This window comes from Dermacentor albipictus, chromosome 7 (assembly GCF_038994185.2).
Source record: "Dermacentor albipictus isolate Rhodes 1998 colony chromosome 7, USDA_Dalb.pri_finalv2, whole genome shotgun sequence".
In the NCBI taxonomy this organism is placed as follows: Eukaryota; Metazoa; Arthropoda; class Arachnida; order Ixodida; family Ixodidae; genus Dermacentor; species Dermacentor albipictus.
The window spans coordinates 92,609,533-92,753,631 of record NC_091827.1 but is presented as its reverse complement, the minus strand read 5'-3'; the positions used below and the strand labels follow the sequence as shown (position 1 = coordinate 92,753,631).

Genomic DNA, 144,099 nt, shown 5'->3' with positions numbered 1-144,099 from the left:
CTTGTGCTTTGAAGGGCCTATCTCCGAGACCGCCCCACGTTCGTAGCCGTTTTTGCTACGTAAAAACTGCAACGTTAGACTAGTTTCATGACCGCCCAAGTTCATGACGATTTATTTCTTCGCCGGTGTACAAATGCCATCGTCGTTTTAACATACACTACATGACATCGTCATTGGTACGATCTAAAATGAACACGTTGCGGGGAGCAGAACAATGCGAAATTCACTTCCAAACACGGTGACTACGCGCATGCGGAGTTCCCCAGAAGTAGACAAGGCTGCAGCGCAGCCGGCGATAAGACAGGCGCCGACACGCGACGACGCTACCATAGAGAAAGACATTATACAAGAGGGGACACTCTTCAAAAACTGGCAACAGCAAAAACGTCACGCCTAGTTTCAACAACGTCCGTTAGCTGACGCGAGCATCAGAAAAAAAGAATGTGAAATAAACTTCCACACAACGTTTTATTTTTGCGTGTAAATGAACTTATACTTTGCAACTTTTTGTTGCGTTGCCTAGCAACAAGCTAGTGGCACGCCAGACGCGCGTGCATACGTCATGCGCCGGACAAGCCGCAGGAGTGAGCGAGGGCGGTCGTACGGGCGAAGCTCGCGTGCTCGGCGACCCGTTTGTTTTGGATATAGCCCATTTTTTGGGGGCTCCCGGCCTTCTCTTGCGTGTCGTCTGCATTTCCACACGGCACCACTGCACTACTGGACTACGGCAAGGTGAGAAATTGTGTTTGACAGTGTGCGGCGCATTTTAATCACATTTAGGCTTAGTTCGAGTGGCGCAGTTAGCGAAAAACAGCACCGCCGTCCTGGCGCAGTTAACTTGAGTTAATGCCTCGACCTGGGAGATGTTTGCGACGCTTTCTATAGCCGCAACATTACTGTAACTTATTTCGGTAGTATTTGGGTACGCTTGCCGCGCCCGCTGATTGACGCAGTAAGCGAAAACCGGCTCGGCCTTGTGAGGCATTTGCGCGTGTGCATGCGTGTACTACGTCGTAGCGCCTGAGACAGACACGTTTTCGCGCATTCTGTGGCCCCCAACATTATTGTAACTAACGTCGTTATATTTAGGGTAGTTTAGAAGCACGGTTGCCGCGCCCGGCTTATTGACGCAGTTAGCGAAAAGCAGCTCGGCTGTGTGCCGCAGTTTCGCGTGTACTGAATCTTACTGGTAGAAGTTCGTGACGCATTCTCTGACCGGAAAAAAGTATTGTAAATTATTTGGTAACTTTTTGGGATACCTTGAGGCTTGCTCGCCGCGCCTGGGCTTCTGAAGCTGTTAGCGAAAAAAGCAAGCCGCGGCCGCGGCCGCAGTGAGTTAGTTTTGCGTGTACTGAATTTTAGTGGGACAAGTTTCTGACTCATTTTATAGCCCTGCAACAACATATACATTATTGCGGTACTCACGCTTCTCGAAAACGCGACGAGCGATTGCCGAGAGTGATAACACGGGAGTGTTGCATGCGCCGGCATACAGGACGCGTAAAATAACACGGAGGAGCTCAAGAACATGACATTTATGTATTCTGAGCGACTGAAAACAGTCATTGCACCGACGAGTCTGACTTGAGTGCGATTAGAAGGCATTCTGCGAGCGTGTAACATGGTCTGGCCTAGCCTGTGTTGTAGCTACCTTTGTGTACTTGGCGTACCATCGTGTCGGCCGAGGCCAAGTTGTTTTGGAAACGCGCAGTCACCCGTGTATTTGTGCACTTAAAGTGCAGGAAATAATGCCCGGGAAAGGAAGGGTGCTTGAAAATCGGATGTTCAGATTTTATGGCATTGTTTCGGAGGAGTCTTTGCTGCGAAATGTACGTAAAAGTGAATTTATCTGTAATGACGCTCATTCACCACTTACGCACGTTTCGCCTCTACACGCAATACTCCTGTTAGGTCAATATACGGAAATCATACATGCTTGTAATTTACTTTCTTTCAGCTGATGGCATCCGGTGGAGCATCGTACGCCAATTGCTGCTGCTTACCTGGTGCCACAACTTTGGATGAATGCAGAAGCCCGGAACGAGCATTTATATAGAGCAAAATAAACATTCCATCATTTCACAAGACGTCTTTCGTTTTCTTTATGAAATTGCACCTGACAGATTCGGCGCAGTCTTGTAAAGGTCAATCGCAATCGTTTCTACTTAAAACGATTCCACGCGAAGGCCACGCGAGGTTCAGCAGAAGCGAAAAAAAAAAATGAATGCCGCGCCGAGCAGCGGAGCCGGCGCGGCGTGTACCAACTGGTTTTCAAAACGCGCGCGCCCAAAACCGAAACCGGAAGGAGTCAACAACATCCGCTTGGTGTGCTACAGTCAATTCGGCCGCTGGACTCTATGGGAGTGTCCGCTCTTGTTGAAATTGTTTCTCTATGACGCTACCTTCGAGCATCGGACGCGCTGTGGGAACAGTAGGATGCAAGCGCGCACACGCTATAAACATGCACGTGTGAGGCCTTCGAATTTCTTGCGACGTACCCTCTGTCCGTAAAGCAAATATAGTTTTTTATCCAATGTCCGTGGTACTAGAGATCAAAGAATGAACGCGCTTTGAGATCGCAGCGCGCAGCCGCTATAACCATTGACTTCGAAGACCTTCGGATTCAGCAACGGCCATAACAGTATCACAGCTAATCGCTGTATCTGCGGCTGCTCCCGTCTCTCGCCTTGCAAGAAGCACGCAATTTATTTGAGCCTCGCTGAACTGTCGTCCTCTCATCCCCCAAGCCTGCGGGTCTCGTAGTTCAGTCAAGAACATGAGGAAATGAAAGTAATGCAAGTAACGGGCTCTTCTGATACTTTACTTTTCACTTCGTCATCTGCAAAGGCGCTGCAAACTATTTTAGAAGCCTTATTTTTGTAAATATAGTTAAACTAGTAGTAATCTTTATTTCTAGGTGGCGCGACGAACGTCAAGGTAGCGTTCGGGTGTGTATCTGTGCGCGCAAGGGGGTGCAACCGAGCTTCGTTTTGCGGACACTTTTTCAACAGTACGTACGGTTACCGCTGGTTTCGTAGTCGCTTTTTTTGGTCGTAGTATTTAATGTTTACGCTACAAATTAGGTTGTTCTTAAAAATGTATGAAGGTTAGCTGATGAAAAGTTATTGCTAATTAATTAGCTGTTTTAAGTGCCGTTATTTTGTGTTCGAAAGGTTTTTATAACTCAATACGATAGTCAAGCTGTGAATGGCTTTCGGACTCACTTATTGGGTTGCAGTTCTGCGGTGGTTCACCCCTCGTGCTTTTTGACGAAAGTATTTTTTTCTTTTCCGACATTATGACGCACAGTTTAGTGAGATGCTTTAACGACGATAAGTAGTACGTTTATCCGTTGAAGTGGTTGGCTCACCCAGCTACTAGTCTTCGACTGATGTGCGAGCCTGGTTGTTTTGGTGAGTTGCGCGGCAGATATCATGATGCCTGTTGGAGAGAAGGCACCCCGAAACAGTCGCAGCCGCACTTCTGAAGACAGGTAAGTAATCTCCTTTTCTTGGGCACGTAGCCTTTTTTCGGTTATGCCATTGACGAGTGTGAGATGTTAAGCACACCGTTCACTTTCTTCAAGCAAACCGCATGCCCCGGAGCAAATGCACGTGATACTAACTCTTGCTGCCGCCATCACTTCGTTTCAAACAATGGTAGGCAAAGAGGCAGCGGCGCCCCATGTGCGTAAAATTTCATTGCTTCATTTGTTCCTGTCTAATAACGTTTCCTTCATTTGTATGAGAGAGCACAATTGGAACATAAGGATCGGCTTCTCTGCGCAGTGATAATTTTGTAGAGTGGCCACGTCATCATTCATGGGGGCTCACGTGGGCCGTCTAAGCGCTTGTTATCTCGTTCCGATACGTGAGAGGCGCGCTCCCTTTCAATGTATTTAGGCAGACACTAAGAGCTTAGGAGAACCCCCACAAATAGTTGTGCAGCAGGTGTGCAGCTGTGCCACGCTTGTACCACACACGTACCGGAAGGCAGTGTTGCACTTCACGCTTACGCATTTCGTAACTATGGCGGCCGCCGTGGCAATTTGGGGCTCTAGGTCGTGGATACGATCCCTGCAGCGGCCGCATTCCAAAGGGCCGGAATGCAAAAACGCTCCTGCATTGTGCGTTGTATGCACGTAAAAATTTCCAGGAAGTCAAAATTAATACGGAGTTCCCAACTACGACGTGCCTCATAATCAGATCGTTGGTTTCGCACGTGGAACATCAGAATTATTTTTTTCCGTAGTGGCTCATGGTATACCATACGGTTAATGTGATCGCTTTTTGTGCCGTAGCGGTTAAGCGCGCCTCGATTTAGGTCGCGGCTAAGGATGCGGCGCATGGCGAAATATATTTCGCCTGTGGATTGGCGGACAACGGCCAACCGATTGGTCGCAGCTTCCGCGCGGTGACTACACGGATACACAGCGCAAATGAACAGATATGTGGTGACGACGTCGGCAAAGAAGACAGCCGCCGACGGGCTTGCCTTATCGCCTATCACCACCAAAACTACCGCAGTAAGCATCTTTATCTAGCGCGGCGCGTTTCCGCTGAAGGCGTACTGTACCATTTTAATTGGCGATAACCGAAACATGTCACCGTTCTATGCTGCCACACTGAGCTGGATCGATCCGAATGTGCGTTGTTTGCAGAAGCGAAAGGAGCGCCAATCGGCGCGTTGGCGCCTAGAGCTAAGCTTCGCATTCGAGCACCATTTGCGCGGCAAACAATGACGCGTGCATGAAGCTAGCTCACTGCGCGGACGCTTCCGCGCAAAAGGCGCAAGGGCGTGTACGCGACGTTCTGCACACAAATCGCGCAGGATGATTGGAGACACGCCGGAGCGGCTAGCTTCAAAGAAGCGGTGCATGTTCTCACTCGTACAGGCACGCTCACGCTCGCATCGCTCTCGGCGTATCTTTAGGTCATTCCTGCTGCTGGACAAATATTCGATAGCTGCTTGGTATCGGCTATGCACTGTCGCGTGGTCTTTGGTTCTGCGAGAGAGCCGGGGAATAGTTTTCCCCGCTGTGAAACATCGCTGTGCGTGATTTAGCTAACATTTACCGTAGCAACCCATTTCTTCCTTTTCTCTATGGCACTCGTAAAAATGTGGCAAATTTTAACTTGCCAGTATAGCGTGTACTTCTATTTCGTGCATAGTTATGTGCAGTGTGTAGCAGATCCTTAATCCGCGTAATCTCATTTTCTGTCCACATTCCCTTCTCACAGGTTACGCCTGCGCAAATTCCCAGGTGCTAAGGGGTTCTACGCCAAAAGCACCTTGGCGTCGTGCAAGAGACACCCGTTGATATGTGGCTGATTCACTAGCAAGCTCGCATCTCTGTTGCCACTCTCCATCAAGTGGGATTTTCAACTATGTTTTTGTGCTGCTTGTGTTGTACTAGCTGCCGCATTGACGCTGTGAAGGCTTACTTTCGATTTGCTCTGGCGTTTAGTACTAAAGGATGGGCTACCTTTTGAGGCGAGGCATTTATTTTGTTTGTGAGAATTTTTACCAGCCTAACCAAGTGATACGTGCGTACTGTAAACAGCACCTCGAACAGAGGCGGACGACGGACGACAAAATAGGTAGGAGCACACACGAGCGCAAGCTCTACTAAAAGTTTACTTTTGATGAAATAGGTATTAAACACATTGGTCAACTTGACAAAGGTAAAAATCCATGTATGCGTGGCAGGAACAGCCACGTGCGACAAGGAAAAAATATGAAAAAGCCATGTCTTGCTAAATAAACGTGCGTGAAAAACGAGAACTATCGGGCAAATTTTTCGAAAAAGCAAAAGATTTGACCGATAAGTGATACGACCTACCGAGAAATACTCTTTTGAGAACTGCAACTTTTTCCCACTAAGGGCAACAGGTAACTTGGTTGCGCATTTGTTTCGTTTGTGATCAATAAATATTGCTTCTGGAACTCCTCAGGTGTTGCGGTATAGAGCAGAAAGAACGATTGTTTCATCACAAAGACGAGAACACGAGAGGACTTGTGGAAGGATTATTTATTGATCACGAAGAAATATTCATAAGCAAGATTGCTGTGACCCTTAGTGCGAAAACGTTGCTGCAGTACTTCTCGGTAATATCACTTACAGGACAAATGTTTCAGTTTTCATGTTTTTGTTACTTTTCGACGCACATGTTTATTCTACAGGACGTATTTCGGTCTTTTTTTGTTGTTCCGGGCTGCTTCTGCTGCGCATCCATGGCTTTTTCTTTGTGAAGTTGGCGTGTGTGTTTAAAATCTTTGTCTTTGTTGTATACTTCTTTATTGTTTCAGTTTCGTTTCTTTCAGTGTACATATCGTCATCGTCATTCAGTACGATTTCCTATATAAGTGGCTTTACTTTGACGAATAAAGGGAGTTGCATACTGCGCTCGCGTGGTCCAGTGTCATGTGTGTGGTCTGAGCCAGACACCACATATTGGCGACTAGGGCCAGTATCGGAGCCATGCCGCTCGGGTGTTTCCAAGCACCGCCCCCTTTCTTGCCTACACCCGGTGACCCGGCTGTGCCATGGCAGCAGTGGAAACGCTTATTCCTGAATTTCCTGGAGGCCATTGGCGGCGATAAACTGCAGGCGAAGCGTTGCAAGGCAATTCTGCTAAACTCGCTCGGGGTTGAAGGCCAGCGAATATTCTACAGCATCCTTGCACAAGGAGCAGAATGATTTGGTGGAGCGGCGCCGGTTTCGTCAAAGACAACTGCCTGGTGAGACCTTTCAAGCATTTACAAACAGTCTTCGGGACCTTGCGTCTACTTGCAATTTTGGCAGTGCTACCGATAGCATGATTCGAGACCAATTACTGGAAGGTACTTCGTCACGAACAACCCGTGAACGCATGCTTTATGAAGGGTCTTCGCTTACACTGCAGCGTGCCGTTGACATCGGGAAGCAAATTGAGAAAACGCAACAAGAGCTCGGGGAATTCGCGCATAGCTGTGTGAACAAGATTCAAGATGTGCGAAAAAGGTCACTCTGTGCAAGGAAGTTGCTACAGGTGCGGCTCGTCATCGCATATGGCTAGCTCGACTGCATGTCCGGCGAGGAACAAGCGCTGCCACTCTTGTGGAAACATTGGTCACTTTTTAAGCGTGTGCAAATCGAAAAAAAAAGAAATATGCCGTTCGAAAGCCCCAGAAGGCCAACGCCGTCACGGTACTTCAAATCGGTGACCGCAATGCGTCGGCGAAAGATATTCGAGCCAACATTTCTATCGGGAAGATAAAATTGTCGTTGGTTGTCGACACGGGCGCTACGGTTTCTTTGCTCAGTGAAGAGCACTACCACAAATATCTAGCCAACACCTACTCATTGCGACCGCCGACTGCCAATTTGTGTAACTATATCGGAGAACAAATCAAGTTAAGCGGTTGCTTTCTTGCTGACATATCTTATAAGGGAAACAGAGCCCGTGTGCTCTTTCATGTCACAACCAAAGCCCATGTGCTCTTTCATGTCACAACCAAGGGCACTTCGCTGCTGGGGCTTGATGCCGTTCGTAGCCTGGGAATCACTATCAACGGCTCAACCTTGAATTGCTGCCAGGTGACATGCCCTGATTCACTGCCTTCAGAATCCACGCAACAGTTTGCGCACTTGTTCACGGAACAGTTGCTGCCGAACGTCTGCTGGCCGAAGATATAATTGAACCTGTCGATGCATCCGAGTGGACTTCACCGATCGTCGTCGTGAGGAAGGACGGTTCAATTAGGTTGTGTGTGGAGCTACGTGAAGTGAACAAGGCAGTAATTGCCGATGCTTTTCCTCTTCCGCATACAGAACTACTTCATGAACTAGCTGGAGGAACGTGCTTCTGAAAGCTCGACTTAGCGTCGGCATACCACCAGCTAGAACTGACTCCGGAAAGTCGGGGACTAACCACCTTTATCACACACGAATGATTGTTTCGTTTTAAGAGAGTGTGTTTTGGCCTTGCATGTGTCCCTTCAGCCTTTCAGAGAATGATGCAGCATATTTTGAAAGATTGTAAAGGCGTACTTTGTTACATTGATGATGTGATTGTGTGGCGCAAGACACGTGAGGAGCACCACAGGAATCTACACCAGGTGCTAAAACGCATCAGTGATTCAGGTTTAAAGCTCAACCAGAAATGCACATTTGCTGTTTCAGAACTATCCTTTTTAGGGCATACGGTGAGCTCAAAAGGGCTCGCACCATTGCAGTCTAAGGTTGACGCTATTGTCAAAGTGCCTGCTCCTCACGATGTTGCCACTTTGAGGTCATTTTTGGGTCTCGCTGGTTACTATGCTCGGTTTGTGCCGCGATTTGCTGATCTCGTCGAGCCGCTTAGAAGGCTCCTGCGGTCTGGTCAACAGTTCACGTGGGATGATGAGGCTGAGCGTAGCTTCCAGCTTGTTAAGACAGCTTTGTCTTCAAGCCCAGTCATACAAATGTTTAACCCAGACCTTGCTGTAGTTGTTACGACAGATGCTTCTGATAAGGGACTGGGAGCCGTTCTTCAGCAACGCGATGGTGACAGCTTACGCACGGTGGCCTTCGCATCGCGTGCCCTGACTCCTGCTGTGCGGAAGTACTCCGCTGGGGAACGTGAGCTCCTTGCTTGTCTCTTCGCGTCCGAGCGCTGTCACGTCTACTTGTGGGGTAGAAAAGTTTTGTTGTGTACGGACCATCAGGCACTGGTGACGTTACTTTCAGCTGCCGGTACAGGACGCCGACCTTTGCGTATATCCGGATGGTCAGCTCGACTTTTTATTGTAACTTCGACATAGAGTACCAAAAGGGATCGCAAAATGTCGTGGCCGATGCGCTTTCACGCCTACCTCTTGAGTGTGATTCGCTGCAGACGATGCAGGAAGAAATTGTGTCCGTTGTATCAGAGTGCATAACAAAGGAACGGCTGCAGGTGGCCACTGCTGCAGACAGCACACTGCAACAGGTTGTTGTACACGTGGTACAAGGTTGGGTGCGTAGAAAAGCTTTGCCAGTAGAAATAATGCCGTACTTTAACGTGCGGGAAGAGCTTTCTTTCGTTGATGGCCTTTCGATGCGCGGCGAGCAGGTAGTTGTTCTGAATCTGCCAGGCCGCGGACAAGTCCGCTAAACCGTCGTTTGCACCGCTGCAGCCGGCGAAGTTTACAGCGCAACCATGGCAGACGTTAGCGGTGGATATAGTGGGACCGATTGACTGGGCCCCTTCAAATTGTAGGTACATGATATTGCTGATCGATTATCATTCCAAGTGGCCTGAGGTTGCCTTTTCATCTACAGTGACGTCACAGAGTGTGGTCGATTTTTTGCAGGCTGCGTTCAGCCGAGAAGGCTATCCGGACGAAATTGTCACAGATAATGGGCCTCAGTTTAGATCGCAAATGTTCTCAACATTCTTGAGAGAGAGGGGTATTGCACATCGTTGTTCTTCTTTGTACTATCCACAAGGAAACGGGGCGATTGAACGCTTTAATCGCGTGCTGAAAGATTTCATGCAGGTTGTCCGATTGGAATAACGGCCCCTCCAGGCTGCTGTGGTTGACTATCTCGGCATATATAGGTCGACGCCGCATGCGACCACGGGTGTGTCGCCAGCCAAGTTGCTTCATGAGCGCCAGCCAAGGACAAGACTCAGTACAGTGGGTTTGCCGACAAGAGAGGGTGTCCATGCCTGTTCGAATAAAAATGTTCCTGCTAGGGTTAAGGCGAAGCAGACGTATGCAAAACAGTATACGGACAGGAGGCGAGGTGCGTAAAGACCAGCCTTTTGTGTAGGGGACTTCGTTCGTGTACGCAAGCCAGCAGGCGGTGGGAAAGCGTCGGTAAACTACATAGGACCTTCCAAGATTGTCGACAGACGAGGCCAAAATAGCTTTTTGATGAGCGGCGGTCGTTCCTGGAACGCGGCTAAACTAGTTCGGGTTCCCTATAACCAATCGCAGACAACAGAACAATGGGCATGGGAATTGCCTCGCCCTGACTACTCGGGTACCGCTGGGGCTGGAAGCCGCACAGAGTGCGCAGACGCTGAACAGCGTGAACTGTTGCGATCGCCGAAAATAAGGGCTGGAGTTGATGAAGAATTGGTCGCTCCTTTAGAGGATTCGGTGGAGCAACCTTTGCGTCGCAGCACTAGGGTACGCCGACCTGTCGAAAGATTAGGGTTTTCTTTACCTGAACAATAAGTGTTTAGTTCGAGTTATTTTGGTTGTTGCAAATTACTGCGCTGTATTTTCAAGCGCGAGGCGATGTTGTATCCTTCTTTTTTGTTTCAGTTTCGTTTCTTTCAGTGTACATATCGTCATCGTCATTCAATATGATTTCCTATATAAGTGGCTTTACTGTGACGAATAAAGAGAGTTGCACACTGCGCTTGCGTGGTCCAGTGTCATGCGTCTGGTCTGAGGCAGACGCCACAGTCTTCACGAATAAACTTCTAGTTGAGTCAGCGTTCATGTGTGTTCCTGCCGTAATTCATCCTTCTCGTCTCTGGGTGGTTGTCAAAAATAAATGTATACCAAATTGGCCAAGTGTCCGTAGAATTAATACATGAAGTTATTTGCGCTGTTTATTTGAGGAAGAACGCTATAGGGTCTTACCTTCTCTTTATTTTTTAACACTGAGTACATTTTTCAAGTTCAACTTCAAGGAGTCCCTTGAGGAAGCCAATAAAAGTGATGGTACCTTCCTTTGTGAGTAAGATTTATAAATTTTATCCATTCAAGGCATGACATGGCGCATGCCTGATTGTACGCTGCAAGCATTCGTAGTAACATCTAATTTTCGGTTCTCATGGCACTTCTTTGTACTGTGCTGCATTCTCCAGGCACATGAAACTTTTTATGCCCTAAGTGCATGCGTTCTTTTTCTATATGTTGGAGCGAAAATTATTAGCTTAATTATGCATATATATCACTTGTTATGTGTCTCAACACGTGTGCTGTAGCTCCCTCCGTTTCTCAGTTACTGCTTTGTACCAATTTTTATGCAACCTTGTGTATTTTATGCAGCAAAATTCTGGTGCTATTTTAATAACATTTTACCTGCGAAATTGAGGTAATTGGTGTTTCGTATATGCATTTATTTGCGTTTTTCACTGTCACCGATCTGGCTGTCGAGTCACTGGAACCTTTTCTCATCCTTTGACTATTTCTAGGGTACTTGATACTGAAAGGGCAGGTGACCATTTATTTGGCTGTTTGGAATTGTGTTAGCCGTGTGTTACTACCAATAATTATTTTTTCTCTTATCGTTCAAGGTATTAGCCTAGCCTTATCTCTTTATTTACTGAGGTACCACTTGGCTGCTGGGTATAGTGAAAAAGGCCCAAAAAGTGCTCTAATTTTGTGCAAGTCCAGAAAAATTAAATGAATATAAGTTCACTAAATTGAGGAAATACCACTAACAAACTCTTCTGTGCGTAAATTTAACAAAATAAAATGGTGTACTATTCTTGACTTGTGCCAGGGAGATAAGCTGCATTCAGTAGACAAAAGTTTTACAAGTTTATTTATGAAGAAAGCAAACCTGGCTCGTCAGAAACATGATTCTGGTATTCACCATGCCCGAAAACTTTCTAAATGATGTCTCGTCTCATCAATTAATACCTAAGTTGAGTGATGTTATCTTATAAAATAATTGGACAACATGAAAATATATACATCTCGAAGACAAAAAGCTCAGACAGGTCTACTTTCGTATATAATTAAATTTTAATCGCACTGAAAGACGTGCTAGAGCTTGTATATGTTTACGTAAAGTCATTTTTTTCAAGTCTGTTATTTTGCATTCTCACAGTCAGCCGTAACTGCTCCTGTGATGTGTTAGTGTGCGAAACATTTTAATCTAACGTATTCAGATGTCTTGTGTGTATTCACACGCAAGCAGCTTCAAGTGTTCAAAGTAGGTTGTTAAAAGGGTATGCTTAAGCCCTGCCTTTTGTGTCGCTTTGCCTTCTAGTCATAAACTTAAGTCGCAAGTGAAGACCACAATGATCGTTTTGATTGAATTCATATGTACAGGTTTTTTCAGATGTGTTTACACCGTTAAGAGTGCTGAAGCTACCAGCCTATGTCTCCAGGTTCGTTGTAGTGGTGCCTTATGTGCCGTAATGTTTAATGGGTATGCATCTTCAGTGTAAATAAAGGTACTTCAAACGGATCAGTCTCTCCTTTGCTTTTCTTTGTGTGTGTGAAAGCTATGAGCAGGCACCGGGGCATGCAAGTGTGAATAACAAAGCAATTTCAATATATGAATAAAAATACACTGGCCCAACGAAATGTCAATCATATTGCAATGGCGACTTCCGAAATATCAATGCCATCTCAACTGGGCCACAATGTACTTTTCAGTGCTGTGACAACAATAACTTAATAACAGGTCAACAGACCCACCACGTCAGTTCAACGCAGCATCAATGGTAACCCTACAACCATTCAAGAAAACGACACAACGAGGCGTCTAAGCGCAATGGAATTTCAATGATAACTTAACAATTATTCAACATTGAGACACCCAATGGTGTTTCAATTTCAGTGGCCAATATTCAAGACCCCTCAACACTCAACCCAACATTTCTCAAGCAAACTTTCCATAACTGCTCAATGAAAACTCAACATTGACCAATGATAATTCAATGTCTTCTCAATAAATGTTTTGTACGGGGCTGCGAAGCAACTGACCACGGCGGCGGTGAGAACTGTGATGCAGCAGAGGGTGCTAAGAATCTCTGGGTCCTGACAGGCCGCCATTGGAATCTGAACCTGGCGACGTTTAACGCTAGAACGTTATCTAGTGAGGCGAGTCTAGCAGTGCTATTGGAGGAATTACGGGCAGTAAATGGGATAGAACATGGCTCAGTCAAGTTCAGTCAAGTCAAGTCACCGGGGCTTAGCGGAAACACGACACTAGGAGTTGGATTCCTGATTAATAAGGATATACCTGATAATATACAGGAATTCTGTAGCATTACTGAGAGGGTGGTAGGTCTTGTTGTGAAACCTAATAAGAGGTACCAATTAAAGGTCGTACAGGTCTATGGCCCCAAATCCAGTCATGATTACCAGGAAGTCGAAAGCTTCTATGAAGACGTGAAATCGGCGATGGGTAAAGTAAAAACAAAATAGACTATACTGATGGGCGACTTCAATACCAGGGTAGGCAAAAAGCACGCTGCAGACAAGTCAGTGGGGGAATATGGCATAGGTTCTAGGAACAGTAGGGGACAGTTATTACTAGAGTTTGCATAACGGAATAAAATGCACATAATGAATACCTTCTTCCGCAAGCGGGATAGCCTAAAGTGGACGTGGAAGACGCCGAATGGCAAGACTAGAAATGAAATAGACTTCATAATCTGCGCTAACCCTGGCATCATACAAGATGTGGACGTGCTCGGCAAGGTGGGCTGCAGTGGCTATAGGGTGGCAAGAACTCGAATTAGCCTATACATGAGGAGGGATCGGAAGAAACTTGTACATAAGAAGCCGATCAATGAGTTAGCGGTAAGAGGGAAAATAGAGAGAATTCCGGATCAAGCTACAGAACAGGTATTCGGCTTTAACTCAGGACCTTAGTATTGAACCAGTGAACGACAATCTTATGGGTATGATTAAGGAATGCAATAGAAGTCGGTGATAACTTCGCTAGACAGGATACCAGTTAGCTATCACAATAGACGACAGATCTGATTAAGAAACGCTAATGTATGAAAGCCTCTAACCCTACAGCTAGTTTAGAACTGGCAGAACTTGCCAAGTTAATCAGCGAGCGTACGCTAGCTGACATAAGGGAGTATAATATGGATAGAATTGAACATGGATAAAATTGACCGGAGGAAGCCTAAAAGCAGTGACGAAACTAGGAATAGGCAAGAATCAGATGTATGCGTTAAGAAACAAAGCCGGCAATATCATTACTAATATGGATGAGATAGTTGAAGTGGCTGAGGCGTTCTATGAAGAAGAGAGAATAGTCCAGAGGAATTTGACATCCCACAAGCAACGCCGGAAGCAGTAAAGGAAGCCTTAGGAACTATGCAAAGGGGGAAGAAGCTGGGGAGGACCAGGTAAAAGCAGATTTGTTAAAAGATGGTGGCGGGATTTTTCTAGAAAAACTGGCCACCCTGTATACGCAATGCTGCATGACATCGAGGGTACCGGAGTCATGGGAGAACGCCAACATAATCCTAATCCACAAGAAAGGGGACGCCAACGACTCGAAAAAATATAGACCAATCAGCTTATTGTCCATCGCCTAGAAAGTATTTAGTAAGGTAATCGCAAATAAAATCAGGAACACCTTAGATTTCTCTCAACCAAAGGACCAGGCAGGATTTCTTAAAGCCTACTCAACAATAGACCATATTCACACTATCAATTAGGTGATAGAGAAGTATGGGGTGATATAACCAACCCTTATACGTAGCTTACCTTGATTACGAGAAAGTGTCTGATTCAGTCGAAATCTCAGCAGTCATGGACGCATTATGTAATCAGGGTGTAGACGAGCCGTATGTAAAAATACTGAAAAATATCTATAGCGTCTCCACAGCCACCGTAGTCCTCCATAAAGAAAGCAACAAATTCCCAATAAAGAAAGGCATCAGGCAGGAAGATACGATCTGTCCAATGCTATTCAAAGCGTGTTTACAGGACGTATTCAGACACCTGCATTGGGAAGAATTGAGGATCATAGTAAACGGGGAATACCATAGTACCTTCCTATTCGCTGATGATATTGCCTTGCTCAGTAACTCAAGGGACAAATTGCAATGCATGCTCACTGACCTGGGAAGGCAAAGCTTAAGGGGGGGATTAAGAATTGATCTGCATAAAACTAAAGTAATGTTTAACAGTCTAGGAAGAGAACATCAGTTTACGATATAGAGTGAGGCACTGGAAGTGGTAAGATAATACATCTACTTAGGGCAGGTAGTGACCGCAGATCCGTATCATGAGACTGAAATAATCAGAAGAATAAGACTGGACTGGAGTGCGTTTGGGAGGCATTCTCAGATCATGAACAGCAGGTTGCCATTATCACTCAAGAGAAAAGTAACAGCTGTGTCTTACCAGTACTCACGTACGGGGCAGAAACCTGGAGGCTTACAAAAGGGTTCTACTTAAATTGAGGACGATGCAAAGAGCTATGGAAGGAAGAACACACGTACGCTGAAGAACGTACACAACACCAGAGAAATTCCCATGTGTTGTGTACGCTGTCCCAAGCGCGGATCGCAACTACGTGTACATTGGCGAAACTAGTGTCATTGAAAGGCGTCTTAAACAGCGCAATTATGACGTCAAAAAAGAAGATGTGAAATCCAGTGCTTTGGCTGAGCATGCCGCTTCAAGCGGCCACGCAATCGATTGGGGGAAGGCACGTGTCCTTGCCAGGGAAAAAGGGCTATCTCGACGCCTTTATCTTGAGTCGCTCATGATTCAGACTACGCCACACACTCTGAACAGGAGCGATGGCAATCTGCCGTTAGTGTATGCGCGCTGCCTGCGTCACGTGTTCAAGACTATTTAAGCGAGCTGCTCGAACACCTTTGTTTATTTTACCTGTGAAAAAGCCTCCCGTGTGGGAGCCGAAACGTCTTCTTGTAAACCTTTGTTTAGTTGGTGAAGCGCCCCGGATTTTTGTTTAGCTTTTAACCATGTTTCTTCCCGACGAGACAGGCTTACGTGAAACGCTAAACTTCAAGATTAAAAAAGCTATACATTTGCTCTATGCAGTGGCGTAGCTAGGTCGTCTGGCACACGGTGGCCATAGGCCTTCTGTCACCCCCCCCCCCCCCGGGTGTAGTCGGGGAAGTCGAAGATCTCAACAATTTCCGAGTGTCTTCACACGTATATGACAACCCCCCCCCCTACTGGCCCCTTGCACCCGGGGCACACGCCCCCCCCCCCCCCCCCCTCCCGTTGCTACGCTATTGGCTCTGTAAATCTAGCCTGACAGTGTTAAGTCGGTTCGTGCTAACAGCGTAATAATTGGGCTGATGTGTACATCTTGCAAAGATCTGCTTTAAACAGTGCAACACAGGACACATCAACAGAAGCACAAGGCAAAGCACTGTTAACTGTACTCTGTTCTGCGTTTTTTATTGTGCTAGGTCACGCTTTTGACAGCTTTGTCCATGCATTTAGAACTCTGCAAGGTACTTACATTACTAATGCAGAAAAGATAATAATAATAATATTTGGGGTTTTACGCGCCAAAACCACTTTCTGATTATGAGGCACGCCGTAGTGGAGGACTCCGGAAATTTTCACCACCTGGGGTTCTTTAACGTGCACCTAAATCTAAGCACACGGGTGTTTTCGCATTTCGCCCCCATCGAAATGCGGCCGCCGTGGTCGGGATTCGATCCCGCGACCTCGTGCTCAGCAGCCCAACACCTAATGCAGAAAAGAGGCTACCTGCATAACAAATACAAATTCGCAAATTTGTGATCTAAAATAAATACCATATAATGTATTATTATATAACATATATAAATTTATGTCATACTTTTCTTTTTTTTCAGTTTTACCAAACATATAGATGTTATATTCGACCGAATTCACTCCCATCCCTCAGGGACAGCCCAGTCACCGCTGGCTTCTTTCTAATTTGTCTGTAGTAGGTGAGCGCAATTATGCCAATCTCCCAAAGTGGGTACATGCGAGTACTTCCGAAGGCTCTGGATCTACATCTACATAAGCCCTTAATCTTTTATTATCACAGGGCTGGTCTAGCGCCCTCGTTTCTGAGCCCAGTGTGTGCAGAAGATGAGACTATAAATCATTTTTTGTTATTCCGTACCTGTTTTTCTTCTTTGACCAAAAACCATTTCAGAATCAATGTTTACGCAAATTGGTCTATTGTTTTCCACTTTGAGTATTCCTTCTCTAGGAGCCTCCTGTCTTGGAAACGGGCATGGGGATATATGCTCAGCCGTAGAGCAATATATAGTTGTTTAGGGGAGATTTAGGTAAGTTTTACGCACGTAATCTTTTAATAAATTATTTTTATCTCTTAATAATTAAATTATTCTATTATTAACTTCAATAGTAACTACAGTTTTTTATTATGATCCAAATCTCGGCCCATTTTGCACTGTGGGTATGCGCCATTATAAAAGCAAAACAAAACGTAATGATTCGCATATTCATGCACTGCGGTGAACTGAAAATGTACACAAAGAAAAAACATTTTGCTGAAATGTCGTAGGTGACACTGTGTCAAATCGAGGACCGATAAACATAGCAATGGCCACATGGCGAGTGGCGTAATCATTTATTTGCACAAACACTGAATTTCAAAATCAAATGCCAGGCTGCTGAAACGTCGGGCAGCTAGGTGTCGTAGTTGGTAGGATCCACATACGTAATAAGAAACGACAACAACACTGCTGGGAAATTCTACGGTCTCAAAGCGAGGTCAGAGTGGGAAAAATCGCTGAAGTCAGCTGCATGTTTGTCCAGCCGCCAGTTATTTTGTTCGTGTAATAAAGCAGATATTACTTGCTCTGTGGCGTTATCTGACCTTCCTAATAAGACTACTCTCGCCGAATATAGTATATTTCGTGGTCGACCTACTCCTTAGTTCTCAGATATACGTATTGTTCTGCCATCTTTCTGAGCGCTTTCATCAGCTTCACCATCTCCCTTTGCATGGCACATTATGTGCCCGCACTTGCTTTGTTACTCTGATGCCGCCCCGCAAGCCAGTAATAAAATCCCACAACGAATATATGCTTCCGTAGCCGAAATTATGAGCAGGCTCAAGTCTCAAACGGTATCTATATTATAATGTCATTCAGGCGCTGATGATATTTGTGGAGAATGTATGCGATCAATTGACAACCATGGTGGCATACTTTCCGGGCACTTCCTTACCCGTTAACAACCACTCTTATCTTTCTTGTTTATTCTACAGTTTTGTGATTGTTTGCTCACTGCGCAGTATACTTTCATGTATGTCTTCTAACTTTAAGAGAAAAATATTTGTGCGCTATAGTTATCGCATATTGTCTCTGTCTACGTGTTAACAGCGCAGAATATAGACGGGACACGAGACGAGAAGACGACACCACAAGCACTGCTGGTGTCACTTTCTCGTCTCGTACCCCGCCTGCGTTTTGCGATGTAAACACAGCGATGCCAGTCACGGCCAGTTGATTCTCTATAGTTTGTAGGCGAGGAGGCCAGGAGCTGTTAAGCTGCCAGCATGACCGTTATCTCGGTCGTCCTTGCAGAATAATTGTTGATGAAAAATAAACAACGTTTGACTGATTGATGTACTGATACCACCTTTTCAGTGTTCAAGCATTAGTGTTTATTGCTACCCATTCCAAAAACATTTGGAGAGTTAGAGCGTCAAGATGATGAAACATGTTGAAATAGTACATGAGCAAGCACATGTAGGTGTCATTATTCGTGTTTGGTTGCCTCAGCATTCTACATTCAGAATGATGAAACAGCGACTAGCCACACTATCCAACCTTCGAAAATTTAGAACGACATGCGCTAGCTTCAATCGTGGAAGCGAACAACTGTTATAGCTAGTTTGGAGTACAATATACTGGTGATTGCACCAGCATCCAAATAAGCGTAGTATGCTGGCCTACGCTTGATTGAAACTTGTTGTTCTCACTTCTAACATATATCGGTGTTGCTTCCTCTGCACTACAGACACACAACCACCGTGGGGGATCGCGCAAGAATTGGTCGATTCACACAAGATGAGTAGAACAAGAATAAGCTGTTATTGTTGCTGTTACGCATTGAGATGGAGCAATCCACACTGGGGGATCCAACAGATTGAAGGCAGCGAAAACATAATTATTAAAGCGAAAACTTTACAACGTCAGCCAGCAAGCCATTGCCGCTCGTCGCGCCGTATGCTGTATGCAGGCAGCTGTATGCCGTCTGCCATATGCCATGGCCAACGGACGACCCTGAGCCGCCGTTGCCCAGCAACGCCGTAGCCGCCCTCCAAGAGATGGCGCCACCGGCGACGCCGCTGCCGTCGCCGCTCGCTCCACCAGATTTGCTCCGCTGGGGTAGAGGGAGAGGAGGTGTCGCCTCGCGGGGGAGGGTACATATATATATGCGCTTCGCCTCAGTGTATTTAGTCGTTTTGGGGAGCGCCCAAGAGGCGCCACAATGACAGAACGAAACGAGGAACAGACAACGTGCTCAAGAGACGCCAGAAGAACGCGCCATACGATTCGACAAGCGTCGTAAAAGCTTGGTTGTTACCTGAACAGTATGTATTGTCTTGTCTATGCAATAGAGCTAAACCAAACGCTTAACCACAAGCGAACACCGCAAGCGTAGACAGAAAGCTCTTGATTTCGTAATACGGCTAGGGTTAACCAGAGCTAAACCACAGGCAATTGTGTACTGCTCTTCCTCCTCTTATTCTTCTTTTACTCCTTTTGTCACCTTATTGGTCTTCAGACGTTCTTGTGCACTGTAGAACGTAGCACAGCAGCTGCCCCGTAAAGATATAATGATTTGAACGCCAACCCTTTCTCGCTCCTGTCATGGCTATCATGCTGGTCGCGACGCGTTGGTACAGATGGAGCGGCGTAAAGTCTCACTACAAAGGGTGCCTCACCTAGTCGAAGGCTGTTACAAGTATGCAGACGGCTGCACGAGAATGATGTGCTGCATTCGTATCCACGTTGAAACAGCTACCTGAATATCCTCACCGAAGACTTGCTACTTAAATGTCCTCACTGCAATATCTTCAATGTTGAATAAAGGTTCTGGTTTTTTTGCAAGTTTCGCCATGGTGGTTGAGGGACCAGTTCATCACTGAAATCTGCCATTCATCTCTTGTCGCGATTCACAAGCTAGCGATTACAACAACCCATACAAGACATGGAACCATCTTTAGTTCTGCCAAGATTTCTCAAGCCTTTTTTCTGTGTGCGTAATATGCCACAAGGCAACCCTCTTACAAAAAAAAAATATATGCAGTGGCTGAAGGAGGCACTGACCGCATTTATGAATCCTGGTGAAGAAGAAGTGTCTCACGGGCCCCTTTCGTGCATGCTTGCCATAAAGTCTGCCCGACTCTTGGCCAATCCCCGCGAGTGGGTAAGCGCCAAACTCATCCAGGACATCATCATCATCATCTTCCTGCTTGACACTGCGCACCGGCGTTTCTCGACGTTCTTCCCGGCTGTAAGCGTATTGGAGCTCTTTCTCAGGCACAATGGTTGACGGTAAGAAGACGTGTTCTGTTAGTACCGGCGCGCCGTGATTACTATGTCAAATAGCCATTGACACTGGAATCGAAGCTTTAAGTCACGTCAACTAGTCGAGATTGTAATCACGCTCACGCATTCATCTCTGCATCGCGAGTACCTCCTTGTCACTGCACTGCAGAGGCAGTGCTCACTGCTGAGCACAGTCATGAGCGCTGTCTTGAGCACTGTAATACGCCTTGTACAACTTCAGTTCCAGTCTCAATGTAATGTGCATGGCGTGTAACATGATACCACCTGTCCCGTGGAAATAACGACCAACTTTGACTGGATATTAGAATAACAAACCTTAGAATGTGGTAACTAGTAATTTCATCAACTCGGCGTGTGAAAGCGAGCCTTGCAAAACTGGGTGCACTTGCTGACCATGAATATGTCGCTGAATGGACTATCTGGGCCCACACTGGCACAGTGTCTGATAAGCAAGAGCGCTTTAACAATATGCGGCATTCAGGTGACCGCCACAGACGGCAGCGATAATAACCAGAATGATAAGGAAGCAGATTCAATAGACGGCATTGAGAGACGGCGTAAACAGAAGATAAATTTTTGTTAGGAATCCATTATTCACTTTTCAGCCTCCGGGAACTCGTTTGATGTCACAGTGAATATTCGTTTGAGGAAGTTTGTTGAATGTAAGAACATTAGTGCTCAAAGTTTTATGACGTGAGGCTAATGTATGATGAATTTTCAACGTAGTTCATCAGCCCCAATACGCGATGTGCAGTGAAATCTACATTGATCGAAATCAAGGAGACTGCATTGACTGAATCTGTCATACAATATGTTTCACTTTTGTTACATGTTTCTGTCTCTCAGCTTATGGTAAGTCCGAAATTTTCATTACAGCACCCGAGGTGCAGCGTCTTCTCTTTCAATAACTAAAGTATGAACTGCTCGCCGACAATCAAACACAAGACGTTTTGTAATGCTGGATCCTACAAACAATAAAACTTTGTCTTGGCCAACGCGTTCGGCCTTCGAATTCAAAGCTGCCGCATCTATTTTGCCCAAACCATGACCGGATTGTTTGCCTAAACTACCATGCAATTGTAAAAAACAGAATGGACGAATGTGAACACTTGAGGCCACGCGCACGTAGACAAGTTATGCATTTTAGGTTTCCTGTCACTTTGAGTGACTAATTTCGCCTTCTTTAATAAGAAAACAGCGTAATGGTTCCCATATAAATTGAGTACGGTTTTAATAATGAATACATGAGATGTATCTTTAGCGATGGGCTTATCTTTGAAAAGAATGACAACGCTGGGAAGGCCATATTCATTTGAACGTTGCGTGCACAAGGACGACCTCGACAAATCCAACGACGGACTCCTTGCGTCCCCGAAGCGTTTGAGTTTATCGTCACTGGATCGTAATCTTTCTTCCCTCCGACGCATCATTCCTGTTTCGCTAGCAGCTACACAAATTATGAATACCTGCTAGGTTTTACCTAATTGTTGCACATTATCATTGAAAACAGGTGTGGACGATAACGTTTGTGGACTGCTTCTGCAGCGCGTTCTTTCGAATGAGAAGGGCTCGCTTTTTCTCAGAGCAGCTCTCACGTGCCCGTGCCTTGGCTGGGCGCAGGCGTCCCTCGGCGTAACCACGCGAAGGCGCTCGTCGTTCCCCTGATCGCGCGTTGGTCGTCGACTTCTTCCGCTGCCGGCTCGGATGCCGTTCACCTTGCTAGCGTTCCCATACGGCCCCTCCCTCTACCTAGGCGTTGACGGCAATGGTACACTACCAGCCGGTGCGGTGAATTCAGCCTCAATTTCAATGCCTCAAGATATCGCGAAATCCAAACAGGTGTCGAGCTGCGCTCAAATTTCGCATTAAAAAGTAACCTTATAGCGGGGCACTTCTTTAAAGCAAGTCTTGCGAACGCTTGCGTCCTTTCGAGACCGTGAACAGTGGGTGCGGCTGACTGTCGCTGCTGTCCTGACAAAAGTAGTAGACGTGTGAAAAAAAAATTATGGAACGTGTCTGAAAAGGCATTGTCCAATATATGCGTAGCCTTATATATGGCTTCGGCCCACCGTCGGCCCACGTCGTCGGCCCACCTCGCACGCTTTCACTCGTACATGCAGCACACAGAGCGCTGCGACAACATTATCGCCCTTGGACTTTATACGAAAGCTCATGGCGGCGGCAGAAAGGCGCCCGGAAGGCTCTTATAGATGTTATCGCAACGAAACTGAATAACGTGTCCAATGGTGGGGTCGAACTTAGGTCCCGCCGCACGGTATGCCGATGCTCTGACCATTAGGCAACAATTGTTTTTATTGCGTGAGGCCACAATCGCGTCTACGCACACTTCTATTGCTCCAACGGCAACTGTGGCTTCTTGCGATGGTCTCCGCTGGTGTCGCATTGCGTGACACGGGTCCGCGAGAAAACATGCCCGTGCGCTAGTTTGCTTTACGCCAAAAATGCAGGAATAACGTGCGCAAACTTACAGCTTCTAATTATCCGCTTGACGAAGGCTTTGCTTCACTTAGATTGCAAGATATAAGTTCCATCTGCATAATTTGTTTTGTTTCTTAGTACGATGAGCAAAACGAGAACAAGGTACCTTGGTAAGTATATACTGTGCAAAGGAAAGCATATGTCGCCTTAAAAAAGAGAAGTCCACTTGTGTAAACGTTGGTTCCCACTTTTACCTTGTTTTAGTTTTGCTTGTCGTCTTGAATTTCCATCTCTCGCCTTTCCCGGGTGTTCCCTTCATTGGTTATTGTTATACGTATTAATTTTTCATTGTATTTCCTTTGCAGGTATTGGACAGACTGTGACATACATGGACGTCAGTTCCCTTGGTGTGTAGCAAATACTGCGACTTTCTTGCTTTGACAGTGTCGGCGCCCATAAACAGCTGTCGACCTCGTTTCGCCAAACTATTTATAATCTCAGGGTTTCATCTTCTGGGCATTGGGAAAGGGCTGGTACGAAACGCGGTCTCATGAGCTTCATAACGGCCCAGGTGGCGGATGACTGGAGCAGTGTAAGAGAACGCATGTGCGCTACCGTAATAGAAACCTAACAGCGCGGTCTTCTACACACGTTTCAAGAGGCTGAACCAAAGCAATAGCATTCTACATATGTGCACGCGTTGAAAATATGGGCATGAAGTCACAACGCGTTTCGTTCGTAAGTGCTGCTTGCTATTAGCTGGTAGTGTTCGCTAAGATATTGCGCGACGCAGCGGTTGACTCGCACCTGTCGTTAAGAACAGCTTACTATGAACACTATTAGCTCAACTCACGATGACCAAGATATGAGTTGTAAAATTGGTACATAAACACATTAACGATAACTCCTTCATTAGGGCCTGGCATCATACTCTGCGCGCGCGCTGCCTCCGGGAGCGACAATAAATGGTATGTTTTGTAGTCGACTCACTTGGTTGTTAACGAAGCGGGCAGTTTGCAGTGTATTACATTTTTGTTATGTTTCCTTAGCCAGAGTTACCGGCCGCAATATAATTAAGTTTACTTCCGTATTTCCGTTTAACGTTGCAGCTGATCTACAATCTGCAAAGTCAGAGAAAGTCCTACCTAAAAGTGTGATACGCTTTCCATTTTTTTGCAAACAATGTTTTGCTACGCGCGCATTTTCGTGCTCTATACATAAATACGCGTAATCTGTTATTTAGTATTAAAGAAATGTACTGTTGTTATGCTTGATAACATTAATTTCGCAATGGATCTTTTAGATTACTTGCTGTTTGCCGTATTCATAACTTTGTCTGCGCCGATTGGCATGTAACTCATTTTGCAACCGCTTTCACGTTGAACCTTGCAGCTCCTAAACCACCTCTTGTGCCAAGGAGCACTCCTCCAAGTATGACGCGTTTTCTTTTTCTTCATGCATATATTCTCCAGCTTTCCGCACAACTTAATGCTTTATCTATAGACACTCTTCAACAAAAAATTCGTATTTAGAAAAAATTTTGTTCTACTTTTTGAATAGAATATTACAGTGCTCCTTCCCGGGCATTCGTTGTTCCTGCTTTTTATATTTTGAAAATTTTTCTGCTTTGATTTCTTTGTTGAAATATTACTAAGTTTGCTACCGTTTTCACCATATTCCATACCATATACACTCAACTCTGTTGATCGCTGGAATTCCTAAATAAAAGCCGTTGCTACTTGTTGTTTTACACTGTTCCTTTTAAAGCATTATTTATTGTTTGTGGTTTTCATGTTTTATCTTTTTCTCAGTTTATTTATTCCTTGCCACATAACTACCGTTACTACCGTTTTCATGCCAAAGGCCCCACGTCAAGTTATTAAAATCTTTCTCCTTTATGCACGTAAATGTTTCTCCTATTTCCGCTAATCTTCCTGCTCGTCTATCGAGAGCGCTCTGCCAGATTTCTATTAAAGATACATCCGTTGTTATACTTGTTGAATAAATTACACACTTTCCCTGCTCGAATATTGTTCATTACATGCAGATGAATCTTTCTTTTTTGTTGGTTGATTTCATTGTTGCACAATAGGTTTACTAGCATTTTAATCCTGTTTGTAAACATTCAGAGGAGGTCTGTAAACAAATTTGTACTCTCCTATTCCTCCTCTATAGAATCCACTCCTTTAACTGAATTCTGGCGAGAACAAAATATTGGGTCGAATTATCCGAAATCCGCAAATATAGACCTAAACATAACGAAGGATTTCAATTATTTTTTTTTTGTAATTCGAAGTAGTCTGCGCTATCCTTTTGCTTCTAGCTCTCCATGCGTGGCTTGAACAGCATGCAGCGACCAAGAAATCCAGCCGCGTCTACATGAGCCCGTTCGGGAGCTTGACGCGACACAAAACAATAGGGAATGGATGGCTTCAATGGCAGAACAAGTGTCAGCCCATTATATATAAGAACAGTTCACCTTCAGGCCTTCACATTCATTAGCGCTGTCTGCTGAGTGTATCGATTTAGAAGCGTCAGATGGCCCATTGAGCGAGAATGCTGGCGTCTGTAGTCTGTAGCAGCGAAACGCTCATTGGCTGCGACGCCACGCCACGAACGCGTCACGACGCAGCTGAGCGGGCGAGAGGGAACACCTGCTGCCGCGAAAGCGCGCCAGGTGTTACGTGAGGAGAGAGGGCATCGCAGCGACACCACGTCACCCTCGCTCTATGAAGCCTGCGTTAAACACGCGTTCCTTGTCCGCGCAAAAACTCGCCTGCGTTGTAAATGCGCTTCGGTTTGGCCAAATAAAACGTATCAAGCCTCCCAACGTGTTCCCTTTCCCGCGTGCAGTTCATAACTCGAGGAACCGCTCAGGGGCATTCCAATGGACAATAATGCCTTCGCATTTCTTTTTTCTGCTTTCTGTGGATTTTTTTGTAGTTTCATGCTTTTAGTAACCGTTGCGTGCACGAGGGATCAGTGAGGGTGGTCGAATCAACCGAAGCTGCATAATTTCGCCTTTGAAAAAATACAAGCTTTGCTTCCACGCTAATCTGTAGTTTCTTGCCAGTACCTTTTAGTGCGTTCGAATTTCGAGATACGTAAAAATAACCCGCACGAAATCGACGGGAATCGACTGTTTCATTTACAAGTTGTTGTGTGTGATGTACCACGGCATATACATCAACTTCATTTCGGTTACGCCCCTGACGCAATCATTGGAAAGCGTTGTCGTTGAGTCTGTCCTTCACTTTGTTGCGGGCTTACTTTTTCAGCTCCTGCGCAACCTGCACAGCCAGAAGTGCCCCTGCCTCCTGGTATGACACATTTCCTATGCTTGTCGCTCACAATGCCACGCAACTACTCCGAACCAAAAAAGTGGCTGAGGTTTAACCATTGCAAACATAGTCGTCACGAGCGAAAGGTCTTCATACAGCGTTTCATTCAAGTTAAGCCACAGTCTTTACACACGCTGCCGAACGTGTTGTCCATGAAGTCGCGGTTAAAGCATGTGTGTGGTTGTTTGGATAGCCAAAGATTTCAGCCGCTTATGTGACAGTATCTCAAACTTGGCTCCTTACGCTACACGAAGAAGCTAAATTTTGCTCCTGTTCTATGTTTTTGCAGGCTATGAACGTCAGGCCGCCCCTCCTGCTTGTAAGACGATTATTGTTGGTCAATCTACAGGCGCTAACATTTGCGCTGTATCTGCAAGGCGAATTTTATATAACTACATAAACGAATAAATCTCGTTCCGCTTCTGTATACAATTTTTTTCAGATTATGGGGCTGAGGCATACGGTGCTCCTGGTAAGCTGATTATCCCTCTCCGTTACAGTGCGTCACTGCACGCTCAAACAACTGTTATTAGCAGCTTTGAAGTAACTTTTTCATTTGAGTAGCTTTGCTTTGCGATAAAGTCTTTGAAAGCGTACGCAAGTTCCAACGCGTTAACTTTACCACCGCAAGACAGTTCAGGCTATTGTGTACCCTTGCGGATATCCTCGGGTCTCGTGTGCAAGTATCTCGGCACAACGTTCGTGTACTTAGGTTGGCGTACGCATAATAAATAATTCCAAGCAAATAAATTTATTGCCGAGTCACCCACTACGACGTGCCTCGCAGACAGACCGACTTTCTTTGCACGTTTTAATTATGCTTTTGATTTAGCTTAGTCGAATAACGTATGGCTTACCGTACCAAATCCTGAACAGGGAGGAGGAAAGGCAGGCTCACACAATAATCCGAACCGCTTTCAAAGCTGCTCTGGGCCTGCCTAAATATACTTCGACGGAGCGCATGTTAGCTTTGGGGGTGCACAATTCTTTCGACGAACTGAGGCAAGCCACCCTGATGCGACAGAGGGAGCGCCTCAGCTTCACAAAAACTGGTAGGGCAATATTGGCTAGACTCAATATCCCAGCATACCCCATTTATCTCACAGAGCAGGCCGTACATCTCCCTCCATCGATGAGATCCAAAATTACAGTAGCCCCAATTCCAAAGAATATTGTCACGAAAAGACAATTGAAGATGTACCCGGCGTCGGCGAGACAGACAGTTGTCCAAGATGGCGTACACCAAAAACTCAAGCTGGCGTCCTCAGCCTCTGCTTCTTCTTCTTCAGCGCCCACCTCTTGCCGAGCGCGCGTTCAAGTCACTTCTTTTTCAGCGCTGGCGCGTGACACCTAGCGGCATTATCCCCCTGCCAAAAGAAAAGCATCGAAACTGCATGCTTACGAAACTACGATGCCTACTGAAAAAGTGGCAGTGTGGAAGTTGTATGAGATCAGGTTGGCGCCGCCTTAACGCGCGAAATACGGCTTGAGGCGAACAACATGCACTATCTCTGAGTGGTGCTGTCGACGCCGAGGCGACGCTACACCGTCGGGAATGACCTCATAGTTCACTTCACTGATGCGGCGTATCGCTTTGTAGGGTCCAAAGTATCTACTCAACAGCTTCTCAGACAACCCCTGGCGACGAGTTGGAGTCCACACCCAAACTTGGTCACCTGGCTGGTACTCGACTAGCCGATGTCGAAGGTTGTAGCGTCGCGCGTCTGCACTCTGCTGCGTCGTGATGTGTATGCGCGCGAGTTGACGAGCTTCCTCTGCGTGTTGAGCAAGTTGCTCGGCGTCGGAAGTAAGTGATGCGTCGGTGTCGTGCGGGAGCATTGCGTCTAGCGTGGTCTGGACTTCGCGCCCGTAGACAAGACGGAACGGTGTGAAGCGTGTTGTTTCCTGAATGGCGGTGTTGTACGCGAATGTAACGTACGGCAGGACTTGATCCAATGTTTTATGGTGGACGTCTACATACATAGACAGCATGTCAGCGATGGTTTTGTTTAGCCGTTCCGTCAGTCCGTTGGTCTGCGGATGATAGGCAGTGGCCTTGCGATGCTGCGTGCAGCTCAGCTCGAATATGTCCTCTATCAGTTGGGCCGTAAAGGCAGTTCCTCTGTCGGTGATGACATGTGATGGGGCACCATGTCTTAGGACTATCTGATCGATAAAGAACTGGGCAACTTCGTAGGCGGTGGCACGTTGGACAGCTTTCGTCTCGGCGTAGCGTGTTAGATAGTCTGTGGCGACTATAATCCACCTGTTTCCGCTGGCTGACAAGGGAAAGGGTCCCAGAAGACCAGAAGATCCATACCGATTTGATCAAGCGGTGCGCTAGGTGGTGCGATGGGTTGCAGTAACCCCCCGGGCTTCAAAGACGGCGATTTCCTGCGTTGACACGCACGGCAGCTTTGCACGTAACGCTTCACCGTGGTAGAAAGTCTGGGCCAGTAGTACGTCTGGCGTACTCTTGCAAGAGTGCGGGAAAATCCCAAGTGTCCAGACGTGGGCTCATCATGGCAGGCTAGGAGAATGTCATCATGGAGGGTGGCAGGTACGACCAATAGATACTCTTTGTCGCTGGCACTCGAGTTTTTCTTGTAGAGGACACCCTTTCGGAGGCAGAAGGTCGAGAGACTGCGAGAAAGGTGTCGTGGAATTGTAACATTCTTGCCTTCTAGGTGATCGATGAGAGGGCGTATATCGACGTCCTCCCGCTGTCGTGTGATCAGGTCAGGTGCTGTGAGGGCCCCAAGGAATGCGCCGTCTTCGTCCATGTCCTTATCGCAAGTTTTGACGGGAGCGCGCGACAACGCGTCGGCAGCTGCGTGTTTGCGGCCCGATTTGTAGACGATGGTAACAACGAACTCCTGCAGACGGAGACTCCATCGAGCAAGTCGCCCGGACGGGTCTCGTAGGTTGGCTAGCCAACCCAAGGAATGGTGGTCTGTCACCACCTTGAAAGGGCGACCGTAGTGATAAGGCCGAAATTTCATGATGGCCCACACAACCGCTAGACACTCTTTCTCGGAAGTGGAGTAGTTAATTTCGGCACGTGAAAGGGTGCGACTAGCGTAAGCGATCACTCGCTCGATGCCTTCCTGGTGTTGAACGAGAACAGCGCCAAGACCGATGTTGCTTGCGTCGGTATGCACCTCGGTGTCAGCGTCCTCGTCAAAGTGAGCGAGCACGGGTGATTCCTGCAGGCGCTGCCGTAACTCGGTGAAAGCTGCGTCCTGCTCGTCCGTCCAAACGAAGGGTGTGTCGTCTCGCGTGAGCCGTGTGAGTGGTTCGGCGATCCGGGAGAAATTTGCGATGAAGCGACGATAGTACGCACACAGACCGAGAAAGCGGCGTACTGCTTTCTTGTCACGAGGAGTCGGAAAAGCAGCAACAGCGGATGTTTTGTCTGGGTCAGGCTGGACACCATCGGCGTTCACGACATGACCGAGAAACTTCAACTCTTCGTAACCGAAGTGAGACTTTTCTGGCTTTAGTGTGAGATTAGCGGAGCGGAGCGCCTCAAGTACCGCCTCTAAACGCGTCAGATGTTCTTCGAAGGTAGCCGCAAACACGACGACGTCATCTAAGTATACTAAACAACTGTGCCACTTCAGACCCGTAAGAACAGTGTCCATCATTCTCTGGAATGTGGCCGGTGCAGAACACAGGCCGAATGGAAGTACTTTAAATTCGTACAGTCCATCCGGGGTAACAAAGGCAGTGTTTTCGCGATCTCGTTCGTCAACTTCGATTTGCCAATATCCACTCTTCAAATCTATTGATGAAAAATACTTGGTTCGCCGCAGCCGATCCAACGAGTCATCGATCCGCGGAAGCGGATAAACGTCTTTTTTTGTGACGTTATTCAACTTTCTATAGTCAACACAGAACCTAAGCGTTCCGTCTTTCTTTTTGACAAGGACCACCGGCGACGACCAAGGGCTTTGGGATGGTTGTATGACGTCATCGTGAAGCATTTCTTGCACTTGTGCATTAATCACGTTGCGCTCTTTCGCCGATACGCGATAAGGCAGTTGTCGTATGGAACGAGAATCGTCATACGTGATTATTCGGTGTCTCGTGATGGGCGTCTGGCGTACCTTAGAAGTAGGTGCGAAGCACTCCTTGAACCGAAATAGCAACTCGCGCAGCGCTTTTTGCTTGTCCTCCGAAAGGCCTGAATTGATGTCGATGTTGCTGAGCGTCTGAGCTGGGTTGTTCTTTGTCATAGACGCAAAGCATTCAGCAACGTCTGCTATGGGTTCAGCAAAAGCGATAGTAGTACGGCGAAACAGGTGCCGATGTTCCTGGCTGAAGTTCGTCACGAGGAGCGCAGAATGTCCACCTCGAAGCATAATGAGACTGCGGGCTGCACATACACCGTGAGTCAGGATAAGGGAGGTATTGCCCTCTGCAACAGCTTCGCCGTCCCGCAGATCATCGCATACGACCGCTACCAGGACACTTGCGCGTGGTGGTAAAGTTACACTGTCGGCGTAAACCCGAAGCGCGTTACGTCGGCAATTGTCGCGGCTGTTCGCTGCTCGCTCTGTCGAAAAAGTCACTGTGCGTGCCCGGAGGTCTATAACGGCACCATACTCGCGCAGAAAATCGACGCCCAAGATGAGGTTCCGAGAACAATCGCGGAGTATAAGGCAGCTGGCTGGAAACGTGGACCCTCGAATTTGTACTCTGACCGTGCACATGCCCAACGGTGTTACGGTATGCCCGCCAGCAGTACGAATTTGCGTTCCAGACCAAGGCGTGATAACTTTTCTAAGTTCCGTCGCTAGTTTGCCGCACAAGATCGAGTAGTCGGCACCCGTATCCAATAACGCTCTAACGTGGCGGCCGTCGAGCACAACAGGTATGTCTAGCGAGAGTCTGTCACTGAGTTCGGCTGCTGTCGTCGCTGAATCGTGCTGAATAGACTGTGCTCGCGTCGATGGGAGGTCTTCGGAAGGGCGATTATCAGCGGCCTCGCCCCCGAAGGTCGCTGCTCTCAGTTTTCCCGGCGAGGGCTTGGCGATCGTCCCTGCGCTGCCATTGGAGGGCTTCTAGGAGCTGGGGAAGATCGCCTGGGGGACGGCGAGCGCGACTGCCGCCGCGGGAACAGTGGCATACCCTGCTGGTTCAAGTACTCTTCAATCGCCCTAGGCCTTTCGCCATATCTGGGCCTTGGTGAATTCGCGGCGAAACCTTGCAGTCCAAGGCGGCGGTATGGGCATTCGCGGTATACGTGACCGGCTTCTCCACAATGATAGCACAGAGGCCTTCTGTCCGGGGTACGCCAGACGTCAGATTTTCTTTCGAGCGGGCGCCGATCCTCCATACGTTGGATCGGTTGCACTGATGGGAGCGGCGGGACGTATGACGCGGCGTAAGACGTGGCGGGGATGAAATGGGTCGGAGCGCGGACAGGGACTCGCCCCAAAACCTCCGCATACGACGGCCGTTGCAACTGTGCTGTCACAGGCGGCGCATTGTTGCTTGCGACGGGACCTTGGATCGCTTGCAGCACTTCACTTCTCACGAGGGCAGAAATGGAACCCAGCGTGGGCTGAGGTGGGCAGCTGAGCCGTTGAAGCTCCTCACGAACCACAGAGCGGATAAGGTCTCGGAGAACGTCCAGGTTTCCAAAGGCAACCGCGTCCGTCAGTGAAGCAGCATTCGCGTGTCTGTCATACGTAGCTGAGCGCTGGTCCGAAGGTGAATCAGCGTTCATTTGCCTTTCATAGAACGCTGAGCGATGGTGCAGCATCTTTTCCATCGTGGTGGCTTCGGTTAAGAATTCACCCATGGTCTTGGGCGGGCATCGAACCCGGCCAGCAAATAGCTGTTCTTTAACTCCCCGCATTAGATGGCGCAGCTTCTTTTCCTCTGACATGTTAGGGTCCACCCGACGGAAGAGGCGCGTCATATCCTCTACGTACGACGTCACGCTCTCGTTCGGCAGATGAATGCGGGATGGGAGCGCCCGTTCGGCTCCTTCGCGGCGATCAGGATTTGTGTATGTCTCCAGCAAGGCATGGCGGAACTCGAGCCACGATTTCAGGAGCCCTTCTCGGTTCTCGTACCAAGTGCGAGCACCGTCCTCCAAGCTGAAGTACACGTTTCTCAGCTTCGCCGCGTCACTCCATTGGTTTATCTCAGCAACGCGCTCAAACTGGGCTAGCCAGTCTTCAACATCCTCGAAGACATCCCCGTGGAACACTTTCGGCACTCTGAGATTGTGGAGCAGGTACTGAGTTGCCGTTGTGGCCGTCCCTTGCATAATGGTCGATGGAGACGTCGATGTTCCTTCCATACTGGTCCGTGGGGGCGTCGATGTTGTTGCGGAGATGTGATCAAGCTCCGGAGGTAATCCTCGGATTCTCCTGCTGGCGCGGTGAACAGGGGTGTCCAGTAGTATAGGGCTGGTACTCCTGCTACCAGGAGGAGTTTGTGGCATCGGATGAACCGTACCCCGCACCTCCACCAGTTTTGTCACGAAAAGAGAATTGAAGATGTACCCGGCGTCGGCGAGACAGACAGTTGTCCAAGATGGCGTACACCAAAAACTCAAGCTGGCGTCCTCAGCCTCTGCTTCTTCTTCTTCAGCGCCCACCTCTTGCCGAGCGCGCATTCAAGTCACTTCTTTTTCAGCGCTGGCGCGTGACACCTAGCGGCAATATGCATCCAGAGTACAACAAAGAAAGGCGCAAAGCACGTGCACAACACATTCAATCAGCCTACTCTAATAACCATAGGTGCAACACGTACTACGCGGACGCAGCTCTGTATGCAGAGGCGACCGGGCAGCGCTACCAAAGGAGGTACGCCCTGGCAGTCGTGAACGCTATCAGCCAACAGCATATTACCGCGTCAGCCACGGCGGGATCCCCTACCTCGGCTGAAATATTAGCAGTGGCGATTGCACTCGCTCACGCGGAGCGTTCGCAAAGGGACTCGGTCGTGGTCACGGACTCCCAGGAGACATGTCGCATGTTTCTCAAGGGGCACGTGACTGGGGCTAGCCTCACAATAATCCCCAAATCCTTCACCCACCATCATCGCCTACTCTGGTGCCCGGGCCACGCGGGGGTACAGGGGAACGAAAAGGCTAACGCGTTAGCTCGAGGTTTCACTAACCGAGCGACGGCGTCCTCTTCTAACCCCAACCACCAGCACTACCCCTCACAAAATTCCACCAATTTAGATGCCAAAGACATCCTTGCACATCAGCGTGGAGTCCGAAGAAAATACCCGCCGCCTCACCCACAACTTAACGGGGAAGAGGCCGCCGATTGGCGTAAAATACAGACCGGGGTGTTCCCCCATTTAAAATTGCTAAACGCCATGTATCCCACTCGTTATAGGGCCAACTGTCCTTGGTGCGGTGGCATACCTACCCTAATGCACATAACCTGGAAGTGCACTAAGCACCCCCATAGGCCAAACACCAGTAGGACAATGGAGCAGTGGGAGGCACAGCTCGCCCGCTCCGACCTTGCAGGACAAAAGTCCTTAATTAGCCAGGTCAGGCAGGCGGCAGAGGCCAGTGGGGCCCTGGACTGAGAGGCTCCGACCACCCCTCCTTCAAATTTTTACAAGCACAATAAAGTTTTTCTCTCTCTCTCTCTCTCTCAGCTCCTGCGCAACCTGCACAGCCAGAAGTGCCCCTGCCTCCTGGTATGGCACATTTACTATGCTTGTCGCTCACAATGCCACGCAACTACTCCGAACCAAAAAAGTGGCTGAGGTTTAACCATTGCAAACATAGTCATCACGAGCGAAAGGTCTTCATACAGTGTTTCATTAAAGTTAAGCCACAGTCTTTACACACGCTGCCGAACGTGTTGTCCATGAAGTCGCGGTTAAAGCATGTGTGTGGTTGTTTGGATAGCCAAAGATTTCAGCCGCTTATGTGACAGTATCTCAAACTTGGCTCCTTACACTACCCGAAGAAGCAAAATTTTGCTCCTGTTCTATGTTTTTGCAGGCTATGAACGTCAGGCCGCCCCTCCTGCTTGTAAGACGATCATTGTTGGTCAATCTACAGGCGCTAACATTTGCGCTGTATCTGCAAGGCGAATTTTATATAACTACATAAACGAATAAATCTCGTTCCGCTTCTCTATACAATTTTTTTCAGATTATGGGGTTGAGGCATACGGTGCTCCTGGTAAGCTGATTATCCTTCTCCGTTACAGTGCGTCACTTCACGCTCAAACAACTGTTATTAGCAGCTTTGAAATAACTTTTTCATTTGAGTAGCTTTGCTTTGCGATAAAGTCTTTGAAAGCGTACGCAAGTTCCAACGCGTTAACTTTACCATCGCAAGACAGTTCAGGCTATTGTGTACCCTTGCGGATATCCTCCGGTCTCGTGTGCAAGTATCTCGGCACAACGTTCGTGTACTTAGGTTGGCGTACGCATAATAAATAATTCCAAGCAAATAAATTTATTGCCGAGTCACCCACTACGACGTGCCTCGCAGACAGGCCGACTTTCTTTGAACGTTTTAATTATGGTTTTGATTTAGCTTTGATTTATTTAACCCCAAATGTCTTCGCGTAATCTCCACTCTTTTATGGTGATTATTAAACGGATTGAAAAGGAAAAGTAGGCGTAATATTTAGCAGGGCGCGAAATGAATACAAGATGTCTCACCGAAAAGTCCACACGCAGCCGTGAACCTCGTAAACCGTGCGTAAACGTTATTGACAGGACTTGCCGAATTTTCCCGTCCTTTCGTGAGCAGCTACTTTAGACACACAGGTGCTATGAGTACGAGGTGACATGTCATCTCATGATCAAACACTTAACACAGAATACCTGCGAAGTGCTTGTCAAGCGTTGTCAGATTTTTGGTTGAGGCGAGTAGTTTTAGCTTACCACAACATCGCGAAGCGCGGTGAGACCTTTTTGTTCCCGTTGCTGTTCCCTCTTTGCATGTGACCGGAGATAGGGAACGTTGGCTTCGCAAAGTGACACCAGTATGCGATCAGATGACAATCCTTGGTTACCAGAAAATAAGGTAATTGCATAGAGTTACGACTCCCACGCGAATTCTGCAGCGCACTCTTTGTGCACGCGTGACGTTCTCTCTGTATGTGTGTTGAGGGGACGGTACGGTTCATGATTAATAATTCTCGCTAAAATTAAACTACGCACGAACAAGTGGCCTGCTGCACTTTAATACGTGCACTCTAATGTTTGAGAAACTCTAAGAACTAAAAATATCCTTGTAAACATCCTTGAAGTTACATGGGGACCTACGTGTTTATATTTCTTGTATTTGAATAACATGTTGGGCCAGTGCTATACTCGGTGAATGGGAAAGTGTAGGTCCCTTTCCTGCAACCAATATGTACACGACTGCACAAGAATTACAAGCGTGAGCAGATTGAAGGCATTTTTTTTTCGTTAAGGAATGATGACAGCATCAGCCGTTGTAGTAAGCTAAGAATTCCAAATAATAACTGTGCGCTGTCGGTTAACCTATCCTTTTCCACTGGCACTATACTCAGAAAGTGATGCATATAAACAACCAGTAGAAACTTGTTTTAGCGCATGGAATGATTGTAAATCAAACATAAATAATAAGCACCCCATGTTTTCATTCTTCACTTCGTTTTGCAGGATACGAGGCATACGGACCCGCAGGTACGCTCACTCGTTCGAACACGTCTTTTGTCCTGATAGCTAAAATCATTGCTGCGAATGCGCGCCGTGCTGTTGCCATGTTACCGTGTGATTGGCATTTCTTGTGCAGCCTGGAAAGAATCATTCTCAGTAATATATCTCATGAATTGTTTCGCAGTGTATGACTATTATGCGAACCAGGAGGCGCCCCTCTGCACAGGTAAGGCATGGCCGCATTGCCTTCCAATTTTAACAGCCTCTTGTGGCTAACTCGCAGATAAAGGTTTCATCCAATATAAACGCGCTGTGACAAATTAGACAAGACTAAGAATGAAGCATTTGTTTCCAAAGAAGAGACCCTGTTCCCCATGTTTTCTTCATAAAAACTCCATCAGTTGCTATTTCTAACTTTCGTATACGAAATAATATCAGGACACGCTTCAAAAGAGCCACTCGTATTGCCTAGGCTCAACCCTCAACGCCAATGTCTTTCGACATCTCGTATTCATCTCACTAGCTTTCTTTTCCGTCTCTTCACTAGCACGAACCAAAGCCATTGCTTTATTTTGTGGTGAACACTAGATTGGATGAGAACGCAGGTGTTTTGAATGCCCTCCGCTTCCTGCACGAAATTGCGCCAGAATATTCAGCCATACTATGCCATGGCTTGCTTTATGTCCTTTCTTGCTTGTACGTTCAATGACAATGGAGTGGGAAGTAATGCCTTCCAAGAATGGAAGGGTTACCACGCCTGCCTGGTTAAGGTTCAGCTGCACCATGTGCCCCATTCCCCATATAAACCTGTACAAAATGTCACTGTAGTTGGCGAGAGGCAGGTCATTTATGAAAAAAAATTATTCAGTCAGTAAAATTTTGTGTAGTACGAATAAATGCTTCACAGTATAGTAAAAGGATATTATGTTGTGGAAGCGTCGTTGCCTTTTGTAAAGAGGTTTTTGAATACTAGACATTTTCACGCTGACGTAAGGTGGCGTGTTAAGATAAATACAAGCAGCATGTCTTAGTGCGTGCCATTGTCTAGCTTTAGTAAAAAGCGACTGAGTAGCCGCTGAGAATTTTATTGATCGGTACACAATGCGCAATAAAAGAGAGCAACTTTTCTTGCTTGCCATATGTATCATATCATGTTATCTTTCTTGTTGCAGATGGCGGGAATGCGCCCACATCAAGACAAATTTGTGAGTACTGTTTGCTTTAAAACGGTTGGCGGTTTGTAATTCTTGCTATAAGAAAACGCTAGTGAATATTTCGCCCGTTTGATTGTGGCATGCTGCTTTTATGGTTACTGTAACTTCGAAATATAGATGTCAAATAAGTTCTCAAACATCAGTTTCATAGTCGCGTGAAAGTGCTCTATTGCGGACAAAAAATTTGCATCGTTTGAATAAAACGCTGTTTCCGCGAAACCATGAGGCACCTTTTTTTTCTGAACAGGTGAAATGTGTCACGGCTCTGTCGCGCCGTATCCAGTGTATGCGATATAATTGTCTGTGGTGAAACTTTTCTCGTACTGACACATGCGCAAGCAGACACCCGTACACTTTCTCTCGATTATTTGCCGGCAGCCATTCGATTGTGTTTCGATTTCTAATGTTCTAGTAGATATCTTCCATAGAGTTCGTCTCTTTCAATATGGAATTTGTTGCCAGCATAGTAACTAACATTGGCGGTGGGAGTGAAGTTTCAACGAAAAAAACGGAAGCGGAGATCTTGGGAACCTCCACACCTAAATATGTAATGAACCATCGAACCATTTCCTATTTTCTTTGTTTAGTCCAAACGAAAATATTTGAGCGTAATTAGTGTTCCACTATCCCCACATCACCCCACTTAGCGCAGAGGAAAGCCCATATCAGCAGATTGATCTTGCTTCAGTTGCTGATAATGATATACATGCCAATGCAATTTCAAACATTGAATTGAGTGGGACACATTTTTTTTAAACACGCGAAAGCTCCCTAGGTGATAGGTAACGTTTTTAAAAATTTTTGTAAATAAGTATTTTTTTTTCCAAAAGTAAGGAAATGATGGTTCAACCCGTGCAGTGATTCACTTCCTAAAATAAAAATTTAAAGTCGTGACAGGCTCTTTCAGCGAGAGCATCGGCATTCATGCATGTCTCTATTTTGTCTATTCTTATCCACTTGCATTTTACTTTCTCTTCTTATTTGTGCCCAATGGCTTTAATGAATATATTTGGAGCATTATCTAACTTTTTATTTAATTACAAATGCATTAGAGGCTTCTGGGAAAGCATTGCAGTAAGCGTAATGATAAGTTTACGTCAGCGTAAAGCAGGGGAAACCAAAAAAGCAAGAAAGCATCAACGGAACTAAATCCTTATTTGCACAACCCGTAAGGGCACAACATCAAAACAGTAAATTCAAAAAGTACAACTAGATCTTAAACTTAGCGAGCCAATATGTGTACAGGAAGAGAATATTAAAACATTAAAATCAATATGCTCTAAGATAGCCTGGAAAAAGCAGCATGAACCATATCAATTTATGAATAACCTCAAGACAAAGTGCAGAAAAATTAACGCAGACGATGACTAAACTGTGTCACATACGGCAAGCTATAGGTTCACCAATTAAGAACGAAATGTGTGCCCGCGCAAGACGTATATAAAAAATATGTGAATGTAGAGAACATGCAAAGTGACTAAATACGACAAAACGAATGAAGTAGCCTAGCAAGAATATCGAAACCTGCAAAAAGAAATCTAAGGCATGAGAAGGTTAGATGGTTGATACGGCAAAACATTCGACCAGACGCAGTCCACTGCGGAAAATGTCCTGGTTGGACTCAAACGCCATGTTACCCGGGCGAGGGTTCAAGACACGATCCACAAAAGGAAGAGCTAGAAATTGAGAGGCAGTGCCATACGTGCTGGTGTAGCTCATCCGAGACCTCATCCTGCTCTTCAGATTGAAGGCAATTTGACGGTGTAGTTTCTGGTTATGTGAAATTGTGCAGGAGGCATTATTGCATTTAACTTTATTATTAACGCCACAGCTCTCCCACTTGCCTCTCTCACAAGCAATTGAAGCGATGCAACCTGTGTAAAAGAAAATGATCGGAAATTTCTCAATACATATGTATTCTACCCTGTTCTCTTTCCTCATTAACAATAAGGTGCATGTTACAGTTACGTGCAGTACGATGTCACGGCGGACAATGACGAGTTCTTTTTTGCAGTTGTTCTTACGCAGGAATATGGAAAACAGGGTTAACCTGTCGCCAACCACTTTGAATGCTTTCATTAACACCGTGTACTTTCTTTCCTTATAGCCCATCAAGCGTAAGTTTACCACTGCAGAGGATCACCACCTCAATATGGCCACACTATGTCGCCAGCCTGGGGCTAATTCTTGAGCCTAGAGTGTCTAGTACGAAGCTTTGCTTTCATTAAATACATAAATGTGCCTGGTTTGGGAATCTACACGGTGGCCACCACCTTGCTGCGGCTGTAATTCTATCATAGAGGCTAATAAACACGGTGCTCGAAGGTAACTGAAAGCGGGAGCATTTATTTACAGTTTGCGGCAATAAGCTCTGAAACAGAGTCAACATGGGAAATTGGAAAATTTCGTCGCTACACTGCCAGTTTTTTTATAGGGAACAGCATTCTTAGCCAACCACAGCCCCTGTGAGTGTATCCATCGGGCCACATTACGCCAGTCTTCAAAAAAATGAAATGCTTTGACATTACCCCGTTGCTAGGTGGTATTAAAGCTGTGACACGCGAGATCCTTAAGCACAAAGGTCTGATGTCCACTGTGCAGTAATTGGTGCAGTAAAGGTGCAGTAATTCCAAAGGGAATTTAGAGATTAGTTCTCAGCATGGGCTTCGGAGATCATGCAACAGCAGCGACCTTTCGCGGGGCACCGCTAGATGGCTTAGCGGGAATAAGGTGGTGGTGGTGGTGAAAACTTTATTGAAAATGCCCGGCGATTTGGGTGGGGTGGGGCCATAAGCACCCCAGCCTAGGTGACGGCCTCGAGGGCAAAAACAAAACAGGATCCAGGCTGCGATTCCCCGCTCATACATTACAGGTTTCTGTGGTGGCAATACGGCGTGTCGCTACATTGATTGAGTACTGATCGTAGTGCCGTCGGCAATCATCTTGAGATGGGTTCTGCCGGAAATTATTTTTGAGCGAAACCGACGGAACGTTGCCCCTCGAGGCGACCAACCGCGGGGGTAACACGCGCTGGAGTTGAGTAGAGACCACCCGCTGAGAAGACGTCAGGGCCCGCGTCACGGCGCCATTTAGTCATGGTGTCGTTCTGCAGGCGACTACATGAAGTTGTTTCTCTCTGTCTCTGGGTATATGATGATTTTTGAATATATTAGCCCGCTTATGCACTCTTATTCACTCCGCTGCTTCAGCGCCCACAAGTTCACGTTGCTCGCAATGCTGGCTACATGCTTGATCGTCTTCATCACGCTCATCGCAATCCTGTTGGCCTTCACCCTCGGTGAGTCTACAAGCAGAAAAGAGTTGTTGATTCCATTACGCAGAATACCCTCCTTAATTTACATAAACGGGTACATTTTTAAATTAGGACACCCTGAATGTTTTTGTGCGAGAGTTCGTCAGTCCAATACATGTCAACAGGAAATGTCTTACCCTTCTGTATGATTCAATGATTATATATAACAGTGCAGGAAGTAGGTAAGCTACCAAATGTAATTTAATATCAAATTCTGTAAAGTATAGTACGTACAAATAACAGTCTACATATAGCAATCTAGCGATAGGGGCAAGGTAACCCGAGTGAGATTATTACTTCCGGCTTTGTCCCTGAAGTGTACAGCACATAAATTTTATTGAGCACAATGATGTGTGTTGGGAATAATTTGATTCGTCAACACTTAGGATTCATCATCTACAGCTGAGTACGTTATACCGCGCGATAGCAGTAAAATGCACTACGCTTACATGAACATTGTGTCACTAAAGCAGAGCAATATTCCCCTAAAGTTCATTGCTAGGAATTGTGCGAATTATGCTTCTTTATCTGCAACATTCGTATATATGTATACATTTTTCCTTTCAGTTGATGCCGAAAGCTTCACCGACGGTAAGCGAATTTTATGTGTAATGTGAGCTTGTTTAAGCAGCCATTCTATTTGGCAAAGCGACAACTGCACACAACGTTTCAACCAAAAGCTTAAGGAAGTTTCGTAAGTTAAAAAAATCACGCATAATTACGTTCGTCCCTAGAGCGCAATTCGAGCACAGTTGTAGGCGTGTTTTCATTTCTCAATACACTGGCGTGGGCAATCTGTCTCGCGCGGCACGTTGCAAACGGAGCTAAGAGTGGCGCAACTGCCTCGCTAATCGGGAGATCACTAGATATGCACGTGGGTGAAGTATGGCCGCGATTAAGAGTACCGCCGCAGACAGACCTCCACTCATGCAGAGCTTCGGTTCCATACAGACAACGCCCGATACACTGGCGCCATCTCGTAGCCATCGTCTCCATAAAGCGCGTCGTGCACGGCACTACGCTTTTCTTCTGGCCCTTTCGCCATACCCTTCTCCTCCAATTTCCGCCTCGTGGTTCTGCTTCACCCTTCTCCGCTTTGCTCCTCGCGCTCGCTTCGATGTCGCCGCGTTTCATCCCCCGTTGCGCTCCGCATTCGCTTTCATCCTTCGCTGTATACGTTCGCTCGGTTACGACTTACAACGCCGACGCCAACGCTCTCCCCAGGACTGGGCACCCAAGAGCTGCGGTCTAAATGTCTCCGCAAACTTTTGTTATTTGCGGCAAAATATGCCCACCTACTCTGCAACTGCTCTGTACAAACGACATGTGTGCGATGTGATTTGCCGTTCTACAAGGCTCTTGAACAGTCTTTAAAAAGGCAGCCTTTATATGTAGAGATGAAGTTTTTATATTGATAAATTGAAAGAACGTACCACACAATGGCGTTTTTCGCCGTGGTTATTAACTTCAACATATTTTCTGTGCTAAAGCAGCTTATATGCGGTGTACATAAGTTCACGTGAGCAAACCTGAAAGAATTTAAAACTGCAAGGTTCGGAATGTATTTATTTTTGCTTTTCTTTTTACATTAGGCGACTCAGATAAGAAACATAGTCGCATATTTTCACCCGGACGGGCATACTCGCTACAAACAATAGAACAGTAATGGGCCGTGGCAATTTAGAACCTGAATTCGTGTTTATCAAGCAACTCGCAAGCAGGAGTAGCTGATAAGAGAAGTTAACTAATAATAGGAAAATCAAACATCAACCCGTTCGTAGCAATTGCTGCAAACTCAAGAGACGGGGCAGGTAATCATGTTAGTGAACTAGTTAGAGGGTAAAGCGACTCCGCAGATACTAGTCCTCATCAACTAAAGTTTTTGTGAATTCGGCCACATGCGAGCTTCCGCGGGCGTCTGGCTCACAATCGCAGGGCCCCGTGACCTCTTTAAACATTTTGTTGAAACCACTGCACCTAACATTCCATGTGTGATCCAACATTTTTGATGACCTTTTTTTCTAAGCAAGTGACGAATAGGGACATTTACCTTGTCAGCAAACGCAGTGAATAAACTTGTTCTGGAAAACATGGGCCTCTAGAAGATTTATTGTTAATGTTTAACTTACTGAAAGTTTCGCCTGCCGCGTATTATCAATTAAATGTGTCCTTCAAAACAAATGTCAGTTACATCATTTCAGTTTGCGCGTGAACGCATTGCCCATTGAGGAATGCCAGATAACCGAAGACGGGGAGGGCGGTGGCAACGCTGGAAGCCCTATCTTGGGGTGAACAGTTTCACTAGAACGGAGACACAGTTGTAATTGTAGAGACCGACCGAATTCTGCTAAAGTGTTTCTTTAAAGTGTCGGCAATGACACAATCATTAACATACAGTCAATTCTAAAGTAGTTTTTTTTTTTGGACGCAACACCCTCGCAGCACTACAACTTCTGTAATGAGTTGTGGTAAAGCGTCAAAAAATGGGAGTAACAAGCATTGCTAATGTCACCCACGTCTCCAGAAACGTGGTATCCCGCAAAGGGTAATACGTTAGCGGACAAGTATCTAACTGCTCACTGGTTCTTAAGGACACCATGAAGGAATGATACGCCGCAGGCGCAACTTCGAGCAAGTTACCTTAACATGAAATCATTAGAGACGAACGTCTTTGGACCAAGCTTTTTTTTAAACCAAAGGTTTCTTTTTAAAACGTACTTTCTATCTTAAACGTAAATTAACAGTTCATCTCTGTTAAAATTGAGTTAAAATAATTTTCTGCGGCAAAATAAACATAGATAACCACGCAAGCGATGACTGCTACGATAGAAGTGTCATTCAGAGACAAGAAATTCCAATTTCTGTTTTGGTCAGGAAACTCCGAACTCAAAATAACAGGAAAGCAGCTAACGGATATTATGTTCAATGTGTTTCAACGATACACGTTCAAGGGCATGACTGCATGTGACTGTCAACGTATTCTGGCGCTTTAAATCATCCACCATGTTCGAAGAACAATTTACGTCGTTATCCAGAAACAAGTGGCTCATCAACATACCGAGACTGTTTTTAGTATTTACTTTGCGCCTTCTGTGACATCGCACCCACAAGCTTGAGCTGCATGCCTCACTTGAGATCCATTGCACTCTTCACTTAAGCACTTCACTAACACTGTATTGATGTCACATCAAATTCTTTACCATGACCTTCGTCAAGGTAATGATGGAAACAGCAGTACCGAAGGTGCTGGCAGTACTACAAGAGGCAGCGGCGATCCTGCTACAACACTGAGCGTGCCTCCAGAGCTTGTGATCCCAACGATAGCGCAGATGCCTGCCACGGCTGCGACTTCTCCCACGGCTCCAACTTCGCGTAAGCCTACTATAATGTGCAATCTGTCTGCTCACCTGCAGATTGACAGTCAATATGGATGGCCTCTGGTCACTTTGCTGAGAGAAATATATGTTTTTTTCATAGGCTCAGCTGACTACGAAAGACTGACGGCATCGTTTTTTGCGATTTGAAATTTTTGCTCCATGACCCATCAGGAGAATTGGCGCCCCTTCTACGTTAAAAAAGTCACTGAAAACATATTTCATAACTTTACAAGATATGCATTAGCCTAAAGCAGATATTTTGTTTTTATAAGCTAAGAGTCTTTTGTAGTCGTTTTAAGGGGACAATGGTGGCCAACCGTGTTTTGGATATATGCACTAATACATTTTCACTGCTAGCCTGCAATTTTGTATACTTCCACGGTCACTTTGGCGTCCTGCATGTCGTTTTTCAATTTTTGTGTTTTTTTCTGCTTGCTCCTAATTTGCTTTCGTTATTTATGCATAGAGAAGTCTCACATTGGGGCTCTCCTTTATTTATATTGTTCTTGTATTCAGTGTTTCTTTAATTTAAGCAAACGCGAAAACTGAAATGCCAAAGTCATGCCGGTGCACTGACAAATCTGGACTTACAGCACATGGAGCGTCATAGCCGGCACAGCTCATCAGGGTCGTGAACGTGGTGAAAACTACTGAGCCAATCGAAAGCCGGTTGTTCTCAATATTTCTTTAGTCAGACATCATCATATATAATTACAGCCATTTTTTCTTGCAGTAATGTAGTGATGTATCAGTATGAAAAAAATGATCAAGCGTTACGGTTTCAGTTGTTACTAGTGCTCCTGACAAGCGGAATTCTTAAGTGAAATTAGTATGACTATTTGAGCAATATTACTTGAAATCTCTAATCGAATAAGCATACTTCTTCCTTTATAGAAGTGGCTAGTAAAATAACGTATGTGCGCACTTGCTAGGAAGAACTTATTCGTACCCTTCAATTATTACCTCACCTAAAGTCGTTCATCTCTGAAAGGGCCGACAAATCGGGAGCTACTGAATCCGAAGAAGGAAATATGTCCTGGAAAATAATGACAACGTCAATAAAAGAACGAAGAAACAAGCGAAACAATTGTAAGGATCCCAGAAAAACGCCGTGTGATCACCGCCCGTATTCAGAAAGAAATGTCACATTTTGTGCGAAAGGAGAAGCACAGAGCTAGCAAATTGTTAGACTCATACACGAAGTAAGGATAGTAGATGTATCAACACTTATAAATTCGTGAACGTTCCCTTACTGACTAAACTAACAAGCATGGTGCCACGCGCGAAATCGTAAATAATCGCTGAACTGACTCTGTGACCACAGACAGTCGCTGTCTAAACGCTGACGTGAGGAAGAGCGGTCGCAGTGATCCAGCGGAGCAAGCGCGAACTAAGCGTCGAGAACACAGCGCACACGAAGCCATCAGCCCTCGGCACACTTAGGCTCTGTACTGACCGCAGATCGATTTTTAAGATGTGATCCACATGGCTGTGCTCAGCCACGCCATTCGCAGCCGCCGCCGGAGTAAAACACCCTCACCCCCTTCTGCCGCTTTGCGCGCCATGGGAGACTGCGTGCTTCCTCCCCGCCTTCCTACTTTGTACGCGGAAGATCGAGACACCACCCTTTCTGAACACGTTTGCACGCTTTCACTCGCACCCACAGCGTCCACCTCACTGCCGCGGTGCTATCGCACATGGACTTTCACGGTACATCACGGCGATGTCGACACCGTTATTCCGACGTCCACGCCGTCTTGTCCATCTCTATCAATCTCGATCGAAAATGTGCCGCGTAAGACCAGTAATACTCGAATAGATAACTTCCGCCGAATCCATGACTAGACGCACTCATATATTTTTTGGGGCTTACAGTAGCACTTTCTGGTATTTACATACATTGCGAGTCAAACACCCAGACTTGGACTCATTGTTACACCATTTCGCGATAGCATCTTTGCATTCGCGGTCACCATTCGCAGCGGTCACCACCCGACGAAGCGGCTTGATCTTCTGCGTAGTCGGCGATTCCCTCACTACCCCGGAGTTGTTTCATCGGCAGCTCTGTGACTACATTGTCTACGCTGACATGGTGGCTACATCCCCCTACGCAGACGGATTCGCACCCCTTCACGGACCCAGCTCCTGGGATGTCTTCACACGAGTCAGTAAAATCTTCAGTTTCGTTATTAACGTCTGATATCAATAAGGGTATCCCAATGCGCAGCTTCGTTTACAAGGAAAACACTAGACGCGGTACATTATGACACGCTCTTTAAATTTCATTCAGTATATTTCGTCAGTTCCAACTGCAAAATACAAGAAAGCCATATTTGAAAGTAACCTTTTTAGACAACCTCGTTTAAGACAGGCGTTAGAAAGAAAAGCAGGGAAAGAGGGAATTCTATTGAGGCTATTCTTTACGCCTTTCTCAGTGCTGCACTCCGTGAAGGACTTCGACGTCAACATCTGCAAATGCACTGAATGGATCTCGCGGTTGTCTAGTGGCAGTAAAGTTAACGAGCCACTGAAGTTTTGCTATAGGAAAGGGAATAAACAAGGTGTCTGGCAGCTTGTCTTTCGAGGGAAATGCTTGCTTAACGTATACGGAGCCGTGATGCTTATACGTAGTTCAGCCTTAACGGTGTGCTCTAGTGCGCTCTCAATCGCATAAGTGCTGCAGGACCGCATTTATTTGCTTAAAATTCCGTCATGGGCAATCTATTACTACGTTTAAACTAACGTAAAATGTGCGGATATGGTTTTCTTGCCCGAACAGGCCGCACTTCTGTTAAACAGGTTCTTTGCCACTTTGATGACGCGAAAGGGCAGAGTCCCTGCTACACATTTACGCTTACCTACGTAGGGGCATGTATGCAGCACGAAAACCATTTTTGGGAGATGTCTTTAGCTAGGAAAAGTGATTGGCAGCTAATGACGAACATCGGCCCTAAAGTTCGCGCTAACTTACTGCACTCTAGTGAGTAGTATACTAGTGTCGCGAAGCACGCACGCCGCAGGTCTCTCCTTTTCTTTTTGTGACTGTCGAGTCTGCCTTGATGCGGGGTATCCGGATAGAGAGTGGTGTCCGAGACGTGGAACGACGGAAGCGAACAGCGCGAGCGACTAGAGCCTTTCCGTGGGATTGACCACGACGATGCCTAGGAAATGGGCCCTTGTCCGGCCAACGCAGTCGTACCGAACGGACACTTCGTGTGCGCGCTGTCCGAGCAATTGTTCAGCACACGGCCGACCTTGAGGGGACCCAAAAATGGGTGGGGATGAGTGTGTGTACGTGTCGCGGTCGGTACACGTTCGGATCTACTGTCCATCACTCGCGATTAGTTTTGAAAACACCTCTTCCCCCCCCCCCCCCCCCAAATGGTGTTTTCTAGGCTATGTCTCGTCGCTTAAACACTGGCCACTGTTCAATTCGAGTCGGCTTGCCTGATTGCTCTGAGTAGACGATTGGGAGAAAGGCCCGTGTCTCTCATTGGTCTGCGTGTCACTTGGATGCTACGAAAACTAAGTTAAGCAGGTTTGAGTAGGTTTGCGGTAAGCAGGGAGACAGCACCCCACGGCGCCACTTCACCACGGATGATGTGGCCACTCTGGCAGGCCGCCTACGAATGGTATCCCATCCTTTTGTGTGTAAGATGCCGTACAGTGTGACTTTAAATTAATATTGAATTAAAAATTCGGCAGTGACACGTAAGACTGCTTACGTGAGAAAATGCGAAAGCACCACACAGTTTGTAGACCTCAGAGCGTCATGAACGCGCTCATTCTATACACTTATGATGGGGCGCCATCTCCTCCCCTTTCGCTGTGCCATCACGTGCCCCCTGGCGCACCCAGCAGGCCACACTTTTTGTACGGTAAACGAGAAGTCTCGAACCGACGCGCTCCGTTATTGTTCCGCAGAGGGCTTACGCTCAACGTCCGCTATAGCAAAATTGTATGTGTTCATTTATTCTATATTTTTGGGAGTGGTACTGCCGATAATTTTAGGCCACTTTACAGCCACGTTACACATAGCATGTTTCAAAACATCGCAAAGCTTTTAAATCACTTTTCCTTAGCCATTTGATCACACCTGGCCCTTGGGCCACCAAAAACAATGCCCGAATCAATCTTCTGCTTACACATTCTCGCACGCAGGGTGCTTTGGCAAGCACGGTAGCGACCGCTGGCGTTAGCTTCTCGGTCAACGGTCTGGGACAGCCGGAGAGCACGTTGAGCGCCCTCCCAAACATGGACAGACATCTAGCGGATCTTGTGCGCAGCGCCAACCTGTCAGCCATGGGCGTGCTCAACTTTCCGCGTTACACACGCATCAACACCTACAGCCTTGTGCCGGCGTATAAGGCAACTGTTTTCAATATAGTTTGTTCTTACGGTGTGTAACTATAACGCAACCACTAATATTTGCAACAGTCTAACCACTAAAATTAAAGGACATTTATATAAAACCCATCAAACTTACGCTTATGATGTTCGTCAGATCAAGCAGGGGCTTCAAATAGATAAATAAAGCCGTATTATTAAAGAACATTAGATTCTGTCATTAGATGCTGATGTTAAACGCGGATGCACCTATGGTAAGGACATAAACCCCCAGAAACAGCTATGCTCCGGCATACTTCAGATCAGAAGCATTCAAATCATTCAAGAGATATAATTATCAATGCTCGCACGTCATAACTCAACAATCACAAAATGTACTACCTACGGTGGTAATCTAATTTCTGACTTTAAAGACAGCAGGCACACAGCCACAACTTTCTGGCGCATTCACCACACCTCCGGAAACAACTTCGAAACACTCCACATATCCTCCCGAGATTCATTCTGCATCTCTCTGAACACAGGCAACGTTCGAAGTTTCCGCCCAAAGAACATGCGTCTCTTCAGAAGAAATTCTTTTCGTGGTTGTACTGAAGGTAGCGTCCTTATCTTGGTTAATGATCCCGTGCTTTCTGGTAGTTAGAATGCATAGGCACCACATTTACGAGCGCTGAAATAAATTAATAGCACTTTTAAGGAAAAGTCAATGCTATAATGCTGTTAGTGTAATTTTATTGGAATAGCATTTCTTTTTTTGCATTTGCCTACGCTATGCGCCATTAAAAGGGAACTCACTGCTATTATTAGTGCCTCGTGTACTTAAATAAGAAATTTGTATTGCAAGGCTGGCGACATTTTTTACCGGCACAGGCTATGACGGATGTATTGAGAGCAGAGCGTCGCGTCAAGCCCATGACATTCATAGGTGCGTGGCTGTACGAACCGGTGGCGTCAGCGCATTTCGCAGTTGAGGTGGAATCGATACCGTGAGTACATTTACTTATAAAACGGTTTGGCAGCTTCTTCTTTAAGTGATCCTTCCGTCGATATAACGGGGCACTAAATCTACGAACTTAACCTATCTTTCGGATAGCATGACATAGTACGGCGCAAAGCGTTAACTTCTACAAAGTACCTTTGAGCTATATATCGCGATTCGAGGAGCACTTTCAGGGAGTTACAGGGGTCGCAGTTAGGCATACACGTAGCTAATGCTATGTTAGATGTGGTCACGTAAAGTTTACTTCACAAAGGAAAATTTATCTTTGGAAGCACAGCATCCAAATAGTAGATCGACGCATTATATCATTGTGAACTGCAGCCATCACTGTCCTTCGATGACGAAACTAGCCATAGAGGCCGACTGCCACTAGAAACCGTACTGGACCTCTGCTAAGTAAACAACACTTCGCCACAGTGATATTACCTGTGCTCAATTCACCATGCTGAAGCTACGTCTACGTTATGGGAGAGGGACACAGCACATGGTTCCACGTAAATTTGGACGAACTGGGGTTAATATGGATAAGCTGTAGATAGAAGCACAGAAGTATTTTAGCACTCGACCCTCATTTCGATACTGCCTAAGTAACCGGCAGTTACTTTGTGGCTTCACGCTCAACAAAAACACTGTATTCAATGATGCACCGTAGAGGTATTAGAGACTTTTAGCTTGTACGCTATTCCGGTAAACGGGAGCGGTTTGGGCGGATTACTGGATGGTCGGGGCGTAAACGTGAGCGGTGAAGCCGCCTGGTGTTGTAGAGCTCAACCAGACAAACGCACAGCTAAAACTGCAGTAACTCACCATATCCTGCTTCGCCACTCGTGGAAATTTTTGGCAGCGGCGTAATTGTGAACACGATTACGCCACTGTCAAAAATTTTCGCCAGCAGCTAAGCAGATTATAGTAATTAGCTCTGTGTTTGTGTAGTTGAGCTTTGCGCCACCAGCTGGCGCCACCCATCTGGCCGCTCACCTTGACGCCCCCGCTAAACCGGAAAACCGCCCGCGCTTGCCCGAATACCGGACACGCTAAAGGTCTCTATTAACTCACAGTGCTGAGCGTCAACCGTAAGGCCTCACACAACAAAATATTTGTTGCTCATTGCAAGCGAATCTATTCTATACAAATAAATGTGCTTTCAAGCGCAAAATAGAAGTCAGAACAATATCCATAGCAGTAAATTGCGTCCGGACGTTCTCTCGATAAGGGGAGAAGCAGCTGTGCAGCACCTGTGGAGGCCTGTCAGGTGGAAACTGTTGCCTTTCATTTCTGCAGCTCCTGCCGAGATGCCTCCAAATTTCAGCGCGATGAAATCTGCTTCGGCGAATATCACAGTAGCAGTTGAGCCACATGTTTTAAGCGGACGAAAAGCCATAGAATATACACTATGGCAAGGCCCCCTACACAACGCCGAGGCCAAAATTGCCTCGTAGCTTAGTTCTGAGGCCGTAATTAAAAGAAATTCAGGGGCACGAAGATACTTGGTTCCTACGTGATAAGGATTGTTCTTGCGCCGGCTTTTTTTTTAATTTCTGCTCAGTATTTGACAATTTCCTCATCAATAGCCAAACTTGACGGTTTCTCGAAGTGGTGCTGCAGTAAAACCATGTAGTGCCCCACTTTTATTACCCTGTATCTTTACTAAAGGTGCTAGTACAGCGACAAGCAGGTTCTGCCCACAAGTTTGACGAAATATCATCTCTGTGTCAATGGCACGGTTAATCAAATGCATACGTATGAGAAAAATATACATGTATTTGCATTTGCGCTTAGTGTGCGACGCCATTAAGACCACCCGGTCGCTGCGTAACAGTTGTCCATTAAGAATGCTACGAAGCCTTTTATGGCATAAATATTAATGAATGTACACTTTCCTAGTAATATGCTAGTTGCTGGAAAAATAATATGTTAAGATAACAGTTCCACTCTTTCAGAGCACCAATTTCTTGGATTTTCTTCCTTCTTACGCAGACATCTGAATGTCATCATCCTGCAGACCCACATATCCAAGCTATACTATGCGGGTGACCTATGCTCTACTCGACCGATATGCAGGAAGGGTCAAACTTACCTACTTCCAAGCTTCGTGAGTAGATGATCCAAATAATTTTTTATCTCTATCTAATCGGTGGCATTCGGTTTCTGATAAGACTCAAGTTCCCATAAAATTATGGATAGCTAAAATATGATCAGAACTATTTTTAGGAACAGCTCATGCCATGATCACTAGTACCTACATTTGACTTTAGCAGTGCATTACAGTGCTGCCACTGGAAGAGTGATAACATCGCATATTCTCGCGAGTATCGTCCAAAATGGCGTTTATCAAATGTGTCTAATAAACGGGGCCAAGCGGGGCTTTGCGATTGTTGTGTTCTATAATCTTGAACACTCCGCGATCGCGCCCTTTCTCAACAGTACCACCCAGGAGACAGCGCTGGAAGTGGCAATGATTATTGCAATCATGCCTATTGTCTGTGGGTATATGAACTGAGCTCGAGTCGACTGAACTGTGGAGATGCTGTACATAGATTAGCGCATCTAGCGGCAAATACAGCATCGAAAATACAAACTGACTCGACGCTTAGAGCAGCACGCAGGCGAAAGTACCCTGCGAAGTGTCTCAAATAAAATCGAAGAGACAGGTATATTGAAAGCAAATTTATATTCATGGATCAATTCCTTCATTTATGACTGATTCTACACAACTTCCTGTTTGCAGCATTTACCTTCCATATTTATATGCATTTTGTAGTGCGACTTAGTAAACATGGATTTTTCATTCTATCCTTTGAACCTTGGACGATTTTCTCTTGCACAACGCTACATACCATCTTTTCCAGTGAGAAAACACTACAGGCACCAACAAAAGAGTAACATAAGCGGGGGAAAGAATTGTCGTCTCGCGACACTCTGGGACCACAGTTTGTAGCGATCCACTTCCTAAAGCGCCTCCATTATTTCTGAAATTCGATGCCGCTGCCGCGTAGCTCCCATTTCCACTATTTGTAGTGGTCACAAATAAAGCACAATGTACAATGAAGTGCTGCCTCCCCCCTCCCCGCACTCTTTTTGCTGTTACAAAATGCAGTCCATGGTTCCCACACACTGGCTCCCTCCATGAGCGTGCCGTTACTAATATAGATATTGTTGATTTTGCTGCACTTTCTGAACCAGTTCTCGAGAGAACCGTACGCAGTGCCAGACGAGTTCACGTCGTGAAAGTTTAGCGCGGCAGCTGCACGCCACGTGTCTCTGGCGTTGAACTTACGTGAACGTAAGGATATCCATACATCAATGCGTCGCGCGCGCCCATACCCACACACTGGGCTTCTTCGATTTTCCACTTCTGGCTACCCGCGTGCTGCCAGAGCCAGCCAGAGCGTCTTCGTTTTTCTCGGGTTGCTCCGCCCACCGCGCTACGCACTGCCGCCGGGCGTTCGTTTTGCTCGCGCTGGACGGTTCTGGCTACCCCCGGGCTGCCAGAACCTGCCAGGACGATTTTGGTCTGGCTGCTCTCTGGAAGTTCTCTGGCTAGCAGACGACTTAAAGAGGCGATGGGCGCTCGCCGCCATCTTTACGGGGACTTCACGGATTGCAACGCGGGCGCTTGAGGACATCAATTTCCCTCGCTCAGCCAACTGCCTGCGGTCATCTTCGGATTTGCTTACTTCTAGCGTTGTCTTTTAGGTGCCAACGCTCCGTTCCGTATGGTGAAGCGGTGTGATACGAGCCGTGGTGAACCGTTTGAAACTTTTGTGTGTGTGTATATATGTGTGTGTCCCCCGATTGCTTCTTCGCGGTGGTGAACAGCGCGCCGCGCTCTCATGCGTGCATGTTATCTGCATCGTGTTCCACGCAAGCTGTAGACGCTCATTCACACATTGCGGTACATCTTGATTTCGTCTTTCTCTCGTGGCATTCCTTTTCACATATTACGCGTATGTATATCTCTCCTTTCTCTGCAGTTTTCGAAGCCTTTGCAGTTAGCCCGTGTTCGCTCCGTCACTCCGTCGTATGCTTAGGTGGCAGCTCGAAACCGATATGTGTTCGAACTGCAGGCCGTTGATCTAAGAATACACTGATTGCACTCGGTACATTTAGACACACGTACATTGGCTTATTGCTCTCATGATTGCGGCCAATGTTGTTTTTCGTGTGAAACGTTTCGCTGGTCACAGGCGACGTGCATTTTCACGCGCCAGCCGCGTTCCCAGCTCCTTAAATGAGAAGCACCACCAGCCACAACAAACTTTCTGAAATCGAAGCCCACGCAGGTCGGCACGAAATTTTATGCGTATGAAACGTACCCGATATCCTGCTTTTTCATGCCTTGTGATGATACAGCGCCAACTCAGCAATGTCGCCGGTGGGCGACGTGATCGCTGCGAACAGGGATCTTCCAGCTATCGCTTTCGAGTATACAATCACGATTTCGCGTTTTGTCATCCGCTGCGTCGGAGGCCATCTGTTGCGCAGCGCAAGGCGAGGTTGGCCCAGTACGCGTCCTGCGACGAGTCGCGCGAAATCGCGCGAAAGTTATCGTGTTCCTGGGTGCAACTATATATGTTCAAGCTGGCATCGCATAAATGGGCCGACTACGCCGAGCGCACGTCGGCCTCGACGGGCGCTGCCATGCTGGTAGCATGATTACATGGCCAGCTGTACCGGCGTTGGATTTTGCAAACTTCGGGCAGGTTCGGGTTGTCTTGGGATCCCAGCCCACGTGACATCCTGTCAGGACCGGAACTAGCTGGCTGCTGTCTGGCTCCCAGCGGACTGCCAGAACTGCGAAAATCGAAGAGGCCCCCTTTTGTGAACAACCTGCTTAGCGCTACCTGGAGAGGCTTCAAATTACTAAACCGTACAGTTAATGCGCGGCCCGAGTTACTGCGTGGCGCTAGAAGCTGACGAAAAAAATAGAACGCAACGTTTAATTTTCCATTTTCTATACGGCAAGGTCACGATACTGGTCGCGATAGATCAACATGCAACACTTTCAAGCAGATACTGTCCCCTACAGAACAACACGCAGCAGTTTCCCACATGCTATAACTCAAAAGAGCAACCACAACACAGCAATGCACAGCACATACACAAACACTTCTTGGGCTGCGTACTATCGTGAGCAATATGAGCAGGAACACGCGAGCGCGTGGGAAATAGCCTCGAAACCGACGTGGGGCGATGCGTTGCGGCCGCTGTAGGAAACAAAGTGGAAAGGGCGCCGCGGTTCCGCCAACTGTCGGCACTCCCGCCTCACTAGCGTTACTGCGTAATGGCAGCTGATTGCGTGTCACCGGGCGCTAGCGATGATAAGGCGGTTATGTCATGCAGAGCGTGGACCGTGCTGTCTGTAGTTGAGCGCAAAATATCTCTAGCTCTCTTTTTATCATACTTGCGGAACGTATCGCAATGATACCGGCGTGATACTGTGACGCCTGTAATAGCGCTCGCACGCAGGAAAAAGCAGGGTTGTTTTGTTATGCGTGTTTTTCTATGTCTCGGTTATTGTGAACAAAGAAAAGTTGTACGCAGCAGTGAATTTAAAGGTTTTATTAGACGATTGCTTAATGGTAACAAAATTTTCATCCACACAAAAAGTATCCCAATACATCAGTGTTACAGCTTGACTTTTCCTTGCAGGCTTCATGCGTTAATAACGGGTCATGGCTCCGCCTGCTTGAATGACGGCCTCCATTCTTTTTGGCAGAGACACGTAGAGAGCCTCGATGAAGGCTTTGTCATCTTGAAGATGTTTCCACTCGCGCTTTATGGCTTCCCATAGTTCATCACTGGTCGTCGAGTCCAAGGAGAGTCTTGAAAGGTTAGCCTTCATACGTGCCCAAACATGTTCTATGATGTTCATGTCTGCAGCCTTCGCACACCACTCCAAGCTCCTTACCCCTAGTTCGCCTAAAAGACGTGCCACGACCTTTGCTGTGTGAACGGGAGACAAGTCCTGCTGGAGTAGATAATACCCATCCGGGTGTGGACCATTCAGTGCATAGGGGATCATCTCGTGCTCCAGCAATGTGCAATATGCAGAACTTGTAAATCTCCCAGGGATTCTTACAATGGGACTTAGGCCATCCCGCGAAATAGCCGCCCACACGTTTACTGACGTGCGTCCACTTGCGGCCACCTGCTTGACGTTCTGCGGAGAGAAGCGCGTATTCGCCATGCGCCATACTCTTCTCTGCTGGTCCCAGCGGCTTGAGAACGTAGATTCATCAGAGAAGATGACATATTTCCAATCCTCGACCTTCCAGCTGCGGTGATCGACAGCGAACTTTAGGCGAGCAAGAGTACTGCGCACCTGCTTCGCATTTAGAAATGGCTTCTCGTTGACTGCAGCAACAATTTGTAGGTCTTGATCCGCCGACGTGGCGCGAGGTCGCCTCTCGTGCGGCGCATCCTTAATGCGTCCTTCATCTCGGTACGCCTGCACTATCATGTTGACTGTGTTCAACCGGCAGCCCGTCAAGGCAGCAATGTTTCGCTGCGAGTAAGCTTTCTTCGACAACTCAACGACTTATTCCCGCTTATTCAACGGCACTCGAGACATCGCAGGACGCTGAAACGCACTTCTAACCGCAGGCAGTCGTGGTCTCCCTTATAAGCATTTGCCACGAAAAAGAAATTAAAGATGCGCGTCGGCCGTGACGTAGCGTTTTTACTTCTTTTCTTGTTCATCAAAGATTCGAACGTTTCCATGAAAGGTGCGACTGGCCTTACGATAGACCTTTTAAGAAGTCGGCCAGAAAATATTCCCTGTCGCATGCTTGCAAATATCTAAGAGTCGGGTCTGACCGCTCCACATACGCACTCAGACAAAGAAAAAAGGAACAAAAAAGGTTAACAGCGGTATTTTGCGCTGAACTACAGACAGCGCGGTCCACGCTCTGCATGCCATAACCGCCTTATCATCGCTAGCGCCCGGTGACATGCAATCCGGTGCCGTTACGCAGCAACGCTAGTGAGGTGGGAGTGCCGACAGTTGGCGGAACCGCGGCGCCCTTTCCACTTTGTTTCCTACAGTGGCCGCAACGCATAGCCCCACGTCGGTTTCGAGGCAATTTCCCGCGCGCTCGCGTGTTCCTGCTCATATTGCTCACGATAGTACATCCACGTCTTGGAACCTTCCCATATAGCCATGATGTTCCGACCTGCATTTTAGTGCCAGTGAATGACTGTCTGTTATACGTAACTCAGCAATAGGTTCCACAAAATACTTGCTTGGGTATATTTACCTGATATGCATGCCCATTTCACGCAGACCTGTTAATATAAAACCTCATTATATTTACTGGTTTTGACTAGCGGCTTTAAGATATCGACACGGTGCTGACGGCGATCTAAGCCTTTCAGCTCGAAGCCGTAGCTGGTGGCGCTTCAAGAACCACTGACGCAGTGACATTTACAAAATGCATTCTGTTGAGATGGCTTCAATGTTTTGTGGCCTAATTTCATACAGAAATGGCTAACAAACTGCAATTCGCGGCGTCTGTACGCCTATGAAAAGCGGGTACGTGCGAGCCGGCGCGCGTTGTGCGGCGGCTGCCGGACTTGAGGCCGCGCGTGTAGTGCAGGGATGAATCTGACCGGGCGCTGAAGCCGCCACTTTCGAGCAAGCCGTCGAAGTCGTGTTTTGCCTTCCTGTCCACCGACCAAAAATATTCGGCTACGTCAAGGGCGCCGTTCGCTGCTACACGCTCAGCAGCTGCGTGTGATTTGTAAGGTTATAGTGGTTGGATGAGAGCGGAATGTAAATACCAGCATAGCATCCAAGGAGGCTATGATACAAGTTACTCGCCGTGATGGTCAGGGTGCTACTTCATAGGAGAACTAAACATTACTCACCGCGATTAGCGTGACTGGCCCTGCTCATCATTGATGATATCTGAAGCTAACTGCTGGTATCTGTCGTGTTATGTCCATCTTCAGGAAAGTCATGGTAACGAAGATTGTTACGATACAGTCTGCTAGGCTACTACTACTATAACCATAGCGTAAATACAATGGCAGAAGCGTAACCGTCGCGACAAGTCACAGGGACGGATAGCTCCGACTGTGGAGTACGCCGTCTCTCACTGAGCGCATCAACTGCCAAGCCGCGTCTGCGCCATGCTAGCCGTACTTTTCTCTAGGAAGGGGATAGTTTCGCTCCGCACGGACTTTCGAGGTCGACATTGCCCTGCAGCTTTCTATAATCCCGGCACTCGAAACAATCCACAATGGTGCCGTCACCACGTGTCTCCCATTAGCTTGGTCTCCCGTTGATGTCTAGGCATATCCGTTTGTCCCGTACCCTTGTGCCTTTCATTATACTTTTCGTACTTAGTAGTTTAAATTATCAGTCTACACGTTATCTCCGACAGTGTCTTTTTTTCTTCACAGACGCCGACAGCTTTATGTGCTAAGTTTCCATGGGGAAGTCAGTGAAATGCGTTTTTTTTCAAATTTTATTTCTTGATACGTTTACTTGGTACGTTTCTTTTTTACCGCGCCTTTTAGGTAACCTTCAATTGTTGGTCGGCACTTCCGGTCTCTGTAATGTCGTGTGCGCTACACGATGCATCGCGGAGAAGCCGCCGCTGGCGGGCGGAGACGCGGTCGAACCGGCACTCAAGTGACGCAGCATATACAGCTGTATATCTGGTTGCACAGTCCAATCATGCGACTCCTTGCTCTGGCGGCAGGGTTTCTGTTGCGTCTGTGGATTGGGAGACGTAGCTTGCGGCGGTGATGCGCCAAAACTGCTCGGCTACGTGGCGATGGCGCCAGTAAATGTATTTTGCTTTCGCTTCGAAGCCGTCGAGGATGGTGCTTCAAAACGACCACAAATGCATACATTTCATATAGCTTAACCTTATCGTCATCCTAATTTCACGCATTAAAACAACAAAGCCTGCCTGATATTCGCGGCGTCTAGGACGGAATGCCTGACTACGGGCTCGTCTCGCTATGCGTCAGCAGCTGGACGCTGCTTACGAGTAGAACTATTCTCGTATCGCAGCTCCCCTTCACGCTAGATGTTTGACACTGGTGGTCCCTTCTCGTGAAAGGTTTAGACCTCAGGTTACCCTCTTTAGCATTGCTTTCCCTCGCAAAGAAGTTATCATAGTCGATGTTCGGGTCACCAGCAACGGCGACGCAAGGTACACACGCAAGGGGAAACGTTCCTCCCCTTTTGATTGCCGGGAGAGGACGTGACATGTGAAGTGCTTGTGAAGGAGCAACTCTCCGGCCTGAGAAGGAGGAGGGCGGCTGGTTCATCAGTTTTCGCTCCCTTTATTTAAGAGAGTGGTCAGTACACACAGAGGAATACGGGTAGAAACCACTCCCTGGAGTAGAGGTAAGATCACAGGACAGAGAGTAAGACTGGCACTCGTACACAATCCCGTCGCACAAACAAGACCGACAACTCCTTTCATGTTGACGAGCGAGACGATCAGGCACGTCGTTTCTCAGGTGCTTGGAATTCGGTCCATTCACTGCCGCACACTATGAACCGTAACAGTGGGTATTACGAGCACGAGAAATCGAAACACAGGCTTAACTAATTAACAGAACTCATTATATAACTACTAAATTTTTACTTTATGGCACGTATTGCAAGTTACGAATTCTAGCCAGGCTGTTTGTAAGACGTATCCACTTGCAATGAATTTCCAGGAGGAGACCAGTTTCTAAAGAATATTTACCAAAGTGAAGGAAGAAATGCATGCACGTTTCATTTAGTTTTATGCTTCAATGTACGAAATAGTGCTTTGTTAAAAAAAAGAATAAAGCAAACAGCAGTACATGTTTACGGCGACTTTGATGGCGCATATCTCAAAGCTGGCTTCATTATGGAAAATCATCTGTGGATACGCCTTGAAAACTCACGACAACCATTCGTAAAGTTGACTATGTGCTGCAATTAAATAACAAGCTTATTATCATTTTTATAATAATAATTGGCCTCTCCTAAAACTCCAGCTCAATGACTAGAATGATGATATCTGCAACAGACAATTCAAAATTCTGTAAACTTGAAATTATGAATTTTTACGTGCCGAACGGACGATTTGATTATGAGGCACGTGGAAGGGAGGAACTCCAGAATCATTTGGACCACCAGAAGTTATTTAACGTGCACCTAAATTGAAGTACACGCATGCTTCACATTTTATCGCCCATCGAAATGCGACGCCCGTGGACTGGATTCGATTACGCAGCCTCGTGCTTGGCAGCCCAATACCATTAGCCCCTATGCAACCGCGGTGGGTAACACTAAAAAATTATCACTCCGTAGAGTACAGTGGACGTCGTAAGACAGATACTTTGCGTCCCCATTTCTTCTTCCTCGGGGTTTATATTTCATGCGATGCTTTCAGGAGGTCGCCGAACGAGCCTCGTCGTATCTTCAATTACGGGGTGGCAACTTTAGCGTCATGCTGTCCTCCACTCTTGGCGTCATGGTGTACGTCGGGAAGCTGGGGGCCAAGACACCGACGGCCGCCGACCAAGAGTGCGAGTACTCCTACATGGTGGACAGCGACTTCCCCTGCAGGAGCAACATCTCCACCAGACTTCAGTCCTACAACAGTGCCGAGCAGTACGCCTATGAAGCGTACACCGACGGAAAACGGCGTTTTTATCTCACCTACGAGACAGTGCAGTCCTTGCAAGACAAGGTGACACGCTCGCAATCGCCTATCTGTACGCTGTGAACGTTGTTTAATACAAATTCTGCCAAGGTGGAGCAATGTTTGAAATAGACTGTCTTTTTTTTTTCTCTAGCGGCACAATTTTTTTTTTTGCTTGTCCGTGGTAGGTACCACATACGTAACTCTTACCTAAGTTACTCGATACAGCAGCGATTACTTCTACGAGAAATCAAAACACTTACTTGAATACTTAAAGAAGGGAATTGCGCTAAAAAAAGACACAGACGAGCATCTTGAAGGGGCAGCGCAAAAAGACGATGACAGAAGGCAGGAACACACGGGACAGCGCTGAACTCAAAACTAACTTTATTCGAAAGCATACATACACTTATGTACACAACCCATGGCGACGTGCTCTCCCATCTATGGCGTAATTATCAGTGCGCAGGCAAAAACACGCAAAACCATTTGATCTAATGCTACGTTATGAAGCGGCTTAAAAATTCATATTCACTATCATCACTATAACTATATCACTATATCACTATATCACTATCACTATCACTATTCACTAGCGGTAAGGGATACTTGGCAGCGGGTGGTCTCGGGATACTTACAAAGGCATTTGCAATCATTGGTGATCAGAGATCCGTTTGTGGTAAAAAGCTCGGATGATCTGATCAGCTTCCTCATTCAATCTAATCCTGGTAATTGTAATATTTTCAGCATAGATGTTCAAGACCTGTACTATAACATTCCACATGACGAACTAATGATAAGCGTTAAACTTTGTATCACCGAGGACAATGATGAGCTTAAATTTTCTAGCAGCTGTGGTGTATCCGTCAGCAGTTTTCTCCAGATTCTCTCTTTTTATTTTTCTTCCACTGTTGTTGAATGGAAAGGAAATTTATACCGACAAAAATCTGCCATTTGCTTTGCGTCCAAGGTTGCACCGGTACTAACTAACATTTTCCTAGGTAGCATAGACAGATACATAGAAAATAACCTAGATGACAGAACATTAAAAGTGCTAAGATATATTGATGATTTTCTGATCTTTTTGAAGAGTACTAATTTCCAACAAATGGTTCATAATGTACTTCAAGTATTTCACAAATGTGGCTCAGGGTTAGTTTTCACACATGAAGTGCCGGATAAGAACGAACTACAATTTTTAGATACTAGGCTCAAGCTAACTGATACGCATGTGTGCTGGATGGATTGCCCAAGGTCAGAAAAACCAATTTTAAATTATCACTCCGCACATTCCAAGGTGGTAAAAAACGGCATTGCGTTTTCGGTTCTATTTTCAGCATTGTCTAAATCATGTTTTCACAAGACGTCTAAGAGTTTCTTAACACAACTGGAACGTTTGAGAGCGGCAGGTTTTCGAGTGGATGCTATCCGCATGACAGTACAGAAGCTTGTCAAACGTGTAAAACTAGGAGCACCCGCAAGAATGAATAATCCAGAGCCTGCCGACAAGAAGACAAAACTGGTTGCAATTCCATATGTACATAAACTATCATATAATCTCAGGAATGTAGCAGGCAGATTTGATATCAAGGTTGTTTTTTCCGCCTCTAACAAGTTGATCAAAATTTGTGGTAAGATCGATTGGAAATTGGCCCAGGCTGCCTCCACTCATGCTGGGAAAGGCTCGACTGTTAAGCATACTTCCCCGTTTGTGCATTGTAGAATGGGAGTTGTTTACGAACTCCCATTTTCCTGCGGTCACGTATACAACGGTCAAACAGGTCGCTGCCTCAATATTAGATTGTGTGACCATAGGCGCTCACTAACGGGTAATGCCTACTCGCATGTCGCGCGGCATTGCTCTCCGTATGGGTGCACTCCAATATATAAAGACACCACAATACTTCCCACGCACAAAAAGCAGACTATGAGGGAGATTATTGAGGCCTTCTATATGAGGACAAAAGGGTCGCGTTGTGTAAGTATGCCATCAATAAACCTGCATGATAGTGAATTTGAATTTTTAAGGCGCTTCATAACGCAGCATTAGATCAAATGGTTTTGCGTGTTTTTACCTGCGCACTGATAATTACGCCATAGATGGGAGAGCACGTGGCCATGGGTTGTGTACATAAGTGTATGTATGCTTTCGAATAAAGTTAGTTCTGAGTTCAGCGCTGTGCTGTGTGTTCCTGCCTTCTGTCATCGTCTTTTTACGCTGCCCCCTCAAGATGTTCAACCAGTACCAACTCTCCCAAATGTCGATCCTTCTACACGGACGAGTAAGGACATGGACGTCCTTACTCGTCCGTGTCTTTTTTTAGCTAAATTCCCTTCTTTAAGTATGTACGACCGACTCGCCCAACAACGTGCTCTACTTATTTGAATAACTAACTTAATAACACCATTTATCTTTTTTTAAATATTTACGTTGCTAGTGAGTTCGCAAGGCATATCCACTTGGAGCGAATTTTGTGCATAACACCAGTTTCGATGGATGCGGCGCCAAACTTGCGGTAAGAAGGCGATCTTGTTTCACTTACTATTTTGAGAAGGCTGTTTTCTGCACTCAAGCACGAAAGTAAATGGAATATCATTGCATGTATTTGAACGCCTTGGAAATTAATCTCTCGCAACTGGTGAGAATTTCTGCCAACTGCGTACGCCTCACTCACCGGCTATAATTCGTATATTGATAAATGTGCCGTAAAGTGTAATTATGTTACGCATTGACTTACGCACTTTGACTTCTCCTAGAAGTAGTGACCGTCTGATTGAGTAAATTACCTGAAGGCCTGCAATTATGCAATCCGCCCCAGGCAAGTAAGAGAATAAACTTTATCTCGGAAGCCAAGCTGTTGATGCCCGAAAGTGGGCGGCCACCCTATTCCAACTTGCCGTGGCCCTGTGCTTGCTCCAGGGATCATTTAAAAATTTGGTGCAGCTGAAAATGCACTTGGTATGTTTCCCTTTCTTTGTGGAAACTATATGGGAAAATGCTATGGTGCTCCATTTCATTAGTGAAACATATGTGGGACATTGTGAAGGGTGACGTACAGTGGCAAGAAATTCTATAGACGGATGAGCCGTCGCAATAGGACGTCCGTTCCGCACGTGTTCCACTTAGTAAGCGATATCATTTTGCGAATACCTTCCATTTAGTGGAAGTGGGGTTGTGCCGGCCGTGCCTCTTGGTGTTGCGATGTGATTCGCTTGAGTACAAGTGTCATACACATAGCCTGCGCTTACGCTTCACACAAATATACAGCCGCGAGCATTAATTTGAAAACCACATGGTTACAATTGTGGTAGAACAGCTATAAGCACTGAAAACAAGTGGTACGACCGAAATGGGTTCGTATGACCAATACAACATACTGCCACAATTCTAAATTGAGTGCCTGTGCTAGAATAAATATTGAATTATTACTATTGCCGTTGTCTCTAAATCCTTGCTTTCGAAAGCAAATTCGACGTCTACTGCGGAGACCGTTCCAATATTTGTAACAATTGCAGCTTGTATTCTATGCTTATGGTGCAATGCCAGTTGTGCGAAAAAGGAAAAAGTGTGCTTGAGCACCCTTTGACGCTTCCAACTTTTCGGCTTCTACGCATTTTCTGGATAACAGTAGTGGACGAATTTCACGAGGTAATCATGGTGCTTTCTGAGGCATTGTACAAGCATCAATCACAGCATGATGTCATGTATTCCGTAGCGTATGGCCACATGGCTGGCGAAAGCACGGCCTATCGTTCACTTACTTAACATCTTTAATAAAATTTTGGTGTTAACCGTTTCCGAAATTGACGACATCGTCGCTTCGGCCAAATAGCTTAATTGATGAGTGCGGTTACACCGTACGTATTCGGCACATGGTACCAGCTAACGTCAGCCAAGACGTTTCGTGAAAAAGAATACTTAAATTTCTCCAGTGTTGTGCGTAGTCGAGCCCACGTCAAATGGATTTTTTTTAAAATCTGGTTTAATTATATATACACACACTCCACGCGAGCACTTCTCTGCGACAGCACTAGATGGCGCGGCGCATTCATGGGAAGCATGAGAGATCAGTCCGTCAACGTTTCGGTGGTTGCAGTACAGTGTGCCGATGCGCTGCTTGAACACTAATTGTACTAACATCAATATTGATCATGAGATGCGCGGCGCACTCATCCTGTGGAAACGACTAGCGATTAGCGTCCTTTCTCCTGGCCGTGTGTAATCGGTGATTATGTGGAATTAATTCTTGTCAAGATGTAATCAAGACGGACACAGTGTTGTATGATACAGTCATTTGCAGAATGTTCAATTGCTTGCTATATACATATCACAATGCATTAGTGTACATCTGAATATAAACACACGACATGTATGTTCTATGCATCCGTACAGTACCAGACAAAATCTCCATTGGTTCGGCACCACCAGTAGACAGCAATAGAATATAGACGAAAATAGAATAACGATGCATGTGTGTGAGGACTAAACTGTCTGATTCCATAGATAAAAATGTGATCGAGCACACCACCGACCGTTGCTGTGGGCGTGATGTCGAGAGACGCCCACTCGGCGCCAAAAGCCTCCCTCGTGTACTCCGGCAGTACTACATGTTTTGGTGCTTCGAGAAGTCGATGTTGAAGCCACTGCAAGTGGCGAACGGCATGCTTCGTTCGCGAGCGTTGTCGTAGCAAGGTATGAAGACAGCCTTGATGTAAACTAATAGCTGCATTGGCATGAATCGCTGCACCATATCCGCGGTGGCCCCGGGACTAACGCAGACGGCGGCAACGGTAATTTTTTTAACATTGTACGTACCTGGACCCATGCAGAGGTGTGCGACGCTGTTCTGCACTAACGTGTCGTAAACGTGAATGGTCAGCGCGAGTGACAAATGTGTGAAACATACGCTAGTAAAGCGCGCCGAAGCCCCACTACCGCTTTCGCTTTTTAACTTGTCAGCAGTAAGCACGTCTTTCGCGTGAGGCATGTACAATGGCATCGCGTGATGCCTTGCTTGCTTGCTTCTTCTTTCGTGGCGCTTACCCACTACGGAGGACTGTCCAAAAAGACGGCGATTATATGGAAGGGAGGAAACGAAAACTGGAAAGACAAAGTAAATCAAGATAAGCTAGGAAAACTAGAAAAAAGTAGGAAACAGACCTCCTTGAAAAATACTGTTCAAGCTAGCGATACCGCTTTCAGACACCACCTTGTTCTGGCTCATCTAGTTGCTCATCGCAGCCTCTTGCAGCAACGGCGCATTCGCAGTTGTGTGAAGGTGGGTTCTGAACCCACTTCCCTCAGCACAACCAGCCCGATGCTCTAGCTATTCGACTATGTAATACACATTGACAATGGTTGACGAGAAAACAGTTCGAGAGATTGATTGATTGATTGATTGATTGATTGATTGATTGATTGATTGATTCCGGAAAGCAGTGAAGTACCGCAAGAGTGCTAATCGCATTAAAACATGGTGAAAGGTACAATTATAAGGCAAACTTTGTTCTGCCTTCAGAGCTCCGGCGATCGAAAAACGTGTGTGTTAAAGTAGTATTTCGCACCGTTTTGTTTTTCGCTGAACAGCTCGACTAATGTTGGCGACATTCTATAGGTCACTCGGTTGAGTGTGAATAAATCGTGCTTCTTTGTGACGCGGTGTAAATGAAGAAAGTCTTGCTCTTTGAAAACATGGTCCATGTTGGCTAATTTCTATCCCGTAAGTACTACCCTTGGCGCCTCAGTAGCGCAGAGATCATTTCGCAAGCGCTCCGATCACCATACTAGTGGCCAGCACCTGAACGCCGGGGATTGCGGATACGCTGCTCCTTAAGATAATGCTTTTTTGATACGCACCCAGATCGTACCTATAGCGCTGCTATCTGGTTGGAGCCTTCCATGTCGAATTTCCTTCCAAATTCTGGCCGCAGATGGATACGTACGCGAATGTTTCCACCGGCTGGGCGCTGTTCGAGGCACAGCGTGACGTGTGGAAGGCCTGCGGACAGGACGACTACCTTCGGCTCAGCGCGATACAACAAAAAGCGCGGCGCCTAGGCAAACGGTGACGAAGGAGCCTGGTGTAGGTCAGGAACATTGGAAGGCCATACTTCCTGTCACAAACGGGCGTGGTCAGTGTGTGGCAACCTGCTGCTGCCACCTTTTGTGGTTACGATAATTTATATTGCATATGTTTCAGACTTGACGTTCCAGTGTAGCTATCTAGGTGCTCCTTGTAAGTCAATTTGGTTCGAATTTTTACGCGCTTAAGAACCCTCTTGCCTGCCACGACCACGGCATTTCGCAAATACATTTTGCAAATACTAAGCGTGGCATCGAAGATGTATCATACGTAGTACCAAATATACTTATCCTGTCAGTTAATTGAGCTCGTATATCCTGAATTCTAGGAAGGATGCAGTTGAATGGGCTGCCCCATAGTAAGGCAGTGTATTATCACAATGGTGAAGGATAAACACGTACGCAAATGACGCTGCCTTGTTTCTTGAGTTGAAGTGACTTTGTTGAGATGTTCATGTTTACAGTTGGAATGACATGGGCATCCTATTTACACTGGAGCACCTTATTTTCTTTTTTCTGTAAAATGTTTCTTTTCATGTGTTGTGGTACACTGGATTACCTTTACATCAGGGTTAAAAATCAGTCATAGAATTTTATTCTGGAGATTATAAAGTATGCACTGAAACTCGGCCACGACACTGCGCCGCGGTGCCTCGAAGGAAAATCAGATAACTTGTCGGGGCTGGAAGTTAAGTAAAAATCAGTCGACCCGTTGGCTTTGGCAGTTAACGGTAAAAGCACAAATGAGGCAGTGCAGGGTGACATGGTTCGAGCCTATGTTAAAGTCAGGGAAGCGCAGGGCCCAATTAGTTTCGAAGAAAGACTCGGTAACATGGATCAAAATAAATGGGCGGCTAAAGTGCGCCAGCGACTGTACCTGAAACGCGTGGACACTTAATAGAGGGAGAGGTCAACAAAGTTATCAAACAAGTAGAGGGTCATAGCAAGTGTAGACAGACAACCAGGAGTCATAAGAAAGAAAGTGAGAGAAACAGTGAATCGGATCCAAAATGTAGTCAAGAAGACCACGGAGATATACAAGAATGGGAAGACAGAAATTATACCGGAACATCTGTACAAAAAGGGCATGGCCATTATTTGAGGCTAGAGCTGGTTGCTTAAGCGCAAGAAACATGCCGGAGCAAATATTCGCAACGAGTTCAGACATGTGTATGCTGCTGCAAAAAATCGGGAGACAGAGTATTGGTGGGCAGCGAAGAAATTGATACCCCCAGATCCGTTACAGGCATAGATTACAGGCATAGACATTTTGAGGGGAAAATAAGATTATGGAGGTTGATGCAAAAAAGTACGTACGGAGCAGGAAACCTGTACTCATGTACGGGGCATCCAGGTACTCTACCCCAGTACTCACGTACGGGGCAGAAACCTGGAGGCTTACGAAAAGGGTTCTGCTTAAATTGACGACGACGCATTGAGTTATGGAAAGAAGAATGGTGGTTTAACGTTAAGGGACAAGAAATAAGCATATTGGGTGAGGGAACAAACACGAAAAAATGACATCCTAATTGAAATAAAAAAAGAAACGGGCATGGGCGGGACATGTAATGAGGAGGGAAGAGAACCGGTTGTCTTTAAGGGTTACAGACTGCATTTCAAGGGAAGCGAAGCGTAGCAGGGGGCGGAAGGAAGTTAGGTGGGCGGATGAGATTGAGAAGTTTGGAGGGACAACATGGCCACAATTAGCACATGACCGGGGTGGTTCGAGAAGTATGGGAGAGGCCTTTGCCCTGCAGTGGGCGTAACCAGACTGATGATGATGATGCTGATGGTGATGATCCAAATATGCGAGAATGAAAAACATATGCACTATACTTGAATAAATCAAGCAGGCTTGGGGACTATTTGTGACCGCACCGTTTAAACAAATATGCCAATCATCATGATGATCATCATCATGATCATCATCGAAACCGGCGCCGGTCGTCTTATTTGTGGTTGTTGCGCAGCAGAAAACAGCTTGCTTTGCGCGGTGTTGCTAGGCAAATATTTCTTGTGTTATCGCGTGCGGTTTGCACTATTGCTAGAACAACGGTGTGAAATGTTTCGCCGTATGTGTAGTGTGAACGTGCAATAGTGATCTTGGTGGAATATGTTGCAGCTTAGTCTAAATATGTCAGTCCATCTCCGAGTATGCTCTGAAGTATGAGGACGCTCTTGCAGTGGTAGGTTTACGGCTGCTGTAATAGACCGAAAAGCAAGCACTACGAAGCCTTGGCCAGTGAGTCTGCAGTCTCGCTAAATAAATTGTGACCAAACTAATAAATTAACAGAAGACATTGCAACTCAGCAAGAAAAAGAAGGATTCGGCTGTCCTAACAGGACCGCTACTAGGAGTGTGAATAGGGGATAGTGCAGGTAAATAAGCAGCAATAACTCTTTAGTACTAGACATATAGTGCTACTGCCGTGCTTGCTACTGCCGTCACTGCCACTGCCGATGACACTCTGCCGCTGCTGCCAGCATCGTGTCGAATGAATTACACACAGGACAGCACTCGTCATGAATCGGTTTACGTGTAGCCCGATTCGTACGGCACCTGCATGTGTGCCGCTTGCGGGCTCTGTTTTCTGCGGAATGACGCAACGAAACAACAAAGGGTGCGTAAATATCCTGACTTTAACAAATACACGCCTTTAAGTGCAGAATTGTTCTGACAATGTGGGTCTTCGTGCATGTTATTTCCCTTAGTTCTGCGCGTCTCGTTTGTCTCCATCTTCTCGAGTAAAGCGGGCTGACCCTGAAGATTGGTGGAACAGTAAAGTATGCTGATCTCACCACTGACGTGACGAATTGTGGGCCTATCCTGGAGACAGTCATCCGCGATTCGTGTGGGTCACATGGGTTACGTGGAGCGTGGAGGGGGGGGGGGTGCTCCGCGTTTTGTTGATATGCCGGGCAGGTGCGTAATCGCTATGCTGCAATTTTCATTGCAGAATAAGACGAATATTGTGATCGCATTTAAATAACCACTTAACAAAAGCTTCACATAGATTCCAAGATGAGCGTCGAATCAAGAAATTTTTGTCCTTTTTTCTTATTACATCAAATTTTTCTCAGTTCGGAAGGGCTTTTGCAAAGCAAAGAAAACAATAAAACATTTATTCTGCCCGTAATATTGCTTTTGCCTAACGTCGTCGCTGCTCGCATGCTGCCTGTCATTCAGCAGATCTACATATTTTAACGTGTACTATTCCGCCATCGGGTCTGTCGGTTCGCAACATATTCACTGAACGTTATTTTGATTTCCTAATGTTATACGTCACTGGTTTTAAGAGCTAAGAAAATGGATTTGTTTGAGAGATTCATATTTGAATTTCTAACGTTTCTTCTTTAATGATATTAGCTAACATACTTTAGGTGTAAGTACCACGTATGTAATTAGCTAATTCCCCTTGCAAGTATGTGCTATGTTTTAATCTAAGTTGTAAACTAAGAAGAAGTTTGAGACATGTGATGGGCAAATAAGGTTAATATGTGGATCCCACACACTGTGGCAATCGATGTCAGCGAACCTTAAGCTGTTTGCTTTGATTTACGATGATTGGCTTTGGTGTTGGCGGTGAATGTGCAATTTCTCCAGCGCTTAGTCCAATACGAGAGCGGTGAGTTGATGTTAAATGTCACCTTGCGTGCATCACTGCTTTTTTGTCTGCGTAGTCCGCAGAACACATAGGGAGACGTGTTTGCCAGAGGCGCTGCTGCACGTCATTGTTCATAATCTCTGAGACGGCGGTGCACATCGCATCATGGCAGAACCGTTAAAATTCAAGTATGGGGAGTATAGGGCTGTAGGTAATTTGGTTATGTATTTGACTGTATGTGTACATTGTACACATACATTCGCAGTCTCCACCACGTTTCGCTGCGTCGTGAAGACGTTCCTCTTCCACGCAATGCTTCTTTCAGGCCTGGGAGTCCTCGACAATGAGTGCACCCTTTGGAATCAATTTGCTGGCGCGTCCTTACGTGCTCCTTCTGCATACGTGGCCCGCACGCTGTTGAGACGCCAGCTCCAAGCGCTCCCTTCTGCACTCTACGAAAAGTTCACACCATTTGGAGTGTATATTTGCCACACAACAATAATTGTCATCTGTCTTGTCCCCATTTACTTTCTTTAATGCGGCGAGCCCGGTACTTTCCAGTAACGAACGACATGCGCGTTATCACCATGACATAGCATTCCCGACAGGAAAGTAACCAGAGCAGCGTTTTCAAAAAAGTAAGTGCGGGCAAGACAGATGCCGGTTATTGTTGTGTGGCAAATGTACACCCCAAATGGTGCAACTGTGTTTAGAGTCTGGCTATGGACGATTGTAATGTTTACACTATGAAATCCCAGCATGCGACCTGCGTAGCGGTTGTCTTGTGCTGGGTCTGTGTGATGAAGAGAACCTTATAGCAATTAACAGGGAGAATATAAGTGTCACGGACAGGTAACGCGGCAATGCGCGAACAGGCAGTTATGTGCAGACTACACCTTAGCCTCAGAAATGGTTGACGAACGAATCGACCCAATCATAACAGAGGAACTCGGGAAGAAATAGCCTGGGTAGCTATCATACATGTTTTAAACGCAAAAAAAAAATCGACACAAACATTTCAACTGATTACCTGTAGGAATACGAACGCATTACCCTCGCATTTGTTGGTAACAACTTTACTGAATTGTCCGGAAGTCTTTTGGCGTTTGACTGACTGAATAAACTTTATTGAAACCAGCAAGAGATGGTGGCTGGGACTAGGCCTCCCACGTGGGGACGTCGAGGTGTTGCCTCTTCGCCGCCTCGCAGGCCTGCTGGGTCGCCCAGAGTTGGTCGTCAAGGTTGGGGCTACGCAGGGCAGCGTGCCATCTCGACGAGAGGGTCGTGGGGTTAGTGTCAGGGTATTGGTGTGTACAGTCCCAAAGCATGTGTGGAAGTGTGGCTGGCTGTGTCTTGCAGATGTGGCACGTGGGATTGGGGTAAATGTCTGGGTAGATCTTGTTGTAAACTTGTAACGAGGCGTAAGTATTGGTTTGTAGCAGGCGGAAAGTTGTAGCCTGCGCTCGGGATAGTTTGTTGTGTGGGCCGGGGAAGGTTCTACGCTCTAAGTAGAAGGACTTCAGAAGATCATTGTAGCGTGTCAGGCGATCCCTACCGGTGGGGGCAGCCGCCCCTTCCCCCGCGCGGTTAACTAGGCCTCGTGCAAGGGAGTGGGTAACCTCGTTGAGGTTGGGGAGGTGCGGGTGGACGGTGCCTACATGAGCCAGGAACCAGACGAGTGTAACCTGATGGTCGGTTGAGCGGGGCGCTTGTTGCAAGATGCGCAAGGCTTGGTGTGAAATACGGCCGTTGATATAGTTTATAACGGCGGAGCGGGAGTCAGAGACGATGATATGGCATGTTGAGTCTAGTGTGGCTAGCGCGATGGCCGCTTCTTCAGCTTCCTCAGCGTGTGGGGCTACTAGGCTGATAGCATGGTGGAGAGAGCCTTCACGCGTGGTGACGGCTGCAAAGCGGGTACCGTGGGGATACTCGGCGGCGTCGACGAAACTCACACCGTCGCGGCGAGTAAGGGACTTGGTGAGAACCGTGGCACGTGCTGTGCGACGTGCGTGGTTGTATTCGGGGTGCATATTTCTGGGGATAGGATCGGCGTGAATCCAAGCTCGTATGGTGGACGGGATCTGGTGCTTATGGCCGTGTTGATGGTGGTAGGTGATACCGTGCGAGGTGAGGATATGGCGACTCGTCGCTGTGAGAGTGAGTCTCTCCAGCCGAGAGTGACGTTGGGCCTCGATGAGCTCATCCAGTGTGCTGTGGACGCCTAGTTGAAGGAGGATGTCAGTGCTGGTGCAACCGGGGAGGCCGAGGGCTTGTTTATAGACACCGCATATAAGTATGTTGATCTTGGTGTGTTCAGCCTTGTGCCAGTTTAGATACGCAGCAACGTAGGTGATGTGGCAAATTACGAATGACTGGATTAATCGGAGCAGATTCTCCTCTTTCATACCCCCACGGCGGTTGGAGACCCGCTTCAAAAGTCTCATGGTGAAGGCTGTATTCATCTTGATTTTGGCGAGGGCCATGCCATTCGCTCCGTTCGCCTCTATGAGCAAGCCGAGGCGTTTTGGTGAATATTTTTTTTTATTTCAGCGCGTTCCTTGTCCGCGCAAGCTCTCACCCGCGTTTTAACTGCGTCTCGGTAAGGGCAAATGAAAACGCGCCAAGCGTCTCAACGCGCAAGCTTGCCCGCGAGGAGTTCATAGCTTGTAGGACTGCTCAGCGGCATTCATAGAGTTTCTCACTATAACACCTAGAGGGTAATCTGGCGCCACCGTCTATGGGAGTTTCTTAAGGGGGCACCGTGCCCTCATGGGAATGACGGTATATGTGTCTGCGAGGCTCGTGTTGGCTGGTGTTGTAAGAGGCTTCGTCTAAAACGTGGATATGGCTACGCAAATAACGCGTTCTCAAAGTAAAATCTTCATAAAATGTTTTCATTTACGCATATTACATCTTTACTCACCCACGATGCATGACCAAGCGAAGAAAAGCAAGAACAGACGACCAACTGTTTCAAAGCGAGCGCGAACCTTGTCTTCTGTCCTCCAACTTTAGTGGCCCACTGATACTTTTTACGTAACATGTAGTCGTACACACAATAACAAGTTCTCATAGTTAAACAAAACATGTTTTCGCGTAATAATAAAGTTAAAACAGCTTTTCGCGTGCTGTTCTAGTAGAAAATGAATCATTGTGACAGACGGAACGGTACTTGCCAAGCGCGTCTTCAAGGTGTCCTGTCTCTACGAGAACGATGCCAATCCGAATCCACAATATACCGGCATTCCCATGCATACCACAGCGCAGCAGCGCCAGATTTCCCTCTAGGTAATGTAGTGAGAAACTCTATGGCGGCATTGAATTGGACATTATTGCTCTTTATTTTATACACTCAATAGGTGGCGCAGCTTGCTACCCATTGGCTGCGCCGTCATGCGCCCAATGACGCACGCTCTAGGCCACACGTTTAGTCAACCAGAACCATGGAGTCACTCTGGCGCCGGGGAAGTGGGCGCGTCTCGAATCTCGAAGTCCCAGCTTCGATTCCCACCAAGACCAAAATTTATCTAATATTCTTTTCAAAAACGTTAATTTGCTTTGTTTACAGTAACATCCATCAGAAATTTCACGTCAATTTGAGCCGCCTTCGGTGTGATTTCGCTCTTTGCCGTCGGCCATTTTCGGTACCATCTACAAACTACAAACCCGGATTTTTGCGTGATGGGGCACATGGTAATTTCGCATTAAGCTAATAACATCAGAATTTATAAAAATGAATGAAGCGCAAATAGCAGAACGCAAAAAAACATAGACGAGATAATTGAGGCTTTTCCTAGAGCAGTCTGGGGATATCAGGAACAGGTAGGCGTTATGCACTAGGAGATACCGTAGAAAAATGAGTGTTCATTAACCATTGATATATTGTAGGGCAATTGTTAAAACAATGGACTTCAACACATTTTTAAGAGCAATTGAGTTCACTCAACCTTTGCACAACAATATTACCGTTGAGTGTTCTCAATAAACAATTTATTGGGTAATTTGTGTTGATTTTTCTATTTGATTTTTCTTGTGCAGCAGTTTAGTTCAGTATACCATAATTAGGACTCGCATATGAACATATTCCAAAAATTTATTGCGAAGCGTTCCAACCTCAATCCTGTCACTTTGCGGCAGGTAGGTTCTTCTTTCGCCTCGCTTTCATTAAAAGATAATAATGTGTGACCGATGGGGTGAAATCGAACGTCGGCCGTCGAGCCCGGTACTCTAACCAATAGGCCACGAACGCGAGCATACTCCTCTCATCCGAAAGCCAGTAAACTCTGAAACGCTTGGCGCGTGCGCCGCGTGCCACTTCCTCGTGCTGTCGCTACAGCTTGCGCTTTGAAGGGCCTATCTCCGGGACCGCCCCACTTTCGTAGCCGTTTTTGCTACGTAAAAACTGCAACGTTAGACTAGCTTCATGACCGCCCAAGTTCATGACGATTTATTTCTTCGCCGGTGTACAAATGCCATCGTCGTTTTAACATACACTATATGAAATCGTCATTGGTACGATCTAAAATGAACACGTTGCGGGGAGCAGAAGAATGCGAAATTCACTTCCAAACCCGGTGACTACGCGCATGTGGAGTTCCCCAAAAGTAGACACGGCTGCAGCGCGGCCGGCGATAACACAGGCGCCGACACGCGACGACGCTACCTTCGAGCATCGGACGCGCTGTGGGAACAGTAGGATGCAAGCGCGCACACGCTATAAACATGCACGTGTGAAGCCTTCGAATTTCTTGCGACGTACCCTCTGTCCGTAAAGCAAATATAGTTTTTTATCCGATGTCCGTGGTACTAGAGATCAAAGAATGAACGCGCTTTGAGATCGCAGCGCGCAGCCGCTATAACCATTGACTTCGAAGACCTTCGGATTCAGCAACGGCCGCAACAGTATCACAGCTAATCGCTGTATCTGCGGCTGCTCCCGTCTCTCGCCTTGCAAGAATCACGCAATTTATTTGAGCCCCGCTGAACTGTCGTCCTCTCATCCCACAAGCCTGCAGGTCTCGTAGTTCAGTCAAGAACATGAGGAAATGAAAGAAATACAAGTACGGACTCTTATGATACCTTACTTTTCACTTCATCTGCAAAGGCGCTGCAAACTATTTTAGGAGCCTTATTTTTGTAAAAATACTCAAAGTAGTAGTAACCTTTATTTCTAGGTGGCGCGACGAACGTCAAGGTAGCGTTCGGGTGTGTATCTGTGCGCGCAAGGGGGTGCAACCGAGCTTCGTTTTGCGGAGACTTTTGCAACAGTACGTACGGTTACCGCTGGTTTCGTAGTCGCATTTTTTGGTCGTAGTATTTAATGTTTACGCTACAAATTAGGTTGTTCTTAAAAATTTATGATGGTTAGCTGATGAAAAATTATTGCTAATTAATTAGCGGTTTTTAAGTGCCGTTATTTTGTGTTTGAAAGGTTTTTATAATTAAATATGATAGTCAAGCTGTGAACGGCTTTCGGACTCACTTATTCGGTTGCAGTTCTGCGGTGGTTCACCCCTCGTGCTTTTTGACGAAAGTATGTTTTTTCTTTTCCGACATTATGACGAACAGTTTAGTGAGATGCTTTAACGACGATAAGTAGTACGTTTATCCGTTGAAGTGGTTGGCTCACCCAGCTACTAGTCTTCGACTGATGTGCGGGCCTGGTTGTTTTCATGAGTTGCGCGGCAGAGGTCATTATGCCTGTTGGAGAGAAGGCACCCCGAAACAGTCGCAGCCGCACTTCTAAAGATAGGTAAGTAATCCCGTTTTCTTGGGCACGTAGCCTTTTTTAACGCGATAGCGTTAAGGAGCTCGTGTCGCAGAAAAGCCGGTGTCGTCGGCGTCGGGTGTCGGCGTCCGCGGCGTTGACCGTGAGCGATAAATCACGGCAGACACTTCATAAATAAAAAGCAACTTCCAAGATGGGCTGGGTGGGAATCGAACCAGGATCTCCGGAGTGTGAGACGGAGACGCTACCACTCAGCCACGAGTTTGATGCTTCCAAGAGGTACAAACGCGCCTCTAGTGAATGCGGTGTTGCCTTCGAAACGAGCCGTGGAAAGTTATACTGCAGTGTATATCGGTAATTATGAACATGTAACTTACAGAAGTCGCAATTACACGAGTAGCGAAGTGCGTTTCCGCTGCATTTCTTCTGCGCTTTCCGCACACGCAGAGCCATCTTGCGGCAAACACAGAAGACCCCCTCCTCTCCATGTAGGGCGCTGCCTCGACAGATGGCGCGCCACGCGCGCATTGGAGCTGTGGAAGGACCGGTGTGAGGGGGTTCGTTGCCCGGACTCGCCTTGCTCCCTCCGCAGAATCAAGCGGCCTTCCTTTCTTTAGATCACTATCTGTCTATCTCTCTGCCCGTGCCGATCAGGACGTTTGGCTGGCGTGCATCATTTCCCCCTCCGAGATACCGAGTTCTTTGGTTCGCTCCGCTTGCTCAGGCGCACGTTTCGTTGCTGCGCCGAACGCCGCGTTGCTCGACCATATGGCTTGACGCTCACCGCGTCCGATGCAGGGCGCCTCGTAAGTGATGGCTGCCCTGTAGCCCATTGTCTTACACCCCTTGGCGGGTCGACGGGAACGCTGTCGCGTTCCACTCTTGAAGGCGAAGCTTAAGCGTCCTCCAATTTTTCTGTTATGTCATCGACGAGTGTGAGATGTTAAGCACACCGTTCACTTTCCTCAAGCAAACCGCATGCCCCGGAGCAAATGCACGTGATACTAACTCTTGCTGCAGCCATCACTTCGTTTCAAACAATCGTAGGCAAAGAGGCAGCGGCGCGCCATGTGCGTAAAATTGCTTTGCTTCATTTGTTCCTGTCTAATAACGTTTCCCTCACTTGTATGAGAGAGCACAATTGGAACATAAGGATCGGCTTCTCTGCGCAGTGATAATTTTGTAGAGTGGCCACGTCATCTTTCATGGGGGCTCACGTGGGCCGTCTAAGCGCTTGTTTTCTCGTTCCGATACGTGAGAGGCGCGCTGCCTTTCACTGTATTTAGGCAGACACTAAGCGCTTAGGAGAACCGCGACAAATAATTGTGCAGCAGGTGCGCAGCAGTGCTACGCTTGTACCACACACGTACCGGAAGGCAGTGTTGCACTTCACGCTTACGCATTCCGTAACTATGGCGGCCACCGTGGCAATTTGGGGCTCTAGGTCGTGGATACGATCCCTGCAGCAGCCGCATTCCAAAGGGCCGGAATGCAAAAACGCTCCTGCATTGTGCGTTGTATGCACGTTAAAATTTCCAGGAAGTCAAAATTAATACGGCGTCCCCAACTACGACGTGCCTCATAATCAGATCGTTGGTTTGGCACGTGGAACATCAGAATTATTTTTTTCCGTAGTGGCTCATGGTATACCATGCGGTTAGTGTGATCGCCTTTTGTGCCGTAGCGGTTAAGCGCGCCTCTATTTAGGTCGCGGCTAAGGATGCGGCGCATGGCGAAATATATTTCGCCTGTGGATTGGCGGACAACGGCCAACCGAGTGGTCACAGCTTCCGCGCGGTGACTGTACACGGATACACAGCGCAAATGAACAGATATGTGGTGACGACGTCGGCAAAGAACGCAGCCGCCGACGGGCTTGCCTTATCGCCTATCACCGCCAAAATTACCGCAGTAAGCATCTTTATCTAGCGCGGCGCGTTTCCGCTGAAGGCGTACTGTACCTTTTTAATTGGCGATAACCGAAACATGTCACCGTTCTATGCTGCCACATTGAGCTGGATCGATCCGAATGTGCGTTGTTTGCAGAAGCGAAAGGAGCGCCAATCGGCGCGTTGGCGCCTAGAGCTAAGCTTCGCATTCGAGCACCATTTGCGCGGCAAAGAATGACGCGTGCATGAAGCTAGCTCACTGCGCGGACGCTTCCGCGCAAAAGGCGCAAGGGCGTGTACGCGACGTTCTGCACACAAATCGCGCGGGATAATCGGAGACACGCCGGAGCGGCTAGCTTCAAAGAAGCGGTGCATGTTCTCACTCGTACAGGCACGCTCACGCTCGCATCGCTCTCGGCGTATCTTTAGGTCATTCCTCCTGCTGGACAAATATTCGATAGCTGCTTGGTATCGGCTATGCACTGTCGCGTGGTCTTTGGTTCTGCGAGAGAGCCGGGGAATATTTTTCCCCGCTGTGAAACATCGCTGTGCGTGATTTAGCTAACATTTACCGTAGCAACCCATTTCTTCCTTTTCTCGATGGCACTCGTAAAAATGTCGCAAATTTTAACTTGCCAGTATAGCGTGTACTTCTATTTCGTGCATAGTTATGTGCAGTGTATAGCAGATCCTTAATCCGCGTAATCTCATTTTCTGTCCACATTCCCTTCTCACAGGCTACGCCTGCGCAAATTCCCAGGTGCTAAGGGGTTCTACGCCAAAAGCACCTTGGCGTCGTGCAAGAGACACCCGTTGACATGTGGCTGATTCACTAGCAAGCTCGCATCTCTGTTGCCACTCTCCATCAAGTGGGATATTCAACTATGTTTTTGTGCTGCTTGTGTTGTACTAGCTGCCGCATTGACGCTGTGAAGGCTTACTTTCGATTTGCTCTGGCGTTTAGTACTAAAGGATGGGCTACCTTTTGAGGCGAGGCATTTACTTTTGTTTGTGAGAATTTTTACCAGCCTAACCAAGTGATACGTGCGTACTGTAAACAGCACCTCGAACAGAGGCGGACGACGGACGACAAAATAGGTAGGAGCACACACGAGCGCAAGCTCTACTAAAAGTTTACTTTTGATGAAAGAGGTATTAAACACATTGGTCAACTTGACAAAGGTAAAAATCCGTGTATGCGTGGCAGGAACAGCCACGTGCGACAAGGAAAAAATATGAAAAAGCCATGTCTTTCAAAATAAACGTGCGTGAAAAACGAGAACTATCGGGCAAATTTTTCGAAAAAGCAAAAGATTTCACCGATAAGTGATACGACCTACCGAGAAATACTCTTTTGAGAACTGCAACTTTTTCCCACTAAGGGCAACAGGTAACTTGGTTGCGCATTTGTTTCGTTTGTGATCAATAAATATTGCTTCTGGAACTCCTCAGGTGTTGCGGTATAGAGCAGAAAGAACGATTGTTTCATCACAAAGACGAGAACACGAGAGGACTTGTGGAAGGATTATTTATTGATCACGAAGAAATATTCATAAGCAAGATTGCTGTGACCCTTAGTGCGAAAACGTTGCTGCAGTGCTTCTCGGTAATATCACTTACAGGACAAATGTTTCAGTTTTCATGTTTTTGTTACTTTTCGACGCACATGTTTATTCTACAGGACGTATTTCTGTCTTTTTTTGTTGTTCCGGGCTGCTTCTGCTGCGCATCCATGGCTTTTTCTTTGTGAAGTTGGCGTGTGTGTTTAAAATCTTTGTCTTTGTTGTATCCTTCTTTATTGTTTCAGTTTCGTTTCTTTCAGTGTACATATCGTCATCGTCATTCAATATGATTTCCTATATAAGTGGCTTTACTTTGACGAATAAAGAGAGTTGCATACTGCGCTTGCGTGGTCCAGTGTCATGTGTCTGGTCTGAGCCAGACACCACATATTGGCGACGAGGGCCAGTATCGGAGCCTTGCCGCTCGGGTGTTTCCAAGCACCGCCCCCTTTCTTGCCTACACCCGGTGACCCGGCTGCGCCATGGCAGCAGTGGAAACGCTTATTCCTGAATTTCCTGGAGGCCATTGGCGGTGATGAACTGCAGCCGAAGCGTTGCAAGGCAATTCTGCTAAACTCGCTCGGGGTTGAAGGCCAGCGAATATTCTACAGCATCCTTGCACAAGGAGCAGAATGATTTGGTGGAGCGGCGCCGGTTTCGTCAAAGACAACTGCCTGGTGAGACCTTTCAAGCATTTACAAACAGTCTTCGGGACCTTGCGTCTACTTGCAATTTTGGCAGTGCTACCGATAGCATGATTCGAGACCAATTACTGGAAGGTACTTCGTCACGAACAACCCGTGAACGCATGCTTTATGAAGGGTCTTCGCTTACACTGCAGCGTGCTGTTGACATCGGGAAGCAAATTGAGCAAACGCAACAAGAGCTCGGGGAATTCGCGCATAGCTGTGTGAACAAGATTCAAGATGTGCGAAAAAGGTCACTCTGTGCAAGGAAGTTGCTACAGGTGCGGCTCGTCATCGCATATGGCTAGCTCGACTGCATGTCCGGCGAGGAACAAGCGCTGCCACTCTTGTGGAAACATTGGTCACTTTTTAAGCGTGTGCAAATCGAAAAAAAAAGAAATATGCCGTTCGAAAGCCCCAGAAGGCCAACGCCGTCACGGTACTTCAAATCGGTGACCGTAATGCGTCGGCGAAAGATATTCGAGCCAACATTTCTATCGGGAAGATAAAATTGTCGTTGGTTGTCGACACGGGCGCTACGGTTTCTTTGCTCAGTGAAGAGCACTACCACAAATATCTAGCCAACACCTACTCATTGCGACCGCCGACTGCCAATTTGTGTAACTATATCGGAGAACAAATCAAGTTAAGCGGTTGCTTTCTTGCTGACGTATCTTATAAGGGAAACAGAGCCCGTGTGCTCTTTCATGTCACAACCAAAGCCCATGTGCTCTTTCATGTCACAACCAAGGGCACTTCGCTGCTGGGGCTTGATGCCGTTCGTAGCCTGGGAATCACTATCAACGGCTCAACCTTGAATTGCTGCCAGGTGACATGCCCTGATTCACTGCCTTCAGAATCCACGCAACAGTTTGCGCACTTGTTCACGGAACAGTTGCTGCCGAACGTCTGCTGGCCGAAGATATAATTGAACCTGTCGACGCATCCGAGTGGATTTCACCGATCGTTGTCGTGAGGAAGGACGGTTCAATTAGGTTGTGTGTGGAGCTACGTGAAGTGAACAAGGCAGTAATTGCCGATGCTTTTCCTCTTCCGCATACAGAACTACTTCATGAACTAGCTGGAGGAACGTGCTTCTGAAAGCTCGACAAGGCGTCGGCATACCACCAGCTAGAACTGACTCCGGAAAGTCGGGAACTAACCACCTTTATCACACACGAATGATTGTTTCGTTTTAAGAGAGTGTGTTTTGGCCTTGCATCTGTCCCTTCAGCCTTTCAGAGAATGATGCAGCATATTTTGAAAGATTGTAAAGGCGTACTTTGTTACATTGATGATGTGATTGTGTGGGGCAAGACACGTGAGGAGCACCACAGGAATCTACACCAGGTGCTAAAACGCATCAGTGATTCAGGTTTAAAGCTCAACCAGAAATGCACATTTGCTGTTTGAGAACTATCCTTTTTAGGGCATACGGTGAGCTCAAAAGGGCTCGCACCATTGCAGTCTAAGGTTGACACTATTGTCAAAGTGCCTGCTCCTCACGATGTTGCTACTTTGAGGTCATTTTTGGGTCTCGCTGGTTACTATGCTCGGTTTGTGCCGCGATTTGCTGATCTCGTCGAGCCGCTTAGAAGGCTCCTGCGGTCTGGTCAACAGTTCACGTGGGATGATGAGGCTGAGCGTAGCTTCCAGCTTGTTAAGACAGCTTTGTCTTCAAGCCCAGTCATACAAATGTTTAACCCAGACCTTGCTGTAGTTGTTACGACAGATGCTTCTGATAAGGGACTGGGAGCCGTTCTTCAGCAACGCGATGGTGACAGCGTACGCACGGTGGCCTTCGCATCGCGTGCCCTGACTCCTGCTGTGCGGAAGTACTCCGCTGGGGAACGTGAGCTCCTTGCTTGTCTCTTCGCGTCCGAGCGCTGTCACGTCTACTTGTGGAGTAGAAAAGTTTTGTTGTGTACGGACCATCAGGCACTGGTGACGTTACTTTCAGCTGCCGGTACAGGACGCTGACCTTTGCGTATATCCAGATGGTCAGCTCGACTTTTGTATTGTAACTTCGACATAGAGTACCAAAAGGGATCGCAAAATGTCGTGGCCGATGCGCTTTCACGCCTACCTCTTGAGTGTGATTCGCTGCAGACGATGCAGGAAGAAATTGTGTCCGTTGTATCAGAGTGCATAACAAAGGAACGGCTGCAGGTGGCCACTGCTGCAGACAGCACACTGCAACAGGTTGTTGTACACGTGGTACAAGGTTGGGTGCGTAGAAAAGCTTTGCCAGTAGAAATAATGCCGTACTTTAACGTGCGGGAAGAGCTTTCTTTCGTTGATGGCCTTTCGATGCGCGGCGAGCAGGTAGTTGTTCCGAGTGAATTAACCTCGCTTCTTGTTGGTTTTGCGCACGAAGGTCACCCAGGAATTGTGAGGACGAAGCAGAGACTACGTGATCTTTACTGGTGGTCGCGTTTGAATAAACAGGTAGAAGAAGCAATCCATTTTTTTCATATCTGCCAGGCCGCGGACAAGTCCGCTAAACCGTCGTTTGCACCGCTGCAGCCGGCGAAGTTTACAGCGCAACCATGGCAGACGTTAGCGGTGGATATAGTGGGACCGATTGACTGGGCCCCTTCAAATTGTAGGTACATGATATTGCTGATCGATTATCATTCCAAGTGGCCTGAGGTTGCCTTTTCATCTACAGTGACGTCACAGAGTGTGGTCGATTTTTTGCAGACTGTGTTCAGCCCAGAAGGCTATCCGGCAGAAATTGTCACAGATAATGGGCCTCAGTTTAGATCGCAAATGTTCTCAACATTCTTGAGAGAGAGGGGTATTGCACATCGTTGTTCTTCTTTGTACTATCCACAAGGAAACGGGGCGATTGAACGCTTTAATCGCGTGCTGAAAGATTTCATGCAGGTTGTCCGATTGGAATAACGGCCCCTCCAGGCTGCTGTGGTTGACTATCTCGGCATATATAGGTCGACGCCGCATGCGACCACGGGTGTGTCGCCAGCCAAGTTGCTTCACGAGCGCCAGCCAAGGGCAAGACTCAATACAGTGGGTTTGCCGACAAGAGAGGGTGTCCATGCCGGTTCGAATAAAAATGTTCCTGCTAGGGTTAAGGCGAAGCAGACGTATGCAAAACAGTATACGGACAGGAAGCGAGGTGCGTAAAGACCAGCCTTTTGTGTAGGGGACTTCGTTCGTGTACGCAAGCCAGCAGGCGGTGGGAAAGCGTCGGTAAACTACATAGGACCTTCCAAGATTGTCGACAGAAGAGGCAAAAATAGCTTCTTGATGAGCGGCGGTCGTTCCTGGAACGCGGCTAAACTAGTTCGGGTTCCCTACAACCAATCGCAGACAACAAAACAATGGGCATGGGAATTGCCTCGCCCTGACTACTCGGGTACCGCTGGGGCTGGAAGCCGTACAGAGTGCGCAGACGCTGAACAGCGTGAACTGTTGCGATCGCCGGAAATAAGGGCTGGAGTTGATAAAGAATTGGTCGCTCCTTTAGAGGATTCGGTGGAGCAACCTTTGCGTCGCAGCACTAGGGTACGCCGACCTGTCGAAAGATTAGGGTTTTCTTTACCTGAACAATAAGTGTTTAGTTCGAGTTATTTTGGTTGTTGCAAATTACTGCGCTGTATTTTCAAGCGCGAGGCGATGTTGTATCCTTCTTTTTTGTTTCGGTTTCGTTTCTTTCAGTGTACATATCGTCATCGTCATTCAATATGATTTCCTATATAAGTGGCTTTACTGTGACGAATAAAGAGAGTTGCACACTGCGCTTGCGTGGTCCAGTGTCATGCGTCTGGTCTGAGCCAGACGCCACAGTCTTCACGAATAAACTTCTAGTTGAGTCAGCGTTCATGTGTGTTCCTGCCGTAATTCATCCTTCTCGTCTCTGGGTGGTTGTCAAAAATAAATGTATACCAAATTGGCCAAGTGTCCGTAGAATAATTACATGAAGTTATTTGCGCTGTTTATTTGAGGAAGAACGCTATAGGGTCTTATCTTCTCTTTATTTTTTAACACTGAGTACATTTTTCAAGTTCAACTTCAAGGAGTCCCTTGAGGAAGCCAATAAAAGTGATGGTACCTTCCTTTGTGAGTAAGATTTATAAATTTTATCCATTCAAGGCATGACATGGCGCATGCCTGATTGTACGCTGCAAGCATTCGTAGTAACATCTAATTTTCGGTTCTCATGGCGTTTCTTTGTACTGTGCTGCATTCTCCAGGCACATGAAACTTTTTATGCTCTAAGTGCATGCGTTCTTTTTCTATATGTTGGAGCGAAAATTATGAGCTTAATTATGCATATATATCACTTGTTATGTGTCTCAACACGTGTGCTGTAGCTCCCTCCGTTTCTCAGTTACTGCTTTGTCCCAATTTTTATGCAACCTTGTGTATTTTATGCAGCGAAATTCTGCTGCTATTTTAATAACATTTTACCTGCGAAATTGAGGTAATTGGTGTTTCGTATATGCATTTATTTGCGTTTTTCACTGTCACCGATCTGGCTGTCGAGTCACTGGAACCTTTTCTCATCCTTTGACTATTTCTAGGGTACTTGAAACTGAAAGGGCAGGTGACCATTTATTTGGCTGTTTGGAATTGTGTTAGCCGTGTGTTACTACCAATAATTATTTTTTCTCTTATCGTTCAAGGTATTAGCCTAGCCTTATCTCTTTATTTACTGAGGTACCACTTGGCTGCTGGGTATAGTGAAAAAGGCCCAAAAAGTGCTCTAATTTTGTGCAAGTCCAGAAAAATTAAATGAATATTAGTTCACTAAATTGAGGAAATACCACTAACAAACTCTTCCGTACGTAAATTTAACAAAATAAAATGGTGTACTATTGTTGACTTGTGCCAGGGAGATAAGCTGCATTCAGTAGACAAAAGTTTTACAAGTTTATTTATGAAGAAAGCAAACCTGGCTCGTCAGAAACATGATTCTGGTGTTCACCATGCCGGAAAACTTTCTAAATGATGTCTCGTCTCATCAATTATTACCTAAGTTGAGTGATGTTATTTTATAAAATAATTGGACAACATGAAAATATATACATCTCGAAGACAAAAAGCTCAGACAGGTCTACTTTCGTATATAATTAAATTTTAATCGCACTGAAAGACGTGCTAGAGCTTGTATATATTTACGTAAAGTCATTTGTTTCAAGTCTGTTATTTCGCCTTCTCACAGTCAGCCGTAACTGTTCCTGTGATGTGTTAGTGTGCGAAACATTTTAATGTAACGTATTCAGATGTCTTGTGTGTATTCACACGCAAGCAGCTTCAAGTGTTCAAAGCAGGTTGTTAAAAGGGTGTGCTTAAGCCCTGCCTTTTGTGTCGCTTTGCCTTCTAGTCATAAACTTAAGTCGCAAGTGAAGACCACAATGATCGTTTTGATTGAATTCATATGTACAGGTTTTTTCAGAAGTGTTTACACCGTTAAGAGTGCTGAAGCTACCAGCCTGTCTCCAGGTTCGTTGTAGTGGTGCCTTATGTGCCGTAATGTTTAATGGGTACGCATCTTCAGTGTAAATAAAGGTACTTCAAACGGATCAGTCTCTCCTTTGCTTTTCTTTGTGTGTGTGAAAGCTATGAGCAGGCACCGGGGCATGCAAGTGTGAATAACAAAGCAATTTCAATATATAAATAAAAATACACTGGCCCAACGAAATGTCAATCATATTTCAATGGCGACTTCCGAAATATCAATGCCATCTCAACTGGGCCACAATGTACTTTTCAGTGCTGTAACAACAATATCTTAATAACAGGTCAACAGACCTACCAGGTCAGTTCAACGCAGCATCAATGGTAACCCTACAACCATTCAAGAAAACGAACACAACGAGGCGTCTAAGCGCAATGGAATTTCAATGATACCTTAACAATTCAACATTGAGACACCCAATGGTGTTTCAATTTTAGTGGCCAATATTCAAGACCCCTCAACACTCAACCCAACATTTCTCAAGCAAACTTTCCATAACTGCTCAATGAAAACTCAACATTGACCAATGATAATTCAATGTCTTCTCAATAAATGTTTTGTACGGGGCTGCGAAGCAACTGACCACGGCGGCGGTGAGACCTGTGATGCAGCAGAGGGTGCTAAGAATCTCTGGGTCCTGACAGGCCGCCATTGGAATCTGAACCTGGCGACGTTTAGCGCTAGAACGTTATCTAGTGAGGCGAGTCTAGCAGTGCTATTGGAGGAATTACGGGCAGTAAATGGGATAGAACATGGCTCAGTGAAGTTAGGAGGACAAAAGAAGCATATACCGTTCTAAAAAGCGAGCATGTCCTGTCCTACCGGGGCTTAGCGGAAACACGACACTAGGAGTTGGGTTCCTGATTAATAAGGTTATACCTGATAATATACAGAAATTCTATTGCATTACTGAGAGGGTGGTAGGTCTTGTTGTGAAACCTAATAAGAGGTACCAATTAAAGGTCGTACAGGTCTATGGCCCCAAATCCAGTCATGATTACCAGGAAGTCGAAAGCTTCTATGAAGACGTGAAATCGGCGATGGGTAAAGTAAAAACAAAATAGACTATACTGATGGGCGACTTCAATACCATGGTAGGCAAAACGCACGCTGCAGACAAGTCAGTGGGGGAATATGGCATAGGTTCTAGGAACAGTAGGGGACGGTTATTACTAGAGTTTGCATAACGGAATAAAATGCACATAATGAATACCTTCTTCCGCAAGCGGGATAGCCGAAAGTGGACGTGGAAGACGCCGAATGGCAAGACTAGAAATGAAATAGACTTCATAATCTGCGCTAACCCTGGCATCATACAAGATGTGGACGTGCTCGGCAAGGTGGGCTGCAGTGGCTATAGGGTGGCAAGAACTCGAATTAGCCTATACATGAGGAGGGATCGGAAGAAAATTGTGCATAAGAAGCCGATCAATGAGTTAGCGGTAAGAGGGAAAATAGAGAGAATTCCGGATCAAGCTACAGAACAGGTATTCGGCTTTAACTCAGGACCTTAGTATTGAACCAGTGAACGACAATCTTATGGGTATGATTAAGGAATGCAATCGAAGTCGGTGATAACTTCGCTAGACAGGATACCAGTTAGCTATCACAATAGACGACAGATCTGATTAAGAAACACTAATGTATGAAAGCCTCTAACCCTACAGCTAGTTTAGAACTGGCAGAACTTGCCAAGTTAATCAGCGAGCGTACGCTAGCTGACATAAGGGAGTATAATATGGATAGAATTGAACATGGATAAAATTGACCGGAGGAAGCCTAAAAGCAGTGACGAAACTAGGAATAGGCAAGAATCAGATGTATGCGTTAAGAAACAAAGCCGGCAATATCATTACTAATATGGATGAGATAGTTGAAGTGGCTGAGGCGTTCTATGAAGAAGAGAGAATAGTCCAGAGGAATTTGACATCCCACAAGCAACGCCGGAAGCAGTAAAGGAAGCCTTAGGAACTACGCAAAGGGGGACGAAGCTGGGGAGGACCAGGTAAAAGCAGATTTGTCAAAAGATGGTGGCGGGATTTTTCTAAAAAAACTGGCCACCCTGTATACGCAATGCTGCATGACATCGAGGGTACCGGAGTCATGGGAGAACGCCAACATAATCCTAATCCACAAGAAAGGGGACGCCAACGACTCGAAAAAATATAGACCAATCAGCTTATTGTACATCGCCTAGAAAGTATTTAGTAAGGTAATCGCAAATAAAATCAGGAACACCTTAGATTTCTCTCAACCAAAGGACCAGGCAGGATTTCTTAAAGCCTACTCAACAATAGACCATATTCACACTATCAATTAGGTGATAGAGAAGTATGGGGTAATATAACCAACCCTTTTACGTAGCTTACCTTGATTACGAGAAAGTGTCTGATTCAGTCGAAACCTCAGCAGTCCTGGACGCATTATGGAATCAGGGTGTAGACGAGCAGTATGTAAAAATGCTGAAAAATATCTATAGCGTCTCCACAGCCACCGTAGTCCTCCATAAAGAAAGCAACAAAATCCCAATAAAGAAAGGCATCAGGCAAGAAGATACAATCTGTCCAATGCTATTCAAAGCGTGTTTACAGGACGTATTCAGAGACCTGCATTGGGAAGAATTGAGGATCATAGTAAACGGGGAATACCATAGTACCTTCCGATTCGCTGATGATATTGCCTTGCTCAGTAACTCAAGGGACAAATTGCAATGCATGCTCACTGACCTGGGAAGGCAAAGCTTAAGGGGGGGATTAAGATTAATCTGCATAAAACTAAAGTAATGTTTAACAGTCTAGGAAGAGAACATCAGTTTACGATATAGAGCGAGGCACTGGAAGTGGTAAGATAATACATCTACTTAGGGCAGGTAGTGACCGCAGATCCGTATCATGAGACTGAAATAATCAGAAGAATAAGAATGGACTGGAGTGCGTTTGGGAGGCATTCTCAGATCATGAACAGCAGGTTGCCATTATCACTCAAGAGAAAAGTAACAGCTGTGTCTTACCAGTACTCACGTACGGGGCAGAAACCTGGAGGCTTACAAAAGGGTTCTACTTAAATTGAGGACGATGCAAAGAGCTATGGAAAGAAGAACACACGTACGTTGAAGAACGTACACAACACCAGAGAAATTCCCAGGTGTTGTGTACGCTGTCCCAAGCGCGGATCGCAACTACGTGTACATTGGCGAAACTAGTGTCATTGAAAGGCGTCTTAAACAGCGCAATTATGACGTCAAAAAAGAAGATGTGAAATCCAGTGCTTTGGCTGAGCATGCCGCTTCAAGCGGCCACGCAATCGATTGGGGGAAGGCACGTGTCCTTGCCAGGGAAAAAGGGCTATCTCGACGCCTTTATCTTGAGTCGCTCATGATTCAGACTACGCCACACACTCTGAACAGGAGCGATGGCAATCTGCCGTTAGTGTATGCGCGCTGCCTGCGTCACGTGTTCAAGACTATTTAAGCGAGCTGCTCGAACACCTTTGTTTATTTTACCTGTGAAAAAGCCTCCCGTGTGGGAGCCGAAACGTCTTCTTGTAAATCTTTGTTTGGTTGGTGAAGCGCCCCGGATTTTTGTTTAGCTTTTAACCATGTTTCATCCCGACCAGACAGGCTTACGTGAAACGCTGAACTTCAAGATTAAAAAAGCTATACATTTGCTTTATGCAGTGGCGTAGCTAGGTCGTCTGGCACACGGTGGCCATAGGCCTTCTGTCACCCCCCCCCCCCCCCCGGGTGTAGTCGGGGAAGTCGAAGATCTCAACAATTTCCGAGTGTCTTCACACGTATATGACAACCCCCCCCCCACCTACTGGCCCCTTGCACCCGGGGCACACGCCCCCCCCCCCCCCCCTCCCGTTGCTACGCTATTGGCTCTGTAAATCTAGCCTGACAGTGTTAAGTCGGTTCGTGCTAACAGCGTAATAATTGGGCTGATGTGTACATCTTGCAAAGATCTGCTTTAAACAGTGCAACACAGGACACATCAACAGAAGCACAAGGCAAAGCACTGTTAACTGTCAATTCTCGTGCAGTACTCTGTTCTGCGTTTTTTATTGTGCTGGGCCCCGCTTTTGACAGCTTTGTCCATGCATTTAGAACTCTGCAAGGTACTTACATTACTAATGCAGAAAAGATAATAATAATAATATTTGGGGTTTTACGCGCCAAAACCACTTTCTGATTATGAGGCACGCCGTAGTGGAGGACTCCGGAAATTTTCACCACCTGGGGTTCTTTAACGTGCACCTAAATCTAAGCACACAGGTGTTTTCGCATTTCGCCCCCATCGAAATGCGGCCGCCGTGGCCGGGATTCGATCCCGCGACCTCGTGCTCAGCAGCCCAACACCTAATGCAGAAAAGAGGCTACCTGCATAACAAATACAAATTCGCAAATTTGTGATCTAAAATAAATACCATATAATGTATTATTATATAACATATATAAATTTATGTCATACTTTTCTTTTTTTTCAGTTTTACCAAACATATAGATGTTATATTCGACCGAATTCACTCCCATCCCTCAGGGACAGCCCTGTCACCGCTGGCTTCTTTCTAATTTGTCTGTAGTAGGTGAGCGCAATTATGCCAATCTCCCAAAGTGGGTACATGCGAGTACTTCCGAAGGCTCTGGATCTACATCTACATAAGCCCTTAATCTTTTATTATCACAGGGCTGGTCTAGCGCCCTCGTTTCTGAGCCCGGCGTGTGCAGAAGATGAGACTATAAATCATTTTTTGTTATTCCGTACCTGTTTTTCTTCTTTGACCAAAAACCATTTCAGAATCAATGTTTACGCAAATTGGTCTATTGTTTTCCACTTTGAGTATTCCTTCTCTAGGAGCCTCCTGTCTTGGAAACGGGCATGGGGATATATGCTCAGCCGTAGAGCAATATATAGTTGTTTAGGGGAGATTTAGGTAAGTTTTACACACGTAATCATTTAATAAATTATTTTTATCTCCTAATAATTAAATTATTCTATTATTAATTTCAATAGTAACTACAGTTTATTATTATGATCCAAATCTCGGCCCATTTTCCACTGTGGGTATGCGCCATCATAAAAGGAAAACAAAACGTAATGATTCGCATATTCATACACTGCGGTGAACTGAAGATGTACACAAAGAAAAAACATTTTGCTGAAATGTCGTAGGAGACACTGTGTCAAATCGAGGACCAATAAACATAGCAATGGCCACATGGCGAGTGGCGTAATCATTGATTTGCACAAACACTGAATTTCAAAATAAAATGCCAGGCTGCTGAAACGTCGGGCAGCTAGGTGTCGTAGTTGGTAGGATCCACATACGTAATAAGAAACGACAACAACACTGCTGGGAAATTCTACGGTCTCAAAGCGAGGTCAGAGTGGGAGAAATCGCTGAAGTCAGCTGCATGTTTGTCCAGCCGCCAGTTATTTTGTTCGTGTAATAAAGCAGATATTACTTGCTCTGTGGCGTTATCTGACCTTCCTAATAAGACTACTCTCGCCGAATATAGTATATTTCGTGGTCGACCTACTCCTTCGTTCTCAGATATACGGATTGTTCTGCCACCTTTCTGAGCGCTTTCATCAGCTTCACCATCTCCCTTTGCATGGCACATTATGTGCCCGCACTTGCTTTGTTACTCTGATGCCGCCCCGCAAGCCAGTAATAAAATCCCACAACGAATATATGCTTCCGTAGCCGAAATTATGAGCAGGCTCAAGTCTCAAACGGTATCTATATTATAATGTCATTCAGGCGCTGATGATATTTGTGGAGAATGTATGCGATGAATTGACAACCATGGTGGCATACTTTCCGGGCACTTCCTTACCCGTTAACAACCACTCTTATCTTTCTTGTTTATTCTACAGTTTTGTGATTGTTTGCTCACTGCGCAGTATACTTTCATGTATGTCTTCTAACTTTAAGAGAAAAATATTTGTGCGCTATAGTTATCGCATATTGTCTCTGTCTACGTGTTAGCAGCGCAGAATATAGACAGGACACGAGACGAGAAGACACCACAAGCACTGCTGGTGTCGCTTTCTCGTCTCGTACCCCGCCTGCGTTTTGCGATGTAAACACAGGGATGCCAGTCACGGCCAGTTGATTCTCTATAGTTTGTAGGCGAGGAGGCCAGGAGCTCTCAAGCTGCCAGCATGACCGTTATCTCGGCCGTCCTTGCAGAATAATTGTTGATGAAAAATAAACAACGTTTGACTGATTGATGTACTGATACCACCTTTTCAGTGTTTAAGCATTAGTGTTTATTGCTACCCATTCCAAAAACATTTGGAGAGTTAGAGCGTCAAGATGATGAAACATGTTGAAATAGTACATGAGCAAGCACATGTAGGTGTCATTATTCGTGTTTGGTTGCCTCAGCATTCTACATTCAGAATGATGAAACAGCGACTAGCCACACTATCCAACCTACGAAAATTTAGAACGACATGCGCTAGCTTCAATCGTGGAAGCGAACAACTGTTATAGCTAGTTTGGAGTACAATATACAGGTGATTGCACCAGCATCCAAATAAGCGTAGTATGCTGGCCTACGCTTGATTGAAACTTGTTGTTCTCACTTCTAACATATATCGGTGTTGCTTCCTCTGCACAACAGACACACAACCACCGTGGGGGATCGCGCAAGAATTGGTCGATTCACACAAGATGAGTAGAACAAGAATAAGCTGTTATTGTTGCTGTTACGCATTGAAATGGAGCAATCCACACTGGGGGATCCACCAGATTGAAGGCAGCGAAAACATAATTATTAAAGCGAAAACTTTACTACGTCAGCCAGCAAGCCATTGCCGCTCGTCGCGCCGTATGCTGTATGCAGGCAGCTGTATGCCGTCTGCCATATGCCGTGGCCAACAGACGACCTTGAGCCGCCGTTGCCCAGCAACGCCGTAGCACGTAGCCGCCCTCCAAGAGATGGCGCCACCGACGACGCCGCTGCCGTCGCCGCTCGCTCCACCAGATGTGCTCCGCTGGGGTAGAGGGAGAGGAGGTGTCGCCTCGCGGGGGAGGGTATATATATATGCGCTTCGCCTCAGTGTATTTAGTCGTTTTGGGGAGCGCCCAAGAGGCGCCACAATGACAGAACGAAACGAGGAACAGACAACGTGCTCAAGAGACGCCAGAAGAACGCGCCGTACGATTCGACAAGCGTCGTAAAAGCTTGGTTGCACCTGAACAGTATGTATTGTCTTGTCTATGCAATAGAGCTAAACCAAACGCTTAACCACAAGCGAACACCGCAAGCGTAGACAGAAAGCTCTTGATTCCGCAATTCGGCTAGGGTTAAGCAGAGCTAAACCACAGGCAATTGTGTACTGCTCTTCGTCCTCTTATTCTTCTTTTACTCCTTTTGTCACCTTATTGGTCTTCGGACGTTCTTGTGCACTGTAGAACGTAGCACAGCAGCTGCCCCGTAAAGAAATAATGATTTGAACGCCAATCCTTTCTCGCTCCTGTCATGGCTATCATGCTGGTCGCGACGCGTTGGTACAGATGGAGCGGCGTAAAGTCTCACTACAAAGGGTGCCTCAACCAGTCGAAGGCTGCTATGTAGACGGCTGCACGAGAATGATGTGCTGCATTCCCATCCACGTTAAAACAGCTACCAGAATATCCTCACCGAAGACTTGCTACTTAAATGTCCTCACTGCAATATCTTCAATGTTGAATAAAGGTTCTGGTTTTTTTGCAAGTTTCGCCATGGTGGTTGAGCGACCAGTTCATCACTGAAATCTGCAATTCATCTCTTGTCGCGATTCAAAAGCTAGCGATTACAACAACCCACACAAGACATGGCACCATCTTTAGTTCTGCCAAGATTTCTCAAGCCTTTTTTCTGTGTGCGTAATATGCCACAAGGCAACCCTCTTACAAAAAAAAATATATGCAGTGGCTGAAGGAGGAACTGCCCGCATTTATGAATCGTGGTGAAGAAGAAGTGTCTCACGGGCCCCTTTCGTGCATGCTTGCTTCCTGCTTGACACTGCGCACCGGCGTTTCTCGACGTTCTTTCCGGCTGTATTGGAGCTCTTTCTCAGGCACAATGGTTGACGGTAAGAAGACGTGTTCTGTTAGTATCGGCGCGCCGTGATTACTATGTCAAATAGCCATTGACACTGGAATCGAAGCTCTAAGTCACGTCAACTAGTCGAGATCGTAATCACGCTCACGCATTCATCTCTGCATCGCGAGTACCTCCTTGTCACTGCACTGCAGAGACAGTGCTCACTGCTGAGCACAGTCATGAGCGCTGTCTTGAGCACTGTAATACGCCTTGTGCAACTTCAGCTCCAGTCTCAATGTAATGTGCATGGCGTGTAACATGATACCACCTGTCCCATGGAAATAACGACCAACTTTGACTGGATATTAGAATAACAGACCTTAGAATGTGGTAACTAGTAATTTCATCAGCTCGGCGTGTGAAAGCGAGCCTTGCAAAACTGCGTGCACTTTCTGACCATAAATATGTCGCTGAATGGACTATCTGGGCCCACACTGGCACAGTGTCTGATAAGCAAGAGCGCTTTAACAATATGCGGCATTCAGGTGACCGCCACAGACGGCAGCGATAATAACCAGAATGATAAGGAAGCAGATTCAATAGACGGCATTGAGAGACGGCGTAAACAGAAGATAAATTTTTGTTAGGAATCCATTATTCACTTTTCAGCCTCCGGGAACTCGTTTGATGTCACAGTGAATATTCGTTTGAGGAAGTTTGTTGAATGTAAGAACATTAGTGCTCAAAGTTTTATGACGTGAGGCTAATGTATGATGAATTTTGAACGTAGTTCATCAGCCCCAATACGCGATGTGCAGTGAAATCTACAATAATCGAAATCAAGGAGACTGCATTGACTGAATCTGTCATACAATATGTTTCACTTTTGTTACATGTTTCTGTCTCTCAGCTTATGGTAAGTCCGAAATTTTCATTACAGCACCCGAGGTGCAGCGCCTTCTCTTTCAATAACTAAAGTTTGAACTGCTCGCCGACAATCAAACACAAGACGTTTTGTAATGCTGGATCCTACAAACAATAAAACTTTGTCTTGGCCAACGCGTTCAGCCTTCGAATTCAAAGCTGCCGCATCTATTTTGCCCAAACCATGACCGGATTGTTTGCCTAAACTACCATGCAATTGTAAAAAACAGAATGGACGAATGTGAACACTTGAGGCCACGCGCACGTAGACAAGTTATGCATTTTAGGTTTCCTGTCACTTTGAGTGACTAATTTTGCCTTCTTTAATAAGAAAACAGCGTAATGGTTCCCATATAAATTGAGTACGGTTTTAATAATGAATACATGAGATGCATCTTTAGCGATGGGCTTATCTTTGAAAAGAATGACAACACTGGGAAGGCCATATTCATTTGAACGTTGCGTGCACAAGGACGACCTCGACAAATCCAACGACGGACTCCTTGCGTCCCCGAAGCGTTTGAGTTTATCCTCACTGGATCGTAATCTTTCTTCCCTCCGACGCATCATTCCTGTTTCGCTAGCAGCTACACAAATTATGAATACCTGCTAGGTTTTACCTAATTGTTGTACATACATTATCATTGAAAACAGCTGTGGACGATAACGTTTGTGGACTGCTTCTGCAGCGCGTTCTTTCGAATGAGAAGGGCTCGCTTTTTCTCAGAGCAGCTCTCACGTGCCCGTGCCTTGGCTGGGCGCAGGCGTCCCTCGGCGTAACCACGCGAACGCGCTCGTCGTTCCCCTGATCGCGCGTTGGTCGTCGACTTCGTCCGCTGCCGGCTCGGATGCCGTTCACCTTGCTAGCGTTCCCATACGGCCCCTCCCTCTACCTAGGCGTTGACGGCAATGGTACACTACCAGCCGGTGCGGTGAATTCAGCCTCAATTTCAATGCCTCAAGATATCGCGAAATCCAAACAGGTGTCGAGCTGCGCTCAAATTTCGCATTAGGAAGTAACCTTATAGCGGGGCACTTCTTTAAAGCAAGTCTTGCGAACGCTTGCGTCCTTTCGTGACCGTGAACAGTGGGTGCAGCTGACTCTCGCTGCTGTTTTGAGAAAAGTAGTAGACGTAGTGAAAAAAAATTACGGAACGTGTCTGAAAAGGCATTGTCCAATATATGCGTAGCCTTATGTATGGCTTCGGCCCACCGTCGGCCCACGTCGTCGGCCCACCTCGCACGCTTTCACTCGTACATGCAGCACACAGAGCGCTGCGACAACATTACCGCCCTTGGACTTTATACGAAAGCTCATGGCGGCGGCAGAAAGCCGCCCGGAAGGCTCTTATAGATGTTATCGCAACAAAACTGAATAACGTGTCCAATGATGGGGTCGAACTTAGGTCCCGCCGCACGGTATGCCGATGCTCTGACCATTAGGCAACAATTGTTTTTATTGCGTGAGGCCACAATCGCGTCTACGCACACTTCTATTGCTCCAACGGCAACTGTGGCTTCTTGCGATGGTCTCCGCTGGTGTCGCATTGCGTGACACGGGTCCGCGAGAAAACATGCCCGTGCGCTAGTTTGCTTTACGCCAAAAATGCAGGAATAACGTGCGCAAACTTACAGCTTCTAATTATCCGCTTGACGAAGGCTTTGCTTCACTTAGATTGCAAGATATAAGTTCCATCTGCATAATTTGTTTTGTTTCTTAGTACGATGAGCAAAACGAGAACAAGGTACCTTGGTAAGTATATACTGTGCAAAGGAAAGCATATGTCGCCTTAAAAAAGAGAAGTCCACTTGTGTAAACGTTGGTTCCCACTTTTACCTTGTTTTAGTTTTGCTTGTCGTCTTGAATTTCCATCTCTCGCCTTTCCCGGGTGTTCCCTTCATTGGTTATTGTTATACGTGTTAATTTTTCATTGTATTTCCTTTGCAGGTATTGGACAGACTGTGACTTACATGGACGTCAGTTCCCTTGGTGTGTAGCAAATACTGCGACTTTCTTGCTTTGACAGTGTCGGCGCCCATAAACAGCTGTCGACCTCGTTTCGCCAAACTATTTATAATCTCAGGGTTTCATCTTCTGGGCGTTGGGAAAGGGCTGGTACGAAACGCGGTCTCATGAGCTTCATAACGGCCCAGGTGGCGGATGACTGGAGCAGTGTAAGAGAACGCATGTGCGCTACCGTAATAGAAACCTAACAGCGCGGTCTTCTACACACGTTTCAAGAGGCTGAACCAAAGCAATAGCATTCTACATATGTGCACGCGTTGAAAATATGGGCCTGAAGTCACAACGCGTTTCGTTCGTAAGTGCTGCTTGCTATTAGCTGGTAGTGTTCGCTAAGATATTGCGCGACGCAGCGGTTGACTCGCACCTGTCGTTAAGAACAGCTTACTATGAACACTATTAGCTCAACTCACGATGACCAAGATATGAGTTGTAAAATTGGTACATAAACACATTAACGATAACTCCTTCATTAGGGCCTGGCATCATACTCTGCGCGCGCGCTGCCTCCGGGAGCGACAATAAATGGTATGTTTTGTAGTCGACTCACTTGGTTGTTAACGAAGCGGGCAGTTTGCAGTGTATTACATTTTTGTTATGTTTCCTTAGCCAGAGTTACCGGCCGCAATATAATTAAGTTTACTTCCGTATTTCCGTTTAACGTTGCAGCTGATCTACAATCTGCAAAGTCAGAGAAAGTCCTACCTAAAAGTGTGATACGCTTTCCATTTTTTTGCAAACAATGTTTTGCTACGCGCGCATTTTCGTGCTCTATACATAAATACGCGTAATCTGTTATTTAGTATTAAAGAAATGTACTGTTGTTATGCTTGATAACATTAATTTCGCAATGGATCTTTTAGATTACTTGCTGTTTGCCGTATTCATAACTTTGTCTGCGCCGATTGGCATGTAACTCATTTTGCAACCGCTTTCACGTTGAACCTTGCAGCTCCTAAACCACCTCTTGTGCCAAGGAGCACTCCTCCAAGTATGACCCGTTTTCTTTTTCTTCATGCATATATTCTCCAGCTTTCCGCACAACTTCATGCTTTATCTATAGACACTCTTCAACAAAAAATTCGTATTTAGAAAAAATTTTGTTCTACTTTTTGAATACAATATTACAGTGCTCCTTCCCGGGCATTCGTTGTTCCTGCTTTTTATATTTTGAAAATTTTTCTGCTTTGATTTCTTTGTTGAAATATTACTAAGTTTGCTACCGTTTTCACCATATTCCATACCATATACACTCAACTCTGTTGATCGCTGGAATTCCTAAATAAAAGCCGTTGCTACTTGTTGTTTTACACTGTTCCTTTTAAAGCATTATTTATTGTTTGTGGTTTTCATGTTTTATCTTTTTCTCAGTTTATTTATTCCTTGCCACATAACTACCGTTACTACCGTTTTCATGCTTAACCTGCAGTAAATTAACAGTCCGCAGAACCAAAGGCCCCACGTCAAGTTATTAAAATCTTTCTCCTTTATGCACGTAAATGTTTCTCCTATTTCCGCTAATCTTCCTGCTCGTCTATCGAGAGCGCTCTGCCAGATTTCTATTAAAGATACATCCGTTGTTATACTTGTTGAATAAATTACACACTTTCCCTGCTCGAATATTGTTCATTACATGCAGATGAATCTTTCTTTTTTGTTGGTTGATTTCATTGTTGCACAATAGGTTTACTAGCATTTTAATCCTGTTTGTAAACATTCAGAGGAGGTCTGTAAACAAATTTGTACTCTCCTATTCCTCCTCTATAGAATCCACTCCTTTAACTGAATTCTGGCGAGAACAAAATATTGGGTCGAATTATCCGAAATCCGCAAATATAGACCTAAACATAACGAAGGATTTCAATTATTTTTTTTTTGTAATTCGAAGTAGTCTGCGCTATCCTTTTGCTTCTAGCTCTCCATGCGTGGCTTGAACAGCATGCAGCGACCAAGAAATCCAGCCGCGTCTACATGAGCCCGTACGGGAGCTTCACGCGACACAAAACAATAGGGAATGGATGGCTTCAATGGCAGAACAAGTGTCAGCCCATTATATATAAGAACAGTTCACCTTCAGGCCTTCACATTCATTAGCGCTGTCTGCTGAGTGTATCGATTTAGAAGCGTCAGATGGCCCATTGAGCGAGAATGCTGGCGTCTGTAGTCTGTAGCAGCGAAACCATAGAGAAAGAAATGGCGAAACGCTCATTGGCTGCGACGCCACGCCACGAACGCGTCACGACGCAGCTGAGCGGGCGAGAGGGAACAGCTGCTGCCGCGAAAGCGCGCCAGGTGCTGCGTGAGGGGAGAGGGCATCGCCGCGACACCACGTCACCCTTGCTCTATGAAGCCTGCGTTAAACACGCGTTCCTTGTCCGCGCAAAAACTCGCCTGCGTTCTAAATGCGCTTCGGTTAGGCCAAATAAAACGTATCAAGCCTCCCAACGTGTGCCCTTTCCCGCGTGCAGTTCATAACTCGAGCAACCGCTCAGGGGCATTCCAATGGACAATAATGCCTTCGCATTTCTTTTTTCTGCTTTCTGTGGATTTTTTTGTAGTTTCATGCTTTTAGTAACCGTTGCGTGCACGAGGGATCAGTGAGGGTGGTCGAATCAACCGAAGCTGCATAATTTCGCCTTTGAAAAAATACAAGCTTTGCTTCCACGCTAATCTGTAGTTTCTTGCCAGTACCTTTTAGTGCGTTCGAATTTCGAGATACGTAAAAATAACCCGCACGAAATCGACGGGAATCGACTGTTTCATTTACAAGTTGTTGTGTGTGATGTACCACGGCATATATATCAACTTCATTTCGGTTACGCCCCTGACGCAATCATTGGAAAGCGTTGTCGTTGAGTCTGTCATTCACTTTGTTGCGGGCTTACTTTTTCAGCTCCTGCGCAACCTGCACAGCCAGAAGTGCCCCTGCCTCCTGGTATGACACATTTCCTATGCTTGTCGCTCACAATGCCACGCAACTACTCCGAACCAAAAAAGTGGCTGAGGTTTAACCATTGCAAACATAGTCGTCACGAGCGAAAGGTCTTCATACAGCGTTTCATTCAACTTAAGCCACAGTCTTTACACACGCTGCCGAACGTGTTGTCCATGAAGTCGCGGTTAAAGCATGTGTGTGGTTGTTTGGATAGCCAAAGATTTCAGCCGCTTATGTGACAGTATCTCAAACTTGGCTCCTTACGCTACCCGAAGAAGCTAAATTTTGCTCCTGTTCTATGTTTTTGCAGGCTATGAACGTCAGGCCGCCCCTCCTGCTTGTAAGACGATTATTGTTGGTCAATCTACAGGCGCTAACATTTGCGCTGTATCTGCAAGGCGAATTTTATATAACTACATAAACGAATAAATCTCGTTCCGCTTCTGTATACAATTTTTTTCAGATTATGGGGCTGAGGCATACGGTGCTCCTGGTAAGCTGATTATCCTTCTCCGTTACAGTGCGTCACTGCACGCTCAAACAACTGTTATTAGCAGCTTTGAAATAACTTTTTCATTTGAGTAGCTTTGCTTTGCGATAAAGTCTTTGAAAGCGTACGCAAGTTCCAACGCGTTAACTTTACCACCGCAAGACAGTTCAGGCTATTGTGTACCCTTGCGGATATCCTCGGGTCTCGTGTGCAAGTATCTCGGCACAACGTTCGTGTACTTAGGTTGGCGTACGCATAATAAATAATTCCAAGCAAATAAATTTATTGCCGAGTCACCCACTACAACGTGCCTCGCAGACAGACCGACTTTCTTTGCACGTTTTAATTATGCTTTTGATTTAGCTTAGTCGAATAACGTATGGCTTACCGTACCAAATCCTGAACAGGGAGGAGGAAAAGCAGGCTCACACAATAATCCGAACCGCTTTCAAAGCTGCTCTGGGCCTGCCTACATGTACTTCGACGGAGCGCATGTTAGCTTTGGGGGTGCACAATTCTTTCGACGAACTGAGGCAAGCCACCCTGATGCAACAGAGGGAGCGCCTCAGCTTCACAAAAACTGGTAGGGCAATATTGGCTAGACTCAATATCCCAGCATACCCCATTTATCTCACAGAGCAGGCCGTACCTCTCCCTCCATCGATGAGATCCAAAATTACAGTAGCCCCAATTCCAAAGAATATTGTCACGAAAAGACAATTGAAGATGTACCCGGCGTCGGCGAGACAGACAGTTGTCCAAGATGGCGTACACCAAAAACTCAAGCTGGCGTCCTCAGCCTCTGCTTCTTCTTCTTCAGCGCCCACCTCTTGCCGAGCGCGCGTTCAAGTCACTTCTTTTTCAGCGCTGGCGCGTGACACCTAGCGGCATTATCCCCCTGCCAAAAGAAAAGCATCGAAACTGCATGCTTACGAAACTACGATGCCTACTGAAAAAGTGGCAGTGTGGAAGTTGTATGAGATCAGGTTGGCCCCGCCTTAACGCGCGAAATACGGCTTGAGGCGAACAACATGCACTATCTCTGAGTGGTGCTGTCGACGCCGAGGCGACGCTACACCGTCGGGAATGACCTCATAGTTCACTTCACTGATGCGGCGTATCACTTTGTAGGGTCCAAAGTATCTACTCAACAGCTTCTCAGACAACCCCTGGCGACGAGTTGGAGTCCACACCCAAACTTGGTCACCTGGCTGGTACTCGACTAGCCGATGTCGAAGGTTGTAGCGTCGCGCGTCTGCACTCTGTTGCGTCGTGATGTGTATGCGCGCGAGTTGACGAGCTTCCTCTGCGTGTTGAGCAAGTTGCTCGGCGTCGGAAGTAAGTGATGCGTCGGTGTCGTGCGGGAGCATTGCGTCTAGCGTGGTCTGGACTTCGCGCCCGTAGACAAGACGGAACGGTGTGAAGCGTGTTGTTTCCTGAATGGCGGTGTTGTACGCGAATGTAACGTACGGCAGGACTTGATCCAATGTTTTATGGTGGACGTCTACATACATAGACAGCATGTCAGCGATGGTTTTGTTTAGCCGTTCCGTCAGTCCGTTGGTCTGCGGATGATAGGCAGTGGCCTTGCGATGCTGCGTGCAGCTCAGCTCGAATATGTCCTCTATCAGTTGGGCCGTAAAGGCAGTTCCTCTGTCGGTGATGACATGTGATGGGGCACCATGTCTTAGGACTATCTGATCGATAAAGAACTGGGCAACTTCGTAGGCGGTGGCACGATGGACAGCTTTCGTCTCGGCGTAGCGTGTTAGATAGTCTGTGGCGACTATAATCCACCTGTTTCCGCTGGCTGACAAGGGAAAGGGTCCCAGAAGATCCATACCGATTTGATCAAGCGGTGCGCTAGGTGGTGCGATGGGTTGCAGTAACCCCCCGGGCTTCAAAGACGGCGATTTCCTGCGTTGACACGCACGGCAGCTTTGCACGTAACGCTTCACCGTGGTAGAAAGTCTGGGCCAGTAGTACGTCTGGCGTACTCTTGCAAGAGTGCGGGAAAATCCCAAGTGTCCAGACGTGGGCTCATCATGGCAGGCTAGGAGAATGTCATCATGGAGGGTGGCAGGTACGACCAATAGATACTCTTTGTCGCTGGCACTCGAGTTTTTCTTGTAGAGGACACCCTTTCGGAGGCAGAAGGTCGAGAGACTGCGAGAAAGGTGTCGTGGAATTGTAACATTCTTGCCTTCTAGGTGATCGATGAGAGGGCGTATATCGACGTCCTCCCGCTGTCGTGTGATCAGGTCAGATGCTGTGAGGGCCCCAAGGAATGCGCCGTCTTCGTCCATGTCCTTATCGCAAGTTTTGTCGGGAGCGCGCGACAACGCGTCGGCAGCTGCGTGTTTGCGGCCCGATTTGTAGACGATGGTAACATCTAACTCCTGCAGACGGAGACTCCATCGAGCAAGTCGCCCGGACGGGTCTCGTAGGTTGGCTAGCCAACCCAAGGAATGGTGGTCTGTCACCACCTTGAAAGGGCGACCGTAGTGATAAGGCCGAAATTTCATGATGGCCCACACAACCGCTAGACACCCTTTCTCGGAAGTGGAGTAGTTAATTTCGGCACGTGAAAGGGTGCGACTGGCGTAAGCGATCACTCGCTCGATGCCTTCCTGGTGTTGAACGAGAACAGCGCCAAGACCGATGTTGCTTGCGTCGGTATGCACCTCGGTGTCAGCGTCCTCGTCAAAGTGAGCGAGCACGGGTGATTCCTGCAGGCGCTGCCGTAACTCGGTGAAAGCTGCGTCCTGCTCGTCCGTCCAAACGAAGGGTGTGTCGTCTCGCGTGAGCCGTGTGAGTGGTTCGGCGATCCGGGAGAAATTTGCGATGAAGCGACGATAGTACGCACACAGACCGAGAAAGCGGCGTACTGCTTTCTTGTCACGAGGAGTCGGAAAAGCAGCAACAGCGGATGTTTTGTCTGGGTCAGGCTGGACACCATCGGCGTTCACGACATGACCGAGAAACTTCAACTCTTCGTAACCGAAGTGAGACTTTTCTGGCTTTAGTGTGAGATTAGCGGAGCGGAGCGCCTCAAGTACCGCCTCTAAACGCGTCAGATGTTCTTCGAAGGTAGCCGCAAACACGACGACGTCATCTAAGTATACTAAACAACTGTGCCACTTCAGACCCGTAAGAACAGTGTCCATCATTCTCTGGAATGTGGCCGGTGCAGAACACAGGCCGAATGGAAGTACTTTAAATTCGTACAGTCCATCCGGGGTAACAAAGGCAGTTTTTTCGCGATCTCGTTCGTCAGCTTCGATTTGCCAATATCCACTCTTCAAATCTATTGATGAAAAATACTTGGTTCGCCGCAGCCGATCCAACGAGTCATCGATCCGCGGAAGCGGATAAACGTCTTTTTTTGTGACGTTATTCAACTTTCTATAGTCAACACAGAACCTAAGCGTTCCGTCTTTCTTTTTGACAAGGACCACCGGCGACGACCAAGGGCTTTGGGATGGTTGTATGACGTCATCGTGAAGCATTTCTTGCACTTGTGCATTAATCACGTTGCGCTCTTTCGCCGATACGCGATAAGGCAGTTGTCGTATGGAACGAGAATCGTCATACGTGATTATTCGGTGTCTCGTGATGGGCGCCTGGCGTACCTTAGAAGTAGGTGCGAAGCACTCCTTGAACCGAAATAGCAACTCGCGCAGCGCTTTTTGCTTGTCCTCCGAAAGGCCTGAATTGATGTCGATGTTGCTGAGCGTCTGAGCTGGGTTGTTCTTTGTCATAGACGCAAAGCATTCAGCAACGTCTGCTATGGGCTCAGCAAAAGCGATAGTAGTACGGCGAAACAGGTGCCGATGTTCCTGGCTGAAGTTCGTCACGAGGAGCGCAGAATGTCCACCTCGAAGCATAATGAGACTGCGGGCTGCACATACACCGTGAGTCAGGATAAGGGAGGTATTGCCCTCTGCAACAGCTTCGCCGTCCCGCAGATCATCGCATACGACCGCTACCAGGACACTTGCGCGTGGTGGTAAAGTTACACTGTCGGCGTAAACCCGAAGCGCGTTACGTCGGCAATTGTCGCGGCTGTTCGCTGCTCTCTCTGTCGAAAAAGTCACTGTGCGTGCCCGGAGGTCTATAACGGCACCATACTCGCGCAGAAAATCGACGCCGAAGATGAGGTTCCGAGAGCAATCGCGGAGTATAAGGCAGCTGGCTGGAAACGTGGACCCTCGAATTTGTACTCTGACCGTGCACATGCCCAACGGTGTTACGGTATGCCCGCCAGCAGTACGAATTTGCGTTCCAGACCAAGGCGTGATAACTTTTCTAAGTTCCGTCGCTAGTTTGCCGCACAAGATCGAGTAGTCGGCACCCGTATCCAATAACGCTCTAACGTGGCGGCCGTCGAGCACAACAGGTATGTCTAGCGAGAGTCTGTCACTGAGTTCGGCTGCTGTCGTCGCTGAATCGTGCTGAATAGACTGTGCTCGCGTCGATGGGAGGTCTTCGGAAGGGCGATTATCAGCGGCCTCGCCCCCGAAGGTCGCTGCTCTCAGTTTTCCCGGCGAGGGCTTGGCGATCGTCCCTGCGCTGCCATTGGAGGGCTTCTAGGAGCTGGGGAAGATCGCCTGGGGGACGGCGAGCGCGACTGCCGCCGCGGGAACAGTGGCATACCCTGCTGGTTCAAGTACTCTTCAATCGCCCTAGGCCTTTCGCCATATCTGGGCCTTGGTGAATTCGCGGCGAAACCTTGCAGTCCAAGGCGGCGGTATGGGCATTCGCGGTATACGTGACCGGCTTCTCCACAATGATAGCACAGAGGCCTTCTGTCCGGGGTACGCCAGACGTCAGATTTTCTTTCGAGCGGGCGCCGATCCTCCATACGTTGGATCGGTTGCACTGATGGGAGCGGCGGGACGTATGACGCGGCGTAAGACGTGGCGGGGATGAAATGGGTCGGAGCGCGGACAGGGACTCGCCCCAAAACCTCCGCATACGACGGCCGTTGCAACTGTGCTGTCACAGGCGGCGCATTGTTGCTTGCGACGGGACCTTGGATCGCTTGCAGCACTTCACTTCTCACGAGGGCAGAAATGGAACCCAGCGTGGGCTGAGGTGGGCAGCTGAGCCGTTGAAGCTCCTCACGAACCACAGAGCGGATAAGGTCTCGGAGAACGTCCAGGTTTCCAAAGGCAACCGCGTCCGTCAGTGAAGCAGCATTCGCGTGTCTGTCATACGTAGCTGAGCGCTGGTCCGAAGGTGAATCAGCGTTCATTTGCCTTTCATAGAACGCTGAGCGATGGTGCAGCATCTTTTCCATCGTGGTGGCTTCGGTTAAGAATTCACCCATGGTCTTGGGCGGGCATCGAACCCGGCCAGCAAATAGCTGTTCTTTAACTCCCCGCATTAGATGGCGCAGCTTCTTTTCCTCTGACATGTTAGGGTCCACCCGACGGAAGAGGCGCGTCATATCCTCTACGTACGACGTCACGCTCTCGTTCGGCAGATGAATGCGGGATGGGAGCGCCCGTTCGGCTCGTTCGCGGCGATCAGGATTTGTGTATGTCTCCAGCAAGTCATGGCGGAACTCGAGCCACGATTTCAGGAGCCCTTCTCGGTTCTCGTACCAAGTGCGAGCACCGTCCTCCAAGCTGAAGTACACGTTTCTCAGCTTCGCCGCGTCACTCCATTGGTTTATCTCAGCAACGCGCTCAAACTGGGCTAGCCAGTCTTCAACATCCTCGAAGACATCCCCGTGGAACACTTTCGGCACTCTGAGATTGTGGAGCAGGTACTGAGTTGCCGTTGTGGCCGTCGCTTGCATAATGGTCGATGGAGACGTCGATGTTCCTTCCATACTGGTCCGTGGGGGCGTCGATGTTGTTGCGGAGATGTGATCAAGCTCCGGAGGTAATCCTCGGATTCTCCTGCTGGCCCGATGAACAGGGGTGTCCAGCAGTATAGGGCTGGTACTCCTGCTACCAGGAGGAGTTTGTGGCATCGGATGAACCGTACCCCGCACCTCCACCAGTTTTGTCACGAAAAGACAATTGAAGATGTACCCGGCGTCGGCGAGACAGACAGTTGTCCAAGATGGCGTACACCAAAAACTCAAGTGGCGTCCTCAGCCTCTGCTTCTTCTTCTTCAGCGCCCACCTCTTGCCGAGCGCGCATTCAAGTCACTTCTTTTTCAGCGCTGGCGCGTGACACCTAGCGGCAATATGCATCCAGAGTACAACAAAGAAAGGCGCAAAGCACGTGCACAACACATTCAATCAGCCTACTCTAATAACCATAGGTGCAACACGTACTACGCGGACGCAGCTCTGTATGCAGAGGCGACCGGGCAGCGCTACCAAAGGAGGTACGCCCTGGCAGTCGTGAACGCTATCAGCCAACAGCATATTACCGCGTCAGCCACGGCGGGATCCCCTACCTCGGCTGAAATATTAGCAGTGGCGATTGCACTCGCTCACGCGGAGCGTTCGCAAAGGGACTCGGTCGTGGTCACGGACTCCCAGGAGACATGTCGCATGTTTCTCAAGGGGCACGTGACTGGGGCTAGCCTCACAATAATCCCCAAATCCTTCACCCACCATCATCGCCTACTCTGGTGCCCGGGCCACGCGGGGGTACAGGGGAACGAAAAGGCTAACGCGTTAGCTCGAGGTTTCACTAACCGAGCGACGGCGTCCTCTTCTAACCCCAACCACCAGTACTACCCCTCACAAAATTCCACCAATTTAGATGCCAAAGACATCCTTGCACATCAGCGTGGAGTCCGAAGAAAATACCCGCCGCCTCACCCACAACTTAACGGGGAAGAGGCCGCCGATTGGCGTAAAATACAGACCGGGGTGTTCCCCCATTTAAAATTGCTAAACGCCATGTATCCCACTCGTTATAGGGCCAACTGTCCTTGGTGCGGTGGCATACCTACCCTAATGCACATAACCTGGAAGTGCACTAAGCACCCCCATAGGCCAAACACCAGTAGGACAATGGAGCAGTGGGAGGCACAGCTCGCCCGCTCCGACCTGGCAGGACAAAAGTCCTTAATTAGCCAGGTCAGGCAGGCGGCAGAGGCCAGTGGGGCCCTGGACTGAGAGGCTCCGACCACCCCTCCTTCAAATTTTTACAAGCACAATAAAGTTTTTTTTTCTCTCTCTCTCTCTCTCAGCTCCTGCGCAACCTGCACAGCCAGAAGTGCCCCTGCCTCCTGGTATGACACATTTACTATGCTTGTCGCTCACAATGCCACGCAACTACTCCGAACCAAAAAAGTGGCTGAGGTTTAACCATTGCAAACATAGTCATCACGAGCGAAAGGTCTTCATACAGTGTTTCATTAAAGTTAAGCCACAGTCTTTACACACGCTGCCGAACGTGTTGTCCATGAAGTCGCGGTTAAAGCATGTGTGTGGTTGTTTGGATAGCCAAAGATTTCAGCCGCTTATGTGACAGTATCTCAAACTTGGCTCCTTACACTACCCGAAGAAGCAAAATTTTGCTCCTGTTCTATGTTTTTGCAGGCTATGAACGTCAGGCCGCCCCTCCTGCTTGTAAGACGATCATTGTTGGTCAATCTACAGGCGCTAACATTTGCGCTGTATCTGCAAGGCGAATTTTATATAACTACATAAACGAATAAATCTCGTTCCGCTTCTCTATACAATTTTTTTCAGATTATGGGGTTGAGGCATACGGTGCTCCTGGTAAGCTGATTATCCTTCTCCGTTACAGTGCGTCACTTCACGCTCAAACAACTGTTATTAGCAGCTTTGAAATAACTTTTTCATTTGAGTAGCTTTGCTTTGCGATAAAGTCTTTGAAAGCGTACGCAAGTTCCAACGCGTTAACTTTACCACCGCAAGACAGTTCAGGCTATTGTGTACCCTTGCGGATATCCTCGGGTCTCGTGTGCAAGTATCTCGGCACAACGTTCGTGTACTTAGGTTGGCGTACGCATAATAAATAATTCCAAGCAAATAAATTTATTGCCGAGTCACCCACTACGACTTGCCTCGCAGACAGGCCGACTTTCTTTGAACGTTTTAATTATGGTTTTGATTTAGCTTTGATTTATTTACCCCAAATGTCTTCGCGTAATCTCCACTCTTTTATGGTGATTATTAAACGGATTGAAAAGGAAAAGTAGGCGTAATATTTAGCAGGGCGCGAAATGAATGCAAGATGTCTCACCGAAAAGTCCACACGCAGCCGTGAACCTCGTAAACCGTGCGTAAACGTTATTGACAGGACTTGCCGAATTTTCCCGTCCTTTCGTGAGCAGCTACTTTAGACACACAGGTGCTATGAGTACGAGGTGACAAGTCATCTCATGATCAAACACTTAACACAGAATACCTGCGAAGTGCTTGTCAAGCGTTGTCAGATTTTTGGTTGAGGCGAGTAGTTTTAGCTTACCACAACATCGCGAAGCGCGGTGAGACCTTTTTGTTCCCGTTGCTGTTCCCTCTTTGCATGTGACCGGAGATAGGGAACGTTGGCTTCGCAAAGTGACACCAGTATGCGATCAGATGGCAATCCTTGGTTACCAGAAAATAAGGTAATTGCATAGAGTTACGACTCCCACGCGAATTCTGCAGCGCACTCTTTGTGCACGCGTGACGTTCTCTCTGTATGTGTGTTGAGGGGACGGTACGGTTCATGATTAATAATTCTCGCTAAAATTAAACTACGCACGAACAAGTGGCCTGCTGCACTTTAATACGTGCACTCTAATGTTTGAGAAACTCTAAGAACTAAAAATATCCTCGTAAACATCCTTGAAGTTACATGGGGACCTACGTGTTTATATTTCTTGTATTTGAATAACATGTTGGGCCAGTGCTATACTCGGTGAATGGGAAAGTGTAGGTCCCTTTCCTGCAACCAATATGTACACGACTGCACAAGAATTACAAGCGTGAGCAGTTTGAAGGCATTTTTTTTCGTTAAGGAATGATGACAGCATCAGCAGTTGTATTAAGCTAAGAATTCCAAATAATAACTGTGCGCTGTCGGTTAACCTATCCTTTTCCACTGGCACTATACTCAGAAAGTGATGCATATAAACAACCAGTAGAAACTTGTTTTAGCGCATGGAATGATTGTAAATCAAACATAAATAATAAGCACCCCATGTTTTCATTCTTCACTTCGTTTTGCAGGATACGAGGCATACGGACCCGCAGGTACGCTCACTCGTTCGAACACGTCTTTTGTCCTGATAGCTAAAATCATTGCTGCGAATGCGCGCCGTGCTGTTGCCATGTTACCGTGTGATTGGCATTTCTTGTGCAGCCTGGAAAGAATCATTCTCACTAATATATCTCATGTATTGTTTCGCAGTGTATGACTATTATGCGAACCAGGAGGCGCCCCCCTGCAATGGTAAGGCATGGCCGCATTGCCTTCCAATTTTAACAGCCTTTTGTGGCTAACTCGCAGATAAAGGTTTCATCCAATATAAACGCGCTGTGACAAATTAGACAAGACTAAGAATGAAACATTTGTTTCCACAGAAGAGACCCTGTTCCCCATGTTTTCTTCATAAAAACTCCATCAGTTGCTATTTCTAACTTTCGTATACGAAATAATATCAGGACACGCTTCAAAAGAGCCACTCGTATTGCCTAGGCTCAACCCACAACGCCAATGTCTTTCGACATCTCGTATTCATCTCACTAGCTTTCTTTTCCGTCTCTTCACTAGCACGAACCAAAGCCATTGCTTTATTTTGTGGTGAACACTAGATTGGATGAGAACGCAGGTGTTTTGAATGCCCTCCGCTTCCTGCACGAAATTGCGCCAGAATATTCAGCCATACTATGCCATGGCTTGCTTTATGTCCTTTCTTGCTTGTACGTTCAATGACAATGGAGTGGGAAGTAATGCCTTCCAAGAATGGAAGGTTTACCACGCCTGCCTGGTTAAGGTTCAGCTGCACCATGTGCCCCATTCCCCATATAAACCTGTACAAAATGTCACTGTAGTTGGCGAGAGGCAGGTCATTTATGAAAAAAAATTATTTAGTCAGTAAAATTTTGTGTAGTACGAATAAATGCTTCACAGTATAGTAAAAGGATATTATGTTGTGGAAGCGTCGTTGCCTTTTGTAAAGAGGTTTTTGAATACTAGACATTTTCACGCTGACGTAAGGTGGCGTGTTAAGATAAATACAAGCAGCATGTCTTAGTGCGTGCCATTGTCTAGCTTTAGTAAAAAGCGAATGAGTAGCCGCTGAGAATTTTATTGATCGGTACACAATGCGCAATAAAAGAGAGCAACTTTTCTTGCTTGCCATATGTATCATATCATGTTATATTTCTTGTTGCAGATGGCGGGAATGCGCCCACATCAAGACAAATTTGTGAGTACTGTTTGCTTTAAAACGGTTGACGGTTTGTAATTCTTGCTATAAGAAAACGCTAGTGAATATTTCGCCCGTTTGATTGTGGCATGCTGCTTTTATGGTTACTGTAACTTCGAAATATAGATGTCAAATAAGTTCTCAAACATCAGTTTCATAGTCGCGTGAAAGTGCTCTATTGCGGACAAAAAATTTGCATCGTTTGAATAAAACGCTGTTTCCGCGAAACCATGAGGCACCTTTTTTTTTCTGAACAGGTGAAATGTGTCACGGCTCTGTCGCGCCGTATCCAGTGTATGCGATATAATTGTCTGTGGTGAAACTTTTCTCGTACTGACACATGCGCAAGCAGACACCCGTACACTTTCTCTCTATTATTTGCCGGCAGCCATTCGATTGTGTTTCGATTTCTAATGTTCTAGTAGATATCTTCCATAGAATTCGTCTCTTTCAATATGGAATTTGTTGCCAGCATAGTAACTAACATTGGCGGTGGGAGTGAATTTTCAACGAAAAAAACGGAAGCGGAGATCTTGGGAACCTCCACACCTAAATATGTAATGAACCATCGAACCATTTCCTATTTTCTTTGTTTAGTCCAAACGAAAATATTTGAGCGTAATTAGTGTTCCACTATCCCCACATCACCCCACTTAGCGCAGAGGAAAGCCCATATCAGCAGATTGATCTTGCTTCAGTTGCTGATAATGATATACATGCCAATGCAATTTCAAACATTGAATTGAGTGGGACACATTTTTTTTAAACACGCGAAAGCTCCCTAGGTGATAGGTAACGTTTTTAAAAATTTTTGTAAATAAGTATTTTTTCTCCAAAAGTAAGGAAATGATGGTTCAACCCGCGCAGTGGTTCACTTCCTAAAATAAAAATTTAAAGTCGTGACAGGCTCTTTCAGCGAGAGCATCGGCATTCATGCATGTCTCTATTTTGTCTATTCTTATCCACTTGCATTTTACTTTCTCTTCTTATTTGTGCCCAATGGCTTTAATGAATATATTTGGAGCATTATCTAACTTTTTATTTAATTACAAATGCATTAGAGGCTTCTGGGAAAGCATTGCAGTAAGCGTAATGATAAGTTTACGTCAGCGTAAAGCAGGGGAAACCAAAAAAGCAAGAAAGTATCAACGGAACTAAATCCTTATTTGCACAACCCGTAAGGGCACAACATCAAAACAGTAAATTCAAAAAGTACAACTAGATCTTAAACTTAGCGAGCCAATATGTGTACAGGAAGAGAATATTAAAACATTAAAATTAATATGCTGTAAGATAGCCTGGAAAAAGCAGCATGAACAATATCAATTTATGAATAACCTCAAGACAAAGTGCAGAAAAATTAACGCAGACGATGACTAAACTGTGTCACATACGGCAAGCTATAGGTTCACAAATTAAGAACGAAATGTGTGCCCGCGCAAGACGTATATAAAAAATACGTGAATGTAGAGAACATGCAAAGTGACTAAATACGACAAAACGAATGAAGTAGCCTAGCAAGAATATCGAAACCTGCAAAAAGAAATCTAAGGCATGAGAAGGTTAGATGGTTGATACGGCAAAACATTCGACCAGACGCAGTCCACTGCGGAAAATGTCCTGGTTGGACTAAAACGCCATGTTACCCGGGCGAGGGTTCAAGACACGATCCACAAAAGGAAGAGCTAGAAATTGAGAGGCAGTGCCATACGTGCTGGTGTAGCTCATCCGAGACCTCATCCTGCTCTTCAGATTGAAGGCAATTTGACGGTGTACAGTTTCTGGTTATGTGAAATTGTGCAGGAGGCATTATTGCATTTAACTGTATTATTAACGCCACAGCTCTCCCACTTGCCTCTCTCACAAGCAATTGAAGCGATGCAACCTGTGTAAAAGAAAATGATCGGAAATTTCTCAATACATATGTATTCTACCCTGTTCTCTTTCCTCATTAACAATAAGGTGCATGTTACAGTTACGTGCAGTACGATGTCACGGCGGACAATGACGAGTTCTTTTTTGCAGTTGTTCTTACGCAGGAATATGGAAAACAGGGTTAACCTGTCGCCAACCACTTTGAATGCTTTCATTAACACCGTGTACTTTCTTTCCTTATAGCCCATCACGCGTAAGTTTACCACTGCAGAGGATCACCACCTCAATATGGCCACACTATGTCGCCAGCCTGGGGCTAATTCTTGGGCCTAGAGTGTCTAGTACGAAGCTTTGCTTTCCATAAATACATAAATGTGCCTGGTTTGGGAATCTACACTGTGGCCACCACTTTGCTGCGGCTGTAATTCTATCATAGAGGCTAATAAACACGGTGCTCGAAGGTAACTGAAAGCGGGAGCATTTATTTACAGTTTGCGGCAATAAGCTCTGAAACAGAGTGAACATGGGAAATTGGAAAATTTCGTCGCTACACTGCCAGTTTTTTTATAGGGAACAGCATTCTTAGCCAACCACAGCCCCTGTGAGTGTATCCATCGGGCCACATTACGCCAGTCTTCAAAAAAATGAAATGCTTTGACATTACCCCGTTGCTAGGTGGTATTAAAGCTGTGACACGCGAGATCCTTAAGCACAAAGGTCTGATGTCCACTGTGCAGTAATTGGTGCAGTAAAGGTGCAGTAATTCCAAAGGGAATTTAGAGATTAGTTCTCAGCATGGGCTTCGGAGATCATGCAACAGCAGCGACCTTTCGCGGGGCACCGCTAGATGGCTTAGCGGGAATAAGGTGGTGGTGGTGGTGAAAACTTTATTGAAAATGCCCGGCGATTTGGGTGGGGTGGGGCCATATGCACCCCAGCCTAGGTGACGGCCTCGAGGGCAAAAACAAAACAGGATCCAGGCTGCGATTCCCCGCTCATACATTACAGGTTTCTGTGGTGGCAATACGGCGTGTCGCTACATTGATTGAGTACTGATCATAGTGCCGTCGGCAATCATCTTGAGATGGGTTCTGCCGGAAATTATTTTTGAGCGAAACCGACGGAACGTTGCCCCTCGAGGCGACCAACCGCGGGGGTAACACGCGCTGGAGTTGAGTAGAGACCACCCGCTGAGAAGACGTCAGGGCCCGCGTCACGGCGCCATTTAGTCATGGTGTCGTTCTGCAGGCGACTACATGAAGTTGTTTCTCTCTGTCTCTGGGTATATGATGATTTTTGAATATATTAGCCCGCTTATGCACTCTTATTCACTCCGCTGCTTCAGCGCCCACAAGTTCACGTTGCTCGCAATGCTGGCTACATGCTTGATCGTCTTCATCACGCTCATCGCAATCCTGTTGGCCTTCACCCTCGGTGAGTCTACAAGCAGAAAAGAGTTGTTGATTCCATTACGCAGAAGACCCTCCTTAATTTACATAAACGGGTACATTTTTAAATTAGGACACCCTGAATGTTTTTGTGCGAGAGTTCGTCAGTCCAATACATGTCAACAGGAAATGTCTTACCCTTCTGTATGATTCAATGATTATATATAACAGTGCAGGAAGTAGGTAAGCTACCAAATGTAATTTAATATCAAATTCTGTAAATATAGTACGTACAAATAACAGTCTACATATAGCAATCTAGCGATAGGGGCAAGGTAACCCGAGTGAGATTATTACTTCCGGCTTTGTCCCTGAAGTGTACAGCACATAAATTTTATTGAGCACAATGATGTGTGTTGGGAATAATTTGATTCGTCAACACTTAGGATTCATCATCTACAGCTGAGTACGTTATACCGCGCGATAGCAGTAAAATGCACTACGCTTACATGAACATTGTGTCACTAAAGCAGAGCAATATTCCCCTAAAGTTCATTGCTAGGAATTGTGCGAATTATGCTTCTTTATCTGCAACATTCGTATATATGTATACATTTTTCCTTTCAGTTGATGCCGAAAGCTTCACCGACGGTAAGCGAATTTTATGTGTAATGTGAGCTTGTTTAAGCAGCCATTCTATTTGGCAAAGCGACAACTGCACACAACGTTTCAACCAAAAGCTTAAGGAAGTTTCGTAAGTTAAAAAAATCACGCATAATTACGTTCGTCCCTAGAGCGCAATTCGAGCACAGTTGTAGGCGTGTTTTCATTTCTCAGTACACTGGCGTGGGCAATCTGTCTCGCGCGGCACGTTGCAAACGGAGCTAAGAGTGGCGCAACTGCCTCGCTAATCGGGAGATCACTAGATATGCACGTGGGTGAAGTATGGCCGCGATTAAGAGTACCGCCGCAGACAGACCTCCACTCATGCAGAGCTTCGGTTCCATACAGACAACGCCCGATACACTGGCGCCATCTCGTAGCCATCGTCTCCATAAAGCGCGTCGTGCACGGCACTACGCTTTTCTTCTGGCCCTTTCGCCATACCCTTCTCCTCCAATTTCCGCCTCGTGGTTATGCTTCACCCTTCTCCGCTTTGCTCCTCGCGCTCGCTTCGATGTCGCCGCGTTTCATCCCCCGTTGCGCTCCGCATTCGCTTTCATCCTTCGCTGTATACGTTCGCTCGGTTACGACTTACAACGCCGACGCCAACGCTCTCCCCAGGACTGGGCACCCAAGAGCTGCGGTCTAAATGTCTTCGCAAACTTTTGTTATTTGCGGCAAAATATGCCCACCTACTCTGCAACTGCTCTGTAAAAACGACATGTGTGCGATGTGATTTGCCGTTCTACAAGACTCTTGAACAGTCTTTAAAAAGGCAGCCTTTATATGTAGAGATGAAGTTTTTATATTGATAAATTGAAAGAACGTACCACACAATGGCGTTTTTCGCCGTGGTTATTAACTTCAACATATTTTCTGTGCTAAAGCAGCTTATATGCGGTGTACATAAGTTCACGTGAGCAAACCTGAAAGAATTTAAAACTGCAAGGTTCGGAATGTATTTATTTTTGCTTTTCTTTTTACATTAGGCGACTCAGATAAGAAACATAGTCGCATATTTTCACCCGGACGGGCATACTCGCTACAAACAATAGAACAGTAATGGGCCGTGGCAATTTAGAACCTGAATTCGTGTTTATCAAGCAACTCGCAAGCAGGAGTAGCTGATAAGAGAAGTTAACTAATAATAGGAAAATCAAACATCAACCCGTTCGTAGCAATTGCTGCAAACTCAAGAGACGGGGCAGGTAATCATGTTAGTGAACTAGTTAGAGGGTAAAGCGACTCCGCAGATACTAGTCCTCATCAACTAAAGTTTTTGTGAATTCGGCCACATGCGAGCTTCCGCGGGCGTCTGGCTCGCAATCGCAGGGCCCCGTGACCTCTTTAAACATTTTGTTGAAACCACTGCACCTAACATTCCATGTGTGATCCAACATTTTTGATGACCTTTTTTTCTAAGCAAGTGACGAATAGGGACATTTACCTTGTCAGCAAACGCAGTGAATAAACTTGTTCTGGAAAACATGGGCCTCTAGAAGATTTATTGTTAATGTTTAACTTACTGAAAGTTTCGCCTGCCGCGTATTATCAATTAAATGTGTCCTTCAAAACAAATGTCAGTTACATCATTTCAGTTTGCGCGTGAACGCATTGCCCATTGAGGAATTCCAGATAACCGAAGACGGGGAGGGCGGTGGCAACGCTGGAAGCCCTATCTTGGGGTGAACAGTTTCACTAGAACGGAGACACAGTTGTAATTGTAGAGACCGACCGAATTCTGCTAAAGTGTTTCTTTAAAGTGTCGGCAATGACACAATCATTAACATACAGTCAATTCTAAAGTAGTTTTTTTTTGGACGCAACACCCTCGCAGCACTACAACTTCTGTAATGAGTTGTGGTAAAGCGTCACAAAATGGGAGTAACAAGCATTGCTAATGTCACCCACGTCTCCAGAAACGTGGTATCCCGCAAAGGGTAATACGTTAGCGGACAAGTATCTAACTGCTCACTGGTTCTTAAGGACACCATGAAGGAATGATACGCCGCAGGCGCAACTTCCAGCAAGTTACCTTAACATGAAATCATTAGAGACGAACGTCTTTGGACCAAGCTTTTTTTTAAACCAAAGGTTTCTTTTTAAAACGTACTTTCTATCTTAAACGTAAAGTAACAGTTCATCTCTGTTAAAATTGAGTTAAAATAATTTTCTGCGGCAAAATAAACATAGATAACCACACAAGCGATGACTGCTACGATAGAAGTGTCATTCAGAGACAAGAAATTCCAATTTCTGTTTTGGTCAGGAAACTCCGAACTCAAAATAACAGGAAAGCAGCTAACGGATATTATGTTCAATGTGTTTCAACGATACACGTTCAAGGGCATGACTGCATGTGACTGTCAACGTATTCTGGCGCTTTAAATCATCCACCATGTTCGAAGAACAATTTACGTCGTTATCCAGAAACAAGTGGCTCATCAACATACCGAGACTGTTTTTAGTATTTACTTTGCGCCTTCTGTGACATCGCACCCACAAGCTTGAGCTGCATGCCTCACTTGAGATCCATTGCACTCTTCACTTAAGCACTTCACTAACACTGTACTGATGTCACATCAAATTCTTTACCATGACCTTCGTCAAGGTAATGATGGAAACAGCAGTACCGAAGGTGCTGGCAGTACTACAAGAGGCAGCGGCGATCCTGCTACAACACTGAGCGTGCCTCCAGAGCTTGTGATCCCAACGATAGCGCAGATGCCTGCCACGGCTGCGACTTCTCCCACGGCTCCAACTTCGCGTAAGCCTACTATAATGTGCAGTCTGTCTGCTCACCTGCAGATTGACAGTCAATATGGATGGCCTCTGGTCACTTTGCTGAGAGAAATATATATTTTTTTCATAGGCTCAGCTGACTACGAAAGACTGACGGCATCGTTTTTTGCGATTTGAAATTTTTGCTCCATGACCCATCAGGAGAATTGGCGCCCCTTCTACGTTAAAAAAGTCACTGAAAACATATTTCATAACTTTACAAGATATGCATTAGCCTAAAGCAGATATTTTGTTTTTATAAGCTAAGAGTCTTTTGTAGTCGTTTTAAGGGGACAATGGTGGCCAACCGTGTTTTGGATATATGCACTAATACATTTTCACTGCTAGCCTGCAATTTTGTATACTTCCACGGTCACTTTGGCGTCCTGCATGTCGTTTTTCAATTTTTGTTTTTTTTTCTGCTTGCTCCTAATTTGCTTTCGTTATTTATGCATAGAGAAGCCTCACATTGGGGCTCTCCTTTATTTATATTGTTCTTGTATTCAGTGTTTCTTTAATTTAAGCAAACGCGAAAACTGAAATGCCAAAGTCATGCCGCTGCACTGACAAATCTGGACTTACAGCACATGGAGCGTCATAGCCGGCACAGCTCATCAGGGTCGTGAACGTGGTGAAAACTACTGAGCCAATCGAAAGCCGGTTGTTCTCAATATTTCTTTAGTCAGACATCATCATATATAATTACAGCCATTTTTTCTTGCAGTAATGTAGTGATGTATCAGTATGAAAAAAATGATCAAGCGTTACGGTTTCAGTTGTTACTAGTGCTCCTGACAAGCGGAATTCTTAAGTGAAATTAGTATGACTATTTGAGCAATATTACTTGAAATCTCTAATCGAATAAGCATACTTCTTCCTTTATAGAAGTGGCTAGTAAAATAACGTATGTGCGCACTTGCTAGGAAGAACTTATTCGTACCCTTCAATTATTACCTCACCTAAAGTCGTTCATCTCTGAAAGGGCCGACAAATCGGGAGCTACTGAATCCGAAGAAGGAAATATGTCCTGGAAAATAATGACAACGTCAATAAAAGAACGAAGAAACAAGCGAAACAATTGTAAGGATCCCAGAAAAACGCCGTGTGATCACCGCCCGTATTCAGAAAGAAATGTCACATTTTGTGCGAAAGGAGAAGCACAGAGCTAGCAAATTGTTAGACTCATACACGAAGTAAGGATAGTAGATGTATCAACACTTATAAATTCGTGAACGTTCCCTTACTGACTAAACTAACAAGCATGGTGCCACGCGCGAAATCGTAAATAATCGCTGAGCTGACTCTGTGACCACAGACAGTCGCTGTCTAAACGCTGACGTGAGGAAGAGCGGTCGCAGTGATCCAGCGGAGCAAGCGCGAACTAAGCGTCGAGAACACAGCGCACACGAAGCCATCAGCCCTCGGCACACTTAGGCTCTGTACTGACCGCAGATCGATTTTCAAGATGTGATCCACATGGCTGTGCTCAGCCACGCCATTCGCAGCCGCCGCCGGAGTAAAACACCCCCACCCCTCACCCCCTTCTGCCGCTTTGCGCGCGATGGGAGACTGCGTGCTTCCTCCCCGCCTTCCTACTTTGTACGCGGAAGATCGAGACACCACCCTTTCTGAACACGTTTGCACGCTTTCACTCGCACCCACAGCGTCCACCTCACTGCCGCGGTGCTATCGCACATGGACTTTCACGGTACATCACGGCGATGTCGACACCGTTATTCCGACGTCCACGCCGTCTTGTCCATCTCTATCAATCTCGATCGAAAATGTGCCGCGTAAGACCAGTAATACTCGAATAGATAACTTCCGCCGAATCCATGACTAGACGCACTCATATATTTTTTGGGGCTTAACATGATCATCAAATTGACTTGGAAACAGTAGCACTTTCTGGTATTGACGTACATTGCGAGTCAAACACCCAGACTTGGACTCATTGTTACACCATTTCGCGATAGCATCTTTGCATTCGCGGTCACCATTCGCAGCGGTCACCACCCGACGAAGCGGCTTGATCTTCTGCGTAGTCGGCGATTCCCTCACTACCCCGGAGTTGTTTCATCGGCAGCTCTGTGACTACATTGTCTACGCTGACATGGTGGCTACATCCCCCTACGCGGACGGATTCGCACCCCTTCACGGACCCAGCTCCTGGGATGTCTTCACACGAGTCAGTAAAATCTTCAGTTTCGTTATTAACGTCTGATATCAATAAGGGTATCCCAATGCGCAGCTTCGTTTACAAGGAAAACACTAGACGCGGTACATTATGACACGCTCTTTAAATTTCATTCAGTATATTTCGTCAGTTCCAACTGCAAAATACAAGAAAGCCATATTTGAAAGTAACCTTTTTAGACAACCTCGTTTAAGACAGGCGTTAGAAAGAAAAGCAGGGAAAGAGGGAATTCTATTGAGGCTATTCTTTACGCCTTTCTCAGTGCTGCACTCCGTGAAGGACTTCGACGTCAACATCTGCAAATGCACTGAATGGATCTCGCGGTTGTCTAGTGGCAGTAAAGTTAACGAGCCACTGAAGTTTTGCTATAGGAAAGGGAATAAACAAGGTGTCTGGCAGCTTGTCTTTCGAGGGAAATGCTTGCTTAACGTATACGGAGCCGTGATGCTTATACGTAGTTCAGCCTTAACGGTGTGCTCTAGTGCGCTCTCAATCGCATAAGTGCTGCAGGACCGCATTTATTTGCTTAAAATTCCGTCATGGGCAATCTATTACTACGTTTAAACTAACGTAAAATGTGCGGATATGGTTTTCTTGCCCGAACAGGCCGCACTTCTGTTAAACAGGTTCTTTGCCACTTTGATGACGCGAAAGGGCAGAGTCCCTGCTACACATTTACGCTTACCTACGTAGGGGCATGTATGCAGCACGAAAACCATTTTTGGGAGATGTCTTTAGCTAGGAAAAGTGATTGGCAGCTAATGACGAACACCGGCCCTAAAGTTCACGCTTACTGTACTCTAGTGAGCAGTATACTAGTGTCGCGAAGCACGTACGCCGCAGGTCTCTCCTGTTCTTTTTGTGGCTGTTGAGTCTTCCTTGATGCGGGGGAGCCGGATAGAGAGTGGTGTCCGAGACGTGGAACCACGGAAGTGAACAGCGCGAGCGACTAGAGCCTTTGCGTGGGATTGACCACGACGGCGCCTCGGCAATGGGCCCTTATCCAGCCAACGCAGTCGTACCGAACGGACACTTCGTGTGCGCGCTGTCCGAGCAATTGTTCAGCACACGGCCGACCTTGAGGGGACCCAAAAATGGGTGGGGATGAGTGTGTGTACGTGTCGCGGTCGGTACACGTTCGGCTCTACTGTCCATCACTCGCGATTAGTTTTGAAAACACCTCTTCCCCCCCCCCCCCCCAAATGGTGTTTTCTAGGCTATGTCTCGTCGCTTAAACACTGGCCACTGTTCAATTCGAGTCGGCTTGCCTGATTGCTCTGAGTAGACGATTGGGAGAAAGTCCCGTGTCTCTCATTGGTCTGCGTGTCACTTGGATGCTACGAAAACTAAGTTAAGCAGGTTTGAGTAGGTTTGCGGTAAGCAGGGAGACAGCACCCCACGGCGCCACTTCACCACGGATGATGTGGCCACTCTGGCAGGCCGCCTACGAATGGTATCCCATCCTTTTGTGTGTAAGATGCCGTACAGTGTGACTTTAAATTAATATTGAATTAAAAATTCGGCAGTGACACGTAAGACTGCTTACGTGAGAAAATGCGAAAGCACCACACAGTTTGTAGACCTCAGAGCGTCATGAACGCGCTCATTCTATACACTTATGATGGGGCGCCATCTCCTCCCCTTTCGCTGTGCCATCACGTGCCCCCTGGCGCACCCAGCAGGCCACACTTTTTGTACGGTAAACGAGAAGTCTCGAACCGACGCGCTCCGTTATTGTTCCGCAGAGGGCTTACGCTCAACGTCCGCTATAGCAAAATTGTATGTGTTCATTTATTCTATATTTTTGGGAGTGGTACTGCCGATAATTTTAGGCCACTTTACAGCCACGTTACACATAGCATGTTTCAAAACATCGCAAAGCTTTTAAATCACTTTTCCTTAGCCATTTGATCACACCTGGCCCTTGGGCCACCAAAAACAATGCCCGAATCAATCTTCTGCTTACACATTCTCGCACGCAGGGTGCTTTGGCAAGCACGGTAGCGACCGCTGGCGTTAGCTTCTCGGTCAACGGTCTGGGACAGCCGGAGAGCACGTTGAGCGCCCTCCCAAACATGGACAGACATCTAGCGGATCTTGTGCGCAGCGCCAACCTGTCAGCCATGGGCGTGCTCAACTTTCCGCGTTACACACGCATCAACACCTACAGCCTTGTGCCGGCGTATAAGGCAACTGTTTTCAATATAGTTTGTTCTTACGGTGTGTAACTATAACGCAACCACTAATATTTGCAACAGTCTAACCACTAAAATTAAAGGACATTTATATAAAACCCATCAAACTTACGCTTATGATGTTCGTCAGATCAAGCAGGGGCTTCAAATAGATAAATAAAGCCGTATTATTAAAGAACATTAGATTCTGTCATTAGATGCTGATGTTAAACGCGGATGCACCTATGGTAAGGACATAAACCCACAGAAACAGCTATGCTCCGGCATACTTCAGATCAGAAGCATTCAAATCATTCAAGAGATATAATTATCAATGCTCGCACGTCATAACTCAACAATCACAAAATGTACTACCTACGGTGGTAATCTAATTTCTGACTTTAAAGACAGCAGGCACACAGCCACAACTTTCTGGCGCATTCACCACACCTCCGGAAACAACTTCGAAACACTCCACATATCCTCCCGAGATTCATTCTGCATCTCTCTGAACACAGGCAACGTTCGAAGTTTCCGCCCAAAGAACATGCGTCTCTTCAGAAGAAATTCTTTTCGTGGTTGTACTGAAGGTAGCGTCCTTATCTTGGTTAATGATCCCGTGCTTTCTGGTAGTTAGAATGCATAGGCACCACATTTACGAGCGCTGAAATAAATTAATAGCACTTTTAAGGAAAAGTCAATGCTATAATGCTGTTAGTGTAATTTTATTGGAATAGCATTTCTTTTTTTGCATTTGCCTACGCTATGCGCCATTAAAAGGGAACTCACTGCTATTATTAGTGCCTCGTGTACTTAAATAAGAAATTTGTATTGCAAGGCTGGCGACATTTTTTACCGGCACAGGCTATGACGGATGTATTGAGAGCAGAGCGTCGCGTCAAGCCCATGACATTCATAGGTGCGTGGCTGTACGAACCGGTGGCGTCAGCGCATTTCGCAGTTGAGGTGGAATCGATACCGTGAGTACATTTACTTATAAAACGGTTTGGCAGCTTCTTCTTTAAGTGATCCTTCCGTCGATATAATGGGGCACTAAATCTACGAACTTAACCTATCTTTCGGATAGCATGACATAGTACGGCGCAAAGCGTTAACTTCTACAAAGTACCTTTGAGCTATATATGGCGATTCGAGGAGCACTTTCAGGGAGTTACAGGGGTCGCAGTTAGGCATACACGTAGCTAATGCTATGTTAGATGTGGTCACGTAAAGTTTACTTCACAAAGGAAAATTTATCTTTGGAAGCACAGCATCCAAATAGTAGATCGACGCATTATATCATTGTGAACTGCAGCCATCACTGTCCTTCGATGACGAAACTAGCCATAGAGGCCGACTGCCACTAGAAACCGTACTGGACCTCTGCTAAGTAAACAACACTTCGCCACAGTGATATTACCTGTGCTCAATTCACCATGCTGAAGCTACGTCTACGTTATGGGAGAGGGACACAGCACATGGTTCCACGTAAATTTGGACGAACTGGGGTTAATATGGATAAGCTGTAGATAGAAGCACAGAAGTATTTTAGCACTCGACCCTCATTTCGATACTGCCTAAGTAACCGGCAGTTACTTTGTGGCTTCACGCTCAACAAAAACACTGTATTCAATGATGCACCGTAGAGGTATTAGAGACTTTTAGCTTGTACGCTATTCCGGTAAACGGGAGCGGTTTGGGCGGATTACTGGATGGTCGGGGCGTAAACGTGAGCGGTGAAGCCGCCTGGTGTTGTAGAGCTCAACCAGACAAACGCACAGCTAAAACTGCAGTAACTCACCATATCCTGCTTCGCCACTCGTGGAAATTTTTGGCAGCGGCGTAATTGTGAACACGATTACGCCACTGTCAAAAATTTTCGCCAGCAGCTAAGCAGATTATAGTAATTAGCTCTGTGTTTGTGTAGTTGAGCTTTGCGCCACCAGCTGGCGCCACCCATCTGGCCGCTCACCTTGACGGCCCCGCTAAACCGGAAAACCGCCCGCGCTTGCCCGAATACCGGACACGCTAAAGGTCTCTATTAACTCACAGTGCTGAGCGTCAACCGTAAGGCCTCACACAACAAAATATTTGTTGCTCATTGCAAGCGAATCTATTCTATACAAATAAATGTGCTTTCAAGCGCAAAATAGAAGTCAGAACAATATCCATAGCAGTAAATTGCGTCCGGACGTTCTCTCGATAAGGGGAGAAGCAGCTGTGCAGCACCTGTGGAGGCCTGTCAGGTGGAAACTGTTGCCTTTCATTTCTGCAGCTCCTGCCGAGATGCCTCCAAATTTCAGCGCGATGAAATCTGCTTCGGCGAATATCACAGTAGCAGTTGAGCCACATGTTTTAAGCGGACGAAAAGCCATAGAATATACACTTATGGCAAGGCCCCCTACACAACGCCGAGGCCAAAATTGCCTCGTAGCTTAGTTCTGATGCCGTAATTAAAAGAAATTCAGGGGCACGAAGATACTTGGTTCCTACGTGATAAGGATTGTTCTTGCGCCGGCTTTTTTTTTAATTTCTGCTCAGTATTTGACAATTTCCTCATCAATAGCCAAACTTGACGGTTTCTCGAAGTGGTGCTGCAGTAAAACCATGTAGTGCCCCACTTTTATTACCCTGTATCTTTACTAAAGGTGCTAGTACAGCGACAAGCAGGTTCTGCCCACAAGTTTGACGAAATATCATCTCTGTGTCAATGGCACGGTTAATCAAATGCATACGTATGAGAAAAATATACATGTATTTGCATTTGCGCTTAGTGTGCGACGCCATTAAGACCACCCGGTCGCTGGGTAACAGTTGTCCATTAAGAATGCTACGAAGCCTTTTATGGCATAAATATTAATGAATGTACACTTTCCTAGAAATATGCTAGTTGCTGGAAAAATTATATGTTAAGATAACAGTTCCACTCTTTCAGAGCACCAATTTCTTGGATTTTCTTCCTTCTTACGCAGACATCTGAATGTCATCATCCTGCAGACCCACATATCCAAGCTATACTATGCGGGTGACCTATGCTCTACTCGACCGATATGCAGGAAGGGTCAAACTTACCTACTTCCAAGCTTCGTGAGTAGATGATCCAAATAATTTTTTATCTCTATCTAATCGGTGGCATTCGGTTTCTGATAAGACTCAAGTTCCCATAAAATTATGGATAGCTAAAATATGATCAGAACTATTTTTAGGAACAGCTCATGCCATGATCACTAGTACCTACATTTGACTTTAGCAGTGCATTACAGTGCTGCCACTGGAAGAGTGATAACATCGCATATTCTCGCGAGTATCGTCCAAAATGGCGTTTATCAAATGTGTCTAATAAACGGGGCCAAGCGGGGCTTTGCGATTGTTGTGTTCTATAATCTTGAACACTCCGCGATCGCGCCCTTTCTCAACAGTACCACCCAGGAGACAGCGCTGGAAGTGGCAATGATTATTGCAATCATGCCTATTGTCTGTGGGTATATGAACTGAGCTCGAGTCGACTGAACTGTGGAGATGCTGTACATAGATTAGCGCATCTAGCGGCAAATACAGCATCGAAAATACAAACTGACTCGACGCTTAGAGCAGCACGCAGGCGAAAGTACCCTGCGAAGTGTCTCAAATAAAATCGAAGAGACAGGTATATTGAAAGCAAATTTATATTCATGGATCAATTCCTTCATTTATGACTGATTCTACACAACTTCCTGTTTGCAGCATTTACCTTCCATATTTATATGCATTTTGTAGTGCGACTTAGTAAACATGGATTTTTCATTCTATCCTTTGAACCTTGGACGATTTTCTCTTGCACAACGCTACATACCATCTTTTCCAGTGAGAAAACACTACAGGCACCAACAAAAGAGTAACATAAGCGGGGGAAAGAATTGTCGTCTCGCGACACTCTGGGACCACAGTTTGTAGCGATCCACTTCCTAAAGCGCCTCCATTATTTCTGAAATTCGATGCCGCTGCCGCGTAGCTCCCATTTCCACTATTTGTAGTGGTCACAAATAAAGCACAATGTACAATGAAGTGCTGCCTCCCCCCTCCCCGCACTCTTTTTGCTGTTACAAAATGCAGTCCATGGTTCCCACACACTGGCTCCCTCCATGAGCATGCCGTTACTAATATAGATATTGTTGATTTTGCTGCACTTTCTGAACCAGTTCTCGAGAGAACCGTACGCAGTGCCAGACGAGTTCACGTCGTGAAAGTTTAGCGCGGCAGCTGCACGCCACGTGTCTCTGGCGTTGAACTTACGTGAACGTAAGGATATCCATACATCAATGCGTCGCGCGCGCCCGTACCCACACACTGGGCTTCTTCGATTTTCCACTTCTGGCTACCCGCGTGCTGCCAGAGCCAGCCAGAGCGTCTTCGTTTTTCTCGGGTTGCTCCGCCCACCGCGCTACGCACTGCCGCCGGGCGTTCGTTTTGCTCGCGCTGGACGGTTCTGGCTACCCCCGGGCTGCCAGAACCTGCCAGGACGATTTTGGTCTGGCTGCTCTCTGGAAGTTCTCTGGCTAGCAGACGACTTAAAGAGGCGATGGGCGCTCGCCGCCATCTTTACGGGGACTTCACGGATTGCAACGCGGGCGCTTGAGGACATCAATTTCCCTCGCTCAGCCAACTGCCTGCGGTCATCTTCGGATTTGCTTACTTCTAGCGTTGTCTTTTAGGTGCCAACGCTCCGTTCCGTATGGTGAAGCGGTGTGATACGAGCCGTGGTGAACCGTTTGAAACTTTTGTGTGTGTGTATATATGTGTGTGTCCCCCGATTGCTTCTTCGCGGTGGTGAACAGCGCGCCGCGCTCTCATGCGTGCATGTTATCTGCATCGTGTTCCACGCAAGCTGTAGACGCTCATTCAGACATTGCGGTACATCTTGATTTCGTCTTTCTCTCGTGGCATTCCTTTTCACATATTACGCGTATGTATATCTCTCCTTTCTCTGCAGTTTGCGAAGCCTTTGCAGTTAGCCCGTGTTCGCTCCGTCACTCCGTCGTATGCTTAGGTGGCAGCTCGAAACCGATATGTGTTCGAACTGCAGGCCGTTGATCTAAGAATACACTGATTGCACTCGGTACATTTAGACACACGTACATTGGCTTATTGCTCTCATGATTGCGGCCAATGTTGTTTTTCGTGTGAAACGTTTCGCTGGTCACAGGCGACGTGCATTTTCACGCGCCAGCCGCGTTCCCAGCTCCTTAAATGAGAAGCACCACCAGCCACAACAAACTTTCTGAAATAGAAGCCCACGCAGGTCGGCACGAAATTTTATGCGTATGAAACGTACCCGATATCCTGCTTTTTCATGCCTTGTGATGATACAGCGCCAACTCAGCAATGTCGCCGGTGGGCGACGTGATCGCTGCGAACAGGGATCTTCCAGCTATCGCTTTCGAGTATACAATCACGATTTCGCGTTTTGTCATCCGCTGCGTCGGAGGCCATCTGTTGCGCAGCGCAAGGCGAGGTTGGCCCAGTACGCGTCCTGCGACGAGTCGCGCGAAATCGCGCGAAAGTTATCGTGTTCCTGGGTGCAACTATATATGTTCAAGCTGGCATCGCATAAATGGGCCGACTACGCCGAGCGCACGTCGGCCTCGACGGGCGCTGCCATGCTGGTAGCATGATTACATGGCCAGCTGTACCGGCGTTGGATTTTGCAAACTTCGGGCAGGTTCGCGTTGTCTTGGGATCCCAGCCCACGTGACATCCTGTCAGGACCGGAACTAGCTGGCTGCTGTCTGGCTCCCAGCGGACTGCCAGAACTGCGAAAATCGAAGAGGCCCCCTTTTGTGAACAACGTGCTTAGCGCTACCTGGAGAGGCTTCAAATTACTAAACCGTACAGTTAATGCGCGGCCCGAGTTACTGCGTGGCGCTAGAAGCTGACGAAAAAAATAGAACGCAACGTTTAATTTTCCATTTTCTATACGGCAAGGTCACGATACTGGTCGCGATAGATCAACATGCAACACTTTCAAGCAGATACTGTCCCCTACAGAACAACACGCAGCAGTTTCCCACATGCTATAACTCAAAAGAGCAACCACAACACACCAATGCACAGCACATACACAAACACTTCTTGGGCTGCGTACTATCGTGAGCAATATGAGCAGGAACACGCGAGCGCGTGGGAAATAGCCTCGAAACCGACGTGGGGCGATGCGTTGCGGCCGCTGTAGGAAACAAAGTGGAAAGGGCGCCGCGGTTCCGCCAACTGTCGGCACTCCCGCCTCACTAGCGTTACTGCGTAATGGCAGCTGATTGCGTGTCACCGGGCGCTAGCGATGATAAGGCGGTTATGTCATGCAGAGCGTGGACCGTGCTGTCTGTAGTTGAGCGCAAAATATCTCTAGCTCTCTTTTTATCATACTTGCGGAACGTATCGCAATGATACCGGCGTGATACTGTGACGCCTGTAATAGCGCTCGCACGCAGGAAAAAGCAGGGTTGTTTGTTATGCGTGTTTTTCTATTTCTCGGTTATTGTGAACAAAGAAAAGTTGTACGCAGCAGTGAATTTAAAGGTTTTATTAGACGATTGCTTAATGGTAACAAAATTTTCATCCACACAAAAAGTATCCCAATACATCAGTGTTACAGCTTGACTTTTCCTTGCAGGCTTCATGCGTTAATAACGGGTCATGGCTCCGCCTGCTTGAATGACGGCCTCCATTCTTTTTGGCAGAGACACGTAGAGAGCCTCGATGAAGGCTTTGTCATCTTGAAGATGTTTCCACTCGCGCTTTATGGCTTCCCATAGTTCATCACTGGTCGTCGAGTCCAAGGAGAGTCTTGAAAGGTTAGCCTTCATACGTGCCCAAACATGTTCTATGATGTTCATGTCTGCAGCCTTCGCACACCACTCCAAGCTCCTTACCCCTAGTTCGCCTAAAAGACGTGCCACGACCTTTGCTGTGTGAACGGGAGACAAGTCCTGCTGGAGTAGATAATACCCATCCGGGTGTGGACCATTCAGTGCATAGGGGATCATCTCGTGCTCCAGCAATGTGCAATATGCAGAACTTGTAAATCTCCCAGGGATTCTTACAATGGGACTTAGGCCATCCCGCGAAATAGCCGCCCACACGTTTACTGACGTGCGTCCACTTGCGGCCACCTGCTTGACGTTCTGCGGAGAGAAGCGCGTATTCGCCATGCGCCATACTCTTCTCTGCTGGTCCCAGCGGCTTGAGAACGTAGATTCATCAGAGAAGATGACATATTTCCAATCCTCGACCTTCCAGCTGCGGTGATCGACAGCGAACTTTAGGCGAGCAAGAGTACTGCGCACCTCCTTCGCATTTAGAAATGGCTTCTCGTTGACTGCAGCAACAATTTGTAGGTCTTGATCCGCCGACGTGGCGCGAGGTCGCCTCTCGTGCGGCGCATCCTTAATGCGTCCTTCATCTCGGTACGCCTGCACTATCATGTTGACTGTGTTCAACCGGCAGCCCGTCAAGGCAGCAATGTTTCGCTGCGAGTAAGCTTTCTTCGACAACTCAACGACTTATTCCCGCTTATTCAACGGCACTCGAGACATCGCAGGACGCTGAAACGCACTTCTAACCGCAGGCAGTCGTGGTCTCCCTTATAAGCATTTGCCACGAAAAAGAAATTAAAGATGCGCGTCGGCCGTGACGTAGCGTTTTTACTTCTTTTCTTGTTCATCAAAGATTCGAACGTTTCCATGAAAGGTGCGACTGGCCTTACGATAGACCTTTTAAGAAGTCGGCCAGAAAATATTCCCTGTCGCATGCTTGCAAATATCTAAGAGTCGGGTCTGACCGCTCCACATACGCACTCAGACAAAGAAAAAAGGAACAAAAAAGGTTAACAGCGGTATTTTGCGCTGAACTACAGACAGCGCGGTCCACGCTCTGCATGCCATAACCGCCTTATCATCGCTAGCGCCCGGTGACATGCAATCCGGTGCCGTTACGCAGCAACGCTAGTGAGGTGGGAGTGCCGACAGTTGGCGGAACCGCGGCGCCCTTTCCACTTTGTTTCCTACAGTGGCCGCAACGCATAGCCCCACGTCGGTTTCGAGGCAATTTCCCGCGCGCTCGCGTGTTCCTGCTCATATTGCTCACGATAGTACATCCACGTCTTGGAACCTTCCCATATAGCCATGATGTTCCGACCTGCATTTTAGTGCCAGTGAATGACTGTCTGTTATACGTAACTCAGCAATAGGTTCCACAAAATACTTGCTTGGGTATAATTACCTGATATGCATGCCCATTTCACACAGACCTGTTAATATAAAACCTCATTATATTTACTGGTTTTGACTAGCGGCTTTAAGATATCGACACGGTGCTGACGGCGATCTAAGCCTTTCAGCTCGAAGCCGTAGCTGGTGGCGCTTCAAGAACCACTGACGCAGTGACATTTACAAAATGCATTCTGTTGAGATGGCTTCAATGTTTTGTGGCCTAATTTCATACAGAAATGGCTAACAAACTGCAATTCGCGGCGTCTGTACGCCTATGAAAAGCGGGTACGTGCGAGCCGGCGCGCGTTGTGCGGCGGCTGCCGGACTTGAGGCCGCGCGTGTAGTGCAGGGATGAATCTGACCGGGCGCTGAAGCCGCCACTTTCGAGCAAGCCTTCGAAGTCGTGTTTTGCCTTCCTGTCCACCGACCAAAAATATTCGGCTACGTCAAGGGCGCCGTTCGCTGCTACACGCTCAGCAGCTGCGTGTGATTTGTAAGGTTATAGTGGTTGGATGAGAGCGGAATGTAAATACCAGCATAGCATCCAAGGAGGCTATGATACAAGTTACTCGCCGTGATTGTCAGGGTGCTACTTCATAGGAGAACTAAACATTACTCACCGCGATTAGCGTGACTGGCCCTGCTCATCATTGATGATATCTGAAGCTAACTGCTGGTATCTGTCGTGTTATGTCCATCTTCAGGAAAGTCATGGTAACGAAGATTGTTACGATACAGTCTACTAGGCTACTACTACTATAACCATAGCGTAAATACAATGGCAGAAGCGTAACCGTCGCGACAAGTCACAGGGACGGATAGCTCCGACTGTGGAGTACGCCGTCTCTCACTGAGCGCATCAACTGCCAAGCCGCGTCTGCGCCATGCTAGCCGTACTTTTCTCTAGGAAGGGGATAGTTTCGCTCCGCACGGACTTTCGAGGTCGACATTGCCCTGCAGCTTTCTATAATCCCGGCACTCGAAACAATCCACAATGGTGCCGTCACCACGTGTCTCCCATTAGCTTGGTCTCCCGTTGATGTCTAGGCATATCCGTTTGTCCCGTACCCTTGTGCCTTTCATTATACTTTTCGTACTTAGTAGTTTAAATTATCAGTCTACACGTTATCTCCGACAGTGTCTTTTTTTCTTCACAGACGCCGACAGCTTTATGTGCTAAGTTTCCATGGGGAAGTCAGTGAAATGCGTTTTTTTTTCAAATTTTATTTCTTGATACGTTTACTTGGTACGTTTCTTTTTTACCGCGCCTTTTAGGTAACCTTCAATTGTTGGTCGGCACTTCCGGTCTCTGTAATGTCGTGTGCGCTACACGATGCATCGCGGAGAAGCCGCCGCTGGCGGGCGGAGACGCGGTCGAACCGGCACTCAAGTGACGCAGCATATACAGCTGTATATCTGGTTGCACAGTTCAATCATGCGACTCCTTGCTCTGGCGGCAGGGTTTCTGTTGCGTCTGTGGATTGGGAGACGTAGCTTGCGGCGGTGATGCGCCAAAACTGCTCGGCTACGTGGCGATGGCGCCAGTAAATGTATTTTGCTTTCGCTTCGAAGCCGTCGAGGTTGGTGCTTCAAAACGACCACAAATGCATACATTTCATATAGCTTAACCTTATCGTCATCCTAATTTCACGCATTAAAACAACAAAGCCTGCCTGATATTCGCGGCGTCTAGGCCGGAATGCCTGACTACGGGCTCGTCTCGCTATGCGTCAGCAGCTGGACGCTGCTTACGAGTAGAACTATTCTCGTATCGCAGCTCCCCTTCACGCTAGATGTTTGACACTGGTGGTCCCTTCTCGTGAAAGGTTTAGACCTCAGGTTACCCTCTTTAGCATTGCTTTCCCTCGCAAAGAAGTTATCATAGTCGATGTTCGGGTCACCAGCAACGGCGACGCAAGGTACACACGCAAGGGGAAACGTTCCTCCCCTTTTGATTGCCGGGAGAGGACGTGACATGTGAAGTGCTTGTGAAGGAGCAACTCTCCGGCCTGAGAAGGAGGAGGGCGGCTGGTTCATCAGTTTTCGCTCCCTTTATTTAAGAGAGTGGTCAGTACACACAGAGGAATACGGGTAGAAACCACTCCCTGGAGTAGAGGTAAGATCACAGGACAGAGAGTAAGACTGGCACTCGTACACAATCCCGTCGCACAAACAAGACCGAGAACTCTTTTCATGTTGACGAGCGAGACGATCAGGCACGTCGATTCTCAGGTGCTTGGAATTCGTTCCATTCACTGCCGCACACTGTGAACCGTAACAGTGGGCATTACGAGCACGAGAAATCGAAACAGAGGCCTAATTAATTAACAGAACTCATTAATTACCTCCTAAATTGTTACTTTGTGGCACGTATTGCAAGTTACGAATTGTAGCCAGGCTGTTTGTAAGACGTATCCACTTGACATGAATTTCCAGGAGGAGACCAGTTTCTAAACAATATTTACCAAAGTGAAGGACCAAATACATGCACGTTCCATTTACTTTTATGCTTCAATGTATGAAATAGTGCTTTGTTAAAAAAAAGAATAAAGCAAACAGCAGTACATGTTTACGGCGACTTTGATGGCGCATATCTCAAAGCTGGCTTCATTATGGAAAATCATCTGTGGATACGCCTTGAAAACTCACGACAACCATTCGTAAAGTTGACTATGTGCTGCAATTAAATAACAAGCTTATTATCATTTTTATAATAATAATTGGCCTCTCCTAAAACTCCAGCTCAATGACTAGAATGATGATATCTGCAACAGACAATTCAAAATTCTGTAAACTTGAAATTATGAATTTTTACGTGCCGAACGGACGATTTGATTATGAGGCACGTGGAAGGGAGGAACTCCAGAATCATTTGGACCACCAGAAGTTATTTAACGTGCACCTAAATTGAAGTACACGCATGCTTGACATTTTATCGCCCATCGAAATGCGACGCCCGTGGACTGGATTCGATTACGCAGCCTCGTGCTTGGCAGCCCAATACCATTAGCCCCTATGCAACCGCGGTGGGTAACACTAAAAAATTATCACTCCGTAGAGTACAGTGGACGTCGTAAGACAGATAGTTTGCGTCCCCATTTCTTCTTCCTCGGGGTTTATATTTCATGCGATGCTTTCAGGAGGTCGCCGAACGAGCCTCGTCGTATCTTCAATTACGGGGTGGCAACTTTAGCGTCATGCTGTCCTCCACTCTTGGCGTCATGGTGTACGTCGGGAAGCCGGGGGCCAAGACACCGACGGCCGCCGACCAAGAGTGCGAGTACTCCTACATGGTGGACAGCGACTTCCCCTGCAGGAGCAACATCTCCACCAGACTTCAGTCCTACAACAGTGCCGAGCAGTACGCCTATGAAGCGTACACCGACGGAAAACGGCGTTTTTATCTCACCTACGAGACAGTGCAGTCCTTGCAAGACAAGGTGACACGCTCGCAATCGCCTATCTGTACGCTGTGAACGTTGTTTAATACAAATTCTGCCAAGGTGGAGCAATGTTTGAAATAGACTGTCTTTTTTTTTTCTCTAGCGGCACAATTTTTTTTTTGCTTGTCCGTGGTAGGTACCACATACGTAACTCTTACCTAAGTTACTCGATACAGCAGCGATTACTTCTACGAGAAATCAAAACACTTACTTGAATACTTAAAGAAGGGAATTGCGCTAAAAAAAGACACAGACGAGCATCTTGAAGGGGCAGCGCAAAAAGACGATGACAGAAGGCAGGAACACACGGGACAGCGCTGAACTCAAAACTAACTTTATTCGAAAGCATACATACACTTATGTACACAACCCATGGCGACGTGCTCTCCCATCTATGGCGTAATTATCAGTGCGCAGGCAAAAACACGCAAAACCATTTGATCTAATGCTACGTTATGAAGCGGCTTAAAAATTCATATTCACTATCATCACTATAACTATATCACTATATCACTATATCACTATCACTATCACTATTCACTAGCGGTAAGGGATACTTGGCAGCGGGTGGTCTCGGGATACTTACAAAGGCACTTGCAATGATTGGTGATCAGAGATCCGTTTGTGGTAAAAAGCTCGGATGATCTGATCAGCTTCCTCATTCAATCTAATCCTGGTAATTGTAATATTTTCAGCATAGATGTTCAAGACCTGTACTATAACATTCCACATGACGAACTAATGATAAGCGTTAAACTTTGTATCACCGAGGACAATGATGAGCTTAAATTTTCTAGCAGCTGTGGTGTATCCGTCAGCAGTTTTCTCCAGATTCTCTCTTTTTATTTTTCTTCCACTGTTGTTGAATGGAAAGGAAATTTATACCGACAAAAATCTGCCATTTGCTTTGCGTCCAAGGTTGCACCGGTACTAACTAACATTTTCCTAGGTAGCATAGACAGATACATAGAAAATAACCTAGATGACAGAACATTAAAAGTGCTAAGATATATTGATGATTTTCTGATCTTTTTAAAGAGTACTAATTTCCAACAAATGGTTCATAATGTACTTCAAGTATTTCACAAATGTGGCTCAGGGTTAGTTTTCACACATGAAGTGCCGGATAAGAACGAACTACAATTTTTAGATACTAGGCTCAAGCTAACTGATACGCATGTGTGCTGGATGGATTGCCCAAGGTCAGAAAAACCAATTTTAAATTATCACTCCGCACATTCCAAGGTGGTAAAAAACGGCATTGCGTTTTCGGTTCTATTTTCAGCATTGTCTAAATCATGTTTTCACAAGACGTCTAAGAGTTTCTTAACACAACTGGAACGTTTGAGAGCGGCAGGTTTTCGAGTGGATGCTATCCGCATGACAGTACAGAAGCTTGTCAAACGTGTAAAACTAGGAGCACCCGCAAGAATGAATAATCCAGAGCCTGCCGACAAGAAGACAAAACTGGTTGCAATTCCATATGTACATAAACTATCATATAATCTCAGGAATGTAGCAGGCAGATTTGATATCAAGGTTGTTTTTTCCGCCTCTAACAAGTTGATCAAAATTTGTGGTAAGATCGATAGGAAATTAGCCCAGGCTGCCTCCACTCATGCTGGGAAAGGCTCGACTGTTAAGCATACTTCCCCGTTTGTGCATTGTAGAATGGGAGTTGTTTACGAACTTCCATTTTCCTGCGGTCACGTATACAACGGTCAAACAGGTCGCTGCCTCAATATTAGATTGTGTGACCATAGGCGCTCACTAACGGGTAATGCCTACTCGCATGTCGCGCGGCATTGCTCTCCGTATGGGTGCACTCCAATATATAAAGACACCACAATACTTCACACGCACAAAAATCTGACTACGAGGGAGTATTGAGGCCTTCTATATCAGGAAAAAAGGGTCGCGTTGTGTAAGCATGCCATCGATAAACCTTAATGATAGTGAATTTGAATTTTTAAGCCGCTTCATAACGTAGCATTAGATCAAATGGTTTTGCGTGTTTTTGCCTGCGCACAAATAATTACGCCATAGATGGGAGAGCACGTGGCCATGGGTTGTGTACATAAGTGTATGTATGCTTTCGAATAAAGTTAGTTCTGAGTTCAGCGCTGTGCTGTGTGTTCCTGCCTTCTGTCATCGTCTTTTTACGCTGCCCCCTCAAGATGTTCAACCAGTACCAACTCTCCCAAATGTCGATCCTTCTACACGGACGAGTAAGGACATGGACGTCCTTACTCGTCCGTGTCTTTTTTTAGCGCAATTCCCTTCTTTAAGTATGTACGACCGACTCGCCCAACAACGTGCTCTACTTATTTGAATAACTAACTTAATAACACCATTTATCTTTTTTTAAATATTTACGTTGCTAGTGAGTTCGCAAGGCATATCCACTTGGAGCGAATTTTGTGCATAACACCAGTTTCGATGGATGCGGCGCCAAACTTGCGGTAAGAAGGCGATCTTGTTTCACTTACTAATTTGAGAAGGCTGTTTTCTGCACTCAAGCACGAAAGTAAATGCAATGTCATTGCATTTATTTGAATACCTTGGAAATTAATCTCTCGCAACTGGTGAGAATTTCTGCCAACTGCGTACGCCTCACTCACCGGCTATAATTCGTATATTGATAAATGTGCCGTAAAGTGTAATTATGTTACGCATTGACTTACGCACTTTGACTTCTCCTAGAAGTAGTGACCGTCTGATTGAGTAAATTACCTGAAGGCCTGCAATTATGCAATCCGCCCCAGGCAAGTAAGAGAATAAACTTTATCTCGGAAGCCAAGCTGTTGATGCCCGAAAGTGGGCGGCCACCCTATTCCAACTTGCCCTGGCCCTGTGCTTGCTCCAGGGATCATTTAAAAATTTGGTGCAGCTGAAAATGCACTTGGTATGTTTCCCTTTCTTTGTGGAAACTATATGGGAAAATGCTATGGTGCTCCATTTCATTAGTGAAACATATTGGGACATTGTGAAGGGTGACGTACAGTGGCAAGAAATTCTATAGACGGATGAGCCGTCGCAATAGGACGTCCGTTCCGCACGTGTTCCACTTAGTAAGCGATATCATTTTGCGAATACCTTCCATTTAGTGGAAGTGGGGTTGTGCCGGCCGTGCCTCTTGGTGTTGCGATGTGATTCGCTTGAGTACAAGTGTCATACACATAGCCTGCGCTTACGCTTCACACAAATATACAGCCGCGAGCATTAATTTGAAAACCACATGGTTACAATTGTGGTAGGACAGCTATAAGCACTGAAAACAAGTGGTACGACCGAAATGGGTTCGTATGACCAATACAACATACTGCCACAATTCTAAATTGAGTGCCTGTGCTAGAATAAATATTGAATTATTACTATTGCCGTTGTCTCTAAATCCTTGCTTTCGAAAGCAAATTCGACGTCTACTGCGGAGACCGTTCCAATATTTGTAACAATTGCAGCTTGTATTCTATGCTTATGGTGCAATGCCAGTTGTGCGAAAAAGGAAAAAGTGTGCTTGAGCACCCTTTGACGCTTCCAACTTTTCGGCTTCTGCGCATTTTCTGGATAACAGTAGTGGACGAATTTCACGAGGTAATCATGGTGCTTTCTGAGGCATTGTACAAGCATCAATCACAGCATGATGTCATGTATTCCGTAGCGTATGGCCACATGGCTGGCGAAAGCACGGCCTATCGTTCACTTACTTAACATCTTTAATAAAATTTTGGTGTTAACCGTTTCCGAAATTGACGACATCGTCGCTTCGGCCAAATAGCTTAATTGATGAGTGCGGTTACACCGTACGTATTCGGCACATGGTACCAGCTAACGTCAGCCAAGACGTTTCGTGAAAAAGAATACTTAAATTTCTCCAGTGTTGTGCGTAGTCGAGCCCACGTCAAATGGATTTTTTTTTAAATCTGGTTTAATTATATATACACACACTCCACGCGAGCACTTCTCTGCGACAGCACTAGATGGCGCGGCGCATTCATGGGAAGCATGAGAGATCAGTCCGGCAACGTTTCGGTGGTTGCAGTACAGTGTGCCGATGCGCTGCTTGAACACTAATTGTACTAACATCAATATTGATCATGAGATGCGCGGCGCACTCATCCTGTGGAAACGACTAGCGATTAGCGTCCTTTCTCCTGGCCGTGTGTAATCGGTGATTATGTGGAATTAATTCTGGTCAAGGTGTAATCAAGACGGACACAGTGTTGTATGATACAGTCATTTGCAGAATGTTCAATTGCTTGCTATATACATATCACAATGCATTAGTGTACATCTGAATATAAACACACGACATGTATGTTCTATGCATCCGTACAGTACCAGACAAAATCTCCATTGGTTCGGCACCACCAGTAGACAGCAATAGAATATAGACGAAAATAGAATAACGATGCATGTGTGTGAGGACTAAACTGTCTGATTCCATAGACAAAAATGTGATCGAGCACACCACCGACCGTTGCTGTGGGCGTGATGTCGAGAGACGCCCACTCGGCGCCAAAAGCCTCCCTCGTGTACTCCGGCAGTACTACATGTTTTGGTGCTTCGAGAAGTCGATGTTGAAGCCACTGCAATTGGCGAACGGCATGCTTCGTTCGCGAGCGTTGTCGTAGCAAGGTATGAAGACAGCCTTGATGTAAACTAATAGCTGCATTCGCATGAATCGCTGCACCATATCCGCGGTGGCCCCGGGACTAACGCAGACGGCGGCAACGGCAATTTTTTTAACATTGTACGTACCTGGACCCATGCAGAGGTGTGCGACGCTGTTCTGCACTAACGTGTCGTAAACGTGAATGGTCAGCGCGAGTGACAAATGTGTGAAACATACGCTAGTAAAGCGCGCCGAAGCCCCACTACCGCTTTCGCTTTTTAACTTGTCAGCAGTAAGCACGTCTTTCGCGTGAGGCATGTACAATGGCATCGCGTGATGCCTTGCTTGCTTGCTTCTTCTTTCGTGGCGCTTACCCACTACGGAGGACTGTCCAAAAAGACGGCGATTATATGGAAGGGAGGAAACGAAAACTGGAAAGACAAAGTAAATCAAGATAAGCTAGGAAAACTAGAAAAAAGTAGGAAACAGACCTCCTTGAAAAATACTGTTCAAGCTAGCGATACCGCTTTCAGACACCACCTTGTTCTGGCTCATCTAGTTGCTCATCGCAGCCTCTTGCAGCAACGGCGCATTCGCAGTTGTGTGAAGGTGGGTTCTGAACCCACTTCCCTCAGCACAACCAGCCCGATGCTCTAGCTATTCGACTATGTAATACACATTGACAATGGTTGACGAGAAAACAGTTCGAGAGATTGATTGATTGATTGATTGATTGATTGATTGATTGATTGATTCCGGAAAGCAGTGAAGTACCGCAAGAGTGCTAATCGCATTAAAACATGGTGAAAGGTACAATTATAAGGCAAACTTTGTTCTGCCTTCAGAGCTCCGGCGATCGAAAAACGTGTGTGTTAAAGTAGTATTTCGCACCGTTTTGTTTTTCGCTGAACAGCTCGGCTAATGTTGGCGACATTCTATAGGTCACTCGGTTGAGTGTGAATAAATCGTGCTTCTTTGTGACGCGGTGTAAACGAAGAAAGTCTTGCTCTTTGAAAACATGGTCCATGTTGGCTAATTTCTATCCCGTAAGTACTACCCTTGGCGCCTCAGTAGCGCAGAGATCATTTCGCAAGCGCTCCGATCACCATACTAGTGGCCAGCACCTGAACGCCGGGGATTGCGGATACGCTGCTCCTTAAGATAATGCTTTTTTGATACGCACCCAGATCGTACCTATAGCGCTGCTATCTGGTTGGAGCCTTCCATGTCGAATTTCCTTCCAAATTCTGGCCGCAGATGGATACGTACGCGAATGTTTCCACCGGCTGGGCGCTGTTCGAGGCACAGCGTGACGTGTGGAAGGCCTGCGGACAGGACGACTACCTTCGGCTCAGCGCGATACAACAAAAAGCGCGGCGCCTAGGCAAACGGTGACGAAGGAGCCTGGTGTAGGTCAGGAACATTGGCAGGCCATACTTCCTGTCACAAACGGGCGTGGTCAGTGTGTGGCAACCTGCTGCTGCCACCTTTTGTGGTTACGATAATTTATATTGCATATGTTTCAGACTTGACGTTCCAGTGTAGCTATCTAGGTGCTCCTTGTAAGTCAATTTGGTTCGAATTTTTACGCGCTTAAGAACCCTCTTGCCTGCCACGACCACGGCATTTCGCAAATACATTTTGCAAATACTAAGCGTGGCATCGAAGATGTATCATACGTAGTACCAAATATACTTATCCTGTCAGTTAATTGAGCTCGTATATCCTGAATTCTAGGAAGGATGCAGTTGAATGGGCTGCCCCATAGTAAGGCAGTGTATTATCACAATGGTGAAAGGATAAACACGTACGCAAATGACGCTGCCTTGTTTCTTGAGTTGAAGTGACTTTGTTGAGATGTTCATGTTTACAGTTGGAATGACATGGGCATCCTATTTACACTGGAGCACCTTATTTTCTTTTTTCTGTAAAATGTTTCTTTTCATGTGTTGTGGTACACTGGATTACCTTTACATCAGGGTTAAAAATCAGTCATAGAATTTTATTCTGGAGATTATAAAGTATGCACTGAAACTCGGCCACGACACTGCGCCGCGGTGCCTCGAAGGAAAATCAGATAACTTGTCGGGGCTGGAAGTTAAGTAAAAATCAGTCGACCCGTTGGCTTTGGCAGTTAACGGTAAAAGCACAAATGAGGCAGTGCAGGGTGACATGGTTCGAGCCTATGTTAAAGTCAGGGAAGCGCAGGGCCCAATTAGTTTCGAAGAAAGACTCGGTAACATGGATCAAAATAAATGGGCGGCTAAAGTGCGTCAGCGACTGTACCTGAAACGCGTGGACACTTAATAGAGGGAGAGGTCAACAAAGTTATCAAACAAGTAGAGGGTCATAGCAAGTGTAGACAGACAACCAGGAGTCATAAGAAAGAAAGTGAGAGAAACAGTGAATCGGATCCAAAATGTAGTCAAGAAGACCACGGAGATATACAAGAATGGGAAGACAGAAATTATACGGGAACATCTGTACAAAAAGGGCATGGCCATTATTTGAGGCAAGAGCTGGTTGCTTAAGCGCAAGAAACATGCCGGAGCAAATATTCGCAACGAGTTCAGACATGTGTATGCTGCTGCAAAAAATCGGGAGACAGAGTATTGGTGGGCAGCGAAGAAATTGATACCCCCAGATCCGTTACAGGCATAGATTACAGGCATAGACATTTTGAGGGGAAAATAAGATTATGGAGGTTGATGCAAAAAAGTACGTACGGAGCAGGAAACCTGTACTCATGTACGGGGCATCCAGGTACTCTACCCCAGTACTCACGTACGGGGCAGAAACCTGGAGGCTTACGAAAAGGGTTCTGCTTAAATTGACGACGACGCATTGAGTTATGGAAAGAAGAATGGTGGTTTAACGTTAAGGGACAAGAAATAAGCATATTGGGTGAGGGAACAAACACGAATTAATGACATCCTAATTGAAATAAAAAAAGAAACGGGCATGGGCGGGACATGTAATGAGGAGGGAAGAGAACCGGTTGTCTTTAAGGGTTACAGACTGCATTTCAAGGGAAGCGAAGCGTAGCAGGGGGCGGAAGGAAGTTAGGTGGGCGGATGAGATTGAGAAGTTTGGAGGGACAACATGGCCACAATTAGTACATGACCGGGGTGGTTCGAGAAGTATGGGAGAGGCCTTTGCCCTGCAGTGGGCGTAACCAGACTGATGATGATGATGCTGATGGTGATGATCCAAATATGCGAGAATGAAAAACATATGCACTATACTTGAATAAATCAAGCAGGCTTGGGGACTATTTGTGACCGCACCGTTTAAACAAATATTCCAATCATCATGATGATCATCATCATGATCATCATCGAAACCGGCGCCGGTCGTCTTATTTGTGGTTGTTGCGCAGCAGAAAACAGCTTGCTTTGCGCGGTGTTGCTAGGCAAATATTTCTTGTGTTATCGCGTGCGGTTTGCACTATTGCTAGAACAACGGTGTGAAATGTTTCGCCGTATGTGTAGTGTGAACGTGCAATAGTGATCTTGGTGGAATATGTTGCAGCTTAGTCTAAATATGTCAGTCCATCTCCGAGTATGCTCTGGAGTATGAGGACGCTCTTGCAGTGGTAGGTTTACGGCTGCTGTAATAGACCGAAGAACAAGCACAACGAAGCCAGTGAGTCCGCAGTCTCACTACATAAATTGTCACCAAACTAATAAATTAACAGAAGACATTGCAACTCAGCAAGAAAAAGAAGGATTCGGCTGTCCTAACAGAGGACCGCTACTAGGAGTGTGAATAGGGAATAGTGCAGGTAAATAAGCAGCAATAACACTTTAGTACTGTACATATAGTGCTCCTGCCGTGCTTGCTACTGCCGTCACCACCACTGCCGATGACACTCTGCCGCTGCTGCCACCATCGTGTCGAAGAAATTACACACAGGACAGCACTTGTCATGAATCGGTTTACGTGTAGCCCCATTCGTACGGCACCTGCATGTGTGCCGCTTGCGGGCTCTCTTTTCTGAAGAATGACGCAACGAAACAACAAAGGTGCGTAAATATCCTGACTTTAACAAATACACGCCTTTAAGTGCAGAATTGTTCTGACAATGTGGGTCTTCGTGCATGTTATTTCCCTTAGTTCTGCGCGTCTCGTTTGTCTCCATCTTCTCGAGTAAAGCGGGCTGACCCTGAAGATTGGTGGAACAGTAAAGTATGCTGATCTCACCACTGACGTGACGAATTGTGGGCCTATCCTGGAGACAGTCATCCGCGATTCGTGTGGGTCACATGGGTTACGTGGAGCGTGGAGGGGGGGGGGGTGCTCCGCGTTTTGTTGATATGCCGGGCAGGTGCGTAATCGCTATGCTGCAATTTTCATTGCAGAATAAGACGAATATTGTGATCGCATTTAAATAACCACTTAACAAAAGCTTCACATAGATTCCAAGATGAGCGTCGAATCAAGAAATTTTTGTCCTTTTTTCTTATTACATCAAATTTTTCTCAGTTCGGAAGGGCTTTTGCAAAGCAAAGAAAACAATAAAACATTTATTCTGCCCGTAATATTGCTTTTGCCTAACGTCGTCGCTGCTCGCATGCTGCCTGTCATTCAGCAGATCTACATATTTTAACGTGTACTATTCCGCCATCGGGTCTGTCGGTTCGCAACATATTCACTGAACGTTATTTTGATTTCCTAATGTTATACGTCACTGGTTTTAAGAGCTAAGAAAATGGATTTGTTTGAGAGATTCATATTTGAATTTCTAACGTTTCTTCTTTAATGATATTAGCTAACATACTTTAGGTGTAAGTACCACGTATGTAATTAGCTAATTCCCCTTGCAAGTATGTGCTATGTTTTAATCTAAGTTGTAAACTAAGAAGAAGTTTGAGACATGTGATGGGCAAATAAGGTTAATATGTGGATCCCACACACTGTGGCAATCGATGTCAGCGAACCTTAAGCTGTTTGCTTTGATTTACGATGATTGGCTTTGGTGTTGGCGGTGAATGTGCAATTTCTCCAGCGCTTAGTCCAATACGAGAACGGTGAGTTGATGTTAAATGTCACCTTGCGTGCATCACTGCTTTTTTGTCTGCGTAGTCCGCAGAACACATAGGGAGACGTGTTTGCCAGAGGCGCTGCTGCACGTCATTGTTCATAATCTCTGAGACGGCGGTGCACATCGCATCATGGCAGAACCGTTAAAATTTAAGTATGGGGAGTATAGGGCTGTAGGTAATTTGGTTATGTATTTGACTGTATGTGTACATTGTACACATACATTCGCAGTCTCCACCACGTTTCGCTGCGTCGTGAAGACGTTCCTCTTTCACGCAATGCTTCTTTCAGGCCTGGGAGTCCTCGACAATGAGTGCACCCTTTGGAATCAATTTGCTGGCGCGTCCTTACGTGCTCCTTCTGCATACGTGGCCCGCACGCTGTTGAGACGCCAGCTCCAAGCGCTCCCTTCTGCACTCTACGAAAAGTTCACACCATTTGGAGTGTATATTTGCCACACAACAATAATTGTCATCTGTCTTGTCCCCATTTACTTTCTTTAATGCGGCGAGCCCGGTACTTTCCAGTAACGAACGACATGCGCGTTATCACCATGACATAGCATTCCCGACAGGAAAGTAACCAGAGCAGCGTTTTCAAAAAAGTAAGTGCGGGCAAGACAGATGCCGGTTATTGTTGTGTGGCAAATGTACACCCCAAATGGTGCAACTGTGTTTAGAGTCTGGCTATGGACGATTGTAATGTTTACACTATGAAATCCCAGCATGCGACCTGCGTAGCGGTTGTCTTGTGCTGGGTCTGTGTGATGAAGAGAACCTTATAGCAATTAACAGGGAGAATATAAGTGTCACGGACAGGTAACGCGGCAATGCGCGAACAGGCAGTTATGTGCAGACTACACCTTAGCCTCAGAAATGGTTGACGAACGAATCGACCCAATCATAACAGAGGAACTCGGGAAGAAATAGCCTGGGTAGCTATCATACATGTTTTAAACGCAAAAAAAAAAAATCGACACAAACATTTCAACTGATTACCTGTAGGAATACGAACGCATTACCCTCGCATTTGTTGGTAACAACTTTACTGAATTGTCCGGAAGTCTTTTGGCGTTTGAATGACTGAATAAACTTTATTGAAACCAGCAAGAGATGGTGGCTGGGACTAGGCCTCCCACGTGGGGACGTCGAGGTGTTGCCTCTTCGCCGCCTCGCAGGCCTGCTGGGTCGCCCAGAGTTGGTCGTCAAGGTTGAGGCTACGCAGGGCAGCGTGCCATCTCGACGAGAGGGTCGTGGGGTTAGTGTCGGGGTATTGGTGTGTACAGTCCCAAAGCATGTGTGGAAGTGTGGCTGGCTGTGTCTTGCAGATGTGGCACGTGGGATTGGGGTAAATGTCTCGGTAGATCTTGTTGTAAACTTGTAACGAGGCGTAAGTATTGGTTTGTAGCAGTCGGAAAGTTGTAGCCTGCGCTCGGGATAGTTTGTTGTGTGGGCCGGGGAAGGTTCTACGCTCTAAGTAGAAGGACTTCAGAAGATCATTGTAGCGTGTCAGGCGATCCCTACCGGTGGGGGCAGCCGCCCCTTCCCCCGCGCGGTTAACTAGGCCTCGCGCAAGGGAGTGGGTAACCTCGTTGAGGTTGGGGAGGTGCGGGTGGACGGTGCCTACATGAGCCAGGAACCAGACGAGTGTAACCTGATGGTCGGTTGAGCGGGGCGCTTGTTGCAAGATGCGCAAGGCTTGGTGTGAAATACGGCCGTTGATATAGTTTATAACGGCGGAGCGGGAGTCAGAGACGATGATATGGCATGTTGAGTCTAGTGTGGCTAGCGCGATGGCCGCTTCTTCAGCTTCCTCAGCGTGTGGGGCTACTAGGCTGATAGCATGGTGGAGAGAGCCTTCACGCGTGGTGACGGCTGCAAAGCGGGTACCGTGGGGATACTCGGCGGCGTCGACGAAACTCACACCGTCGCGGCGAGTAAGGGACTTGGTGAGAACCGTGGCACGTGCTGTGCGACGTGCGTGGTTGTATTCGGGGTGCATATTTCTGGGGATAGGATCGGCGTGAATCCAAGCTCGTATGGTGGAGGGGATCTGGTGCTTATGGCCGTGTTGATGGTGGTAGGTGATACCGTGCGAGGTGAGGATATGGCGACTCGTCGCTGTGAGAGTGAGTCTCTCCAGCCGAGAGTGACGTTGGGCCTCGATGAGCTCATCCAGTGTGTTGTGGACGCCTAGTTGAAGGAGGATGTCAGTGCTGGTGCAACCGGGGAGGCCGAGGGCTTGTTTATAGACACCGCATATAAGTATGTTGATCTTGGTGTGTTCAGCCTTGTGCCAGTTTAGATACGCAGCAACGTAGGTGATGTGG

General features: G+C 46.6%; 2 protein-coding genes across 21 annotated transcripts; both read left to right on the top strand.

The window, feature by feature from the left end:
* Positions 1 to 19,132: 19,132 nt before the first annotated feature.
* On the top strand, positions 19,133 to 65,998 carry LOC139048078 (uncharacterized). Of its 13 annotated transcripts, none has more exons than XM_070522496.1 (15): positions 19,133 to 19,258; positions 19,978 to 20,097; positions 23,045 to 23,086; positions 25,958 to 25,999; positions 26,310 to 26,339; positions 26,463 to 26,492; positions 33,659 to 33,700; positions 34,011 to 34,040; positions 34,164 to 34,193; positions 35,654 to 35,677; positions 35,835 to 35,876; positions 36,823 to 36,855; positions 40,074 to 40,162; positions 40,745 to 40,768; positions 43,394 to 43,505. In XM_070522496.1, exons 3-13 carry the CDS (start codon positions 23,068 to 23,070, stop codon positions 40,115 to 40,117), a joined length of 366 nt encoding a protein of 121 aa, XP_070378597.1. In that variant the 5' UTR covers positions 19,133 to 19,258; positions 19,978 to 20,097; positions 23,045 to 23,067; the 3' UTR covers positions 40,118 to 40,162; positions 40,745 to 40,768; positions 43,394 to 43,505. The 13 variants fall into 13 exon arrangements, with proteins under 13 accessions (XP_070378597.1, XP_070378592.1, XP_070378598.1 ...); XM_070522491.1 differs by lacking the exon at positions 19,978 to 20,097 and adding an exon at positions 24,072 to 24,110 and having other exon boundaries at positions 19,134 to 19,258; XM_070522490.1 differs by lacking the exons at positions 19,133 to 19,258; positions 19,978 to 20,097 and adding exons at positions 20,110 to 20,225; positions 24,072 to 24,110 and having other exon boundaries at positions 38,972 to 40,162; positions 43,394 to 43,426.
* A 25,441-nt stretch (positions 65,999 to 91,439) lies between these two features.
* LOC139048075 (uncharacterized) lies at positions 91,440 to 138,555 on the top strand. 8 transcript variants are annotated; one of them, XM_070522479.1, is made up of 16 exons: positions 91,440 to 91,793; positions 92,506 to 92,668; positions 95,492 to 95,533; positions 96,519 to 96,557; positions 98,460 to 98,501; positions 98,812 to 98,841; positions 98,965 to 98,994; positions 106,154 to 106,195; positions 106,506 to 106,535; positions 106,659 to 106,688; positions 108,147 to 108,170; positions 108,328 to 108,369; positions 109,316 to 109,348; positions 111,467 to 112,657; positions 113,239 to 113,262; positions 115,886 to 115,918. In XM_070522479.1, exons 2-14 carry the CDS (start codon positions 92,533 to 92,535, stop codon positions 111,478 to 111,480), a joined length of 534 nt encoding a protein of 177 aa, XP_070378580.1. In that variant the 5' UTR covers positions 91,440 to 91,793; positions 92,506 to 92,532; the 3' UTR covers positions 111,481 to 112,657; positions 113,239 to 113,262; positions 115,886 to 115,918. The 8 variants fall into 8 exon arrangements, with proteins under 8 accessions (XP_070378580.1, XP_070378581.1, XP_070378582.1 ...); XM_070522480.1 differs by lacking the exons at positions 113,239 to 113,262; positions 115,886 to 115,918 and adding an exon at positions 107,470 to 107,542 and having other exon boundaries at positions 112,569 to 112,641; XM_070522481.1 differs by lacking the exons at positions 113,239 to 113,262; positions 115,886 to 115,918 and adding an exon at positions 107,470 to 107,542 and having other exon boundaries at positions 111,467 to 111,531.
* The last annotated feature ends 5,544 nt before the right edge of the window (positions 138,556 to 144,099 follow it).

Coding starts and splice junctions, on each gene's coding strand:
- LOC139048078 (XM_070522484.1), top strand. CDS start 39,985: ATGAAGTTGTTTCTCTCTGTCTCTGGGTATATGATGATTTTTGAATAT. Junction 40,163..40,744: donor CCTGTTGGCCTTCACCCTCG/GTGAGTCTACAA, acceptor TTTTCCTTTCAG/TTGATGCCGAAAGCTTCACC. Junction 48,888..50,878: donor GTTGAGGTGGAATCGATACC/GTGAGTACATTT, acceptor CTTCTTACGCAG/ACATCTGAATGTCATCATCC.
- LOC139048075 (XM_070522473.1), top strand. CDS start 112,480: ATGAAGTTGTTTCTCTCTGTCTCTGGGTATATGATGATTTTTGAATAT. Junction 116,042..118,061: donor TCCCACGGCTCCAACTTCGC/GTAAGCCTACTA, acceptor CACCATTCGCAG/CGGTCACCACCCGACGAAGC. Junction 132,110..137,984: donor TGCAGTCCTTGCAAGACAAG/GTGACACGCTCG, acceptor TTCTGGCCGCAG/ATGGATACGTACGCGAATGT.